The sequence below is a fragment of the Diadema setosum genome, chromosome 5 (assembly GCF_964275005.1).
Source record: "Diadema setosum chromosome 5, eeDiaSeto1, whole genome shotgun sequence".
NCBI classification, from domain to species: domain Eukaryota; kingdom Metazoa; phylum Echinodermata; class Echinoidea; order Diadematoida; family Diadematidae; genus Diadema; species Diadema setosum.
The window spans coordinates 32,585,543-32,695,079 of record NC_092689.1 but is presented as its reverse complement, the minus strand read 5'-3'; the positions used below and the strand labels follow the sequence as shown (position 1 = coordinate 32,695,079).

Below are 109,537 nucleotides of genomic sequence, written 5' to 3'. Positions count from 1 at the left end.
GGAGGTAAATAATACCGAAGAGGGGTAGGGACTCTAATGCACACAAGTGACGAGTGGACTCTGGTGCTGTAAGGTGACTTGACATTTATTGACATGGCGTACCTCAGCCGATCAAAGCAAGTCAAAAACTAGAATTATCACTGAAGGTGATTTACACCCCCGCCCCTAGTGTTGCTTTATGGTATGTGATTTCATGAGGGCAATGACGTTAATACCAAGTTTGTGCACTTGTTGAATTGGAAACAGAATAATTTTAGTTTACTGTACAATTACAGAGTTGACACTGAGTTCCACAAGATTTGGGTAAAAAGTGTGGTTACCATGGCAATGCATTGTCTGATACAAACACAAGGGACATTTTGCATAACTACACTTAAAGACCATCATACACACCAAATTTGACCTTCATAGCTTGAATGGTTTATTTTGATATAAAAATGAGTGGTTACCATGGCCACACCTCGTCATAGTTAACGTTAGAATATATTCATGCATGTTTGAATCACATTTCGTCTCTGAAATTCTATGAAATCCCACTCGCATAAAGAAAAAATGCTGAAGATTCCAATAGAACCACAAGTTCACTGATCGATCAAGGAAATTTGCAGGGATCATCCTCAAACGCGAACAATGCATTAGTTGCGCGCTAAGGAAGGGGCCCGCAACTCGTCACCCGCGCTCCCATAGACAAAGCACGTAAAACTTCGCAGGGTTAACAAGCAACCTGTGGTGAAAAATTTGAAAAAAATTTTTTTGAAATTTAGATTAGGAATACATGCTATAAGTATCATCACGGTCCTTGCAAGCATCTTTTACGTGCTTTGTCTATGGGAGTGCGGGTGACGAGGTGCGGGCCCCTTCCTTAGTGCATATTCCGCAATGTTCGCGTTTGAGGACGGTAGCTGCAAATTTTCGGTATCAATCAATGAACTTGTGGTTCTATTGGAATCTTCAGCATTTTTCCTGTATGTGAGTGGGATTTCATAGAATTTCAGTGACGAAATGTGATTCTATGCATTTAAACATTAACTATGGCGAGGTGCGGGTCACCAAACTATACAGTCTGTCATAGTTACCCAGCCATTGAGATGTGTTAATCTATATATTACCAGGTCCTGAAGATATCAGAATCAACACAGGTGGCTTCCTATTAAGAATAAAACTTGAAACATGCAATTGTAACATAAAATGTGGAGATTACTGGACGAAGGACTTCCTAAAATATATGTCCCCCACTAGTTTTGCAAGACCACTTTATTTCTACACTACCCTACCCTTGTGATGTGACTGACGAATCTGATTGTTTGCATGGTCTACTCTGTAGATTAATTAACTTTATCACAAATAAGACAGATACCCAGAAACAGTGTTTAAAACAATGCAGTAAATTTCATAACAAATGAAAAGTCTAGATCTTGACTCTTGGCATAAATTAGGGTTACAGACTAGAGTCTAGATATCGGCAGTCTTGGACTTGGGTTTTTTTTTAATAGGGGGCTAAATTATTTTAGGCTTCTAACTTCAGTACAACTATATGTGGTACAGAATATGAGAACCCAGGCTACCAGGCAAGAGTTCTAATTATGTTGATCTACCCCCGCTCCTGTAAATAAAAATTTGAAAAAAAAGGTGAAATGCATTAAAAAAAAAAAAAAGCTTCGATTTAACTACTGTAAAAGTGGATATTTTCGCGGGACTAATTTTTCGCGCCAGGCCGGGTCAGAGGAGTTTCGCGTGTTTTAATTCCGCGGAATCAAGACATCACGCACAGGAACGTATGGCAAGCAAAAATATTCGCGTGTTTTTATTTTCGCGCTAGTTTCTTGTTGCGCGAAATGCGCGAAAATTTCAACACTGCGAAAATTTCCACTTTTACAGTATAGTTAGGTGGCATTAGGGTTTAACAGTGTTAATAGAGTTTTATAGCTAGGTAGGGTTAACTGCAATAAGCCTGAACGCGAGACAGCAGTGTAAACTGTACTACTGTAGACCTCTAGTGTACGTGAAGGAAAGCGCCCCAGGGTTAGGTGAGTTTAGGATTAAATGGGTTCGGGTAATGCGACCTGCACTATTCGTAAACGCGAAGCTCCCACCACAGTGTAATAACTGTGTACAAGGAGCTGCTTATAGTTAGATATCGCCAGAGTAAAACCCACTTAATAATGTTATTTAATATAATTTTATAATTTATACGCAGAAGTACAAGTAAATTTTAGTCAACTTCAAATCCAGGCCCTATAGGTCACCTACTCAAATCTTGATTGACTTCGCAAATATCAAATGAGGGCAACAACCTTCCGCCCCTAAACCCCTGGATTGCCGGTGAGTCATAGATAGTGAAACAGACCATCACTGCACTGTGCATCAGAATTTACTTTCGATCTGTCCCATATCCCACTTGCACTTGCACTTGTAACGGATGTTTCAACGGTGCGGTGGCCTAAAAAGCGCCTGATGATGGCAGCGAGCGACTTCGGCCAGTGCTGAGGCCGACGGCTAGGCCTAGGGTCACAAGGCCAACCACCCACCTGCCACCACGGCACAGCTACTGCCGCAGCGGTAGCTGTCGTACCGATACATCCACACGGGGATCCAGCCACACTGCATCATGCACACACGAGCGATCATTATAGCAGTTTGTCTACACCGATATAAGTGTTTATAATACATCGCATAAACGGGGCACAAAATATGAAATAACAGGCCATAATACAAATAACAGGAGCCTAGAATAACTGTGAAAACATATTTGTAAAGTAACATACCCGGTACCAGAACTGGGGTGACAAAACGCCACATAGAATAGTGTACGCTATACTAGTACGTAGCAGCCTACTTCCATGCAAACTACGCTCTTTGCTTCCATGGGTTTTACACAGTAAGTGCGCGCTCGCTGACTACGTAGACGGCGCACGAATCGCCGAATCAGCTCTTTTTGCTCACGAGTACACGTGTACATTGTTGTTGAGTTGTTCGAAAAAGCGCTACTAGTATTTTATTTTGTATCGAACAATCACTGTCGTAGCTCGTTCCATTAATTCTAGCATCTCTCTGATTTTACATACACCAATTAAGGACAAAATTACTTGTAATATGGAAAGAGTAGGGAGCTAGGTATCTTTCCACCTTCCTGGTAATTGCAATGTATAGGGACTATTATTTTCTTCGTAATTCATGATGGATTTCCCCCACCTGTTCTTATATTTATTTCTGTCTTTTGCAAAATGTATTACCTACAGTATACCATGTTCACTGCATGCATATTCAGTTTTCTATCTCTATCAGATACACTGTCTTTATCAATATACAATTATAATGCTTCAAAGTGTTTTTGTCAATCAAAGTTACTCAAGATCCAGACATGAAATACAGACTGTGAAACTTTTTGTTCCAAGCTTCATTGTTTTAATTTTCTGAGGAGCAATATTGTCTGTTCATTTCTCATTTGAACTCTCTATAACCTTATGCTCTGTCCTTGCTTTCTCAATTGAAGTAGCATTAGTGGAAGTTGAGAATTTTGAAGTTGAGATAAAAGGTGGCAAATGTACTTCAATTATATTGAACAATTTAATATGCATCTATACTGCTATATTTACATGTTTATGTCTATTTTCAGGTAATTTGTCGTATCTACACTCGTCATCTGGTATTTCAAAGTTACTCTAATTTCTTACATGCATGTGGTTACACAGAATTATTGGCCTATTCAACCATTATTAACTCTAAAACAGCTTCACTCCTAATCAATTTGCTGGAACCTATACCCAGCTGCACTATGCTTTATAATACAAATTTCCTCCAGGTGTTGTGTTTGTGTTTCTTTGGCACTCATATCTATCAACATTGTGTCTTATCATACTTTTTCATATTTGGCAGATGAGTAAGTTTTCATGACACTTCAAACCTCCAGCAAATTCTAATACACACATTGGCCCGAATTCACGAAGGTGGTACAAACAAAACCATGGTCTAAACCATGGACAAAAACCATGGAGCGCCAAGTGTCAAACAGAATATTTAGTTACGAAATTGGTCATTTCGTCGACAAAATGACTGTTTCGTTAACGAAATTATCATTTCGTGGACGAAATGTTCATTTAGTTACAAAATGTTGTCATTTCTTTACAAAATAATCATTTCATCGACGAAATGACCGATTTCGTTGCGAAATATCGCATGCAACACTTGGCATTCCATGGTTTTTGTCCATGGTTTAAACCATGGTTTCATTTGTACCACCTTCGTGAATTCGGGCCATTATGTATCTCTCTTTCCCTCTCTTATTTCTATATTCCTCTATCCATCCATCTGCCTCTCTTAAATATCACACACCCGCCCACACACGCATACACACACACACACACACACACACATACACACACACACACACACAAACACACACACACACACACATGCACACACATACATTTGAGCAAACCAGTCTCTTCCAAAAGTTGTTCAAGGAATAGAAACTTCTTGAACAATAAAATTCATCTTTGAGAGCAATTGATTTTATTATTCAACAGGGCAATCAGTCACATTGTAATAACATTCTCTCCTAGATTCTTTGCATATATGTATATGTAATTTGTTTGCATATTTTCCTCTCGTCTGGTACAACATGATGATAGCACATGATTTCAATGATGAAAGAAATCATTCGTTTGTGTAACTGGAAGAATAAAAACATTTTTACATACATTGCTAGTGTAATGCTAACTACCAGCTGATTGTTAACTTAAGGCAGCATGAGAAAGTTATAGTTAGACCTTGTAATGTACATATAAAAACATTCCCTGTAAGAATGGTACAACTACTTTTCTTGTTTCCTTTTTCTTGGCAGTGAAGTATTGCCCCATACATTCAAATGAAAATATGTTGGAACTTAGGTCAATACATGTATAAAGCTTTATTCTGGTGTGTCAACATTTTTTTAAGGTCAAACAGAGCTTTTAAAAGAGAGGGGCAGTCCCATTATTAGGTTTTGGTTTGCACAGTATAAAGCATTTATGTCATATCCATATGAGAGTGAAACATTGAACAACTTGGTAATGTGTAAATTCATACTGAAGTAGTACTACTTTATTAATGTACGGCAGTTATTGCATTCACACTGAGTCTCGGTGCATCTAGGCCCTACTGATGACAATGAGAATTTACAAAGAAATATGTGTGAAAGAGATGGGGGGACATCACTGCACCACCAAATTTGTTTGATCGGCAGCAGCACATTATGACAATCCTTCCAAGGATTGAGGCTGTGTGTCACATGGTACATGCCACAACATGTACGAAAGGAACTGAACACTGTAACTACAAGTATCACCCCTTGAACAATCTCTTTGCTGAAAACCTGCATTGATCTCAAACTGCCTCCCAGCTAGATTTTCCTGTCATGATTAAGATTCTATTTATCAGGCAACACTGGACTAGTCACCGTCTCCTGGAGAAATTGCACAATGTTGAACCGAATTCCATTTATACTCTGGTAACCTAGACACAGTTGTTGAAAATCTCATATTTTGTACATGTACCTTTCCTTTCATCATGTTCACATGGCAAGAAATTGACAATTTGTATAAATATTTGTTTTGTAGAATAAATATCAACTTAAATGTGACAAATTCAAGGGTATTAGGCATGATTGAATGATATTGACATAATGGGAGCAAAAATGTCAGGTTCGCTTTCATAATTTTGAGAAGTACTATCTTTTTTTTTAATAAGAAGAAAATGAACAAAAAAGAACATGAAAAATTAAAAGAAGAAGCTAAGTAACAACAATGAAAATATCATGAACAAATCAATAAAAAAAAATTCAGCTCTATTGAGAAAACCCTGCTTTGCCAGCATACAGCAACAGTCATGTGAAGCTAGTTAATTTTTACTATGATTTGGTGAAATAATTTATCGGGGGAGGGGGGATAATACCTTCCTGTTGAATCAAAACTAGCAATTCTAACACTGATCTTGACACTGATGATGTACTTCTAACTACAAGCCTACACAATCAATCAAACATCTTGAGCTACTCGACTGTCATCTTTTGGTGTAATATCTTCTCCACCAAGAATAAATTCCCATGGAAAGACTTGTTAGATCCTGTTCATTAGTACTATCAATAATTCTGTCCCTCCTTTTGTAGTATGAGCAAGTCTATTCATGGCAGGTACGGGGTGTATGCATATATGAGACATTGGACAATAAATCTACATGATGGTAGTTCAGATCACATTGGCTATCACAATGATATCTAATCAGAGAAATATGATTCACGTTTGATATCAAACCACACACTCCATATAATTCAAATCTGACTAATATATACCAACTATGTAATCAACAAAGAATGATAGAGATCTAACTTGCATAGAAGAATCTTACTTTTTGTGTACGTCTATAACTTGAATACTTTTGAGTATCCCAACAGCAGTTACTGGATTAAAGTAATTTCCAACCACACAACCTAGGAGGTAAAATAATTCTTTCTTCTACATTTCAGACAACACAATCTTTTCAGTAGAAAAGGTAAATGTTACAACACAACCTATCTGGTGATTTTAGCAAACATGAATATTCTGTCCTTTTTTTTTCATGAAATCAGCACATCTCTTATCTTTACACACAACTTCATTTGCTTATTTTGCTTGGTCACATAGGGAAAATTTGCAAGGTATTAATATCATGAAATCTACAGGACACCTACAAAGCAGGTAAAATTACAGCTTCAGATATACAATGTATGAAGGCATAGGGGTGTTACAGAGCTAATAAACATAATTATTCAAAAAATGAATGTACAACAGCAATACACAATGACTTTGAATGAAATATGAAGACCACACAGTATAAAAATATTTCAAAATGGTACAAAAGGTTCACTGTCTGGTAATTGTTGGGGGCCTGCATTGATTGGTGTAATACATGCATGCATCTCATACAGGTGACTGGATTGGGCAGAATCTTGTAGAAGCAAGCACATTGGCACTGACAACAAATTCATCTACATGTCGGAACACATACAGAGCGAGATACTACTCATCGGGGTTTAATCCGCAGGGTCGCTTGAATTCCTGACCGAGCTCGTGAATCCATATGTTGGCAACTAAGTGAAGGAAAGAAGGAACATTGAGAACCACTGAGTGTGTTAGTCACATTATCACTTGCAGAGGAACTTATCTACCTCTAACCTAATCATTTCATTTCTTTGCATTGGATTCCTGACTGTTTGTACTACTGCATATACCTCTTGATGAAAAAGTTTTCTAACTTGATAATGATCATGATGATTCATAGGTATGAGAGTAGGTCAGTACATTGTTCTATTCTGGTACACAAAAGCAGTAAAGGGCTGTTTATTAGTTAATATTATCTTTTGATCATTGAAAGTTTTGATCAAAGATTTTGTTCCTGGGTATTGACAATATCTACAAATAAAACTTTGCACCATTTTGTTCATGGAGAATTCTGAGAAAGTATGAAATGAATCAATACATCACTACAGAGGAACTTTACTATACTTTAAGACCTGGCAGTGTAGGGGTTCATGGAGTTGGAAGGCTGCATGGCCCAGTTTGGATGTATTCGAGAATTCCCGTAGCAAATTGCGCACAACTTTATCAGTGATCTATACGTAGGCACACAGCTACAGAATCTTGACTGTAGTCGACCGTTACCGATGAACGTACACTTTGATGTACATATGCGCTGACCAGTGCTATTCATGATTTTCATACGTACCCCGGTGTGTAGCGAATGAATTGGACCACCCATGAATCCCCACGCTACCGTGTCTTTAACCCGTTTCGGACAGTTTGATTTTGCTACAACACGCATTTCCTATAGACACCTGCCCGAGTATACTCGGGACTCGTCCTCAACGGGTTAAAGAATAACTCCCACAAATGCTAACTTCCTGTACATCAATTCCTTGTTGGACATACGAGCTCATGTCATTGAGATATTTACAGTCACATCATAATTTTTAGACTTTTGTTTCTCTGACTTTTTAAGCTGCTGGAGAGTAGAATCAAACTGCTGCAAATATTCCACTGTGTTAACATGGAAAGGATAAACATTCCCTGATTCAACGAGGACCTTTAAAAACAAGAGAATAACGGACAAAGATGGTGGCACTAGGTTTGCCCACATTCATATATAAGAATTAGGGTGATTTGAAAGACCAACCTGGGAGACACTTGTGTAATATGTTCATCACACGAGGTGATAACTCGCAAATCATTTTGAAAATTATTATTATTCTTTTGCTAGGACAACAGAAAAACTAGTTAGATGGGAATTCCTGACCAATAAAAATCACTGATAAGAAAGAGTGATGTATATATATATATATACATTTTTTTAATCAATAGAACAATGAAAAAAAGATCAAATCAGATAGAAATCAAATAAAACATTACAAAATGAAATTGGGAAGTTTTGCTACTTTTCACATATGATTTCTTGAACAGCCAATAAGGACATCATATAAAAATCTAAATAATAAATGTATTATAAAATGAAACTGGGAAGTCTGCTAATTTTCACATATGACTTCATGAACTGCCAATATGGGCATGCAAGTGAGTGAGTTAATGACGTCTTCGGCTCACAACTTTTCATACAGTTTGATCACAAAATCCGATTTTCAGATTGTTTGTTCAAACATTATTATACCCCAGTCTCAAATAATACTATGTCTGATTATATTTACTGCAAAGTTATTCAGTCAGGAATAACATTGTTTTATTACACTTTTATTTTTTTCTTCATTTTTTTTTTGTACATGATCGATGGAAAATTGTGATTGTGATCATTTGAATATTCACATCAACTCTTTGGGATCTGTTTTGCATAAATTAGCAAAAGTTCAAAATTCCATATTTTTCTCATCTTCATCTGATTCTGATCAAATTTTCACAGTTGAGCTCACAAAATTTACATTTTTCTTTGCAATTTACTGGTCTGGAGTTTCCCTTTAAACATTTCAGGGAGTACCTACAGAATCAGAGACTTCGAAGTACTCAGGGATTTCCATGGAAATTTTGGACCTAATAATAGGGGATAACTCGTGGTCTACTTTACCCCATTTTGATCCTGCAAGCACCGGGCAAGCTGCATGCCTGGTGTCATAGTTTCCCTCGCCATTCTTGAAGAGGTTGTACCAGAACACAGCAGTGCCCTAACACAAGATATTGAGAGCATGTAAATGGTTATCAGTACACACTACAACATATTATTCCAAGAAATACTCAGGAATCCATTAAAAAAAGAAAAGAAAATCATATTGGATTTCTTCCACAAAACACATGGGAATTCTTTGTTAAAACATAGAGAGCAGTTACACTACAAGTTTAATAGCTTCTATTGTAAACACACCATAATATTCCATGAAAAGACCTTATTTCCCTTGTTGACAGCCATCTTGCCAATTTACTTTCAATCATATTGTTTTTGACACTTTACCATTAGCCCTGTCTCATTTGAATAAGCCAAAATACTGCCACATGCAATAAGCATACTGATTATAATAATATGAGAAAATAAGAGTATACACCCACACAAGTGACTACATCATTCCACTATTTAACAAAACCTGCTGATAATCAGTACTGGCTTTAAAATAGGATAAAAGAAATGATAAAGAAAAAGGAAAATCCCCCAATCGGTATCTACATTAGTTAGTGCACTTGCCACATTGAAACAGTGCTAGGTGAAAAAAAAAAATGATGAATACTGAATTTCTTGTGGAACAGAAACACACACAATTACTCATCGCAGTCGTTCCTAGGTGACATTTAATAGCACATTGCAATACAGCAGGGCATATTAAGAAATGAATGATAATGGCTGGAAAATAGTCACGGTCTAAACTTGGCAAAGCATGGAGTCAATACACACCTTCTCTGGCCTAACTCTCGCTCCAACTCTGGTGAAAACAGTTGCTCCACCGGCTTCAACGTCGCTCAACTGATAGGAAGTAAGAACAGAGTACAACAGATGATAGAATCATCATGCTAGCTACAGTTGAGGCATACTGTGATGCAGTGGTGATGATCATTAATAGCCATTAATCCATTATTGCTAAAGATACGGTACTTGTGTACTACACATTTTAATAGCTTTAAACTCTGTCGAAAACTTATTGGTAAATTCAATGTAATGTCCAGCAGAATAGCAAGACAGCCACTCTATAAAATGCTTGGCTCTTTAAATATCAACAATGAATCTCAATATCTAGCATAATCATATTTACATTCAGAGAATTTGAACATCTTTAGAAACAATCATAGCATGTATATTCTAATAAAAAAAAAAAAAAAAAAAAAAAAAAAAAAAAAAAAAAAAACTTTGGTTAATCATGAAAAAGGCAACATATCTTTTGAATTGCTAATACAATGTATATATTCCAGAATTTAGTGAACTTATAATCTATCTGCAGAACTTGCTTATGCGGTTCTTTGTCGAGGCTCTCTCTGTTTACTTAAGTGTACATGTACATACTTGTGTACAAAAACTTATAAGAAATGTAAAGGTTGCAGGCAGGACAAAGTAAAAAGTACACACTGTATCTCCCTTTAAAGTTAGAGTCAACTCTGTACATCCGTTTCTGCAGAGTGTTTGCATCACTATACATAAACATTATGACACTAGGAATGCTCACAGTCCCCTTTAATTTTACCTTTCACCGATCCTTTTAATTCACATATTTTATTTTTTACCCTATTTTCTCTGGTATAAGACATTTTTGATTCCCTTAGATTAAACACAATGCCACCAAAGAGTTGTGACCACAAACTAGATTAAACAGCACAATACTTAGGCCAAGAGCTCTGACATGGCTCTTCATAATAATAGATTCTGAAATACTAAATACACTGTACTAAAATACTGAAATATACAACAACATACACTTTTTGGTCATCACTGGCACTCATTTCCCTTTGGGAAAGTAAATTCATAATAATGAGGCACAGGGGACCACTGTCATTGTCATGTGACATCATGTTTCAAAGTGACTTGACATAATCTTTTAATGAGAACTATGACACAAAGATTTCTCCATGTATAAGATCATTTGATAACACCAGTTTGATAGCCATGGCTTTCAAAATTTCCATACCATTGAAAAAAAAAAAAACCAACAATCTGATTATCCAACTCATTAAACATATTTCACATTTAATCACAAGTCTGATAAAGTGATCCAAAAACTTTCTGGTAAAGTTTTGCTAATTTACCTGGTTGAACCCATAAAACTGTTCCAAATTATCCTCAGAGTTTAACCTTGTGTAAATGTATGCATTAAAGTTTCTGAGAGGAATTCAACAGTATGTGAAATGAGAAAATCCATAAAGAAGGCATGTTGTCAGTGTTCTTGAAACATAGTTCCGTAAAAAGGTGTGTGTAGAACAAGCATCCAGTTGAAAATTTATATTCAAAAAATTCTTTGAAATTCTAGCGCTACGCTCAAGTGATCTTTTCTCAAACAAGTTTGTTCTACTGTAGTTGTTCACTGCACAACACCAAATAAGAAAGAGTGCCTAATTATTGCTTTCCCCTGGAATATTCTGATAATTTTCTTTTCAAGATATCATCCAAATCTGACGAGGTACGAAATGTTTCATATTCAGAGAGCAAAGAACATATCAATGACACATCTGGCTTTAACTGATATAAATATCACTAACTATATCCAGTCCTCTTGTTTTTGTTTCTGTTTTGTGTGTGTGTGTGTGTGTGTTGTTGTTGTTGTTGTTGTTGTTGCTGTTGTATCTTTTTGGCACTTTTAATGATGTTAGCAAGTTCCCATACTTACATAAAACAGCATTGTAGCAATTCTATTGCCAGTTCCCAAAGATTTGAAAGCATTTGATTCTTCTTTCTTTGGTCAGAACAGTTCCCCAGGAAGCATCAAATGAAGAATATGAAAGTCACATGCATAAAAATAAAACTATGCCTTTAATATTGACGCACACACGCACAGTGTGCCCTTTTTTTGGGGGTGTTTTTCCTCCACTACAAGGGAGGCTCTGTCGACACAAAATCTGGCACGCAGCAGCACAATGTTCAGCATTTGGGAAGGCTTTGAAGCTTCATGCAGATGAATTTTCCACTGTGAATTTCATCAAATGTGAGAAGCCTTCTGAATGAGAGCGGGAACTTTGCTTCAGTTTCTACAAGGTCTCACCTTGTACTGGAGCAGACTACAAGCACAAGCGGGGAGGTTTGGATATTGCCAGATAATTATAATCATTCTACTTGGAGGTTTCAGGATACATGTGGATGGTACGAGTTGTGCATGATTGCAGCCCCATTTTCTTTCACAGTAAGGTTCATTTATCATGGTGAGATTATGATGTTTGCAGCTACCATCAAAGAAATAAAAATTCCTATTGGATATATGAATGTTGAATGATGCATCTCCAATTGGTTTGTTGTGAGCGCATCTTTAAAATGGGGTCTTGGTTTTGCATTCCAAAGAAATATTTGATGATGAAAAGTGTGGATCATTTTGCTGTGCTGTGCCATTCTTGCGTAACAAAGATCGAGGTGTGCACAAGTCTGCATGAAAGGTAGCTCCGTAGCGGATGTGTATGAAGGTACTCACATAAAAGAGGGCGGTTGCAATTCTATTTCCTGTCCCCAATGATTCAAAAGCCCTCGTTTCTTCTTTCTGAGGAGACGTCGCAGAAGTTGTTGTTGTATTGTTTGTTTTTTAGGGAAAAGAGGGAAATTGGATGTCAGGCCAATAGGGAGAGAGTAGGGAAGGAGGGACTTAAGCTTGGATTACACTAATGACTTGGGGGATGGGTGGTCCTAGACAGATTCTTGTTTGGCAAGGCACTGAAGCAAATTGGCAGGGAGAGGAGAATCTAAAACTGTGTGAAATCAATAATCCTCAAGGTAGCAAGAGCTAATTTGATGCACTCCAAATAAACAGGTGAAGGGATACTGTGACTCCAAGCAGAGGAAAAGTATGATTATCTGCAAAATTCACCCTTTTAATTCCCATTGTTATACTCCCAGGTGGCATACAGCTGGCAGTTTCACATTACTGCCTTCTCTACAGATGGAGTCACACCTGTTTCATTGTAATCAATGCCACATGTTGGTAGCTTAAAAAATACTGAAAGACTGTATATTTCAAAACCCTTGTAAAGGTGCATGCCACAGTAAAAGGTTTGAAAAAACAAACAGGTGAAAATCAGGCACAATAGAGTACCAAGGTGATGATGTCACATTCTTTTGTTAAAGCTTAGGTGGCAACCAGGTGCAAGCATGGTTAGCAACAATAAAGGTGAGGTTGTTTAGAACCAGTTTCCATGACGATGAATGGCCATAACATAACTCTTTGGTACTCTATACAGGTGCAGTGTGAAATCAGACACTGCAGAGGTATTCCAATTTGCAACATCTGTAAACAAGTTGATACTGGGGGGAAAAAATGTACTAGTTCTGTTTCACCGCTGTGACTTTAAAGTCTGGACTTGCAACATGCACTACAAAAGTTTTCAGCTGTAGGCTTTCTCTTTGAGGTACGAAAACAAATTGGTGAAAGAAATTGAATCATTTGCTTCACTGCGCTGCCAGCCAAGAATCTGCCACTGCTCTGACTATTAAAAACAAATGATGCATTTGCACACACAGGTCTCTGGAAGGAAAACAGATGAATGAACGAAAACAGACAGATGAATAAAATGAAAGGAAGAAGACAGAAAGGAAGATGTGGCCATGAAAAAAAAAAAAAAAAAAATTCCATCGTAGTGAGGTGTGGATGTACTTTGACCGACTCACATAGAACAGCATGGTGGCGATTCTATTTCCAGTGCCGAGGGATTCGAAATTGTCTTTCTCATCCGACTGGGTAAAATCAGGCCATTTTAGTAGGAGTGGGGAAAGACGGCAGAAATAAAATGTTACGTGACAGAAAAGCATATGATAACAGACAGAACGAAAGAAGACCATGTTAAAGATAATTTTGGAAGACAAATTTAGGAGCAGACTTGTACTCTGCCAGCAGCCAAAATGATGAACACATTCTATGATAACGAAAAATATCTGAGTAGACATGTGAAGGTGAGCGCTGAGAATGATCTAAAATATCATGACTTTATAATTTTCAGCTCTAATTTTTGTGAAGTCCATGATATTGCAGAAATCTGAACATGTCTTTGAATGAGAAAATTTGGGATTTCAAAAAAAAAAATGACAATTGGCATTATCAGTTTACCAATGATATGGTAAGGAAATGAAGCATGCAAGAATCTTGGTTGTGCAAAGGATTTAAGAGATATACAAATATAAAAAGGAAATACTTTTTTTCTTTGTTTTTTCTTTATACAAGGATTTCTAGACAAATAGCATGCACAAGTGAATGAGATGACAGTCGGCGGAATGAGTTAGTAGAGGGATCAAAATGATGGCTGGAACCACTGTTGGAGGTAAGACTACACAAAATGAAGACAACACTGTGCCAAAACTGTCCATGTTCCATGTTTTTAGTGGTATCTTTTAAATCAGTTATTTCCTGAGCAATCTATCTTCTTTTTTTTTTACTGGAGAACACTTTGTTATAAATAAATTACTGAGCTGATTTTTTTTTTTTTTCTTAAAAAGAAATTCTAAGGCCACTTATGTTATATGTTGACAGAATGTAACTTGAAATCAAGATGGAGTTAAGACATTGGTCCATTTAAAAAAAAAAAGGAGAGTTGGATCAGATATTACTATAGAACATGTTTTTGTTTTAGTTTTGTTTCACTACTTTACTTCACACATCATTATTTCCAATGAGATTAGATCTTACTTGAATTACCTGCAGTAACACACTTCAGAAGTTTAAGTTATGACTCTAACAAAATACTGATAGCATGTTCTAAAAATTTTGGCAAATGTTGAAGTTCATTCTCATTATTTGATAGCCAGTAGACCATGGTAACACAAAGTAATGCTAACATCTGGCAATATGACTACCTTCCAAAACTTGGATTTAGAAGCTAATGGCATATCTCTTACACTGAAATTACAAAGAGATCTGTCCAAGGCACCTAAGAACTTGGTTAATTCCTTGTGCTCATGATGCATTGTAGCAATTAAATGTTTCGGTCATCAGGATTGGCAGGCTTCTCTGAGTCAACGGCAACAAATTAATGCCCTCGCAATTATGTCACTTTCCAAAGGACCTTTCGCCTTTCACCATTGTGTGTGTGTCTGTGTGTCTGTGTGTCTGTGTGTCTGTGTGTCTGTGTGCCTGTCCAAGCCAGTCAATCACAATGTGAATGATACATGTGAAATCTTATGGAGGGAAAAATGCAGTGGTATAGCCATCATTGAGAACACAGAATAGCATTAGAGAGATGTGGAAGAGCTACTGATTAGTATAGCCACATTGTGTGTTACACAATCCCAGAAGTAAGAGAAGTGGAATGTGTCTTGATGAAATATGTCAGGCTGGTCTACAGAAAGGGATTCTAGATGGGGCCTACAGACACAGATCACTTCTGTGCCAACCAATCTTTGGTTAAGTGATCTTTATCTGTAGCCTTCATGATTTAAACTTAATAGTAGTACCGGTACATGTACATCTATTTCCTTCACAGTCTCTGAACAGTTAATGACTTGGTAGTGACTGAATTTCATCAGCATGACATGAGCTGAGTTGATTTTGACATAACATTCTTTTTCTGACTATGCTTGCTATACTTGTAGTCTACCCTTTCATAAGGCTGAAAAAGGGGATTTAGGATATAAAATTAAAATTGAGACAAAATTATGAGGACAAAAAATATTCCTCCAATGCCTCTCCCTAAAAACAACTGTTTGCCACTTGCAAAACAGGACACACAAAACAAGGGCTCTCCTAAAGTCAATCCTGCTTACTATATTTACCCCAATAGATCATTAATCAATGACAATAAGCTTTGAAACGAAAGACTGCATGTCTAAAAAGCAGTGGAATTGGAAATGTGCATTGATGGATGGGCTTGAATACTATGAAGAACATTTTACTATTCAAATGTTAAGAGATAACCTTTGGAAAAAAGTATAAATTTATGTTTCCTGATGTTGTTGTTGTTGTTGGGTGGACAAATACCACGAGCAGTACAGATATGAAGTCTTTTACCAGGATAATTGATGAAATCCATGCATAGGTTCATTAGATTCTATTTTTGACAACACGTGCAATTTTGATGTAATTTACAATCTACATGAAAATGGTCAAGAATTTCAGATGGAAATAACTAGGAAGAATAGCTTTGCATTGAAGTGCTGAAATCAAAGCAACAGATCAGTGACAATTTGAGTTAAATGGCAGTCTTGATCATATAATTTGGACATAAATGAAAGCATTGATCCACTAAGTTTTCTTCTAATAAAGAAAATAGTCCAAAATAGGATCCTCTCAGGTAATACAGAGGTTGCAAAATTCTTTGGTCTTGGACCCTAGCTAAAATTACAGTGACTCTCATAGTAGCACTTATTCCACATTCAATTTTTTTTTTTTAATGAATATGTAAGAAGTGAGGATATTCACTTATCAAATGTAGTGTATCTATACTGTGCAAGTAGGCACATGAAATATATTTAAGTATATTCATTAAAGGCATTATCTAACATTTGCAGATGAGACAAAACTCAGCTTTAGTGCTTCAAAATAGTTCTAAAATGTGATTGAGGGATAGAAAAAACAAACACAAAAATTTTCATTTTTATAATCAATGATAAGTATTGTTGAATATAAAAAAGTGAACAATAGTTATAATAAAATTTCTAGAATAAAACGTCTTTTACTGAGAAAAATAGTGATATCTCCTTATATTTTAGGCTTTATAGCAAATTTTTATATGGTAGGATGTTTTGTGATACAACTAACCTACAAATATGCATCAAATGCGGGAACTCGAATATTTTTAAAATCACTTCTCGCCTTGGTAAACAATATCTTTAATAAGATGGCAAACTTACATTCACAAGTGAGTGTAACTTTAGTACTTTTCTAATTTCACTGAACCAATCACTGTCCAGCACTTTTATCCTCCACACCTTCACATAATGTGAATTTCTCCTTGGGCTATGAGCATCTCTTGATCTTTTTTTTTTTAAATTCTTTAATTTGTAATTTACCTAATAAAATCTAAAATGACTGTCCTTGAGCACAAGCAGGAAGATTAGAAATCAGATGTGCACAATATGTAGATATCTCCTGCACTCAATGATCAAATCTCTGATTGTGTATGAAGTGGTAGCAGTAAAGAGCATCTATTTTGCAATTTTGCTTTTGTTTTGTTTTGTTCTACTTTGATAATCAGGTACATTGTATACATACTGTAAGGACAAAATCCCTCATTGAGCATGGAGTGGTGGCAGTCACTGATTCTATTTTGCTATTTTGGTTTGCTTTGTTTTGTTTTGTTTTGAAAATCAAGTAGACATACCATAAGGACAAAATCTTTGATTATCCATGAAGAGGTGGCAGTCAGATCTTGTTTCGGTGTTGAAATGCCTTGTTTTATTTTGTTCCGTTTTGATAACGAGGTAGACGTTACAGTGACACAGTCTCGGTAATTTCCTATTTCGGGCCACTTCAGGGCTTTTTACACTTGTAAATTTTTGCTTAGCCCCGGACTATCGGTGGGGCTAAGGGGGGGCCTTAGCCCCACCGATAGTACGGGACTATCCTTAGCCCACTTTCTGTTTACACTCGTTTTTGCCAAAGTGGGCTAGCCCCACCGATAGTACGGTACTATCTGGCCCTGCAAAATAGCAGGGGTTAGCACCGCAATTGCGGTGCTAGCACCGCAATTGCGGTGCCAAGCAAGTGAGTGTAAACAGAACGAAAAAATAATCCTGGGCTAAGCGACGGAGACGAAGTGCGACCCTCACTGACCAATCAGAAACGAGGTAATCAAGTGCTGCCGGTGCGTGCGTGTACGTGTACAGTACACAGCGTAATTATGAATATTCATGTGGTTTGGAAAGTCCGGGGCTAAGAAAGACGAGTGTAAAAAGGTCAGTTTTCTCCTTAGCCCCGGACAAGAGATAGTACGGGACTAATTGGCGAGTGTAAAAAGCTGAAAAAATTGGTACGGGACTAACGATAGTCCTGGGTCAGAGAAAGTCCGGGGTTAAGAAACACAAGTGTAAAAAGCCCTTTCCTCTCCACTTTTTGTACTTTTTTTATTCTTCTTTTGTACTCGAGCATGTTGTTGTGACGCTTTGTGAAGGCATCTGGGTAAACAAAGGCACATCAGTCAGGCAAGTGACTGGAAAATTTTAGAAGTTGTGCTGATTGAAACATTATGACTTCCTCTATCTATTTTTGATCCCTGAACCAGAAGAGTTCTTTGTTCTATCAACTATCTAAGACAGAATACCACATATGATGCATCAGAACATTATCCAAAAAAAGAAAAAAAAAAAGAAAAAGAAAAGGAGCTTAACACTGGTTTCAATAACAACTTGTCTTTTTCAGGGAACAAGAAATAAACATTGCAAAACTTTATACATCTGTCTCAACTAACATCTTCCTTTAAACACTGTAAATTGTTTCAGTCTCGCATACACAAATCAGAAGCTATGAACAATCCCTCATGACCAAAATGTGGGTTTGACTTGATCTTAAAAATCCTGTTTGACAAGTTTATTCTATGAAAACTTTTCTGCAAAAAACAAAAATTTCTGGTGAGCACTTATTCTATGTCTCCTGAGTAAGTTGTATATCCACAGTTGTCTTAATTTGATTCAGAGTCAAGGTGAAATACAGATGCAAAATATGAAATTCTGCAACACCGAAGTCTATTTTCATCCCCCTCAAAACATAAAATAAAAAAATCAAGAGAAAGAAAAAGAAAAATTTCAAGAGAACGAAGGACTTTTATGATAAAATGTTGGGGTTCACAAACAATGGTTCACTATTCATAACCTTAACCCTAATCAGGCTGGGGGGGGCGGAATCCGCCCCCCCCCCTCGACGTTTCTCGCAATATCTTCGCAGCGCGATAAGCTCCCGCTGCAATGTTTCATGACTTTTTTCTTTCAAGTATCGCGCAACTTTTGAGACCAAAATTGTTGCGCCCGCGCGTACCGTTTTGACGCGACACCCATTCGAAAAAAATTTGTCAACCCCAAAATTGCTCCAAAACGTGATTTTGTGTACAAATCCAATGCAAATTGGGTTTTTTCAATTAATTCACATAAAAATTCATATCTTGACTTAGAATGAATGAAATTAATTTATTTTAGCATAATAAAGCTTCAAAAAATGTCTGTGACAAATTTTGGCCAAAAAACAAACAAAAACTAGAAATGTCGCTTTGGCGACTGGTATGCCTCCGCCATAATGCATGATTTTCCCAATAGGTGTAGATAGTACATGTGGACACTGTGTGATTACATTTTCACAAAATTGGCAAAATATTGGAATGACATGCACAAGTTTGTCACAAATGTGTTGAATGTTCACCTTCCTTGACGTAGGTTTAATTGGATGAATAGGAGAGCATGTATCTAGGGATTTAAGGACTTTAACTTGACTTTGACCCATTCATACATTTAGACATTGAGTAATTTTCAAGGTACAGGTGTGGAGAAAAAGTGCAATTTCTGAATTGAATAGTAAATTGTTACCATTTTCATCTAGCCCTTGACCCTAAAATTCATAAGATAATTACTTTCAGGTAGAACATGCATAATATGTACTAAGTTTCAAGGTAACTTGAGCCACTTCCGAGATATGGAGGAAAAAGTTAGTTTTGACCTTTTGACCTTTGAGGCAAAAAGAGAGAAAAAAAAATTTCCAGAGAATTTCTATTAGGTTACACACGCATACACCAAGTGTAAAAAAATAACCCTGCTGGCATTGCATAAATATGAGGGTAATAGTAAAATTTTGAAGTCTTGCACTTGACCTTTGACCCCTGACCATTGACCCCATGAACCCTACATTCTTTAGATAATCACTTCCAGTCAGTATTATGTATATACTATGTTCCATGAAGATACCTTGAACAATTTTCCAAGGTACGGAGAAAAAAAAGAAGTTTCAATATTTTTACTTGACCTTTTGACCTTTGACCTCATGACCCAAACTTTCACCAGAGAATCTTAATTGGGTAATACATGTATACACTAAGTTTCAAGAAAATCTCTTCAGGCATTCAATAGATATGGTGGAAATAGTGAAATTTTATGTATTTGACCCTGACCTTTTGACCTTTGACCTTTGACCTCATGACCCAAACTTTCACCAGAGAATCTTAATTGGGTAAAACATGTATACACTAAGTTTCAAGAAAATATCTTCAGGCATTCAATAGATATGGTGGAAATAGTGACATTTTATGTATTTGACCTTGACCTTTTGACCTTTGACCTTGAGCATGTGCACTCAAAAGTTGATAGGCACAACTTCACCCCCTAATACACACACATGCCAAGTTTCATTAGGATACCTCAACAGATTTCGATAGTTACCTTGTCCACAAAATTCATTACAGACGGACGGAAGGACGGACGGACGGACGGACGGACGGACGGACAGAAGGACGGACGGACGGACGGACGGACGGAAGGACGGACGGACGGACAACCCGAAAACATAATGCCTCCGGCACCACTTCGTGGCGGAGGCATAACAAAAGGTCGAAAAAGAAAGAAATACATAAGAAATTAAAAAAACAATCAAATACATAAGAAATCAATTTCGATACAGATTTTTTTTTATCCTATGTCTCAGGAGAATGATACAAGAAACATTTTTAACTAGAAATGTCGCTATGGCGACTGATGCCTCTGCCATAATGCATGATTCTCCCAATAGGCGTATAGTACAATGTCTTCACAATGTGTGATCCATGATAGTTTCACATAACTGGCAAAATATTGAAATGACAGGTTTGTCAGAAATGTTTTGAACTGGGTTTGCTATAATTTTCTAAGAGTGCAGGTACACATATTTGGGGAATTTTGGGAAAGTTTATGCATTGAGTAATTTCCAAGGTACGAAGAAAGAGTGTGATGACGGTACAAAATAGATTTTTTTTTTTTTTTTTTTGGGGGGGGGGGGGCATTGAAACCTGGCCTTTGACCCTTAACCTTTGACCTTTGACCTTCTGGCTGGAAATTCCCGCAGAATCTCCATTAGGTAATGCATGTATTAAGTTTTGAAACTAATAATGCAAGCATTGCACATATACTAGTATATGAGGGAAATAGCAAAATTTTGAGGAGTTGACCTTGACCTCTGACCCCTGACTATTGACCCATGACCCCTAAATTCCCTAGATAATCCCTGCCAGAAAGTACATGCATATGTACCAAGTTCCACGAAGATACATTGAACCATTTGCGAGAAAAGTAATATTGCAACATTTTCACCTAACTTTTGACCTTTTGACCTTTGACCTTATGACATGAAACTCTCTCTGGAGAATCTTTACGCAGTAGTACATGTCCACACCAAGTTTCAAGAAAATACCTTCGGGCATTGCATAGATATGGGGGAAATTGCAACATTTGTAGCATTTGACCTTGACCTTTTGACCTTTGACCTCTTGCCAATGTCACTAAAATCTACTCAACTAATTGTCCCATCATACATCATCCTTGGACCAAATTTGGTGAAAGCTGCTTCATCCAGGTTTGAGTTATCACGTAAACAGATAAATTTTAGGATTTGACCTTGACCTTTGACCTTTGACCTTTAGCCGATTTCACCCAAAATCTAATCAAATAATTGCCCCATCATACTTCATACTTGGACCAAGTTTGGTAAAATTCCAGTAAATATTACTCAAGTTATCGCGTAAACAAATGCGGACGGACGGACGTACGGACGTACGGACGGACGGACAACCCGAAAACATAATGCCTCCGGCACCACTTCGTGGCGGAGGCATAAAAAGAAATTAGCTTAATTAGAGCATTAATAAGTGATTTAGAGCCCCAAACTGATTTTATGCATAAATTACAATAATTAATTAATACAAAATATAAGAAAAAATTTTCGGAGAAAGCAACCATACATTTTGATAGTATACGTCGCGGGCGTCGCGTGTGCCGATTTTCGACGCGATAACGCGTTCCATAGGCGAGATCTGAAGGGGGGGCGGAATCCGCGAAAAAGCCCAGCCTGATTAGGGTTAATATCAATAGATTTCAACAAACTGGTACATTGATCTCTCACTTCAACTTCTTCTTCCAATCTTGTTCTGGGAAGTACACTGCTCTTTCAAATTCACCTTAACTTGCGCTTCGGATTCATTTTGTAGTAAAAATCACATCAAGGCTGCCAAAATTCACCCATCGAAAACAGGAAAATATTAAGAGCCATTAGGACCCATGATATCTGCTGGTAATACATGCAATTCAATGGGCAAATCACTTCCAGAACCGAGGGATTTTTCATATTTTTAATATGTGGAGATATGGAAGTCTTCAGGAAGCTTCCTGCAGAACCAGATTCCTGACAGGCTGCTTTATCAGTTGGCACAGATTTTGTAGCTGAGAATTTAAGACTAACTTTCCTCTTGTTTTCTTTCCTGCACAATTTTGCAGTAACATCCTTCAAGATCTGTGTTTTGTCGCAGTGTGAGAGAAGAGTGAGGTGCATCATAAGACACAGCTGAAACGAAGTATGATTGTCTAGCCCAATCTAGTGAACAACCCCAAGTACTGATTTCACTTCTTAAGTAACACTTATTACTTGCAATCACTGGTATTCATCACCATGGCACCTCCCAATGGCACACATGTGTAGTTTCATCCCAGTATAACTTCTTGGAGCTGCGAGAGGGATTACAGTATCAAGTATCAAGTATTACTGAGAAGTCTTTAATATCCATTTCGGCATCAAATGGAATCGGGACACAGTGAACAATCACCAGCATTTTTTGGATGTACAGAGACTCTTTTGGGAGATACAAGTATTTACTCATTTTTTGTCTTACACTTGCGCTCAATAGCTACTCTTTTTACTCACATAGAACAGCATTGTGGCAATTCTGTTACCAATGCCGTGATATGCGTTAGGAATCTGCATGACGATTTTTAAGAAAAAAAGACATAGTTGGTGAGATCTACAGATGTCCTATAAGATGTTGACATTTCTTTCACAAGCATGGTCCTCATGGAACAGTGCATATACACACACTAAATGATAGTCTTCATTTCATATGTACAATTTTAACAAATAGTTCATTCACACAGTTGTAATCTGATCCTTGTTCCTTTAAAGCAAAGAAAGTAACACATACATATGTAATAAAAATGATACAGCAATATATTACAAGTAAACAAAGATGTGAGATGAGTATGATGTTAGTAGAAACATATTTTTCAATTTGAACAAATACTTTGGACAACATGTGAAGATTTACACAGAGGTTGAGAGGTTGGCAGTGATGGCTGCTGCATTCTAACTGGCAGAGGGGGAGATGATGGCACAGATTCATCTTTCTCTACCAGATGGAATACAGCCCACGCATCACAGCACAGTCTTAATGGTAACACTGTTAGTGTGGGCAGACATAAAGGAGGGACTGAAGCCATGCAACAGAGCAGAAGACATTGGTATGCCACCTCACAAAATACATATAAACAGATAGATTTCTGGAGACAAACATAAATGCATGTAGGTAAATATCAATGCAAGATCAAGTATCAAATACAGAGAATATTTGGAAACATTTTAATGAAAACTTGAATCACTTTAAATGAATACAGGATCAGTATTAACTAATCATTATATTACTTAATCATCAAGATGAATGCAATTACACATCCTTCCTAACTTGCATCAGAATTCAGAAATGGACCAATTCACAATTTCTTTCTTCCACAAAAATCTGTTAAATTAGTCTTCTGGACATGATGACATATGAGACCTCACAATGATTCAACTAGCTTCCATTTTTCTGCTCTATCATATTTTGATAATCACTGCAAATAATGGTCATCACATTTCAGCAAAAGTAAGCTGCAACATCCAAAGTTTTGTAGCAAGGTCCCAAACTGCACATTTGCAGAGATGTGCTGAATTCATGAATACCAAACTTTATAAGGCCATATTGGCTTCCATCATTCTTTTCAAAAATTACTATGATTAATACCACTCTAATGAGACGTATCTTACAACAAAACATACTTACTCTTGCAAAATCAAAGTGTGGTTCGTAGTGGCCTCCTATACCATAGTTGACAACCTAAAAGAAAAATTCAGAAATAGCTACTGTTAGATAGTCCCAGGGAAAAGAAAAAGAAGCTTGGCAAATGGTGATGCCATTGCAACATATTATGAAGATTCATCTTATAATTTTCCTCGTTCATTTTTGCTCTCTACATCTTTTTCTTCTTTATAATCAGATTACAGAAATATAGGAAATGGAAATAAAACTTGACATCTGAATCTAGCTCTTGTGCCATGTTTTCAATATTTTTATCCAATCAAGAAGAGTCAATCATACTACACATCTATTGCTTGTAAATACCTAACCATTCTTTTTTAATACCTGGTTAACTATACACTTTGTTAAAAGCAAAATCAAAATATGCATGTGTACTAACTGTGTACATCTTGCTCTTTATTTTACCAGATCTTCATGAATTGTTACAAGTATAAACAATATCATGGTGAAACAAAAAATGAGAATGGTTTAATAAAGGGCCTTTAAAGCAGAAATTTATAGAGAATCTAGAAATATGACAAGTTTGATATCTACGGAAAGCTAAGAAGCTATAGTTAACAAAACTGGATATCTTTTAGATGATGTAACTTTACCCCCAAACTGTTTTTGAGATTGAAAAAACACCCAATTTCCATGACCACGTAGCTCCGTTCGCTACAAGAAACATCGGATTTGAGCGACGTCACCAAATGTGTATGAGCTGATTTGCCGTCCGGCTATTTGAGACCCGCTCTGGCAAAACCCGAAACTTCTCGGCAAATGTGATTTCGCGCTACAGCCCGAAAAAGGTCAAAAAATGACCTACCTCAGGGACCAAATTGACATTTTGGTATCACGTTGTAGGGGAAATTTTCTAGTTTCTGATTGATATCAACAACATTTCGAAATACAACCTACAAAATGTGGAATTTTGAAGAGAAAAGTGGGATGTCAATCTCAAAAGTTGGCCAAAATCTTAACTCTTAAGACCAAATCGCCTTCGCTTACGGCGAAAATGACTGTTCTTTTGGCGATCGTGTCTTAGATATTTTGCGTTAAACCCTGACACATTTGGTACCTACAGAAAGCTCTACCTCTCCTTATTCCAAATATGGTCATGGCATGATGTCATGCTACTCACTTTCATTCATAAATTCGTCTGAAACATGCGTTAGTTTATGCGCAAATCGTCTCCCAGAAGCGTAAACAGCCTTGTTGCTTACCAAGACACGTGATCGAAATACGTGTTCACGATTGGTCAACTGCGCCGAGGACCCCCTTGTTTACAAGCAACCTACGTGTTATACTATGGGGATCGCTGCAGCAGCGGTGCATGCTTGCATGCAACACGTGTATCGTGACTGCCGCTCAGCACGGAAATGTTGCTGTTTCCCGCTTTGTTAGACTGTTTTTTTAGCAAGTTGAGGTAGAAATTAGAATTTAAACCAACACACAAGAGAAAAAGAAGGTCACATTTATCTAACAAACCTTCATCATGCCATTTCGAAGAAAAATCAAGCTGAAATCACGGCATCAAGGAATACCTCTTCACTGCCGATTCTGCTGATACTGTTGTGCGTACACCTGATCACGGCAATCGCGAATCTTGAGCTGATTATGGTAGGTTTTGTGCTTTTCAAACGTCGTATTTGTGTAAATTTATGGGTGTTAAAATGATTTCCAATCAATTACAGCTCTTTGACTTAGTTATCATCCTTCATGAGTATGTAAGATTAGCTCAGCTATACGCAATTCCCCCACAATGATCGATTTGTTGTGTCAATAATAACAGCAAATTGTGGCTGTACGAAGGAACAGCTGATCACGGCAATCGTGAATCTTGAGCTGACAATAGGGTTTGTGCTTTTAAAACTTTGTTTTTCCGTATATTTACGGGTGTAAAAAAAGATTCCAATGAACACAAACAAACAATTTCACGACGTGAATATATAGTTTTGGCGGACGATTTATTCTAGACTGACAACAAATTACACACCAATTTCCTGAAAAGTGCACACAGTTTGCCTATAGATACGTAAATCCCACGGGGTTGCATACACATTTGGTGACGTCGCAGATTTGGCACTTTTCGTAGCCGCATCGAACTTTTTCCAGTGCTCAAATTTGGTAAAAATAAAGATTCTTATATTCAAAGCAGAGACAACTTTATTGCATGATTTATGTCAGAAATTAATCAAAATAACATTAAATGATGGAAAACAGTCAATTTATATGATATTATTTCCTATGAATTTCTTCTTTAATGATGGCTGCCTGCATGCATTTCTGGAGTGCCTGGTGTGGCCAGACTGCCAACACGTGACATAATATAGGGCAGGGCTCGACATGGTGGTGGCCCGGGGTCACTGAAAATTGATGTCGGGCAACCTAATTTCCAAAAAGGTTATCTTTTGGTGGCCCGATCAGGCAACTAATATTCAAACAGATTGTATGTTGCTTTCCATTTATTTCGGGCCATTACATTTCCTTTTGAGGTCATAAAAATTTCAAACTGAAAGATGTTAATGGCCAATCACAGAAAAAAAATATTGCCTTAAGCCTCGCTAACCAGGACAAACACTTCAAAATTGATAAATTCAGGAATTTCTGTAAGTAGGGTAAAATGTGCTAAAGTATTAAATTTCCTTTTCCAGAAATATAATTTTTTCTAACGTACTTTGTTCAGTGGTAAGATCTAGTAGAAATGATTCTCATTGTGTAAAAATTGCACACAATGATGTAATGAATAATAATAATAATAAAAATGATAATAATGAACATAACTGAGAAGGCATAAATGCTTGACATTATTTTGAAAATTTGCCTGTACCTGGGCAGAGATTATTGGAGAAATTGGGCCGAATGAGGTTGCAAAGCAAAAGGTGAACATAAAGTTAATGTTGTCCCACGTAAAGATGGAAACTTTCTCACCTGTAGGTCTTCAGCCGTCTCCAGCTCTAGGCCGGAGTAGGCCGCCACGCGCCGACGGATCCGTCGGATGATGGCGTCCTCTTCGGGCCTCAGCCACGCGCTCTTGCTGATGCGGTAGTCAGCGAACTCAAGGTTGCCTGTGATCGAGTTCTGAATCGTGGCCCTCTGAAGCTGTGGGAGACAACAAAGGGTGCACGGACTCGTTTTCATCTCGGTGGCGTCATATAGTGAAGGCAGAGGTGTGTGTTTGAAATGGAAGTGCGCAATACCATCCACTAAATCTAAAGCCACTCATAAATGTGCCAATATACATGCATTTCGAGTATACTAGCATGCTATGCTTTGTCCGTGCTAATACACTCAAACTAAACTTTCATGGGGAAGGGGTGTGATAAAGATAAAGTATTAATTGATCACTGGTAATATTTGATATTTTATGTGTGATATGGGTTGCAATAATGTAAACTCTAATATTGTTGTTTTGTACCCCCATATACGTGTCTAAACCTGCCATTCGTTTTGAATGAAACGGTGGACCTGGTTCTTTTGTATACTTGTTATTCTCACACTTTCTTGAACTTGAATAAAGTCATGATTAAACAACAAATGCATTGAATTTACAAGCAATTTTGTACTCGATAAACAGGTATCTTTGTCATCGTTAATGTACATGTGGTTAACATTTTCTACATGGTACTGAGCAATGTGGAAATACATTTGGCAAATCTATTCCAACACTTTTGACTTTTGCATTCTCAGGAATGTAACAATGGGATATTACGGATAGGCACATGTTGTAAGATCTCTTTCGCACGATGACTTCTTTCTTCTCATCCCCACTTGTCACTGGTGATCGTTGGAGCTGTACCTTTAAAGTGCATTTTCACTGGATTTTAGTACTGGTAGTGACAAGGTTTGCCTGATTGAGCACAGAAAAGTAAGAACTACACAGGAATAACTTAGATATCTTTTTAATGTGGTTCATCCTTTAATTATGCTGTTTTCAGCAATCTACATACCCCTGAACGTCACAGGTCGTGGGAAACTGCAATCATTCTATAAGCAATGTGAAAATAGGGTTTAGGATGGAATGTAAAAGCAGATGACACATTTTAGACATGCAGTTTTACCTAGAGTCAAACCTCATATTAAAACTCTCTTTCCTTTTTCTTTTCAATCAATATCGTTGTTCATTGCAACATTGCAACATATTCCAGACTACTGACTGATATTGTTTTTGTTTTTTTTTCTTCTTCTTCTTTTACTCGTTCCACTGCAGTTAGTATGCTAAATGCTTCTCACAAACAGAGCATATTAGACACTGACAGGTAGAAAACCCAAAATTCTTGAGTTTTACTGTACATCCATTCATTTAGTTATGACCTATGGGGCAGCTGTGTGTTTTACCCTCTCTCTCACACACACACTTTTCAGGGTTAATCACCCTCTTGTACTTGTCTGTCAAAATGAATAGGAAAGCCTGTAATGTGTAAAACTGCATATGCAGATATGCATGGTGCAGTTTTCTGCGATAAAAAGAAAATTGTCACTACAACAATGGAAATTGTCAAGTCTATCTTTGGTATCCTTGTACACCAGACATTGCTTCTTACATTTATCCGTATCGATATTCCATGGGAACAATATCAGATAAATGTTTTTATTCTGAACGATAACACCAGACCGACTGAGATTACCAAGCATGCAAGACAATGAAAAAGATGAGATGAACAAAATGGAGATATTAAAGCTAAAGTAAATCAGAATCTTTCAGTTAAATACATTGCAAGAGATTGTCTTACTGATTTCAAAGAGTAAAACAGCAACATTTAAGCCATAGAATTGTTTTAGAATCAAATTCTCGTTGAATCTAAAATTTACGCCGAAAGAAATTGGCTAATTCCTGCTACGAATCACAAGTAATTCCCATTTCATAATAGCGCTTATTGTGTTAAGCAGCAGTCATTACAAGGGTGAAGAAAATAATGTGGATTAGGCGAACCGGTACTACACAAATGTGGGACTAAGGATAGCTTGTTAGATGAAAGATTACTGTAATTAGTGGCTTGATTATGATAATGTTGTTAGTGATGAAAATATTAAATGTTTGCTCTGAAAGATGATTATTAAGTTATCTATATATGGTCAGTTTATCCTCTACTACAAGCCACATCATGAATCATTTGTCACAAAAAAAAAGGGGGAGGGGGTCCCGTCAACATTTTTATCCCCTATTCATTTCCCAACTCATGTGAGGTTTTCATAACCAGCCAGAATGGAGCAAAATGAAGTAAGTATGTGAAATGGAGGAAGGCAATGAAATGAGAAGGGAAAAAGAAAGAAGGGGGGGGGGGGGGTGTTGTTCCCGCAACCTGTGCCACTCAGAAGACCACGTTCGGAACTCAAATCAAAACGAGGCAACCTCCGGGGGGAGAAAAGGTCAACTTTTTTTGACAGCAGTGAAAAAAACAAAAACAAAACTTGTCATGAAACACAGAAGATATATATCAGTGTTATCTGTGACATGATAGATTAATTTATGCAAATGCCTGCTGACATGCAACAAACAGGTCTGACACACATACTAATCCTCAAATTTTCTTTTACAACTTCTGTCTGAAGTGAACGATAGTCAAGTTGTAAGCACTGAGGCAACCTTGTGCTCATCGCCATAAGGATAGGTGATTCCATTCATTACGATGTCACTGGCTTCTTAGTTGGAAGAGGAGTAAAGAAGAAAATTAGCATGCGAGTCGCATATCTAAGTGAGAAACTGTAACAGCACTAGTTAAGTTTGTATTCTGACACTTCTTTTCTCCAACCAATGACAAATATACCTTAGCAAAAAGACTGTAACAACTTGGCATTTAGACAGAGTAACATAGTTCAAATAAAGATTGAAACAAATCCTTCCAAAACCTTCAACACAAAAATAATCCCTCTTCAACTGAAATATACAAGCTTCACTTAAACCTCCCCCCCCCCCCTCTATCGGACAGAGAGCGTACTAGAAGACAAAAACAATTTGATATAACAGTTGCAACCATTGTTATCAGCTTCCTAATTTTGATCCTGATTATCTGATACTGACAGAATCTTGGAGTGACTGTTCCTTGAATATGCATATACCTTGACAGCTGCTCATAAGAAGTATGGACATGGTGAATCTTCAATGCTCTTAACTTCACATTACCCTGTAAAACACTGTCTAATATTTCATATTCAAAGAAACAATTTGCCCAGCAAATATTCCACAACAGACTGTTTGAATTATACCTGCAAAGGTGTCTTTTTCATTACATTTCAGCAAAAGTCTTTAATAAATCAAGTACCTATCAAGTGGTGATGAAGTAACAATTTCAGCGCGCAGCTGTGGTACAAAAAAAAAAAAAAATGGACAAGACAGGATGAGAGAGAGATTTTGAAACCTACCACAAAGAGACATGCTTACCCTTGGGGCTGCGAGGCGCTTCACAAAGTTGATCTCTGCGTCGCTGATGATGTCTCGGTAGAAGTAGAGGCGTGGCTCGTCAAAGATGACCTCCTCCTTGGCTGGTTGAAGGTAGAGCAGCGGGTGGTTGTAGTGCTGGTAGCTGCACCTAAGGATTGTTGTATTGCGGATCACCTTCGGAAAAAGACAATACAGGTGTTTGACAGGTATCAACTCGACAGGTTGCACATGTGAAACATCACACTTCTCGGTACAAAGACGTTCTCTTTCTCTTCCTGTTTTTTGTTTTCCCCTCCTCCTAATCCGCTTTACTAATATCATTCATTTTCATTTCCTGGCCACTTCTCAATACTGGCGTTAATTTGATGCTATGAACGCCTGACTTTGAAGGCTATTGCTTGAACAGCATTTTTTTTTTTCCAATTAAAAGCATACTGCAATATTTTGTAGTGCATATTCTGGTGATTTTTATTTCCCAATGTAACTCATTGCTACCAGATATCATGTATATATCAACAACCAGCCCTAGATGGAGCAGCATGATTGATACTAAAACTTTTACATACAAAGACAGGAAATACTGAACACTCATAGCCAACTTACTGACTCGTACATTATGGCTAATCCAATGGCACAAACATGTCAACCTGTACACATGCAGCTTTGTATCCCTGCACTCTGTGAGATATTGCAAGATGCTTAGGGAAGGGATATTTATTCTCACTAGCGTTCTACCGCAGGAGGACGCATGGAACGCTCGAGGACGATTTTACGCGTATATAGGCGCATTTGACATAGTGTGCGCGCTGGTGATTTTTTTCTGTAAGAGAGAAATCGTCCTACCGCGGTAGGACGACTGTCGTCCCTCCGCGTTCTACCGCCGCTGCTTTCAAAGTGAAAATAAGCATGCAACGCGCGCGCGAGCACTTTGGTCACGTCTCATGCTTTGTGCGTGTGTGTAGGAGCCCGGTTTGGTTGTGTTGATTCCAGAACAACAAACAGAAGTGAGAACTCACAACGAGAGCCAGTAAAGCTAGTTATCGGTGTACTACGATGCGTATGGCGATTTTCACAGCGTAGAGACTAGAATTACACGGCTTGAAATTGTTTGTGGCCGTATGGCTGCCAGTTTAATCACAAATGAGGTGGAAAAATATCGTCGAGCAACCTTCAAGCTGAGACACTATTCTATCGGGATCACTCAAAAAATAAAGTGTAGGCCCTAATTTACATCCAAGGATGAAGTGATTATGATTACTAGTAGTACCTGAATCCTGATTTAACGACGAGCTATATAATGTGACATGACAATTCGCGAGTCTTGTGTTGATATAAATGAACGAAATCACTGAAAAAAAAAATCTACACGTGACTCATAGTATTCTTTGTCAGGCAATTGAATAGCGAGAGTGCAACGTTTGACATGTTAAAATGCCAATGGGAAAAGTGAGCTTCAAATATCGAAGCTCGTAAAAAAAAACCGACAAAACAAAACACAAGTCACGAAAAAGACATCGTGAAGCTGCATTTTGACAACTGTTATGATTATTTACATACGGCATGTGCCACGGTCACACACTTTGCTTAGACTCGCCTTTAGACGTAAATTTTGGTGGATGAATTTCACTTCTGATGAACGAATGTAATATGTCTTTCTTGTAACAAGTTAGTTTGTAAATTTATTTTGTACATTGTTATTACAGCTTGATCGTCACATTGACATTATTTTACCGACTGTCGGGATACTGTTTTACGGAAATTAGTTCTTAATCTGGTATATAATGGTACATACACCTACAGAATATTTACCACGCCTCGACGGGCAACTCATTCCGTGTGTAAGGACGCCAAAGGTTGTATTAAACGATCGGTGCAATTTCGTTCCTGATCTCCCTATCATTACAGGAGTATTGGCTGCTGCTAAAATACCGTTGCAATCCCAAGAAAACCGCTGGATTTTACGTTAAATTGGTTAGGCTTTTAGGGGAGATTGCCTGTACATACCACTTTGGAAGACAGGAAAGCAAATTCTTCTCAAATCAGTAGTAACCTGTGATATATTCCCAACAATTCCATTTCAAACAAGCTGTTGTTTTCCCTGCAGGCTATTAACAGCATAAATATGAAGAGAAACGCGTACACTAGTTGAATGATTGAGAACAAAAACTGTAATCAAGTCAGTCTGCAATAATCTGTGAACAGTCTATTGCAGAAGAAGTCTACTCAGTATGACTTTGTGTCCAATGCGAGGTGCGCAATAACCACGTGCTGTCATTCAACATGTGCGTGCCTGGGAAGAACGCAACTTTCATGTTCAGCTCCCACGGTGTCATGTACTAGTAAGATGTTCTTTGAGTGGTGCGGTGGGAGACCGACGTGGAATCAACACGTTACGACGCGAAATGTACAGTTGTTGTCTTCTCTATTTTTTTTTTTTTTTTTTGAGAAGCATAGCGGTGTTTTCAAACACACTATGTTAGGTTGGTTTTCGAGGGGTGGGGGTGGTGGAGGCGGAGGCGTAGTACAAGACTTTGAGCAAGGAGATGCTACATCTTTCAGTTTTTTCTCGGGATGCGCAGAATTGCTGTAATTATAATTATGGGATATTACACGATGAAAGTTGAATTAAAACATGCCCACATACACGCACTGACATAAACACAAAAACACGATATAGTTTTGACGAAATGAAATATACTGGTGATCTGTAATTTTCTTAAAATTCAATGATAAAAAAAAATCCTTCCATCTGCCACGTTTCCCTCTCTTCTACATCGCCATTAGGATCAAATTTCAGGATCAAATTTGATCATTTCTTTCACTGTTGTAATTGTCAAATACTAGTACATGTAGGCCTACATGCATTGCTCTTTATGATAAACTAACTTACAACTTGGATGGAATTGCCGAATAACCAACCGTTTGAGTGTTTAACCTTTTTTATTTTCGGTTAAATTACGAATGCTATAAAGGGTTAGATGTTCATTACCAGCAAAGAATAAGGGGGAAAAACATTGACGACAGTAAAATAAAAGCGAAGAGCTGATTGTGCGTATGCAGTCTCTTCGGATAGAAGAAACTTGACCCCCCCCCCCCCCCCCCCCCCAAAAAAAAAAAAAAAAATACACACACACACACTAACTTGTGGGCATTTCCACAAAAACAGTTGCCAGACTCCAGGTGCTAGACGAAAGAATGCGCGCACTTCTGGTAATAAACAGCGTATATTACATAGCCTGGAAATATCGATCGAACAACGATCAGTTTGTAATTGGCAAATCTAAGCAACACATCATGATTGTGTATAGCCTTTCTTTTGGCCCATACTAGACAACATCGAACAGTCAATTGTATATACTTGAATACCAGTATTTTTAATGCTCACTGAACTATAAAATGGATTGATTAATCACTCAATCAAAAATGGAATTACAGAAATATTACTAGTATGGTAGGTCCATGCTAGTATGAAGGGTTTCGTATGCCGAGACAAATTCACTACGAGAATGTTATGCAGCCGCATGCTTATTGAGAGCTACATGTACCCGATTAGACAGCAAAATCATGACAATTTCATGCCCCTCAAAACTGCGTATCCGTATTCAAAGTTCGAAGGTACTTCACCTGTGAAAAAAAAAAAAAAATATATATATATATATACTGCAAATTTCCACTAAATTTTACTTAGAATATTTTGGCTATAGCAACTTTCGTTCAGGGGTTTTTTTTTTTTTCATTCTCATTTTTATTTCTTTGCTCGTAAAAGACTTCTTGATTTCTTCAACTAAGTCATGAGGGGCATTCGATCCATCGAACTTGCAATAACCTCATTCCTTTGAATTGAGTGAAACCACGTGTTTCGTACGGGTGCTGTTCGTTATTCCGAAGGTTCGTTAATCCGAAATGTTATGCAGCCGCATGCTTATTGAGAGCTACATGTATCCGATTAGACAGCAAAATCATGACAATTTCATGCCCCTCAAAACTGCGTATCCCTATTCAAAGTTCGAAGGAACTTCACCTGTGAAAAAAAAAAATATATATATATATATACTGTAAATTTCCACTAAATTTTACTTAGAATATTTTGGCTAGCAACTTTCGTTCAGGGTTTTTCTCTTTTTTTTTCATTCTCATTTTTATTTCTTTGCTCGTAAAAGACTTCTTGATTTCTTCAACTAAGTCATGAGGGGCATTCGATCCATCGAACTTGCAATAACCTCATTCCTTTGAATTGAGTGAAACCACGTGTTTCGTACGGGTGCTGTTCGTTATTCCGAAGGTTCGTTAATCCGAAATACGCAAATTCCCTATACCTAGAGGCTCGTTAATCCGAAAATGAAAAAGGGTTCGTTAATCCGAACATTTGTGGCGTTATTCCGAAAGTTCGTTATTCCGAAGATTCGTTTATCCGAAAATGAAATTCGGAACGACGAACCGTCGGAATAACGAATCTTCGGACTAAAGGGCCTTCGGAATAACGAACTTTCGGAATAACGAGCTGTAAACCGTTTCGTACTTTGGCACATCCACGCAAAGCGTGGCGTTTAGCGATCATGCATGTGGCAGACTTTCAGGTTATAGTTAGGGGAAAAGAAACTGGAATGATATACTTCGGAAATGGTGATGTTTAAAGTTAAAGCTTGAAAACAACGCATGTCTATATTTTATAGTAAACGATAATTAAAAATACCCAACAAAGTTTTGCATTCGCTCTCACAAAAGCTCGCTTGAGAAGATCAAAATATCCCCCTCCCCTGAAAGGCAGTTGGAGTTTCCGCACCCCCCCCCCCCCTTCCGAAGCTTTTGGAGATCAGATATTGCGTCCTTGGTATAACATCAGATATTGCGTCCTTGGTATAACATAAAGCAATCAATGAACGCTGAACATAGGAATCTTTATTCTTAGGGCAAAATACGAATTTTGGAGCTGCTGAGTATGTCTCTACTATATTTCTGCTTACGAGCACATAATTCTGTGAGGAATTCAAAGTTGTATTTGATGAAAATTTGTTTTGAATTACGAACCTTCGGAATAACGAACATCATCCCATTTTGACTGGACGGGACTGGAATTTGTATTTACCATTTGGAATTGCAGATCGGTCTGTAAAGAAAGAGTAAAATATGGCCACCACGTACTAGTATTTTGCGGAATTCTATCCGGACTCTTTGTGGAGTTTTCTGACGGTTCATTATTCCACAGGGAAAGGTTCGATAAAGGGATGGTACAGTTTTGTTTGAGATGGGACTAGATTTTTTTTTTTCTTTTAGATGAGACATCTCTAATGAAATATGAGAGAACACACATGAGGAATTCAAAGTTTATTTATGAAAATTGGTTTTTAAATGGCTGAGATATCAGGGAGGTGGAATAAAGCAGTTCAATAAAAGTTAGACCCACTTTGACGATCGTTTGTTTTACACTGTTTTTATATCAGCCATTTCAAAACAGATTTTCCTCAAATGAATGTTCAATTCCTGTTTTTCAATTTTTTAAAAAGGTTGTTTGTGAGTATCTTGCTATGAAAAAAATCACCCAATATATTATACCACTCCTTTAATGGAATTAAAATAAACTTATACAGCAGTGAAAAACCTGCGGCGAAGACGGGGGGGGGGGGGGGGTCATCGTTATAAATGATGATGAGAAGGGGCTGATATCACAAGGGGAACACGCAGTCCATTATTTCAAAGAGGATGATCAGGATCAGCAGGCCCGTAGCGGGGGTGGGGTATACAAGTCCTGTAGGTGAAGTAGGGTGCATGCGTATATATTATACGCCACCCCCCCCCCCCCCCAAAAAAAAAAAAAAAAAATAGTAATAATAATAATGAATAAATAAATAAATATAAAATAAAAGTCTGGAAGGTCCACTTTTTCAAAAAATACCGTAAGACATATTTATAAGCCTCATCTGTATGCACTACTCCAATGTCCAATGTCTCGTTGGATGACCCCGACGACCACTCGGTACCCCTCACCTTACCTTCGCACACAAGTGTAATAATAATGAAGTAACCTATACAAGAAGCAGAAATTATTTTTTTCTTCATCATCACAGTTTCGTGTGAAGGGAGAGGAAGAGGAAAAAATGTAAATAATAATGATAAAATCAATTCCACATATTCAGATTACGATTATATTCCAGTTCGTCGCTTGGTGTATATCGTGTATTCGTGTGTGAATTTAGGCCTACCGATTGTAGTTCGTTATTCCGAAGGTTCTTTAGTCCGAAGGTTCGGTATTCCGAAGGTTCGATAATCCGAAAAAGTGATTAGGTTTGTTATTCCGAAGGTTCATAAATCCGAAGATGAAATAAGGTTCGTTAATCAGAAAATGAAACAAAGCTCGTTATATCCCGAAGGTTCGCTACGGACCCAATTTCATTTTCGGATAAACGAACCTTCGGAATAACGAACCTTCGTAATACCGCCACAAATGTTCGGATTAACGAACCCTTTTTCATTTTCGGATTCTCTAGGTATTATAGGGAATTTGTGTCTTTCGGATTAACGAACCTTCGGAAAAACGAACAGCACCCACGCCTACCATGTCTGTCAGCTTTAAACGGGTATGTGCGTGATTCTGTATAGGTGCGTGTTTTCATTTAATTTTCATTCCTTGATATCTCCATTTTTTTAAAACTGTTTTTAATGGAGTATACGCTGATGAAAACATTATCAAGTCGCGACTCGACCACCCACCTGTCATCTTAACCCATCTCCGCCACACACGTACTCTCTAAAAAAATCGAGTGAAAATATTCACTCTTAAAGGAGTGAATACAAAAAAGAGTGAATTTAGTGTGAAATTGGAGTGAATTTTGAGTGAAAATGTTCATTTTCACTCATTTTGGAGTGACCTCAGGGATCTAGATTTTGGAGTGATCCCTGAGGTCACTCTAAAACGAGTGAAAATGAACATTTTTACTTAAAATTTACTCGAAATTCACTCTAAATTCACTCTTTTTTGTATTCACTCCTTTGAGAGTGAATAATTTCACTCGATTTTTTTCAGAGAGATTCAAAGAAGCAGAACTGATATTTTTTTCTTTCATTACAATAATGTCAGGAGTAGATATATAATTCATCAATTCCACAAATTGAGATTACGATTGTATTCCAGTTTGTGAATAGTGTGTTCTTGTATTTAACATTGTGTTTACATGCGCCTCAACATAACACCATTTTTTCAACATACATATTATGGTTACAATTCGTTATTCCGAAGGTTCTTTAGTCAGAAGATTCGTTGTTCCGAAGATTCGTTATTCCAAAGGTTCGTTCTTCCCAAGGTTCATTAATCCGAAAATGAAATAAGGTTCGTTATTCCGAAGGTTCGTTAATCCGAAAATGAAATAAAAGCTCGTTATTACGAAGGTTCGTTACGGACCCTATTTCATTTTCGGATCAGCGGACCTTCGGAATAACGAACCCTATTTCATTTTTGGATTACCGAACCTTCGAAATAACGCCACAAATGTTCGGATTAACGAACCTTCGGAATCACGAACAGTACCCTTAATATATATGAACTAACGAACCATCAGAAAATCGAACCTTCATTTCGGATTGGCAAACCTTCGGAGAATTTAATAGGCCATATCATTCATCATATTCGGATTCACGAACCTTTGGAATAAAGCACTTTCAGAGCAACACGCTATAAAACCACTCTTTTTATTCGGGCATTGGGAGAAAGTTCAGAAAAGAATAATCTTTGAGGTATACGAAATCAGTTTCATTCTTATTTGACACTATCGATGATTTCTAGGCGTGGTGTTCATTTTCCGACAGAAGAAGAAGAAGAAGAAGGAGGTTCGTTATGCCGATGGTTCGTTATTGCCAATCCGATACGCGCAGATTCCCACTGCCGACTATAGAAGTTTGTCGATCTGAAAATAATCAACAAGGTTCGTTTATCCGACTTGTGGCATTATTCCGAAGGTTCATTTCTCTGGAAATGAAATAAGATTCGTTGATCAGAGAATGAATCACGTCGGACGAAACTTTTTCTGATAAACGAACTTGCAGTATACCGAATTAATTTTCGTTATCAAATGAACGAACCTTCGATCCTTTCTTCCTCTCATTTTTTTTTTATATATTTATTTCTTTTTTATTATCGAACCTTCTGGTTATTAGGGATAATCAAGAAAAGACAAAATCTTTAAGGCAAGATAAGTTAACTACATGGTTCGACATAGTTTACTTTTTATCGATCGAGGAGTATTCATATAGCAGTGAGTGATACCTTACAAGGAGGTATAGAAAACGTGGAGATAAAATCGTAACAAATAAGTATATCTTTTGGTTTAGAGTGGTTGATTTCTTTCAGGCACGGTATTCATTATTCCGTTGAAAGGAAATTCTGATGTTTCGTTATTTCGGGTGCATGTACGTCACGATACCGACACCCACGAGTCATATTTACATAATATACAGTCCAGGAGTCATACACCTCACGAGTCATTACAGCCCTGAGTTAGATGATGTCCACTGGCGGGGGAGGGAAAATACCGAATGTTCCATCCAAAGGGTTTGAAATGCTATTGAGGGAGGTTATAAGTCCCGAGACGAAGTCGAGGAACTTACAGCCTCCCGAAATAGTGTTTCAAACCCTGATGGTGGAATGTTTGGTACATGTTCCCGACAACAAAAGTCATCATCTGTTATCTAGATTAGGCCTATATATGGGTTAGTCAAATTATCACACTTTCGTACGCATTACGATTATCGGTAATCTGCTTTAATTTTCACATTGTATACAGAATAGGCAAATTTATCCTATCGATTGCGTGAAAATATGATCGTTCAATCGTTTGTCATTTCTTACGTGAAAATGTTTTCCCATGGGAGAACATTACAAAAATGGCACAGGCTGCCATGGGCGAACATAAGGCCAAAAAAAAAAAAATTGCTTGTTTGCCCTTAATTGCCAAAACCCAAGAGGGTCGGTAGGTCGTTTTTTTTTTTTTTTTTTTTTTTTTTTTTTTTTTTTTTTTTTTTTTAATATCAGGGTACCCTTTTTTCCATGTCAATGCACTCAAAACTCCAAGAGATTCATTCAAATTTACGTCGTGCTATAGGGCCCGGTACGCGAGGCAGAAACACTCACTGACAAACACTTATAACGTTCATTTTTGTTAAATTTTGCAAACAGCTCCAAAAAAAGTACCTTCCAGTGAGATGCTGGCAACTGAACTCCAAACAGTTTTGGTGCCATGATAGCTGGTAACGGATGCTGCAAAAGTAGCCATCTTGTGAAGGGCTGCACACTAACCCATTTTTTTCTGCCGGTCCGACCTGTCTCTGTCGGACCGGTAAATGCCCCGTTTTACCATTTTTTACAGGTCCAAACAGAAAATTTACCGGTCAACAACGACAACATTTTAAAAAACATTAAATGACTTGTAAACTTATTTTCTTGTTTTTTATGGATGTACCCCCCCCCCATGTACATTTTACAGATTAATATGTTTTTTTTAAACTTGCATTATTTATTGCACAAGAAATTTAAAAATAAAGACAGGAAAAAATTAGAATGTTTGTTTGTGAATTAGTGTAAAATGATAATGAACAAAATCAGATTGTATCAAATGCGTTTGCGACTTTTTCTAAACATCGGCGCACGAACTTGCTGCGTAACCTGCTCTTGGTGGTCAGTTGGATTGCGATGATTTAATGAATTATTTTAGTTGTGATATTTTCTGATGCACGCGATACAAGGGGTTCTTTATTTTTCTCCCGATAATCTCTTCGCATTTGTGCATGCGTTCTTGAAAGGTACACGACATGCAGGGACGAATTCGCAATCCTTTTTGCGCCCATTTCCACCTCAAATATTAGCGGGATTGTGACGATTTCATAAATTACTTTGGCTGTAATATTTTACGAAGCACGCGCCAAAAGGGGTTGAAAAATGCGTCCTTTATTTTTTCCCGATAAACTCTTCGAATTTCGTAAGTGCGTTCTTAAAAGATGTACCACACGGCCGAATTCATGATACTTTTTTGCGCCTATTTCTACCTCAAATGTCAGCGGGATTGTGACGATTTCATACTAGTAAATCACTTCGGATGTAATCTTTTGTGATGCACGCACCAGCTAGAATGGTTGAAAATGCGTTCTTTATTTTTCTCCCCATAATCTCTTCGCATTCCGTAAATGCGTTCTTAAAAGATATACGACACGGCCAAAAATCATGATTCTTTTTGCGCCTATTGTTTCCTCAAACTTCAACGGGATTGCGATGATTTTATGAATTATTATTCGGCTGTAATCTTTATGATGCACGGGCCAAAAGGGGTTGAAAATGTGTCCTGTATTTTTCTCCCTATAATCTCTTCGCATTTCGTACATGCATATACGTCACGGCCGAATTTACGATCCTTTTAGCGCCTATTTCTACATCAAATATCAGCGGGATTGCGATATTTCGTTAATTATTTCGGCTGTAATCTTTATTTTGTGATACATGCACCAGAAGGGTTGAAAATGCGTTCTTTATTTTTTTCCCGATAATCTCTTCGCATTTGTGCATGCGTTTTCAAAACTATACACTGCATGCTGGGCCGAATTCGAGATTCTCTTTGCGCCTATTATGGTTTACTCAAATTTTAACGGGATTGCGAAATTTTCATGAATTACTACTCGGCTGTAATCTATATGATGCAAGCGCCAAAAGGGGATGAAAATGTGTCCTTTATTTTTCTCCCGCTAATCTCTTCCCATTTCGTAGGCCTACATGCGTTCTTAAAAGGTATACGACACGGCCGAATTCACGTTCCTTTTTGCGCCTATTTCTACCTCAAATATCAGCGGGTTTGTGGCGATTTCATTGATTACTTCGGATGTAATCTTTTGTAATGCACGCACCAGAAGGGTGAAAATGTGTTTTTTATTTTTCTCCCGATAATCTTGCCGCATTTGTGCATGCGTTTTGATAACCAACACGGCATGCAGGACTGAATTCAAGATCCTTTTTGCGCCTATTGTTTCCTCAAATTTCAACGGGATTGCGTTGATTTCATGAATTTTTATTCGGCTGTAATCTTTTATGATGTACGTACCAAATGTGTCCTTTATTTATTTTTTCTCCTCTATAATCTCTTCGCATTTCGTACATGAGCTTTTGAAAGGTGTACGACGCGGCCGGCCGAATTCATGATCCTTTTTGGGACGCTTTCTACCTCTAATATGTAAGCGGGACTGCGATGATTTCATGATTTTTTTTTCTCCCTAGTATTATCTCTTCACATTTTGTGCATGCGTTCCTAAAAAGTACACGGAAGGGCCGATTTCGTGATCCTTTTTGCCCCTATCTTCATTGTGAGATCATTCTGAACGAATGAAAATATTCATTTGTGAAATGACTGTGTAAAATGAAACTGAACGCAATCAGATCCATTTACTCTATCGCTGAATATCGAATATGTTTTTACTTTTCTAAAAATCGACACAAGTAAATTAATTCTAACATGTCAACTGCCACGCTGCTGCGAAGCCGGGATCGGATCGTGAGTAATGACCCAGAAATGCGTGCGCTTCTAATTCTATCAATGCTTCTTGTCTGGCATGACCGCCGATCGCAAGCAAACGAAAAGCAGTTACACTGTACATGCTTTGCATGTATTGCATGGCATGGCAGTGCGTGAGCAGCGCCAATGCGCAAGCTAGCGCGACTACTGGGGCCCGTTGCATAAAACTCCAACCGGATTTTTTTCCGGTTGAAATCACAAAATTCTGGTTGGAAGCTCCCAACCAGAGTTTTTATGCAACGGATTTTACATTCTTATGTAAGCAACCTTAAAAAATTCAGGTTGGGCAAATCCCAACCAGAATTTTTTAAGGTTGCTAAAAAGTTTTATGCAACGGGACCCAGGTCGCCAGTGTGCAGACCTGTACTAAGTGCATGATATACATGCATTGATTGGATTTCGTGCGCGTGCACGCATGTGAGCCAAAAAGGTTGCTACATTGTAGCATGCAATGCATGCTGTAAAACGTAGCCTGTGGACCCGCGCGGCCCGAACACAATTACGACGGGTCGATGAGATGAAAAAGAAAACAAACATTTTTAGACTTTTTTTTATTCTTTCTCTAGCTTAAAATGGATAATTTTGGGTTGAAAACCATTCACAAATTTGTAGAAGGTGAAATTTGTGGAAAAAAATAAACTTGAAAGAGCAAAAAAAAAAAAAAAAAAAAAAAAAAACGCGACCCGAAATTTTCGTGATTTTCGGTCGGTCGCGAAGGGCAAACAAACCATTTTTTTTTTTTTGGCCTAACTAATGTGCCTCCATCACGTGACTGTGTTTAGCCAATCAATAACCGGTATTTGAATAACCCATTAACGTAAGCAAAAAAGGCCTACGAGACCGACACATTAAATCCCGTGTTGTATCCATCGAACTCGTGGGCTGTTTTTATTTATGTCGAACTCGTGAGCCGTTTTTACCGAGTGTCGAACACATGAACTTCATTTGCCTAGCGTCGAACTCGTGGGCTCTATGACTCGTGACCTGTATGACTCATGGACCTGTTTTCAGTGTCGAACTCGTGGGCTGTATGAGTCGTGGGTGTCAGTCTCGTGATGACCCCGTTATTTCGAATCTGAAACACGCAAAATCTCCAGATGTTTGTTAAAGAAAATGTAAGGGTTCGTTAATACGAATATTCCCAGGGTTTGTAAATGTGAGAAAAAGTTTGTTAATCTTAAAACGAACTCTCATGTATAGGTCTGAGTGGTACGAAACTTAGGGCCTATTAGTTTCGGGATTGCGGAATCTTCAGAATTACACATTGTGTTTCGCTTTCGAATCAACAAACTTTCAAAATTACTAAACTTTTCTTCTTCTTTTTTCATATGATCACATTTGGTAAAGCGAATCTTCGGAAAACCGAAACTTTTTTTCTCTCTTTCATTTTTTTTCTTTATTAAAAAAAACCCCCAAAAACAAACAAACAAAACAAAAAAAAAACATCGGATTGTGAACTGTGAGAAACGAACAGTTACTGTTGTTTTTTCCCCGATCAGTGGTGATAATTCAGGCAAGATATAATTTAGTAGAAAAGAAAATAAGGCACACACACACACACACAAAAACACGTTATTTGAATCCTGACATCAATTACTGTTTTTTCTTTTTACCGATAAATGAAAGATCATACAGATAAGAAATGAGAGGAAAAAGAAAAAATAGCCTGTGATAACGAATCGTAATGTTTGACATCCTTGGTCTTCGCCCTTGGTCGTCGACTTGCTTTCCTTACCTGTCCATCCCGGGTCCCCCAGGCCCCAGACTGTAAATAACCTCCAGGAATGCACCAGTGCGCGCGGTTTCCTTTGTTGCATGCTCTCGATCTCTATTCTACCGCCCCACCCTTCCCCAAGTCTGGCATCTTGCCATCGTGGGATTTTTCATGTTTTCCTTCTTGGTCAAGTTGGTGTTCACAACTTTGTCTACGTGACTGCGTTCTGTTTTGTTTCTCCGAATTCCTCACTGCGTGCTCTACAGACACGTGGTGCACAAACAGTTACTGTATAGCTGTTTACGATGGAGGGGGGTCACCTATACTCACCTGCAAACAGCTTTGAATACGGCGAGCAGAAAACGGCAGTTTCCTCTGCTGTGGCTACTTTTACTGCCAAAATATTGGGCTTTGTCACTACGGAATATTATTCACACACAAATTGCAATGGAATATTCAAGTACATTCAAACTCGTACTTCCGATCATAGCGATCTCTCGAATGTTCGTGTTTCATCGAAAAGTAAGTGTTAGAAAGTTGTTGAAACTGCGTGGCAGCGCTAGACAGTCGTTAGTTTAGGGCTTCCGTATGCTCGATTTTTATGGGTTTATTGATATTGGAGCTCAGGGAAAATGTGGGGGAAAAGGATGACTTCAAAATGATTTGCTTGCCCGATTCGGTCAAGCATTTTTTCCTTGTTCCAAAACGCTTGCCCAACTTTACTACTAGTATGAGAAAGTGTGTGAGAGATTGAAGTTTCCTTCACATGTCATGATCGTACTGTACAAACTCAAGAAAAAAAAATACTCGCAATTTTCCTGTAAGTGAGATCGAACAAAAAAAAAAAAGGATAAAATTGGATAAAAAAATGTCATGATCGTGCTGGAGAGAGCCCAAATGATTTGCTAGATTGTATATTTGTAGACAAATCACACGCAGTTTTGCTGAGCATGATTTCGAAAGAATTTGATAAAACTTTGTCATGATCGTGCTGTGACAGAGCTCAAAGAATTCGTAAGGTGCAAACAAGTCAAACGCAGTTTTGCTGATGTTGAGATCGAAAGAAAGTGTAGATTATGTTTATTAATACGATCGTGAGAACTCAAAAATTGAAACGTACCGTTACTAACCCCGCGTGAAACACACGAGCCGCCCAAATATACACTACAACATGATACATGTACGTATGTGTAACTAGATTTTCAGCGCCAGTGTACGAGTGTATCGTACATGCATCAAACGTTACAAAGGTTGTTCCACAGATCCGATCGACGGGGAAAGGATGTGCGTGCACTACTTCAGTATCTGCCCGTAGTTGCGTGCACACGAAGAATGAATTACGCCCGTCCTACCGCGGCAGGACGATCGGCGTCCTACCGCGTTCATCCGCACGATTTTTTTCCCCTGCCGCTGCGCGTACAAAAAAACGTGTAGCGCGTATTACGCGTTCGGCAAATCGTCCTACCGCAAATTTGCGGGATCCCGCGGTAGAACGCTAGTGAGAATAAATATCCCTTCCCTTAATTATGTCAAATCTACTCTATGCATGAATGCGTGTCTGTTGCTATGACAGCAGGCAGCCCCTAAGAGTGCAGTGCACTATGTGCTCTAGAACTGTACATGCACGAGTACCACTGATCACTGTTTAATATCTGTGCACACACACAAACATACATACACACATACACACAAACACATACTCGAAAAGGCCAGGTCCATGTAAGCTACACATCTGCACAGTTCGCCTCCACTACCACTGCCCATATCACCCGAGTCCTATGTTAAAATATGTCTGGAAGATTTTACTGAGGAGGACACAACTTGTCATTTTGCAACCTTTTGAATTCTAATCAAATTATCCCCCCGACCCCTACCCCCGCCCCACCAAAAGAGGAAGGAAAAAAAAAAGAGTATTACACAGTTCATGCATTTCATTACTAGAAGGTTATTAATGATGATATTGTTGTAAACTTCAAACCTCAAATGAAATACATTGTGAGCTTTGTGATTAGGTCCAAAGAAATCCCCCACCCCCTTCCCTGAAAAGATTTGACAACAGCTCCTGCACTGTATTCTCAAAAAGGCAATATGGAGAAGCACTACAATGGACCTTGAATGAATTACTCCAAGACCTCCATGACCCTGAATGAAAAACCTTTAGATGTTGTGACTATCCAAGTTTATAAAAGGGCTGTTGTTTAGATCAGGAATCAAAAGAGCCCCCCCCCCCCCCAATAAAAAAAAAAAAGGGGGGGGGGGGAGAGAAAACCTGTAAACAAACAAGGACATCTACTGCTGTGTAGTAACACCAGAAGGCAACATCACAGTGAACTTTGACTGAAATACCTTCAAGGCGGCACGATCTCCCCGGCACAGGGCTTCATACATTTTTCTCTCAGGTAAGGTGAAGGTCTCAATCTCTTCCTTCTCCTCCTCCTTCTCCTCCTCCTTTGCGGCGTCCTTGGAGGACTCCACCTCCGCGTCCATGTCCCCCGTCTCGCCTCGTGGCCTCTCCTTCTGCCTCAGCTCGTTCTCAAAGTAGGCCTTGTTGTTCTGCGCACGCTCGTGGCTGGGCTCTGCCAAAACGTTTCAAAAGAGAGAGATACCGAGTCATGTAAAGCAACATCTTCAAAGAGAGACACTCCATTCTATGTCAGTGCTGACATTACAAAGAGATTAAAATTTAATGAACATAATAATAAAATCTGCATCAATAAGAGAAGAGATAAAGCATAAAAGATTAGCAGGTCTTCACAAAAAAGTAACATCAGTCACAGTCATTATGCAAATGATGTGTAGCGATGGATGTCATCAGCTCACAAATCTCCTATAAATAAAGAATAAATGATTTACAAAGTCTTCCAAAGTGAGATCATCTTCTTTGTATCTACTAGAGAGTTGTTGTGATCTAGCAATGATGACTCTCTCTCTTTAAAGGCCTAGTCATGATTTCTATATTCTAGACACACACAATTTTGATGACATCATTGTCGTCAGAGCAATAGAAGAATAGGTGATGGCATGATCGCCACATCATGAAATTTCCAAGTGTGTGAATGTCACATGTGACCAACATTACTACTATATATTAAAGAAAAAAATGCAGGAAATTTTCAAATTCCCAAACCGTCTTCTTTTCAGTTCAATTCTCATAAAACTTTCCCTGCTCTGATCCACTTTTCTTTCCTAATCACAGGCAACCTGAACATGACATGGAGTTCCTCTTTAATGCCCTCTATTCAATGCTAATTGCCGCTAAAATGTCAACAAAGATATCCTTGCAAATGGCATTTGATATTAGCACAGCATAAGTCAGATTTCCAAGTATACCATCTTTTGAGATTATGTGATATTTTACTCAGGATTACTAGCGTAATCCACTCTTGTTGCTCCTTTTCCCTCTCCTACGTTTTACGGTTTCGGGCATCATCTAGTCGCCTTAAATTGATAGTAAAAAAAAAATAATAACAGATTCATAACATTCACTCTCACAGCATGAAAAAATGTTCACTTTTTGTATTGATCCTTTTTTTTTCTCTTTCTTTGGATGGCATCTATCAGATGATGAAGGTATCTCATGGCAACCTTGCATGTCAGAAATTTAGCTGGCCTGCCATTGAATCATTTTGAAGTACCAGTAAGGAGAGCTAAGCAATGCTACATTTACACCATGTTTCCTACGGCCACGGCAATCATGTTTCAGGCCACCATGGACAAGACAGGATTGACGAGAGACAATGCGGGGGACATGATCGGATGGGTAAATGTGAGGGGCCGTGATTGCTGTGAATGCCATGTCTGATTTTTAAACTGTCAAGAAATTTGCTACAGCAGTGTAACCGTGATAATGAGAAACCTAGTACGCTGTAATAAAACAGGGTGAATTCAAGAAAATGTGACAACACTAAACAGGTCGTAACAGAACTTTGGGGCTGTCTGTAGTGCAACATGATGGGAAATATGCGTAGTCTAGCCTGACCAGACACTGTTAGAATGGTGTCTAATAGCTACAGTTCACTGGAATAAACAAGACTACTGTAGAATACCGAGGGGAAAAAAAAGGGAGAATATACCACCTACTCATGCCGCACGACGTTTCGGGCAAAAGGGGCTGCCATGGCTGCCCGGAACAAGGTGTAAATATAGTTTAGGATATAATCTAGAGCTGCATATTGGGAGATTTAAATCATTAACTTGGAACCAGAACTCTGCTGTGATACAAACTGGACAGTTAGACTCACCTATTTCTAAAAGTCTGTTTGTGTATGTAACAGCATCAGTCAAGTGCCCTTGCTATGGTAAGAAAGAAACAAAACAAAAGGCATACTTCATCATGCATGCAAATGAAAATATTAAGATGTATTAGCAAGTTTAACTCTACAGAGCATATATAAAAATAAACAATGCCTTCGGGTGGAGGCATAAAAAGTGAACTGTTGAGTTGTCAACGAAGTTGCCAAAATGCTACAGAAATGACTCAGCAATGTACATTCACATTCAATACTCATTTCAGTTGGTGTGGTTTCATAGGGCTGTTTTTCTCTTTTCACTTGTTTTCAGTTTAACCTAAAAGGGCAAGTAGGGGAGAGGGAGGAGGAATCTGCCCCAAGATAAAGCATAGCCAGAAAAGCCCAGTCTGACTATGGTTAAGAAAATACTGTAAAACGATGAATGATCGCGTGCATTTTAACTTTGTGAATTTTGCAAGCGCCAAGATTCGCGAAATTAAAATGCACGCGTAAGTTCTTGTCTACACTATATGCATTGAATGCCAGTGGCAATTCACGAAAATTTCATGCCGCCAATACATCATGTTTTACAGTACAGTGCAATAAAAACATATTCACATCTCACATCATGAGGGCGTTGGCAGGGGTCAAGTATTTGGGTGTTACAGGGGTATCTATGGATCACTGACCATGAAGGAGGAGTAGGCCAGATAGTCGAGGAGGACGGATTCCTGGAGGCCCGTCTCCTGTCCGGTGGATGTCTCGTTCTGGTAGCGCCGGTAGGCCTCAGTAATCCACAGTCGGGCATGGTACTGGTCGTCGTGGTTGTACGCCACACGCCCCAGCTCAAAACATTCTTGAGCTGTGTGGGGCAGAGAGAGATAGAGAAAGCAATCCACTTCAATCTCACACAAAGTAAATAAGAATCATATTCATGCCATATTGATGGACAGAATTACAACTGACCTCCCCCCCCCAAAAAAAAAAAGAAGAAGAAGAAAAAAAAAAGAATCTGCCCTAGAAACATGATGTGCTTGATATACGTATCTAGAGCAAAATAAGAGAGAAGTATGTTGTTTTACAAAGGCGATACATGCAAATACTGAATGGCAAACAATGTACGATGAGGAGAATGTACACTGCATCATTGATAGTCTTGTTATAATTCTTTCCCTTTACCCGTAGGATGACTCAATTAGATACAAAAGACTACACTTTCATAAATGACTTGACTTTGTTGACATCTTCACTCATCAGCTGCTTTGGTTTCATTGCATAGATCTATTGCATTACATTACTATACTTTCTTTTCTTCCAGAGAACGTAATCTCCAGACAAAAAAAAAAAAAAAAAGAAGAAGAAAAAAAAAAACATACGTCAGATGATCTGATCATACTTCAGTTTTTTGACAAGAGACAGAACCAATTACATAAATTCACACAAATTCAAGGATTCGCATACATGAAAACAAAGATATAAAAACTGTATAGAGCACGAATACTAAAGTCCTAATCTACATTTGTAATGACACCCCCTCCCCCCCCCCAAAAAAAAAAAAAAAACAACAAACAAACAAACAAACAAACCCATACTTGGTTAAATGGTATTGTTGGATTACAGGCCTTATGATGGTCTGGCATAACGATGACACAAACTGGTACACCTGTCACTGCACATTAACATCAGGTATCAGCAGCTGGGTATTAGATTGGGGTCATTGAACTGTTATTTACCCGTAAGGGATGCTGTGGTGCGGGTGCCCTCAATCTCCCCACTGGCAATCTTTCTTGTCTCCAAGTTGTAGGTGTCCTGCAGACGGAGCAGGGCCGCGGTGGCGCCCTTCAAGTCGTCATGGCCTGGTGTGTGCTCACGCAGCCCAGTGATGTTCCTCAGATATGCTGTGGAAAAGCATAGGTTCATTTGGAAAATTTTTGTCTGTTTGTTTAATTTTTTTTCTGTTTTCCTGTACAAATCAGCAAAATGTTTGGTATAAGTCTTACACAGATAGTGTGATGTGGCATGATAGGCCTTTAATCCTTCTACGTCTGGATTATAATTAGATTTTACTCGTTAGTGGGGGAAACATCCAATTATGGTTCAATACTTAGACATACAATTTTGTATTGTAAACAGTATTATACCCATATCACGAAGTTCACAAGGTGCATATTATGCAGTTTTTAGAGCTTGTCAGATGACAACACAGATGCTTCCTTCCCTGGGACATTTAGGAATGAAAGCACTTTCCTTTGTTTCCATGGCAACCAACAACCACTGGCAGCTTGGATCAATTCAAACTCAAGCCTAGCCACAGCAGGCTAGCAGCCTGCGTTGACCCGCACTGTGGGTGTCAGTCTATCCTATCAATTACAGTAGACTGAACATGTCTCTCTCCACATTCAATGCTTCAATGCTCCAGCTATGAAAACTCACTATGAAAGGGGAAAAAAAATACACAACCACTGTGACTGCACTACACATGACAGGAAGACAGCAAGGACCGGGCACAGACATGCACTTTGTGTAGAGACAGACACTCACCAGACTGTGGTCCATCATATTTGATCCAGTTCTCAACGTCCACCCACTCCCACAGGAAGCGTTTGACCAGCAGGAAGGCATTGACTGGATGGCCCAGGTAGTGCTCAATGTCGTCCGCTGCGCCCCGGTGCATGCTCCGCAGTTTCTCTGCCTTGCTGTGAATTCATGAGCGTGAAACACAAGCCACAACATTTGTGAACAGTGCTGACATACATGTAAATGTCTATGAGTCTGGTCTAGTAGCAAGTACATGTACAATGTGTAATAGTTTACAGAGTAAATATAGATACGTGCAGTACATTTGACAAAAAAAAAAAAAAGAAAAAAAAAAACAGAAAAAAAAAACATGTTCCAGTGTAGAGAGAGAGAGAGAGAGAGAGAGAAAGTGCATTGAGCTACACTGTATTCTATGTGATATGCGGCCTAGAAGTGCATGTTGTATGCCCACATGAATACATAGTTTTATCGTTACGGCAATATCATTCATTTTACATCACCAAATTTTCATAAGATATGGTATTAACCCTTTCGGTGCTAGGACTTTGGACAGTGTGTACTTGTACAATGCTATGGGGTTTTCTTTGTCTGTCAGCACTCAAAGCACAAAAAAGGTAAAATGTGTCCCTTGTGACTTGGGGCGACCCTCTCACATACAGTAAGACATGTAATTAGACACATTTTGTTCACGTTTATTGAAGAAAGATGCCTTCATTACTTGAAGAACATCAGAGGAAAATTTAATTCCTTCAGTTAAACATATAAAGTGTAAAGGTTGTTTAAACTTGAGATGTTGCTCTGAGGGTTCAGACACTACATTGTATGAACATTCTGCATCCAAAGTTAGTGGGTGAAAATCTTGTAAGTTTGACTGTACATCATAATTTTATTCATAGAGATTAGTGTTTACAATTGTGTAAACAGCAACAGTTTTAATATCCATCACTGCAACTATCGACTAAAAGCACCTTCTAATTTGTTAAAGCTGTACAAAAAGCATGTTTTCAATCATATGATATTGTGCCTTTAAACATTTTACAGTATACGAACATGAAGCTGAGGGACTAATAAAGACTGCACACACTCACATGCACACACACAACATTTTATTGTTCTTCAGTGTACACTGTACCAACATTTGCCAGTACACACAAGCTGTACATGTACATGTACAATATATACATATGTCAAAGGGAGACTGTTGTCCACCTTAAAAGATTTTTCTTTTTCTTTTTTACATCATGGAGAGAGGTGTACACCATTTCGTAAATTGCAATGGCAAGAGAGGTACATGGTGTATTGTATGAGTCACAAAGTCTTGAGACAAAGCTGTGTAATGAGCTAACACTGTCACGTACTCAACTGTGCGACCACCGACAAACACATAGATGTGATTGCACACGAAAGATGACTGTGATATTACAGTACTTGGCAGTTTGTCAGAGCTCTTCTCTAAAGCTAAAACATATTTTGCAATGGATCAGTCAAATTTTCACAGCATTCCCATTGATGGTAACAAATTAATCAAAGCACTGTGCTTTCTGCAACTTAGAGAACACAGAGGTACATTGTATAGTGTGTCTGTATCCGACTTTAATCTTTGGCCTTTCACCTCTGAACGTCTCCTCCAGTGATCCAACATGACCCCCTTTATTGACATCTCTCTCCCCAGGAGATGTGGCATGGTTTCAATTATTCACTTGCCCCGCTGTCCCTAAAATGTCTTAGACCCCGTTTACAGTGCGGGGCCGGGCTCGGCCGCGGCTCGGCAGCGGCCGATTCCGGCCTCAATTGCGCGGCCGAGCCTCGCAATTTTGTCCGTTTACACTGCTGGGCTCGGCCGCGCTTTTGATTCAAACCTTTCAATATTTTGTCGTAGTGGCGCTCTGCTTGTAAACAAACGCAATTTGGTATTGTCTGGTTTTCAGACCCTTTGCCAAATGAATTCCGTGGCGACGAAGTCGCCGTTCGGGCAAAGGCCTTTGCCGAAGGAAAAAATCCTTTGCAGGACAAAACCACCTTAAACTATACTAGTTTTCCACGTTGAGGGGGTTAATATCCTGAATAGCGAAAGATACAGGCAGAGGGTTTGGAAGCCAGACTAAAATTGGCCGCGCATTTGGCCGCGCATTTGGCCCAGTTTGCGTTTACACCAAGAAGAGGCCGGGCTCGGCCGCGGCCGAGACCACCTCCAGAGCGAGGCCAAATGCGAGGCCAATTTTGGCCTCGCATTTGGCCTTTTGCGCGTTTACACTGAAGCGGGGCTGGGCTCGGCCGCGGCCGAGCCTCGCACTGTAAACGGGGTCTTACAGACTACTGCACTACTTGCCAGAATACATATGTACAGTAGGCAACATGTGAACTGATGCCAAATATACATTGTACAAAATGTACTTCATGTACATGAACGTTCATTACTTCATATCCCTGAATTTCCATCAATGACAAAATTGCAAGCTACAGCTGTACCTATACACTACAACCATGAGGGCATACAATGTACTTGTTCCTTTGAAGAATCTCGCATCATCTCATTTCAAGTACCTGTATGGACAATTCTTGTATTGTCAGTACTTGCTCTCCATTGCCTTTCTTGAGCTGACTTGGATAGGTTCAGAAACTAACAGTATACTGCTTCTTCCAGCACTAGTTGTTTTGTCCTACAAATGTGTATACCTGGTGCCAGGTATTTAGTCTGGCACTGCTGTTTTACTCCCTCACTTGTACATGTGTGCAGACTTCTCTACAATATTAGTTTTCAAACTGCACATTTCAAGCACACACAGTTCTTTTCATGAAGTGGTTAGTCAGGTATTACTAAAGAGATTTCTCCTACTTGCCCAAATAGGCATTCTGATTCCTTTCACAAGCAAATGCCCATTCATACAATGTATTACATATTCACCCAATGTAGTTGAATTTGAGTTGCTCAGGAAGCAAGCAGACAGGCAGGTTTTACCATCATTACAAAGAAGTGAATGAATATCAAGAGCCCTCGGATGGAGGGATGGTTCCAGGACATTTGCTCCTGCAACGATTGCTCCCATGAAACATCTGCATGCTAAAATAACCCTAAACCTGATGCTAATCCTCACATTGAACTAAACCTACAATTGTATTTACAATTTGTACCCTATCACTAACCCTAACCCTATTAAGAAAATAAGACCAGAGTTTAATTGCCAGTCCTGAGCAAATGTCATGTCACCAAAAGGATACATGAAGAGTCATGGGAAAAACAAGACTTTAATAGGTTAAATGATTTTACCTGTATCCAGAATTGTTTTAACAGATATTTACAAAATTTTGTATCATTATGAACCATAGAATGTACGGAGATAATGTTTGCAAAAATACATGGTTTCAATAAATTGTTTGCTTTGCAAAATTAAATTTACATTTGACATGAGCACGAATTGATTTCTTTCACACTCGTGTAGAATTATGCAGTACAATTGTATGTTATTGTCTATTACTAGTATATGTTTGTGTATCACGGTTACAATTAACATAAATACCTCAGGCTCACTATTTGTCAACACTGAAGTCATTAATACCACATGATCATGTTCTGCTCTTTATTTGGCATGCTGTAGATAATCAACTCCCTACTGTATATTACAAACTTGTCTAAAAGATATAGTATTGACTGATTTCTGTCATCAGTTGTTAATAATATCATTTAAGAGGATTTACAGTACATGTATTTGTAAAGTGATCTTCAAGGCCACTGAACATCCATTGTTTGGATGACAGAGTACTGTAAAAGTGGATATTTTCGCGCGACTAATTTTTCGCATTTGGCCATGTAAGAAGACTTTCGCGTATTTTTAATTCCGCGGAATCAAGACATCAACTACTGGAGCATACACTGTATGGTACGCAAAAATATTCACATGCTTTTATTTTCGCACTAGCTTATGGTTGCGCGAATTGCGCAAAAATTTCAACACTGCGAAAATTTCCACTTTCACAGTAATGAATGACATCAATGACAGTTTGCCTGTAGACACATATCATATTGATTTCAATGCATCACATGTACATTGTATGCACACACTTCATACACATTTGTACCTGGCTGATTAAACGGTATCGCACTGCAGCACACTAGCAGTACTGATGAACTTTTTTTTTTTTTTTAAAGCCCGACCTTGCTGACGAGCAGAATAATTTTCCAAACTGAAATAAAAAATTTAAGTGGTTATGCTGTGACCTTGGTGAGTGACAGTCCCACACCAAAATTGTATTACAGTGTCGCCAGTGCTTCAATTTCATCACCTCTACATCACACATGTACACGTCCTCAAAAGTTGAAGGATATTCATGGGAGTGAGAGTCTGGCTTTGGCATGATAATGAAACATCACACTCTGTTTATGATTTTTGACCTCCTGTACATGTATTTCTTTCACCGAAAGTGTGCATTTTTTACACATCACTCAGAGGGTACCACTGCTCACTTACAAAAATGAGAAGAAAAGGCATACAATGTGTATTTACAATAGCACTGAAGTTTTTGCTGACATAAGGATGTGGTGTTCTCTGTTGTAGCCTCAACTAACAGCACAGAATGACTAAAAACAGAACAAAACATAACACAGAAAAGCAGTTGTCTCTTCTTGCTCTGAAGGAACTGCATGCTCATCATAATTATCTGCATTAAAGGGTTCACATCACCCTCCCTGCAAATTTTAGGTTTTACAGAATCTCAACAAAACTACATGTACTGCCATATTACAAGTATACATGTAAATTGAAGTCACACATGTAATGAGTTCATTTAAAATTAATTTTTCTTTCTGCAAGAATAAAGAAGAGAAGGAGAAAGAGAGAGGGACAGAGAAAAAAAAGAAAAAGATAGTACCTAGACACAGTGCAATCTGTCTGGGCCACATACAATGTATGATATATGCCACAAATTTTTGGACAAAGAAAAAAAAAAGACAACAAAAAAGCAGAACCAAATCACATCACAATAGAATGAAAAATTAAACACGATGCTCAAAGTAAAAACAATACCACCATGACTTATGTATTGTGACATATTCTGAAATTTTTTTGGTTGTAATAAATATTGTGTTCTGCCTTATGGTTGTAATACATGTTTTGTGTAGATTTTTATGTTGAGTTCAATTGTATGCCCTTCAAATTGGAGCATCAGCCATGTAGAATATTCATCCCCAAAATTAGATTCAAATACTGGATTACCATGAAAATCAACCATGCTACATGTATATGCAGTGGAAAGCATATCAAACATTAAGACACGTGCATTCATGCAGCAATTCATTTTGTATCACTTCTCATGTCAATTATGCAATCTTCAAACAAAGAATATGAAGAAAACTTAGTACAATACAGTAAAGACAGTGCTACCAAATGATGCTTTAAATGTCAACTTTTCACAAAGCCCTGGCCTAGCAGCCCAAAAAACAAGAAAAAGCCAGGTTTGTCTATTATAAAAACGCTGCACACATGGTGGGCATTTTGAAAACCTTACAATGCATTGTGTTCCAACCGCTTTCTGTTATCGAGCAAAAGGGCATGAACTCTGCTATTTACACATCTTGATCTGCCATCAAAAAGTCATTTTTACAGTCCATAATAACCAGCAGCCAAGTTCTAGTGCGATCTTGGCTGGATTTACCCATGATCTGCTGAGCCTTCCCATTGATACAGCCAAGGAGAGTGCATTCTCAGCAAGGAAATGATCCAAACAGCATTTCCTGCCCACTCACACATCAGGTAGCGATTAGAAGCCAAATTCAGTCAAAGCCACCGGTGATCTCATGACTTACATTCAGTGATTAGGAAGTGAACTTGGCTGATGATTGGTGCCGAAGAATGAGATGAAATTTGAGGGGTGCTCATCTCGTCGCAGACATAAATATTCTTATGCTGTATATCCCATATCTCAAAGTGTTCCAAGATTCTTTGTCCCATCACCCAAATGTACATTGTTGTAGAGTAAACAAGGTAATTTACTCTGATAATGACTGTGCTGGGTCATTGTAAAAATGTGTAAATTTTAATGCAACCGTATGCAACCATTTCATTTTTTGTGTCATGATAAAGTAAAATTGTAAACACAAAGTATAAAGAGTGCCTACTTTTTTTCTTTTCTTTTTTTTTTTAGGAAGAGGGAGGGGAAGGGTGAACAAAGTTGGTATCCTTGGTCAGATTGGGTACATGTACTGTACATATGATACACGAAATGTGACAGAATACTTCTGTTTAGCAAATTGTACGAGGATAATGTTTTCAGAGCTGTCTCTCCACAAAATGTCATACAAGTAATAAATGAGTCTCAACACTGATTCACACAAACATTTAACAAGCTTCCTGATTGATACAGAGAAAAGCCTTGTTTAAGACTATAAATCATGTAAAGTGACATGTGTCAATATCCTCTCCCCTCATTCTTGCAAAAATTTTCTCACCTTTTCACCATTGCCAAGCGCTCTTCCTCCTGCTTAATGTACTCATCAAGGGCTCCAAGCATGTTGTCCTCAGTGTAGATCACATTCTCTAAGTCAACCAGGGCTGTGAACACCTCACATTGGGCGACAGAGAGGCCCATACACAAAAGAGCTAGAATCCTCCACATGGTGGCGCAAATGTGTCAAGTGTTCTTTTCTCGAGGATCGATGGCATCTATTGCAGAAAAAGAAATACTCAGTAATTTGAGGCCTATCATGTTAAAATATATCAAGATTTCGAGGGCCGCTGATTACATTTGGCTAGGAATGAAGGGCTGGTTGCACAAACTCCTTTTTTCTCTACAATATAATCTACAATGTAGTGAAGTGATAACAAATCTTGCAATACATGTTGAATTTAAAAAGGTACACTTGTATATAAATATTGAAGAGGACAAAACAAAAACACATGAACAGTTGAGGGACTGGAGACCGCTTTCCAAGTCTTCCGTACATTGTATACATCACAATGTAGGGTGTAAAAACTAAAATTGCTCCTACAAATTTGACACCTTTATGTATTGTTGTACATGCATACTTCCTAGATATACACCATGTACACGGTTGTAAAAGACTGTATCCACAAGACCATGTCACACTAAATTTAGTTACTCTGACCATCTGCAGTTTGTACATGTCCCTGAATTTCCACTACCTGCTCGCTAATAAAACCTCACATTGGGAGAAAATGACGGCCCAAAAGTAAATATGGAACAGGAAAGCGACGAGACTGTGTAGGTGAGCAGGCCATGCTCTGTTCACAGATGGCCATAAACTTCAGGCTGCTGATCTTTTTGCCCTTTTGTGGTAAATCACTAGGGCATAAAGCATGCCAATTGTCAATATCATAGCAGTCCCTGACTAGCTACAAGTAAATTGTTTGAGAGCACATGTTTGTGTTTTCAATATATAAAAAAAAAAGAATGAGTAAAATCCATGTGTGCTTTTAATTACTGGTAAAATGAGCATTGCTGTAATTTGTGATTTCATTCTCTTTCTTCCTTTCTTACTTTTTAACTGCCAGCAAATTTCTCTCATGGAAACCTGTAAAATTTCAAGTTGGTCTTTAGTTTACCGGTATGCATATTTCCAATCTCAAAACATCTCATCCTACAGAAAGCTTCACAAATCTAGGTTGTTACGACTTACAAATCTCTCACTTTCATCACTGAAAAATGTTTTCATAAATGTTCCATTCTCAATGCTATATAAATGGAATTTTACAAATACACATCTAGCTCACACACAAACAGGATTTACAAAGTCTGTTTGTACTCAAATCACATCCCCTATAGCAATTTATTTGTACATGCTTTTGACACAAGTTTAGAATGATTTCTGCAATTTGCACTTTTGGCAAAAGATGTACATTGTACTTGAATATAAATTGGCTTTATATTTTTCAATGCATTATCCAGTATGCAAATCAATATGCAGCAGATGGACTTACAATTGTACATGTAATAATTAAATTTCCCATCTATATAAAAAGGCACTTGTCTTATATGAAAGCAAAATGAAGTTACAAGATGATGGACTAATTAGATTTCAACATGTAGATCTAGTTTTATTCATCAGGAGTTAAAATGAATAAATTAGAACTTCTGAAAGTATGACTGGTGAATGTTAGAAATCTTCGGAAAAAAAGAAAACTGGCACCCAGGAAAAAAAAAAAAAAAAAATTTCCAAATGTACTAAAATCCTTATACATGTACAACAAATGTACATGTATGGGACATTATATTCTGGGAAAATGATGCATCACACGTTACCCCGGGGTACCATAGTACCCCGGGTTACCGCGTTGTGTAGCGCCACCTCACGTCCACTCAAGGACAGCCAGAGAAAAATGCATGAACTGTGTGTGCGTGTACTCATTCCCATGCCACTGCATGTTATACATGCGTGCATGGCGCTATGATACCACTAGCGTGTGCTTCAGTGCAGTGCAGTGCAGTGCAGTGGCTAGCGCGCACTAGCACCAGCACCAAAATAATTTCCTCTTTTTGGCACCGAGGGTACAACCTTTTTAAAAAAATTAATAATGTAACAAAATGGCTGATTTTTATTTGGTACCCCGGAATACCATTTACATGTACAACTCTATGTCATCAAATGTATAATTTGCATTAATCAGTGATCTTGTCTTGCCAATTGCAAATTATACCAGATCATATGATATATTCAAAAAAAAGGAAACTTCATCTAGGTCAAAAACAAATTCAACTGATTTTGAAATAGATGTATATTCTTTATCTGTCTCATACACATAAATAAGGTTTGTTTTTGACTATGCAAATGAAGGCAATTTTCTTGCATAAAATTACATAATCTGCTTTTCTTTTTTTGCTGACCATACACTCTTTGGCTACAATATGATATCAAGCATTCTTGAATTAGATTGTATCTAAACAAGATGTGTTTTTAGCATCTGAGGGGACATGTTACTAGCAATATCTCGGAGTTGGACTTGCCCTGTACTGAATTTGCTCATCATGAGAACCAAGATTATCCGTGACCATATTAGTGACCACCTTGAGAACCAACTCATCAAGGACACACAACATGGTTTTCTGAAAGGAAGGTCATGTGCAACTAACTTGATTCTACACATGGACATGTTAACTAAACATGCAGCTGATGATTTGCCAACTGATGTCATCTACAGTTCAGCCTCTATTATCCGGCCTCCCTTTATCCGGATCTCTCTATTATACGGACGCAATCTTGTTACGGGAGGAAAGGGGGATTCCCAACTCCTTGAGAACTCCTACACAAGTGAACACACATGAATTACATATTACTAGTACGCGCGGTCACCGAACCGTCGAATCGCCTGATTGTTTAACACACGCGTCTATAGGGAAGAAATAATTTTCACAAATGGAATTACATACTTCTACAAAAGTGATAACTACGTAAAAATTACACCGAATTACACACTGAGAATTTCAGAATATGTAGTATGGAATGTCTACTATCGAAATGATTGAAAATCTCAAAATCGAAAATTTGACCCAAAATCGAGTGATTCGTCGGTTCGTGTGACCGGCGACGATATACATGTATAGAACCTCTTTGGAGCAACCCAATCGCAATGTAATGCATATTGGTCATAACAATCCCCAACATGAGTACCAAATCAATGGAAAAACATTGAACAGTGTAACAGAAGAAAAGGACCTGGGGGTTTGGATAAGAGATGACCTAAAAGTTGCAAAACAATGTGCAGAAGCAACCAAGAAAGCAAACCAAACGCTTGGCATGGTCAAACGCTCCTTCAAATACAGAAGTTCTGAAATAATCATGCAACTGTACAAGTTGCTGATCAGGCCCCATTTTGACTACTGTATCCAAGTGTGGAGACCACATGTAAAAAAGGACATCAAACTGTTGGAAGGAGTGCAGAGAAGAACCACCAAACTCATCCCAAGCATAAGGCACCTTCCGTACGAAGAAAGACTCCAGAAACTCCACCTCACTACACTAGAAGATAGACACAAAAGAGCAGACTTAATCCAAACCTACAGAATATTCAATAAGATTGATAGAATCAACCCAACAGAGATCTTCCAACTAGCAACACATCAGAGCACAAGAGGACACCAACTCAAAATCTAACCGCAGCAGCGACCCCATACGGACAAATACGTACCGTAAAGGGTTAGTGTGTTACAGCGCCCCGCGACGGGGTTACTCAAAATCCAGAAGCAACACATGAGATGAGAGTTGACGCCAGGAAATACACGTTCAGTCAAAGGGTAATTCAAGACTGGAACAATCTCCCCCCAGCAGCAGTTCATGCAACGTCAATAAACAGCTTCAAAACAGAATTAAGACTATCAATGGGTTACTAAGTAAGGGCGAATAGCCCCCCTCACCCTAGCCGCACTGTACATTGGTACACTACCAAGACGGATGCGGCCCTTCATTAAGTTCAGTAAGTCCAAGACCAAGGTAAAGCCTCTCTGGGACTCACAGTGGGAGCTCTGCCACCTGTACACATACACAGATCTCTCTAGTAAAAAGTTATTTCAAAGTTTCATTCTCTAGTAAAAAGTTATTTCAAAGTTTCATGTTTCCAGCACACTTCAAGCTTTATAAAGACCACGAGTGACCTAATTTGAGGCCTACGTGTGACCCTCTTCTGTGGCAATGGCCAATAAAATCCCCCTAAGTCCAACACAGCAGCATAAACTCTCAGTACACGTGTGATACCACAGCTCTGGCATTTGTGGCAGATGTCATGTCGATATGTAACCAGACACCTTCCGGCCGAAGTTTTGCCACGCATGCAAAATCTCAACTCGCAGCGCGGACACAGACAGCCTCATACAGGAGCGAGCAACTTCTGATCCCAGCAATATCCCCTCCCCATATTTGGATAAACAACAAAACTTTCCCTCTTCAAACTTTGCTCGAGGAATTTATCGGATGTGAGTAGAATAAGAATAAGAATAAGAAAGTCTCTAGATGTCATTTAAACACCGCAGACCCTCCTGAAGATGTATTATCATTGAGTGGTCCAAATACAATCTAAAACCATCACCACAGACAATTGAAGTCTTCGTCCAAGAATTTAGCGCAGCTTGAACTTCGCTGAACTCGTCTAGTCTCCGAAAGCGCACTGGCATCCCCGTACGTATCGGCGGGGTATCTGAGCGAGGAACGGACTGTTCTCCGCTCCGTGAATTCCATCACAATCGAACCCGAGGAATTTGTGATGTAAATAAACACGATGATGACCTCATATGACAACAAATGCATGCTCACACTAAACATAAAAAATATAACACATATGTACGTTTACTCACTCAATTTTCTTCTTTCCGTGACTCCAGATTCTCCGTCAAACGTCCGGCCTGACGAGATACGGCACTTATGCTCGTATGCGTCTCTGCTGTTGGTGCTGTAGTGTATGTGTGTGTGGTATAGGGGGTACCCACATAAAGCACGAGCTGCAGGGATTTCGGAAACTGGCAGTGTGTGTACAGGGGGGGGGGGGGGGAGGGGTGGGGAGTGCGTGTATACACAATCCTATACACGTGTGTGTTGTTTTGTGTGTACATGTTGTACTGATATCCGACTAAACGCCCGTATATACCGTTGTACGTCACTCCAGCTTCGGCCTGTCAACAGACCACTGCCCATGGGATCCATAGAGAGGTTTATAATGTACTAATGTTGATCAATGATGGTGGGGAAGAGTTCGCTCTAGGTATTATCTTCATGTTGTCCGTGCTTTGATTTAATCGCAGGACTGAATCCAGTCTTTCGCAACAGACCAGTTTACAATTTGAGTAGTGATTGTTATCCCCCTCTAAAGACCCAGCAACAAGCTACTGATTGTACATGTACTTGCTTACAGTACCTATAGAAATATATTACCCTCCAGTTTTCATGTTGACGTTGCTGATGCCTAGATGTCGGGCAAGTCTCGGGCAAGCATTTTAATTGCCAGGGACAACCTAAGTTAATGGTGTATGTTCATATTACAAAATATAAGCAGGGAGCGTAAGCAAGGAGATTGAAAGAGAGTTCAACGTTTGGTGAACTGTTTTTTTATTGCATATGAACGTGCTTTTTTTTCGGGGGTGGGGAGGGGAGGGGGCTGTAAAGCCAATGGGGGTCAAGTGTAGGCCTACTCCTCCATCCCCCCCCCCCCCCGGCCTTGATGGGAAGAATCTCACTGTGGAACTTTGGGAGAATCATGCGGGGGGGGGGGGGGGGGGGTCCCCCACTCCCTTTTTTTCCCGTCCCTCCCTTTTTTAAATCTTTTTTTATTTTTCTTTTAAGAGCCAGTTATCATCTTGAAACCGTAGGCCCTATATGAATAGATGCCAACATTTCTTGTGACTTAAGTTCTTGTTTCTTGATAGAAGTTTGTTGCTAAAACAATGACTATTACACATATTATGAATAAAGTGTCTTTATAGAGACCAACTGACATTACCCCTTTATTGTGCATAACTTTTCAAATCAGCATAAAGTAACTACGACTCCCAAAAATGCTTTTATATAAACAGATGTCAGTCGAAGTGTATTTCAAGAAATAAGCCCCCTCACTATATCGTTTCACCAATAAAATAACAATTTTCAGTGTTACACTATTTGAAACAATGACTATTACACATTATGAATAAAGTGTCTTTACGAGACCAACTGACATTACCCCTTTATTGTGCATAACTTTTCAAATCAGCATAAAGTAACTACGACTCCCAAAAATGCTTTTATATAAACAGATGTCAGTCGAAGTGTATTTCAAGAAATAAGCCCCCTCACTATCGTTTCACCAATAAAATAACAATTTTCAGTGTTACACTATTTGACAGGTTGAATCATGTTAAGGTGTGGTATTTGGATAGTTTGTAGGACATTGATTCAGAAATTTTTCATCGGTATATGATTATAAAAGCAGGAGGCAACCGATTCTACCAACCTTCAATCTTTATAATTTCGTTGGTGAGCGAGCTTTCATTCCCTCCTTCATCAGGGGCGGCGCCACGTTCAGAGTGAGGGGACCGACACGGGGAGCAGTGACTTCAATTCGTTTTTGATAATGGAGGGGCGGGGGAGCATTTTACTGCCATAATAGTATTTTCTGTGCCATCACTTTTCGAGCTAATCGGCTGACGAGAGAGATAGAAAAAAGAAGGCTTAACATTTATGGAGTCACTTCCGGGGTTAATCGACTGACAAGCAAGCAAGCAAGCAAGCAAGCAAGCAACAACAACAACAAAAAAAGTCTCATATTATATTTCCTGCAAAAAAAAAAAAGAAGTGTGTGCGGGGAGGGGGGAGGAAGTAAGACCCTTTATCTTCTCTAAAAAGTTGGGGCGGCCCCAACCCCCAACCCTCTCCTCCATCAGCCTTGCTCCTGTCTATAAACATTTATACGAGAATTACACCATTGTACCAACCTTTAGCAATTTTCATTCACTCCTGTTTGGCAACAATTTGATAAAAGGCTGGTAGAAGCCGTAACGGTAGTCCTGGGCACCGTTTCATCAAAGTTGTCAGCCCTGACAAGCTGTCAGTCTCTGATGGTAATCACCATAGTAACAGTCAGTGACCAGAGCTTCTTAGTCAATCAAAACCAATAAGGATTTTACTGAAATTGTCAGTGACAGACAACTTGTCAGGGCTGACAACTTTCATGAAACGGTACCCTGAATTCTGTATTGCATATTCAATTCTCACTGCTACTGAAGGGAAAATGCTATTCAAAGCACTTTGACTTCAATTTGTAATATCAAATTTATTTGATGGAATTATGAACCTCCATTTTTCGATCGTTGTTACCTATATAACTGAACTATTATTGATTTGTTGTCCCCTCGTGACAAGCTGCAAAATCTCAGTTGATTTCAGAAGAAAAGTAGGCCTACTGATTGAAGTACTGTATGATGATACGTAAGTACATTGTAATACTACGTTTATTTTAGTCCTGTATACTAGCATGTGTGAAATGACAGGCATGCATTAAATGACAATCCCTGCAATAGAGGAAGAAATGAAACTGATCGACGATCTTTTAAAGAGTTATCTTCATATTTACAGTTCAATTGGAGCCATGTATGTGGGGTGATGACATCAGTTCCTCTGTTAATTTGAATATATATAAGTTTCACGTGAAAACATGGAAAATTTTAACATTCCATAACAATACAGTAAAACACATTATTATGTGATTTCAATTTAAAGCATCTGTTTGATTTATTGAAAATCTTTTTCTCTTCTTTGTTTTTCTTCACTCGCATTTATATTGTGACAAAGGAAAACAGTAACATCGAACCTAAGAGTGATAATTCGCATTCGTATCTTGTCAAAGCAAAGAAATATTGAACAGTGAGTGATAACTCGATCCTTGATTGAAGTTGAACTGTAAAAGATGGAAGTCGGAAGATCCATCGAATTATGGGCTAAAGTTACCCGTGTTGATATTGCGCAATAAAATTGCGCACGCACTTTGGCGGCGTGCCGTGCGTGCGGAAGAGAGCGATTGCCCGACGTACAAATTTGCAGCTTCAAGTGCGAGCGCGCAAGCTCCTAGGATGAATGGTTCTTGCCAGCGAGCTAGCTACAATGTATATTACACACAGCACATGTTCACAATGCAGCTGGCGTGGGAAATCTTATGTGTAATGTGTATGAAACGCGAGATTCAACGCATTGATATTGCATTGTACGATATCAGTATGCTCATTGCATTGACCATGCCATGCATGCGTGACCAGTGATAATAAGAGTTATGCTGGAACAAGTTCTAATTACTGCAATATACTCGATCTATCGCCGGATTGCGTATGTGGATTTGGCTTTTGAAGCAGCTTGTTGGAGGCAGGAATAAATTTGAAGGTAAAAAATTGCTCTTATTTTGCTGTAGCTGTGAAAATGTCTAACAGTGAGTGTATGATCATGATTGACATGATTGATGATGAGTCTCACTGTCATGTCGATATCAGTGTCAACTATGACAACTGATTATAAATGAAATGCAGAATGATGATCCCCATTTATTGATAAATACGACTGCATTTTTGGGGGGTTATTTTCACTGTTTCGTTGTCTCTATAATCAGTTGCCTATACATAGATTGAAGTTCATACATGTGTACATTGTACTGTAGTTGTACGAGTATGCAAATGAATCAAAATGTTTGCTTACGACAACGTAGTGTACAAATGTATGTTTCATCATTGTTCATGGAGAGAGTTGTTTCATGAAGATAAGTTGGATCAGGAGTGTGAAACTATTAGTAGTACTTCCAGGTCGTGAGAAACTGAATTGCTTTTACAGATTCTTGCTGAATTCTGATGGTGATCAGGGGGGCATTTCATGAAGCATTTTGGTCAGATATTTTTCTGACAAACTGTCACAAGCTACTGAAATCCTTGTATCTGATTGGCTGAGAGCAAATTTGTCCGACAAGTTTGTCGGACGAAATGCTTCATGAAATGCCCCCAGATGTGCAATGTTTTTTTTTTTTTTTTTTTTTTTTTTTTCTTCACAGCACTTTATAGTTTATTTGAAGAAGTGGGGCAGCCATGTCGGACGGAGTGCAAGCTGTTCGCCTTTCCGGCTTTAGCATCTCCAAGAGCGATCTCCTTGGTCTTATCATCCGATTATCTATCGTTGGAGTGACCACTTATTATGGGGTCAAATGGATCGTGTACGCCATGGACCCAACCAGGAAGCAGAAACAAGAGGCAAAACAGCAGGTAAAGAACAGCCATAGAGCAATCTGTAATGTCTCCTAAATGGAAGAAGCTACTGTATCCCACAATACAGTGATAAAGAGAGATTTACAAAGTACCAGAGTCATTGATGAGGCAAAATCCCTCCCACTCACAAACTTGAGAAACGAAACTGAGAAAGCCAAACCTCCTTCCCTTTGTACAGTCATTTGAAGGAAGATATCTTCTTATGTGTGTATTTAAAAACAAAGTTTTGTGACAAGAACAAAAGCTTTCAGGCCAAATTTTATGTGATTACATTACAGATATTGCAGTTATAGCAGTTACTTGAAAGTAGTGTTTGACTACTGTCATTCCTCTTTTATTTGTATGTAGGCAGAGAAGCTGATGAAAAACCTGGGCATACAAATGTCTCCCCAGACCAAGCTGACCGAGTATGAATTGTCCATCGCCTCGCAACTGGTTGACCCGCTGACCCTCAATGTTGACTGGTCTGACATCGGTGGTCTGAAACAGGTGTGCCAGGACATCAAGGAAACCATTCTCATGCCTATCAAGAAGAAGCACTTGTTTGCTGGTTCAAAACTCATGCAGCCCCCAAAAGGTAAGCGTGGGACACAAGAACCAGATGCATAGTCGTGTCAGGACATTTCTTTGAAATCGTTCAAATTAAATTTAGTTCAGTTCAATTCAATTTGAATCAATTCAGACTTCAAAAGTCACCACAAAGGTTGTAGAATTTGCCTCCATGGTCCTGTTCTTAGAGTTTTGAAAAGATACACTGTAGGCGTCCACAACAAATCATTAGAGAGTGTGTCTGCTGTAAAATGTAATACAAACTCTTTTACGTTCAAATAGTGAAAAGTATGATTGTAGGGCAATTATCATCAGATATGAATGATAAAGTATTTGTCATGGAAAGAAGGCAATATAGTACCCAGCATGAAATTGATAATTATGGTAATTTTAATATCAATCTGGGCATTTTATGATATCCTCAGAGTAAATATTTACATAGACTAGAGATTTGTATCATCAAAATATACAGTGTATCTTGCTGCTTTATCTATAATCTGACTTGAAAAGTGGCTACTAATCAGTAGTATGCTCAACCTTTCATTCATATACTCTAAATCAGAAATTTTGATGTGCATAAAACTTTCACAAATTTTGCAAGGAACCTAGATTCCCAAAGGTAAAATGCACCCAAAAGTGTTGTGTTTAATAAGCAGCGAATGCCAGTGGCAATATGCAAGAGTTTCATGTCACGGAAAAGGCAGTCAACCTCCCAATTTGCGTAAGTTTCATGCCACAAATGTTTCTGGTTTTACAGAGCAGTACGTCGTATGTGCCAAAGTTAATTTTGCTGTGTGAAGGTCAAAAGATCTACTTAAAAAGATCTAAGGAGGAACCATAGGCAAAGGCAGGGTTTAAGATTTTGAATTCCAACTTTGCTGTCTAAATTGATTTAGAAGATGTGTTTCTATTACCATGATATTTAAGTTGTGCTACACATTGTAAAGTAACAGCATAATCTTTTTCCCCAACGATAGTACACACCGTAGAGTCATTCACTGAAATCTGACAGCTGAAAATTTCCTCTCCCTCACAGTGCTAATTTAGTATTCAAGAGTAGATGAGACTATTTGTTATTGATATGCCACCTTTTACAAGTAAGTAATCATTGAAAGAATATTTGACGATGTTAACAATCAAATTTGACTTGTGAAGAGAAGCTAAATATACTTGAATAGTGTTTGATTTATCTGTCTTATCACTTACTGGCATAGAAGTGTGATTTTAGTATCCATTTGGTATCCACATTTGATGTTTTTTTTTCTTGGCATAGGTGTCCTTCTGTATGGCCCTCCAGGCTGTGGTAAAACCATGATTGCCAAAGCCATTGCCAAGGATGCTGGCTGCCGCTTCATCAACCTGCAGGCCTCAAACCTCACGGACAAGTGGTACGGAGAGTCGCAGAAGCTCGCATCGGCCGTCTTTTCACTGGTAACCAGATCTTTTTGCGAAATAGAGAAGAGCTTTGAATGGTGACATCCATTACTTTGGAGTTTCTTGACATTTCATTTACTCTTATGTGCTCAAATGGGTGGCTGGCTATCACTGCAGTGCAACTTGCAAAATACAACTTACTGAATGAAGTTTCAGTGGTAGCCGTTAACCCATTTAGTATGAGCTAACTTTGCCATTAACATGCATTTCCCATGCACTTCTGCTCAAGAATACTCAGGGATAGTCTTCCGTAGGTTAAGCCATTACAATCTAAGGCAGACATCAGTTCTTGTATTAGTTTCTCTCACTCACAGGTATTTGGGTTATGATTTTGACTGTAAGATTTATTGTCACAGCAGAATTACGTCATAATGAAGATAGGTATGTTGTGTATTCTATGTGTCTTGTTACAGTTGTGCTAGTCTTTGCTCGACATTTTTTTTTTTTTTCACCACACAGGCGAGTAAATTTCAGCCAGCAATAATCTTCATCGATGAAATCGACTCCTTCCTTCGGTCTCGAGCGTCTCACGATCACGAGGCCACGGCCATGATGAAAGCACAGTTCATGACCCTCTGGGACGGTCTCATCACTGACGAGAAATGCGAGGTGATTACTTGAAATCAAGTCACATACTGTGTACACCATGTATTTGGCTGGGTTTTTATTTCTGTGAATTTCGCGAGTCGGGTGCTTTTTGTGAAACTAATAACACACAATCATATGAACTCTGATTCTGAATGAATGCAATGTGTATGCATAAGTTTCTTTACCCATTACCGTACTCCACAATTGCAAATTTAACCACTTGTTAAAAATGTCAGGAATTCCTGATTGACAAACAAAAATACATGCCATATACAGTAATATCCATGGCTGATGCCATGTTTTTAAAAAGTTGGGGGCCAAATATTTCTTGTGCTACTTTTGGGTTTCATGAGCTAACAAGGAAAAAAAAAAAGGCCCTCAATGCAACTTTCTGGTGCCACTTTTGGGTTTCTTCAGCTAACGAGCTTAAAAAAACAAAAAGGCCTTACCCACACTTCTAAGCCCTCTCATACAACACATAAACAACTTAATCACATTTCTGCTGGTGCTAAAATTAGGTTCTCCAATGTAACAAAAAGGCTTCATAATTTCAATTGTTTTGTATGACTGAATATCCTTCATCTGTGAAATATGCTTATTAAATGAGTTTGAGATCCAACTCCTTCCTCTTCAGGAAGGAGATGGATCTCAACTCTTCAAGTAAGATTCCTTAGAATCTTATTCTGTTTCATGACTGACCGCTTCATGATTGATGATGTCCATTTTGATAGAGATGGACAATAATTACATAGCTAGATGATTGAACACACTTCTTCTTCTTGGCTAATCAACTCTGCATAACTTGTGAGTTGATATATCATCATTCTCACTCCCTCACTCACTCCCTCTCTTTGTTTTTATTTATGCAATCGCTCCTCTCCAGGTCATTGTGATGGGAGCCACAAATCGTCCGCAGGACGTCGACGCGGCCATCTTGAGGCGGATGCCCACTTCCTTCCACATAGGCATGCCAGATAAGGTTCAGAGGAAGCATATACTGGAGATCATTCTCAGAAATGAACTGGTGAGTGCTGTCTGACTCTGCTCCAATTGTTTGCCTTTTTTAGTTCTTTACTATCATTATTATCATTATTATTATTTCTTTTTAGAACTACATGAATCATAAAAAGGTTTTTGCTATTTCACCTTGGGTCTTGTGATAAATATAGCTCCCAATGCTTGGAAGACCAAACTTTTCAAATTAAATTAAATAGACAATGTGGTAGGAGGAAGGCAACAGCTGAAAAACTTGTAATAACTTTGTTCCACAAACTTATGTAGGCAGTTGTAGTTTTCAAAGTTTATGATTTTCATTAATCTTTTTGTTGATTTGGTCATGCTAGTGTGAGTCGGCTCAATGAATTACAGATTTTTAATTGCCAAGTCAGCTACGGTGATAAATTTGTGAAAATGCAATTTAAGATCAAAGCTTATAATTATCAAGGAGAGTATTGTGTTGTCTCATGTTTGAGAGAAGGTTTATATTTAGCAGGAAGTTTGTTAACTGTGCCCTGTGTTATATTATACACTGTAGTATATTAGTGATTAAATTGATGATATTCTTAGAGCAGTCTGGGAGGTTTTTTTTTTTTTTTTTTTTTTTTTTTTACAGTTTGGTGAATGCACTAGTTGATGCACGTATGGAGCCACCCACATGTAGAAATCAAATACACTCTTTTGCTTTGTGCACCAATGGCATTTTTTATTTGCAGTGCCTGTCTAATGATATGTACAGTCAAACTTGTCTATAGTGGCCACCCAAGGGAGACGAAAAAGTTGCCATTTTAGACAGATGGCCACTGTAGACAGGTTCTTAACATAGTTTTTCTCTCGGAGGGAATTGTTTTTAGTGGCCGTATACAGTAGGTGGCCGCTACAGCAGGGCTGCACACTAAACCTTTTTTCTACTGGTCTGACCTGTCTGTTGGACCAGTAGGTACCCAGTTTTTAGGTGATCCGAGTATCCTCTCGGATCACCTATTGTATCTGTACGGATTCTTTCTTCTTCTTCTTCTTTATTTCTTTCTCCTCAAATGTTGTGCAGAGGTTAAATCAAAAAGTCATTCACCTATCACTTCTAAACTGATACCATATATGTATCACGTCATAAGGACGACAGATCTAATGTATCACTGTGATCAGTCAACCATGACGTCACTATGACGTCATTATCTGAAAACACGTTCACATTCGTATCTCATTAATGGAATGGATTTTCTCAATGAAATTTACATATCATATAGTTCAAGTCAAGCTCTATTGACATATTTCATAAAATTTAGTCACGTTCATAGTAAACGAGCGCGTACGCGCGCGTTGAAATTTTAACATGCTCCAATCGAGCTCAAAATTGTTTTGCACACGTTTCAGGTCATTTGGAGTATTTCAGAAAAAATTGACGGACGCGTACGCGCGCGCGCATATACGCACGCACAGCTCATATGCAATAGAAATTTCCCGTTTTTTCACACGTATCGGATGTCTGAAATGTCAAAGAATGTTTCTACCAAGTTTCAAGTCGATCCGACTCAATATGACGTCATACGGACCCGTCAAAGTTGAAATTCCGCGCGCGCGTCAATGGCGATATACAGTGCAACAATGCCAAAAAACCGCCAAATTTAAATCCGATTTTACTCGTCAGGATGGACGGTGACCCCCCATTTTCTTTACATATTTTGAAAGCTGATGAGTTGTATATATCGTTTCATGGGTTGGCGATACTGAAAAAATGATTAAAAGATATCAAATTTCTTTAAAAAGTAAAAAAAGTAAATTTTCAAAATGACGTCATCAAAATTCAAGTTCACTCGAGCGTATCTCACTTATCCTTTGCCGATTTTCACCTAACTTTCAGTATGTTGTAGCTTATTTAATGTTCTTTCATATTTATTATTACAAACTTTTGATTGGATGACGTCATCACCTTGTAAAAATGGATTAAAAGTATCCTTGTAAAATTTGACCAGTTTACGTGTTATCTCTATGGGAGAGCAGTTTTTCTGGAAGTGAAAATTGACATGACTATCTTTTTCGAGCACTAGCTCACTTATGCTTTGGTGAATTTTTCCCAGATTTTAATATGTTGTAGCTGAGACTTTGGGCTATCGCTAATGTGCCCTTCGTTTTTTCATACGATGTCGGGATCAAGTCAAAAAAACTTACTTGAAATTAAAGTTTATCTTCGATGTATTGAAATATTTCTTTCTTTTTGCAATGTTATGTGCAATAACTCAAGAAAAACATACCCTATCACCACCATATTTTGCACATATTTAGTTCATGTCACGAACATTATTTCATAAAATGACAACGACTTGATCAGACGCCATCTTGGGTATGTAAATTAGGGTCAAAGGTCATAGATGTTTCATCCTGTATCTTGGTGAATACATGTCCTATCTTTCCCATATTTTGCACACGTAAAGACCATGTTACAGGGATCATTTCATAAAATAACCACTTTCTGCTCAGATGCCATCTTGTCTGTGCAAAGTGGGGTCAAAGGTCATATATACTTCTTTTTCTATTTTCGCTATGACGTGTTATCTCTATGGGAGTGAATTTTTTTAGATGTGAAAATTGACATGACTCTCTTTATCGAGCACTATCTTACTTATGCTTCGGTGAATTTCTCTCAGATTTTAGTATGTTGTAGCTTAGACTTTGCACTATCACGATTCGAATCATTGATTAAAAAAGAAATCGGATCACCTTAATTTGTCAGTGATGACAAATTACAATCTCTAGTTCAATTTTTTTTTTTTACTGGTCCATTGTGCATTGTTACCGCAAGAAGCTACTATAGTACTTTCTGTGTTACAGTCATCAAGGGACAAAGTTTTTAATATGATATACAGTGCACTCCCGTTAAAACGAACACGGTTGTAACAAAATTCCCATTACAATGAAGTAAAAATTTAGGCCGCAACATTATCTGTTCCATGTTTTTTTATTGTTTATTTGTTCAGTTATAACGAAATTTCAATATAACAAAAGAAAACTGCTGAATCCAAGGACTTTGTTATAACGGGAGTCAACTGTAACGTTTCCTGATACTGCTTTAGGCCTTTCTCTGTCAGCTGACCAATTCTACCCGATTGTCCCATTCAAAACATGATGTGTGCACTTGTCTCTGTGATGCCCATGGGGGCGTGTCTGTCCTGTAATTATTGACAGGTGGATGGCGACATAAACCTGACAGAGATAGCTGAGAAGGCGGAGAAGTTCAGTGGGAGCGACCTGAGGGAGATGTGCCGGAATGCCTCCATGTACCGCATCAGAGATTACGTGTAAGACAGCTGAGCACAGGCCAGTGGCATGGGTGTCATATGACCTTTGAACCATGACCATAATTTCAGCCACTGTTTATATACATTGTACATCAACAAAAATGATCTTTACAGCTTTGCTGCATGGAAATCAAATGCAATAGATTTTATTTTATTACATTGTATTATTATTTTTTTTTTTTGGCTAATATGGCTGTGCATTGATGATAATTTTTTACACTGCTTAACCTGAAGTAGATGCTGTGAATCATAATGAAATTAAAGCAGTGCATCTAGGTAAATGAAAGTGCTAGTAAATGGAACAAATGAGGTCCTTGAGTGCTGTGTAGTCATCTGTCTTTACATCTTGTGGGTCAAAAGGTGTATTGCCATATTATGAATGTCATTAGCAGTTAATGAGATGAAATACTGACTATCAAAATCAGTTACCATCTTTGCACGCTCTGTGTATTTTAACCATCTGGTACTTGTTACTTGGAATGAAAAAAGTCTTGTGCTAGATACCTACAATGATCATATATTTTGCACAGTACAATTTCCTTGACACGTGATTGCCATCAAAGCACACCAAAGGTTGTTCAATTTCTGATTTGTTTGATAAATTTCTTAACCATACATGATCTGACATTGTAGGCTCTTATTTGGGGAAAGGCCCTAAAAAAAAAATTGTACAGTTAAACTCGCCTAAGTCGACATCGCATATGTCGAATAATCGCGCAAGTCGATGATTTTAAAAAGTCCCGATTTTTCCCCATTGACTTACATGTAATAATTCACTCACAAGTCGAATTTTGTAAGTCGAATACTCGCCTAAGTCGATGAAATTCCAAGAACACTTTCATGGAAAAACCATTAAATTCACTGTGCCTAAGTCAAATAAGATTTTATTGTGCAATAAATCACTGTCAAAATCACGAGACGCCAGTTCTTGTTTACATAAGAACTAGCCTGACCAGACAGGTGACAAAAAAAAAAAAAAATGATCTAAAGTATCACAATTTATTCAAAGCGATCGCATGCGATTGTTGAACTCTCTTCGTGTTTGGAGGTCCGCTGGTACAGCCCTGTCGCGCTAGCGCTACGTACGTACAGCGACTGGGCTGTGTATAGTCTGTGTATGTTTGCAGTCTGCGCTGTGCAGTGGATGGATGAAGCTGCTGAGTTTTCAAAGCGGAAAGTAGGGGGAAAGTTACGGGCACGGGTTAATCAGAAGTACACCTCTACACGCATTTCAAGCCACGGTATGGTAAACTGGAATCAATCACTGCTCAAATATCGTTCATATTCACTTCCCCAAGGTTTAACAAGGGTGTAAAGTAATCGGACCTGTGCCAATGCTAATGCACTGTCCATGCAAAGTTAGCCGCGGCCCTGCTGGGCGACCCGTGCTGCGGCACACCTCTCCAGCTCTCGGCTCCAGAGTAGACAACATACATGTACCTTTATACATAATGTACGTGTGGTGTGACTGTTGTTAAGTCGATTTTTTTCAACTTACGCACAAGTCGAAACTCGCCTAAGTCGATGTGTTTTGCTCAGTCCCGAGAAGATCGACTTATGCGAGTTTAACTGTATTTTGCAAAAATGTGGACCTTCTGAAATTTTTTTTTTTTTTGGGGGGGGGGGGGGGGGGGTCGTACGACCCTCACGACCCCCCCTTGCATACACCCATGGGTTTCATGGAAAATACTGTCTTTCCAAAACTGTATTACTGCACATGTCTATGTATCCCTGCCTGTATTTACAGTGTACACACTGTGCAAGAAGACCGAACATCTCTTTCATCATTTACTCCATTCACAATCTGCTTTCCTTCATCTCATTGTATAGGGAAAAGGATTCTGCCGATGATGAAGCAGACGGTGACCTTCGACCCCTGAGCATGGCGGACCTGGTAGCTGCAATGGAGAAGATGACAGAGGCGCGAGCGCTTCAGGGGCACGGTCTCCCCTCTGTCAGCACGTTTCCCCTCGACTGACACCAGTGATGAGACTTTTTGAGTATCTCACTTTGATTCATGCAGGTCATACATCGTACCTCCTGATCACTTCTCTCCCTTCTGAGGGGGGCATTGTTGAATTTTTTTCACATTGAAAGTGCAACATTTTGCTGCAGAGGGTAGCCAAATGCAGAACTTTCATTTACTCATTGTGAGAGTACATGTTTGTCCTGGGACTGTATAATTATGTTTTGTTTTGTTTTAAATCCCTTAAAATATTGTGTGTAATCAGTTTGATTTTTGCAATCCATATGTTTTCCCATGTGTTCATGTTTGCAACTGCACACCGCACTGCAGTGTTGTACTAAATGGGATATGTGGTCAGTGTGTATTGTGATACAGTGTGACTCAATAATAACCAACTCGCCAACTTGACCCCTTCCACACACACACACACACATACACACACACAAAGCCGAAGGGAGAGAGCTTTGATGTGTCACAAACTTGAATGAAAACATGTTTCTGCCACATAAGGGAGAATTTAAAAAAAGATGAATAAATCTGAATGAATTTGTGCTGGCCATGCATGCACTAACAATGCACACAGTAAGTAAGTAATTGTCCTGAAAGTCAATAATTGTCCACAAAAAGTGTTATAGATTTTTACTCTCTGTAGGAAGGTGTATGGGAGAGGTATTTGAGTGTTAATTTTATCTTGTCTTAAGGAAGCCCATCTGTAAAGACTAAAGGGTGTTCCTCGAATAATATGGAATTCATCAGCTGTTTTGGTGTATATTGTGGTTTATGTCTGTAGGTCTTTCTTATTTCATATTTCGTAATTGTATAAAGCAGTCCAAGAATTCACAGCAGACAGATCGACTTCCAAAGACTTGATTAAATTTGAAGGAGCTGTGCTCGATCTTTTGATCTGTTCCCTCAATGCGAGGTACATCGTACGTGTATATTTTGTTTAGCAAATATGACTGTTAGAATGAGGACAGATCACAAGAAAATTCTTATGGTGCTGAGATTGTTTACTTTTTTAGTTACCTTTACATTAGAGGAGGTACCCATGGCAGATTGTGTGCATAGTAATTAACTGAATAAAAGGCAAATAATGATAGGAAGTAAGTTCTTAGCCTTAAGTGTAAGCCAGGAAATTGTATTACATCCCTGGTTTGAGATGAATGTCATACCTCTTCCATATTTTAGCCCACAGTACTGGTGAGTGCAGTCTCTTGGACCTCTCATGACATATTAAAGGGATTGTATACTTTTGGTTCAGGTGCGGCTTCAGGTTTGCAACTTTTTTTATGAGATATTGAGAACTTCTTATGATACATGAAAGAGCATGCAATTCTAAAAGGAATTTAAAGTTTATTTGATGAAAATTGGTTTTGAAATGGCTGAGATATCAAAAAACAAAGAGGTCCTGATAAATGGTGGGACCCACCTTTTATTAGGACCACTTTGTTCTACATTGTTTAATGTTGTTGTTTTGTTTTTTTATTAAGACCACTTTGTTCTACGTTGTTTTTGGATATCTCAGCCATTTCAAAACCGATATTCATCAAATAAATTTGAATTCCTCATAGAATTGTATGCTCCCTTGGACTTCATAAATTATTTCTAAATTATCTTCCAAAAAGGTTAAATCTGAATCCCCCATCTCAACCAAAAATACCATTACTTTAATAGTATGATGCTTAATGTTGTTGTTTTTTTTAATGTGCAGAACTGAAATAAGTGAATAGGATTGAAAAAGAAGTGGTGCATGGTTGTTATGTTATTGCAAAGGTTCACATACTCGGAAAAGGTGCCAAAATTCCTCCTGTGACCATGAACCTGCCCAAATGGTTGTTGCCGTAGAGTCAGAATCCTATCCTAAGTGAGCAGTGTTCACATTTCTAACACTGCTTCATCCATGTTCTGTACATAATTCTGTATTGATGTACACTTAATAGGTGCCATCATATTTGCTTTGTCTCAACCTCCCAGGGGCTTCATTGTATGTACAGTGCATCCAGACAATGGAACTACATGTATTGCTACTAGATACTCTGGACATACAGTGCTCGAGGGGATAATTTGTCTATAAAGCACTGCTGAAATCATGATTGGTGTGAATAAAGTACAAGCCTTCATTTTTTCAGCCTTCTGCTCCGTGATGGGAGGTTACGTTTTATCATTTAACCTTGACTGCCTTTCCTGTGTGTTATGATTATTTCCTATCCCATTTATTGTGATACGATGCATCAATTTGTATAAACAGTGCTGCTGTTGTGGGTGTAGTACAAGTTGTATCAAGAATATTTATATGCAATACTAATGATGTAACAATGTTACACATATTTTGCCACAAAAAAAAAAAAAATGATGTAAGGGGATGAGGGATCTTGGGCAGCAATAAAATGACCATTTTCCCTCATTTCAGGTCCTGTCAATCTGCAAAGCACTACTAAACAGTGTTCTTGCATATTTAAAGTGGTCATAAGCCCCAGTGAATAGTCTAGTGTCGGTCACTGGTTTGACTGATGTGCTACGCATATGATGATGAGCTATGATCATTAATTTTTTTTTTTTTTGGTATGACTGCTCCCAATTTAGCTGTGTCAGTCAAATGTATGTAATTAATAAGTGATATTTGATCATTGAAATAAAGTGGTATTGACAGTCCAGGCCTTTCACACCTTAGATACCCACTCTGATTTTGCAGTTTATATGAGTTCAAAGTAAATAACAATGTGAGTTATATATATATATATATATATATATATATATACATATATATATATATATATATATATATATATATATATATATATACATACATATATATATATATATATATATATATATATATATATATACATATACATATATATATATATATATATATATATATATATATATATATATATACATATATATATATACACATATATAGTAAAGTCACGATAGAAGAATTAATATAGGTCTTCCCGCCCAATTTCATCAGATTTGCATTCGAATTAATGACAAGGCGTTCAAATTCGAGGGATTTTTGTCACTGCTCTACTTTCACTGTTCATTTTAATTCTTTGAGTATTCAATTTCATTTCATATTCCTTTTAGATTTTATTTCATTCAATTCAGAGAGAAATTCGTTCAATTTAACGGCTCAAAGCTGGCATTCAATTTCGCGCCAACTGGATAGACGTTCAAATTCGCACCAAATACCAGTTTCAATTTAATTTATAGGCACACAACTTCAACCTTTGAACGTTCAAATTCAATTGGCATAACCAAGTCCTGTAATTCTATGCAATTCTTACGAATATTTTTACGTTGATGAATGGTAAATTCATCAACTTTCAGTGTTTTTCTTTCAATTTCAACATCTCTTTTCATTTTTTTTTTCGGCTAGTTTCACTTTATTTCCCCATCAAAATGGATATCACGTTATTTCACAGAATGGTTAAACTCCAACTTTGCTAACATAACGAGAGATCACATGAGAACATCGATATGTCAAGCGTGATTATAGTCATTTAACAGATTTTGTTTTCAATCACGTTTGAGGTGTGAATTGTGTGTGAGATACATTGCACTAAATATTCTTTCTTTTTCACAATTATTCATAATTTCGATGTTCAGTCTCTCAGTATCTTCAGCCGTCGATCTGTTGACGCGCCAGGCACCTTGGCATGTCTACGTCGGAAAGTGGTTGTACCATTATTCAAACAGATGGAGAAAATACAAAGAACATGAGCAGCAACGAAAAACACTGCCCAGATGCTGCAAATGTTTGCCTATTCGTTAATTTGAATTCCTTAATGTTCATCGCATCTGTGCAGGTGCGAATTTGAATGCGTTTCACGTGCATTTTTAATTTTGAACGCGCTGTTTACATGTTTATGTGACAAAATCATGAATTCGAATGCTGATGAAATTAAATTGAATAAACTACTTAGCTTTTTGAATGTTGATCTCGATGATCATTCGAATTCGCTTGAAAATGACTGCTTGCATCGATATCATTAAATCGAATGCAAATCTGATGAAATTGGATTGGATTGGAATTGGAAAACCTATAAGATGCCAATTTGTTTTTATTCAAAACCCAAATTTTCGGGGGCCTCCCCCTTCATCAGAGATGAAAGTGCTTATCCCCCTTACGTAGGGGAGCCCCCCCCCCCCCCCAAAATTTGGATTTTGAAAAAAATATAAAATTGGCATTTAATGCATTTTTCTATCGTGACTTTACTATTTCTGTTTTGCCAATATGCAGATCTAATGAAATACATATCTATTCTATGTATATATATATATATATATATATATATATATATATAGTTAAGTCACGATAGAAGAATTTATAAAATTCCAATTTGTTTTTATTCAAAATCCAACCTTTTGGGGGCCTCCCCCTTCATCAGGGATGAAAATACTTATCCCCCTTACGAAGGGGAGCCCCCCAAAATTTGGATTTTGAAAAAAAAAAAACAACAATTGGCATTTAATGCATTTTTCTATCGTGACTTTACTATTTCTGTTACTATTACTGCCAATACGTGGATCTAATAAAATACATATCTATTCTATATATATATATATATATATATATATATATATATATATATGTATATATATATATATATATATATATATATATATATATACATGTGTGTATACCTATTATATATATATATATATATATATATATATATATACACACATATACACACACGACACATATTTTACTCTACCTTTCTACTATACATTTATTGTGAGTAAGAGTAGACAAGGTCACAATGTACTGAGGGCATGCATATTTGTTTGGGTTTTTGTTTGCTTTTTTGGTGTTTGTGCATCTTTGTGTCTGTGAATAAATATGAATACCTGAAGATACGAAAGACCCAAGTTCATTACTAGACTTTCGAGAAAAAAAAAGCATTTTTATTTTGTATGCAAATTGAAATGTAAAATTGTTGGAATCATTATCTATGCTTACTTTATATGGGGTCTCCAAAGATGTTGGCCAAATTTGGACTTGGGCCGTTCTTTATTCAGGTATCCATCTATCTCCAATATGTGAACATCTGCATATTTGCATGTTTATCATGTGTTTGATTCAAAAGGTTTGTCATTCAGAGTTGAACAACGTAATGATTCTTCACACACGTTGTCATGTATGCATACAAGTTAGATTCTCTGCAGGATACATCTTTTTGTTGCTCTCTAAAAGTCACAAAACAAAACAAAAAATAATGAACGTTTCAAACCAGTGCACAACATTTCAATGGACAACATTGCATATTGCATTGTCAGAAAGGATTTTATCAATAGATTGTATTCACAGTTTCATTTACAAAAATACACGTGCTTAAAATTATGTAGGCGTACCATGGTATGCGTGGCTAGTGGAGGTTTTACAGCAATTCTTGAGACAATTCTGAGACAGTAACACATATTTTTTTTACTAGTGATTGTAACATATAACATGATGCCCGTACTTTCATGGCTATCCCAGACATTATTTCCTCATTTATTTTCTTGAGCTATGAACCAATCAATAACAAGTCATGTGCAAGAATAGAACTTTGTAGCTAGATATCTGTAACTCACTGTTTCTCGATCATTATTTCAGATTTGTGTGTAGTCGCAGTGGTACCATTGTCAATGAGGCCAATACTAGTGCATGTTGACAGTCATTCTTTGATGTTACCCTACAACCCAAGATGGTAAACACTGCCTGTAATTTTTCCTCACCCTCAACTTGAATAATGGCGAAACGAAATGACAGAAAATCCTGAAAGAGGTTGAGAAGAGTATCGAATTTGATCAGACGCACAGACTGAGTGTATGATGGACAGATGAACTGCCTGCATCTGGACCAGGGATACTTTATATTAGTGAAGTTCTCAAACGTTACACCGTATAATCGAACTGCATGAGACACAGTTTCATTCACCAGATTATTTCAAACCAATAAGTATTTGTTTATCTATTTGCTCATTCCATTTTTGTTACTTGGTAGATTTACTTGTTTGTTTAATTATTCATCTATTTATTTATGATCCATTGAATTACGGGTGTATGTATGAATTTTCATTCGCTCTTTTTCGGGGGGGGGGGTGGTAAAAGTCCCTTTTTTCAGGGTTGGAACTTAAATGGGTGCAAGGTCAATTTCATCAAAATCTTCATTGAACAGGAGACTAAATCTGATTGACGTCGATCTAGTCAACTCGTGTTGTCGCTTTGATTAATACGTCTGTTTGCTGCGCGTTTCCCCTTAATAAACTGTAGCCTGTACATATTTTCCTGATCCTGACTGAGTTCATATCCAGTTTTACGTGGCGATGTTCCCTGTACTTACTAAAAGAATTATATAAGAGGACTTGTTATTACAGTTTTTGCAAAACAACTACTAACAGCAATATCATGTATATGGTGCTGTACTCATTGATGTTATGCAATAAAGTACGCCTCGACACTATAAGGCATAATTCTACACACCTCTTGTCCGACACATGCCCTTTGAAAACAATTTGTCATATAGCTAGTAAGCTGTTACATCACACATCACACTCTGTAAACTTTCAATCACAGTTTCGCTCAAGGCTAAGAAGCTAAATTTCAGATGACGCCGGAAAGAGTAGCAACTAATTCATCGGTCCACACGCCCATTGAATCACGGGGCATACCGCTGCAAAAGGGATGGGTGGTGTCGATGCTCACGAATCCGTCTGGGGACGAGACGCAAAGTACGACTTCAGCGGCGATTCTTCCCGGAAGTGGCGCACGTATTCCTGCAGTTCGGGGTAGGGGTCGAGCAGCCCGTCGACTTTGTACTTGCCGGTCGTCAGGATGTCCAAGAAGTTGAACGTCATCGCGTCGGCTAGAGTTGGCTGCGAAAGAAACAATATTTTGGCAATATATTTATGTCGTTCTGCAACAGCATATTGTTGGTGTGTACATGTGTGTGTATAGACCCAATGTCGTTTTAGAGATACAGGCCTACATCAGCTGTCGGTGAGGATGATAAAACATTTTTTTTTTTTTTTTTTTTTGGGGGGGGGGGAGGGGTAGGAATGTCATTAAAAGGGAAAAGAGGCATAATGGCAATCGTTCATGTGATGTGCCTGCCGCGTTTCAGAGCTATATACAGAAAATGAAAGGACAACGCTCGATGAAGGTCCACATGCATCACAGAGAGAAAAGGTCAACAAAATATCCAGTCGACCTACTTTATCTTCTCGGTAAGATTTCACTTGCCTGTTTATTTCCCTTTTTTTTTTCTGGTTCATATTGTTTTGGTTTTGATACAATACTCCTGAAGTGCTATCATAACCAGGCATTCTAGCGTTTAGTATTAGGCCCCGCTATTTATATGCCTACTCACCAAAAGGTGTGTTTCGGCCATATTATAGAGAATTTTCGATATACGTTTCTTTGAAACGCTTCAGAATGATGGCACAAAAATGCTATCGATTTTAGATTTATGCCGATTTTGGCAGCTTTGTTAATTTGTTTCCTAGATCTTATTTTGTTGTCAGAAGTCCATTTTTATCGCATCATATTTTGAGGACTTTGTATACATATGTGTGCGTGCGTATGTATTTTGCTCTTTTTCTTTCGAAATGGTGAGACATGAACAACATGTGTCATGACCTAATCAGAAGAATCTGTCGAACAAAGGGTAAAAAAGAAAAAAAAAAAAAAGAAGAGGAAGAAAAGAGAAGATCGAGTAGTTTCTCGACCTGATCTATCACACCGCTTGACACATAACATGTAAGGATCGAAGAGGAAGAAAATTTATATGATTAGTTAATCATTTTTATTATCAGTTATTTGAGATTAAAGCTGTTGAAAAACAAAGAATGTGAAAGTGTTTCTTTTTATGCCATGAGTGCAGAAACACTACAAAGATTATAATTATATATACAGTTAGATTATGTTCCAAAATCTCGACTAATCTCATAACTCCGCGAGATTTTTCGGAGTCAGTTCTTAGCGCTCAAGTGTGCACATCCAGCGTGACGAAGATTTTGTCATTATACACGTCGCAATCGCATCAAGATAAAAGTATACATACCCCTTGGCCAACGAAGTACTTTCCTCCGTTCTCCTTGAGGAGTTCGACGAAATACTTCATCTGACGCACAATCCCTTCCTTGAAGGCCTTCACCGCTTCAACCTATACAGTCAGTTATATCAAGACAAAGTCATTGTCGATCAATATGAATAGCCTCCTTGTTTGCGCTTGGATAGAATTGTCTTTCGCGTTCAGCCGTAGCACAATACACTGTATACCAAAGAGATCTCTTGGTGACGAGTGTTCCAAGCAATGCATACGTATTATATCTGCGTGAACCTGTGAATTAACGTTGGAACTCCTTGCGCTATATATCTGTCAAGTTTCATATAAGATCATGTTTTATCACAAACATATCTTTGATAGCATACCTTTGAAGTGGGCGTAACGTTAAACTAAACTTATTTGCCCCTCGTATATCGTCATAATATGAAATCAAATAACTCTTTGGTAAGCGCTGTGCAAAAATTATGTTATTATCTTACGTTTTCCTTTTCTTTTCTCTTCCTTATAATATATATATATATATATATATATATATATATATATATATATATATATATATATAAACATATTATGTGGATAATCATGTTGGATATGTTGGAGCGAAATATTAATCTGACCATACGGATTGAAAATAATAAATGGAGAATAGATTGTAAACACTTAACCTACATGCACTTTGCTTCGAACACAAAGTCGCCAGCTACTCTTACCTTCTTCTCTGGGTCTTGCTCGGTGAATATCGGTCTCAATTTCTGCTCGATTTCCGATCCCGTCTCCAAAACGACGTCGACATGAGCTTTCTCCGCGTTGGTTTTCCCACACAGGTCTGTCGAAAACAACCATTAAGTCACCATTACCGCATCACAGGCGTCATTCAAATACAAGTGAACTTCACCGTTTGTTTGTTATTGGGTTTTTTTTTTAGCAAAACTATGCTATGATTTTTCTGCCTTTATTCCATAATTAATAGGTAAAAAGGAGAGTAATATATACTTTCTGAGAGGCAACTATAATGACTAACTCTTATTCTTCAGCTTTGACCAACATACTTGTCAAAGACAAACTGTATACCTTACTTAAGATATATCAGTGATAGTAAATTAGATAAATAAAGGAAATCACTGAAACTATATAATATGATTCCAACATTAATGCCAAAGAAAATAATGATAACAACAGTCACTTGTAATATTTTTGACTATCATTAGTACATTGTTACGATCACTGACATGGTCTTCATTATACACCCATCCTGTTATAAACGAGTGAAATGACACAAAGCACGGAATCCAGATTTTATATATACGATTTCTCTCTCCCTGTGCTATTGCTTTTTTTATATTGTATTCTTTAAAAAAAAGTGTAGAAATGAATTGAAATTTGACTAAAATTGGAAACAAAAGTCGAACATTTTTTAAAATTCTCACCATATTCCAATGCGACAAACCTCGCCATCGCCCTGCTGTGCGGAATGGTCTTGCCGTCAACGATGAGCACGGGAGCCTGGCCCAGTGGAAACACTGCGTATACAAGTGTGGCAGGGAACCAAAAACATTGTAAAGTATAATGCCGAGGAGTTTGTCAAAAACAAATACACAAATAAAAAAAGAAAAAGATAAACATTAACAGCAGTATTGCAATGATATGATATCGATGATAGAATGCACAGAAGAAGTTTTCTTTAATACAGTCTATTTGGCAAGAACTTTAAAATTTTTGCTATCCTAATATTCTTGTCAACATTAAAATTATATGCGGAATACCGGGTAATTATGGCCCCATGGCTTGTTCGGCATCATAAAGGCCTCTAGCTGTCACAGTGTGTGTATCGATAGCTGAGACAGAGTGTGTATATAGACGGAGTGTAGAGACAAAGTGTGTATAGAAAGGTATTCTGTAGCACAATGAGAGCATTATTGATATTATACATGTATCACCATTATACCGGTAGGCCCGATGGACCGCTGTCCGTTTGGTATAAAGGGCAGTAATATTAGTTTGTGTCCCCTTGTGTTGAGTCAAGATAAAAAGAATGTCACAATAAGCGACGTGATAAGGGTACGTCTCTCATGCTGAATGGTATTTCTGCCGAGTTTAAAGGGATTGTACAGCATTGGTGGAGATGAGAATTGGGCTTTTAACTTTTTGTGAGATACCAAGAAACCACTTACGAAATAGTACAGAGCATACCATTTTAACAGGAAATGAAAGTTTATTAGATGAAAATCGGTTTTGGAATTGCTGAGACATCCAAAAACAAAGTAAAACAAAACGATCCTAATAAAATGTTCTTTTTTGATATCTCAGCCATTTTAAAACCGATTTTCATCAAATAAACGTTAAATCCCTCTTGGAATTACATGCTCTTTCATATTTCATGAGAGGTTTCTCATTTTCTCATCGAAAATATTAGAAAACTGAAATTAGGTTTTAACCAAAACTATACGCTTCCTTAAAGCTAGGCCTAGCTTTATCCATTTTTCGTGATGTCGATATTCTAATCAATCAGAGAACGACTTTATAACAAAGATCAATGCGGTCTGGAACATTATCAAATTACTGTGCACATGCTTAATCGTAAGTGCGATTCTAAGATAATGTCGTACAATGCAAATTCATTTTAGAGCCAATGATGTTTCGCCTGAATATTTGCACGCAATGAGCAGAAAGATATCTAGATTATTTCTAAAAATCTGACTCTTAAGTTACAGAGACGAATGTAAGATATAAATGGTCTTTAAGTTTAATGGTTATTATTATAGATTGTTAACTACAGTGTCCAGCAAGGGACAATAGGACTTACTTTATGGATCTAATTTTGACTATGCTGCACAGCTTTGCTAATACTGTACTATACTCATTATCCCATGACTACTATGAAGTACTAATACTCATATTGAAATGTCTGATTATGTTTTAATACTTTCATTACCTCTCTCATGTCCATTTCACTGATTTTTACTCACATTCTATCGAATAAGTAATATGTTGCTATTAAGTATTTTCATTTGCTGGCATCCTATAGCTAATACAAGCATAATAAGATGCTAAGCTGCCTATAGCTGCACGGCTCTCATTAAAAACCACACTATTGTATGTTTTGTGTTTTATTTTGCCGAATAGGCCTAAGTGGTCCAAATTGGCCTCAATCAATCATACGACGCGAGTATATAGGGTAGAGGGATATAATACTAGCACAAGATGCTTTGAGGGCTGCATGGCTCTCATTGAAAAAGCCACTATTATGTTGTTGTTGTTTTGTGTGAGTGTGTGTGTGTGTATTTTTTTTTACTCGTTTTCCCGAATAAAAGGCCTAAATTGGCCTCAATCAATTACCCAATGAGGCATGAATAGACTAGTGTAATTTCATACTTATATATCTTCAAAATCATAATACGATCAAACACATTACAATTACGCATAAATTCGCGTATTACAATCATCGCAGAGATTATGCTAATGGTATCTAGGCCCTATTAGTGATATACCACCGAACAAAAAAACCAAAAACAAAAAACCAAAAACCAAAAACCAAAAACCAAAACTAATCTCCGCGTCATATTGAGAGAACCAACTCGGAAATTCGCTTTCTTCAAGGTATTTCTGCGATGCAACAGATAGTATATAACCGAGACAGTATATAAATTTGCTCATCGCTATGGACGGTTCCATGGCATTATGATTGTTCCCTGCGATCACCTGTAAATACACGAAACTGCTGAATCATGTTCATTATTCTACGTCCACAAACCCCCCAAAATATAAAAGAAATCGATACGCAGTGCATTCGCTTGAAATATTAAAAATTGTCCGATCAGATTGAAAATAATATGTTGACTGGCTAAAATACGAGACAAAACAAATTGAAGTAGAACAATGCTAAAATGAGATGCATGCGTCCAAGATGAGCCGAGACTTGACGTCATCGACTTCTGCAGATATTCATATGTGTCTAGTTTGTAGACTACAATGCGTTGAAGCGATGTAGGACTATAATGGTGTTACAACTCACATTTCTTGTCATCTTTGATCTTCGCCCATTCTTCGTTGGTGAACCTGTCGTCGGCGAAGTCGACTTTGGCGAGGCTGAGGAGCATCCGCGTGGGCTCTGCCCGACCTCGGGCATCGAAATATTTTACGGTGAAGCGCGGCATGGTGATGGTAGTCGAAGACCAGATTGATGCAGACGACGCGAGACAGGCAGCTGTTGTGACGACTGAGCGAGAGCTACGTTCATCAATGCAGTGCTGTCAGTACAGTAAGCAGCCCGTGGCAGTGGGATGCAAGGCGAACTTCACCGACACTGATACACTTGCAACGGGCACGGATTTATGAGATAGTGCGTGCGCCTGCATGCATTATCTATCTGTTCTGCCCTGGATATGTACAGGGATCTATCTCAGTATACTCTGCGTACGTGCTGAGTGTAATACAGTATCGATCTCACCTGCTATAGTGTACTGCACTGTAGTATTATTACATTCAAATATCTAATACATTAAATGCATTGATAAAATCGCTGTGCACCGTCAATACAGGGGAATCATACTTAAATAGCTATGTATTCAGTGACTGCGTGTAAATCTATAGCATCTGGTAGAATTAAAGTATCGGAGAAGTTTGAAGAAAACCCGTTGAATCCCTCCAGCACTGTACTTGATTTTAGTTATATCCCTGGTATATTGCTTTGCCCCCCCCCCCCCCCGTTCTCATATGTTTCGTCTGTTCTCTGCACATTGGAATTACCCATAAAATAGAACAAAATTGATCTCATAGATCCCCGTCAGTCGACGATAAGAGGGTACGGGCCTTCTCGATAAGACAAGGAAACAGTCGACTATTTAGTCATCATTTTGTTTTTCCTAACGATGGATATACTACGAATTAGCACCAAACATTTTCATACCCTCGACGAACGGGATGTGGGCGTGACCGGCGTCGCTCATGCACCGCAGACCCCGCCCCCTCACGCCTTCCTTCCCGACTCACCATCCCACCCCACGCCGTCTCCTTTTTGTTTTGTTTTGTACGTGACTGCCATTCTAACTACGTCCCTCTCTCCCTCTCTCTCACTCTATGACTATCTCTCACTCTTTTATTGTAAAGAACGTAAATCGCTCTGACAGTTGGTGTTTTTTTTTTCGTTTTTTTTTTTTGGGTATGCAACGTGCCATAACGAAATATACCCAAACACAGAGTCAGTGTATGATTGGAGCCTGCATTCAAAATTTGATTTGAGGTGAACTGAAAATTGAAAAAGAAAAATACCCAAGGTGATAACACAGAATGGTCAAAAAAGATGATCAATACTAGTGCTAACTTGTTACTACACTGTATATTGATTCCATAATGATAGATCTTCTGTGTATCAGTGGTATATATATATATATATATATATATATATATATATATATATATATATATATATATATACAGTATCATAATCTTGTATCTAATCATGAATATTATGCATAATCACATACTACAATGTATACATTAGTTAAAATAAGAACGTGTCCTCACGATTGTGTTGTAAACCCAATCAGCACACATGTTCTATGCAATGTTCCATCAACCTATAAGATTAGTCAGTGTCGACTTCCAGTTCAAAAATACCAACTCGAGCCTGATTATTTCATTGACAGGTCTGTCGATTTTAACAGAAGTTGCTTTGCAGAGCTTGAGAGTTGATCAATGGACAGTCTGATTCACCGTGTCCTATAGTAAGTATAGGATATTGTAAATTATACATACATACATACATATATATATATATATATATATAGTGATAGAAATGAAAAGAGAATCAAAACTGTTCATGTGACCAGCAGGACTCGATATCAAATCCCGAATTGACAAGGAAAGCGCACGTAACCACGTTGGAATCCCATGTGGGGCCCATTTTCAGTGCCCAGATGAACCCTTATGTATCTCATACGGGCCCCGGATATTTTGCTGGCTGGGACGTAATACCATATGAGCATACACCATACAAAGAGCAGATTCAACGAAGGACTTCTTCCTCTAAATCAAACACTCTCGGGGCCAATATACATAAAAATGTTATTGACATTGTACACGAATAACTTGCACACGTTAATGAGAGAATGAATACGGGACAATACCTCTGAACCACCTGTCTTTAGCGTGCCATCCATTGTAGGCACGACCTAAATAATTGCTCAGGTTGTGGTAAAGTCGACAATTGCCAGAGGTCACCTGTTTATGCCAGGAGAAATGTATATTTCAGTATCATCCTTCATAATAGGGTGAGATTATCTGAAGGGGGAAGTCTATAAACATTGTTGGAAGGATTTTGTTTGCAGGTAATTATTCTTCTCGGTCCGTCCCTCTCTGGGGTGATCACCCATTTTCAGAATGGTCTCGACCGATCTTGACCTTCACCGTTAAACTGTACCTGCCCCGTATACAAGGTGTCTGTTAATTTGCCCTGAACTCGTTATTTGCCATATCTCTGCCATCATACCATTTATCGTGTACGAGTGTAATAGTATGGCAAAGTACACCTATGTGCGTCCATATGACTCAGCGTTTTTTGCCATGTGTATACAATTCTTTGCTTTATTATAAGCCAAGATGTATCTTCGTTCACCTTCTGATCCCCCTATTGATGTCGATGTATCCAACCGGGTGTCAAATCAATAAAATGCATTATGACTATATTTTTGAGGCACATTTTTGTTATCTGCAAAGTGTGGTCTTGTAACGTTATAGGGCCTATGCAACAGATTTAGATTCAAACTTGTCAATTTGAAAGGTGTATGAAGATCTTGTGCAGTAAATGATGTTCGTATGACACTGTTGTGTACAGCACATGCTGAAAGAACGTTTTGTTTTTTCTTTTACCGTTGTTCACACAAAACAGTTTAAAGAAATAATGTCTCACATTCTTTCTCTTAATCAGTCCTCGATCGTCTCCATTTTCTTCAACATTTTCAAAATCGAAACTCGAAAAAACAATATGAAATCAAAAGCATAATTATAATCACTGCTTGCACTGTGCGTCATATGAAACAGAGTATTACAGTGACATGATTGAATTCATAACTGTACTGCATATTGCATTTTCGCAATTCAAATATCAAGAGATATGCATGTTAGGTGCAGGGATGCACTGGCCATGATTCACACAATAATGTTCACGAAACAGTCATAATACAATAGATAACGTATCGTTTTCGAGTGATTCACGTTCTACAAGCTCCCTTTTTCAGTAGATCGCTCTTTTCAACAGCTATTTTTTTTTTTTATTACTGCAAGGTATACATTCTAGTTTCACGTCATCATTCGCATATATCTACCTATTTGTATATATATATATATATACTCTACAACTTGTCTAAACATTTTGAATTGTCAATTAATGTTCTCTTTGTGTATGTATCAACTTTTGTTAGATAGAAATAAAGTATATGGCTAATTGAATTGAATTGAAGTGAATTGAATTGATGTTAGTCATCACTACACATAAGTTGAATCCAATGGGACAGGGTATTTTACTACTTTCTATTTGCGTGAATTGCGACTAACAAAGTATACAATTATTAACAAATGTTTATATTTATCTGGGGTATATAGAATTTTTCTTCGAGTTAGCACATTATCTGTACCGACCTTTGCGTGGTCGATTTATATGAAGTACATGTACTATGTACCAACATCACCATACATGTGAGACATTCAGTTCCACAATTTGTTTATCTTAAGTCCGATTCAGAAATGTCCCTCACCAAAGTCGCTGGGGCGACAAGACCTTTGTACTTGTATCTCAAAAATGTTAAATGTTCAGGAGAGCACTTGCGGTAAGACAGCTAGCATTTGGACAGGACATCACTTACTTGATTACTTGACCATTAATTAAAAAAAAAAAAGTCATTTTCACCAAAATTTGAGATACAAGGTCTTATTACCTCAGCGACGTGATAACATTGGTTCTATTTATTGGTTTCATACTTAAAACGTATTATTAGCCTACCTATAGAAACCCTCGTATAATACCATCCTGCCTTATCATTTTTGTCACAATATCGGCGTTGAAAGCATGTTGGTACAAGAATGACGTTTGGTTATATATAGTTCTATTGTAGATTCCGGCTGCTGCCTGGTGGTTTGGCGATGGCAACTGACACGGCTCACGAAGTCTCTCGATGTAAACCTGGCTACCTGCATGGCAAAATCACAGCGGGATGTAAAATAATTTCATTTTCACGTATCGCTCACTTACAGACTCAGAGTACAACTGTTGTGAATGTCTTTTATTGAGTGCTTTGCAAACTGAATCAACAGCGCACTGTATCTTGCATTTTGGCGATTTTCCCACTAAATTTCTTCTATGCAGGCGTGGTGGGTCGGTTTTCAATGTACGATTTAATCCTAGGATCTTCTCGAAAAGCCTCATAAAAGGCTACTAAATTGGGATATTGATCCAGGACGCCCTCTATTTTGTAAGTGCTGTCAGTTATGATATCCAGGTGGTTGAAGACGACGATATCCGCCAGAGAAATCTATGAAAAAGAAAAGAGGCCAAAGATTGTTGCAGTGGCTTGAAAAGTATGTTTATAGTATACAGAATTGGAATAGAATAATTATGTAAATCCTGCAATATACTCGCGCAACTTGTTCAACATAATCCTTCAGATTCATGCAGGTGTAATAAATATTATGACTTATGATTATAGATTTGAGCGTGATTTGACCATATCAACCTCTCTCCGAACCCACATGCAGCTATACAGCAGCAAACTCATTATCTGCAGCTGTTGCCATCCTCGAATATTATCATCATTGTGTATACTCGGATACAGGCAATCAACTCAGTAATCATTATTGACTTATCAATACATTCAATGATTCATCTATTTGTTCGTTCATTAATTTCACACATTCTCTTTAAAGGACAAGTTTCACCTTCATAGACATGCACGTGGATTGAATGAATGCAGCAATATTAATAGAACACATCAGCAAGAGTTTGAGGGAAATCGGACAATCCGTTTAAAAGTTATGAATTTTTGAAGTTTCTGCTCAGTCACTGCTGGATAAGAAGACTACTACAGCTTGTGATGTCACAATTTTATGTACAACAATATAAAGAAAATATAAAGAAAATTCAACATAGATTATTTTCACTTTTCTCGCATAATAAAAGAACAATTGACTTCCCCCGTTCAGAAGGCAAGGGGGAATAATATTACCCTTAACATACGTCAGTGACGATTCGAGGAAATGTGCACTTTTTTCAAAAAGTAAAATTTTGCAAAATTCTCTTTATATTTTCCTTATAGCATTGTACGCGTGTGACACACTATAGTAGTCTTCTCATCCAGCAGTGACTGTGCAGAAACTTTAAAAATCCATAACTTTTGAACGGATTGTCCGATTTCCCCCAAACTTTCACTGATGTGTTCTATTAATATTGCTGCACTCACTCAATCCACATGTTTATGAAGGTGGACTTGTCCTTTAAATGGAGCCATTTCAGAACAAAAATTAATAATTTAGAATATAGCTCTTCTAAAAGACTTGAAAAAATACAGAGGCATTTCAGAAGTTGCTGTAAAAACTTGAACACAGTGTAAGAGAGAAAAAATGATGCCAAGATCCAATGATGGTAGTGACATGAAAAAAAAAAATCATTTGTCGATACCATAAACACGTGTGAGTTTAGTCCGATGTTGAATGGATGAAAAAGAAGAATGCATGTAGCCTACCTCATTGCCAATGAAGTACTTGCCGCCATTTGCCTTGACTTCGTCTCTCAGATAAGAATAGAATGGTTTTGAAGTAGTCTCCTTGAATGCTTGAATCAGTTCGGCCTACATGAAAAAGACATTTGAGAAGCATTAATAAGATTGCCACTATACGAATTCTTGAGTTCAATGTGGAAAAATGGAAATCAACTTCAACTCGATGTCATTTTGATTCTTGAAGAAAGACTAGCTATCAAAGTTATAAACCACGGCAATTAGCACAAGGCAACTTATCGACAGAAAAATTGACAACGGTTACAATGAACTTCCACATACACATCTGGCTTTATTATTATAGAATATTATTTGGCATATACTTTCGACCATTGCATTTATACCAAGATCAGTTTCGTATACAGAAGGTCATAATTCATATAATGTGGAGCAAGGCGTCAGAATAACCGCCACCACCAACAACAAAACAAATAACACAAAGAACTAAGTACAAACATAATTTTATTCAAGTGTGTGTATAGCTTGTATATGGCGCGCTGTAGATTTGAAGAGTAGGCCTACCCGTTTCGCGTCATCAGTTGCTAGGTAATGTGGCATCATTTTTAATTCGATGTCGGTCACGGTCTCAATGATGACGTCGTTCTTGGCTTCCTCCATTTCCGTTCTGCCAAAATATCCTGCAAGTAACATACCGAAAGTATCACCGAGTACTCATGTAACAACAACAACAACAACAACAACAAATCAACAGTGTTATCTCTTTTAACTTTCCAATGTGTCCTTGAGTATGATTTCCATCAAGTATGGGCAGTGACTTTATGAACTGTTTCACTAGTCATCGAAGCAAATATATTTTGGGCCAACCCTTTCCGTTCTTTTATTTCCAGAATTATTTTACACTATTTTCTTTTTAATTTACGACATTTTACCAAAGAGATCTGTCGTGCAAATTGATTTTTGTACAATATTGTTAACAATTTTGGCGATACGATATCCCTCTTCATGGAAGATATTACCCCCACCAGAATTAATGAATGGCGTGGAACACATTGGACACATATCCCATGCAGACTGCTCATAATCCACATCTTTCCGAAGTATTTCCGCACTTGGAGAGTGCTATAATCCCGGAAGCTTACCGAATGTCTTCCCCAGATATCTCCAGATCGCTCGGCTTTGGGGAATGACTTCCTTATCGATGTGGAGGATGGGCCCCTTTCCCATGGGGAACTCTGAAATCGATCATAGAGGATTTTTAACTGGACGGAGACACCTGCATTCCCACAGGGAATTCCATCCTGAAGTTGTATATGTATAAAAACAGAAAACTCTCACGAGGAGATTTTTTTTTTTTTTCAGATCTGTTCAGATCTGCACAGATGTGTTGATTGTTTTGATCTTATTTTGTTTTGTCATGTAATTCTTTCTTCTTTCGTTGCCTCGTAGTCGTGTTTTTTCTTTGGTCTCGTTTCATGTTGTTCTTTGTGTTTGCTTCGCTACCTTTTTGATGGGCTCCCAAATACGTTTGTTTGTTTGTTTGTTTTGTCAAACCTGTTTTTTTCCCTTTGTCTTAACTTATTTTTTTCTACTGATTTTTCCCATTAGGGGCCCACATTCTGCAAGCATTGTCTTTTCAGTATAGGTCTCTACAATTTTCGCATATATTGCAGATTCATTTTGATCACATCAATATTCATTACAATGTATAATCACTATGAGGTTTCGCTGTAAAGTTGTTTTATGCTCTGCTGTATACTCACATTGCCGTATTTACCTCATTCTCTGTTATAAAAAAGTGAAAAGTATATTTTGTCGAAGAAATGAAAACTAATTTGAATTCAATTGGTACTGCTAAGAGTAATATATACTTCTTGCATGTCATTCTCAGCTGATGAGCTCTGTCAGTGCAAAAATGATTGAGACAAATGAAAATTAGTGAAATTTTGTTTACAAAACAAAAGGAGAGCAGCTGTTCAACATCTGCCTCACACAGCAGTTAATTAATCTCACTCTCTAAACTGAGATCAGATTTTTATTTTTTTTGCATGTGTAGGTCTGATTTCTTATAACCCCAAATTTTCACTGACCTGTAAATCTCTGATTTAACTGTTTTCATACAAAGCAACATAACAGTCATCAGGATGGACATTCCCACACGTTATCATCATGGCTGAGTCGTCTGGATTATGTTATACAGGATATTGGAAAAGCATAGCCGGGGAGTTCTGTGAAAAACCTTTCAAAGTTTGCTCTCGGGAAGGAGATGTTATTTCATCTTTATATTTCTAAGTCATCAATAGTAGTGAAGTATAGTCCTAGCAATAATAGCGAAGTCCCACTCATAAAAACAAAACACTTTACCTTTCGGGATTAGGGCTTATGTTGTTTCATCTTGGTTTTCTTCCGCTATGAATTTTCTTTCATCCGATGCACATCACAGTTTGAATAATTTTCAAATTGGGCCGAAATAATGTTTTCGCTCTTAGTCATTGCATGTTTTTCTCACTGTTACTACTGCATACTGATGACATGAATATTACACCTTACGTATACCACTGACATTTAACATAATATGTCACGATTATAATCTTCATCATGTCAAATTGTAACAAATACTTTTCTCATTTTGATATATTTATATGGAGTATAACAATAGATTCAAATAAATTGAATTGAAAAGATTGAAGTGAGACTAAAAAGAAAAAAAAATGATCAGATTTACCATTCGCGAAGACTCCTGATTTTTTTTTTTTTTGTATTGTTTTGTGGCTACCTCAGACAGAAAATTGGCTACAAAGTTTGCCCATTGATAGCTATCATGACAGGGTGATTGATGATGATTGGCACTCCTATTCAAAGCGTTTTTGTCAATAATATGGTAGCAAATGAGCATATAGTCACGTGGTCACCATCCATATACCGGCCGTTATGTTTACTCTGCATACACGTAGCTCCTGTGCTGCCGCGAACACAACTTTATACACACACATACACACACGCACCAACGCACACATCTTACACATTCACACACATTCGTGAATACAATTACTGCTGGTTTGTGGTGAAATTTGCACATCAAACAAAAATGACAATCACGATTTTAAACGTACAAACATCGCCATTCATGTTGAACAGACATAATGTTCGTTGAACCCACACCTGAATCCACTACCGATCCCTTGATCTATCTTCAACACGGGTTGTGCAGGATATTCTGCTCTCATAAAGAGACCAAAAAAAAAAAAAAATGTATCTTTTCTCGAAGCATCGCCTTACCCTTCTTATTCTCTTTCAACTTTGGCCAGTCCTCGTAGCTGAATCTGTCGTCCACGAAATCTTGACCCTTCAGATGGAACAAAATTCTCGCCGGCTCGGCCCGTCCTCGGGCATTGAAGTACACCAGCCTGTAATTTGGCATGATTAAAAGTAATTACAGCGTCTTCGTTTCTTTCTGGAACACTCCGTCTAGCGTTAATTCTTCAAATCATAAATGATATATTCATGCGTAATGTACGATATACATGTAATTGGTACATAATACAAAACGCGTGAATTTGGGAACTTCACAACACACAAAGCAAATGGGAAGTTATCAGTCCAGGGCAAAGATCAAAACGCGGCTATCATACCCTTAAAGGGGCATTCCGGACGATTTTCATAATTTGACATCATGTAGTACATAAATCAACAGCTCCATGTAATTCGAGGAATTTATTGTGGTCCTTGAGCAGAGATACCAATAAATTGAAAATCTTAAACAAATCACACTGAACAGTGTTGATGACATCGGAGCCTCATATATTTCAGAAATGTAGCAGTGTAATTCCATTACAATACCGCTTGATCAACAAGTTCACCTGTGAAAAATCTATGCATGCCTTCTTCTTTTGTTCTGCTTCCTCGAGCCCGAACTCATGCATTCTTATGGTGAGGCTGTCATGTCATCATCCTTGTTCATTGCAATTTGTTGTAAATTTTGAAAACATTCTCATTCCTTATCCCAATCACTATAAATTCTGAAACTCTGTACTCAGTTTGACTAATTTATAGTTGTTCAAATGTAAAAGTCTGAAAATCATCCGGAGGTCCCCTTTAAATCTTTATCAGGTTCAATGTCAGGTTACAAGCACTGTCCAGAAGGGGCAGAGGGCGTAAGTTTACACTGAATACAGTTCTGTTTCGCTCTATTGTGCCACACTCTGCGAGTGGCATCGAAATTCAGTACTTCAAAGATTCAAATTCAAAGATTCAAAGATTCAAATTTATTTTCACTTCCATCAAACAAACAAAGAAATTATATATAATGCATAATCCTGTACAGGATATTTGTAATAATTGCAGAATGTTATTTAACAAAGTACATATGAAAATGAGTAGCAGATGAAAAAAACGCAATTATATCTTTGTTAAGTGTATATACATAAAGCGTATAATACAAGTTAACTAAGGATGGGGATGGAAATGGAGGGTCCCACTAAGAAGCAAAGCTTGTACGATATGGGACCCTTCATGCTGCCGCGTGCAATCATGAAATGTTTACAATTATACAGCCACAAGCACATATCTTGAGGAATATTTGACTCACTCCGTAATGCGTATTTTGCATTTTGCACTTGTTGAAGAGATTCTTCTCACAACAGATGCGCAAAAGGACGAAATTAAGTTTTCAGAGTTGTCGTTGGGACTAACATAGACGCCACAACTGTAAAATGTTTGCATATACACTACCTGTATATAAATAGATAAATAAATAAGTCATGTATATGTATGTATGTATATATATATATATATATATATATATATATATATATATATATATCACAAAATGATACGTTAGTGTACTGGATAAGAGCCCGGACTGGTATAATCAGGCTCCTTTATTCGGATCTTGTATGGTGCGTATACACGTCATCATGACTACAATATATATTAAAATTCACCATAAAATCAAACACTTGAAGAGCTCACAAAAATGATAATAGATCAGTTAGTATACAAACACATCGCCTCTGTGACTGTGAACGAGAGACACTGGCAAACACTTGCGGCGGAGTGTACACATCTAAACATGGGAAAGTCAAATATGACGCCCCATATTCCAAGGCTTCCCGAGCAGAAGTGATGCACGCAGAATGGCTTCAAGAGAAGTTTCAGACTTTGAATGACCCTATTCATCATCACATTTCTGACACGCGTTTCTATCATAGTTTGTTCAGAATTATGGCTCTATACGAAACCGTTAATACATATGAGTTTCTCGCTGACCACATGTACGCAGAAACGGAATTCTGTACAATCGCTGGGTCACGAACTCCATATACCTGTCAATTAAACACGCCAATTTCCATAACGCCTAGACTAATCAAGTCTACTTATATCTCACAGGCAGTGACCTTGGCGGAAATAATCATACGTGTCGGGTCAAGCTCAGCTTTGATTTCTCTATCGTGTTTTTGAGGTCAAACTGTTCAAATTGCAAACGTCTCTAGGGTGGGAAAACTGATTTGGAAAACATTCCGGACTACGATCGGCAAAATGTGATTTGACATAATTACGTAGGGCCTACCTTGATCAGCATACCATTACGGTTTCTAAACACGTTTACAAACGAGTTCTTTTCAAGTAAGTCAAAGCCCATCAAAGAACGTGGACAAAGTTCTACAATGAAATTAAACTTTCCTGAAAAAAAAAATCCTCTATGTTCAAGTCGCCTTATGATAAGTAGATTATGAAATTGAACGAAAAGAAATGTAAAACTTTCAACATAAAAGACAATGTGATTTTTTTTTTCTGTTACTAAAAAGTGATGTCTACATATGCTTTGTCGAAAATGAAAATAGAGTTGAATTGAAATGAAATGAATTGAATAATTACGTAAATATTTTTTTTTATAGTCTCATGTAATAATGTCTTAACTGAGCAGTAATGTTAGATGAGGAGATAATTATAATCACCTCACATTCACAACCCTCTCAATGGAATGTGATGGAAAGAAAAATAATGTTAATATCTTGATTTGGTATAGATGATACTGCGAATAGACAAAACCTACCGCTGAACTCCTCATTGAACCAGGTTTTAATACACATGTTATAGCAATTCGATGCTAAAAACAACACAGTGTCCCACGTTGTGTTCGCAGTATGTTTACTAAAAGTCGACCCGATCTATGAACACCGGGGCGGATCCAGAGATTCTGTAAAGCTGTAAAGGGGGGGGGGGGGGGCGCAACTGATATTTCTGGTGCCACTGCCGGGTTTCATCACTTGCGCCCCCCTGTGGATCCGCCACTTACGACTGTATTGATAGAACCCTGGGGACCTTCCGTTTACTCACTGTGTTTACAGAGCCGACTGTGAACACGTTGCATTCATGTGAACATAATAAATAATACTGGCACGAGGCATACTGCGTTCACACTGGACAGGAAACAACAATTTGCCTTGAAATGCCATGCATCAATGTCCCTTCGATAGTATAACAGTTTGTACCTTGACTTCGTTTCATTTTCGCGTCGATGTCGAAGAATTTAAAGAAATCTAGAAAGTTTTTTTTTGTATAAATGTTTAAATTTCAATTTTCAATTTCAAATGTGATTTTATTTCCAATAGCACAGTTTTGTTGATACAAGTTCAAGGGAAAATACAATGTATACAACAAAGACATGTTGAATCATTTTGTCATTTACTTAAAGAAAAATTCTTTTCAAATAAAGTTTCACAGGACTTCGATCACTTTTATATTTGCGTTTGATAATTGCTTTGGGTGATTCAGCATCAGACATGCTACAAGATTCTTTTTTTTTTTCGTCACTCTAAGTTAAACATGTGCAAAAGTCAAGTACAAGTACAGATATCGTATACATCTCAATCATAAGAAAAAACAAAACAAGATAGTTAGACACGGGTCATTTATTTTCTGGTCATAAACATGGTGGCATGTGGATAATCGTGCAGCAATGACAAATCATTTTATGAAGTCAAATTGAGGATGAGGATCGGGATGGGGACAATACTCACTATATACATTGTATATATATATATATATATATATATATATATTTATATGTGTGTATACGTATATAAATATACATATATATACACACATAAATACATACATATTATTATGCTGGGCTATCACCGAGAGGAGCTAAGAATATTGAGTGCAGCATATTGAAATGATTCATTCATGACGAAGGTATGCAGTATAGCAAAGGACTAGAAAGGGCACTATATATGTCATGATAAGATTATATTCCGTCAGTTTATACGGATTTTTTTTTTCTCTTTTTGTCTCACTTCCAAATTTAAAAGAAGGCAATATCTCTAAAGAAAGATCTGTGAAGAGCGACTAATGAATTTCACTATTGTATTGTTATTCTAATCTGTAAGCCAAGCGATAAAGATGTCCTTTGCAGAAAATGTAAGTGTGCACATCAGTTGCCTGTCAAAATCACCAATTTCGTCTGTATTTCAGTGGATGGTACAAAGTATGTGCGTATCGTAGAACACTAATGGGTGCTTGTGTAAACAATCATTAGATTTAAAGTTGGTTATGCGTCATGGACAGTGATTTGCATGTTTCTATCTTTCTATCTCTCGCTTGGGCTAGAAGGACATAGTGCGTGCTGTCAGTGCACCGAATCGGAGTGGCAATGTAACGGGTAATCGTGTTTGCGACAAGTTTTGAAAGATAAAGTACAAATGAAGAGTTTGTTTGCAAAAACCGATAAGTCCATATTTGTCAAATGGAGATATTTGCGATTAAAGTTCAAGAAAAATAAAGAGAATAATAAGAAAATTTTTGCTTCTTTTGACCATAACTTCAAAAATATACCTTTATATGTAGTGACCAATATATCATTCTAACGGTATTATTTTGTACTTTATGACAGAGACCGTACTTCAAAATCTTCAAAAATGGACTTATCGGTTTTTGCAAACAAACTCTTTAAATATTTATCGAGTGCGTGACGACTTGTGATGGTGTCGTATTATAAGAATGGTTGAAAAAAGGGTATTTTTATTTCCACTTTGTCGTTGCCAGTAACAAACTGCACGGCCCATGTTACCAATGGAAAGTCAAAGTGTTAGTTTAAGGTTCGACATTGATTTTGGGTTGCCAACTTTCCCCCAAAGTTCTATTTTGGTCACCTGACTGGGCAGCTAAGATTCAGAATCGATGTGTATTTTCCGATCATTTCGGGCCAATACGTATTTCATTTTTCGGCCACCAAAATTTCAGATTTAAAGATTATTGTGGCCCAAACGGGCCACCAGAGAAGTATGTTAGTGTCGAGCCCTCTGTGTGTGTGTGTGTGTGCGTGCGTGTGTGTGTGTGTGTGTGTGTGTGTGTGTGTGTATGTGTGTGTTTACAGTTTCAGGATATTATTTGTTCTAATTTTGACTGTAATAATTGATTTCTTTTTTAATGAAAAAGAGGAAAAAAGTCACAAGCAACAGTGATCGTGTGTCATATCGATACTATACTTCAAGACACTAGTAATTTGATATACATGATTTTCAATAGTTTGAAATCGAACGGTATTTGTTTCTCGTTTGTTTGACTGCAAACGAATGTTCAGCGAACCGTTTCTTTCGAGAAATTGCCTTCATTGCAAGTATACTCTCTAAAAAAAAAATCAAGTGAAAATATTCACTCTTGAAGGAGTGCATACAAAAAGGAGTGAAATTAGAGTGAAATTGGAGTGAATTTTGAGTGAAAATGTCTTTTTTCTTCTTTTTTTTTTTAGAGAGAGTATAATTATAACAGATTCCTTTGAGTAATTTTTTTTTGTAATACAAAGTCAAATCTTGGCAGCGTTTCGTTTCTGTCATATTGCGCAACATGTTCATACGCACACATTCAAACAGTAATGTTATTATTTTCATTTTTTAAACGTTTGTCGACGCTGATATCATGACGATAGAGGGGGCTAGTGCTCGAAGCTTTATTTTCAAGATTGCTGTAAACTTGGCCATTGATAGCTCGTGTCACTGCATCATCGAAAGACAGTTACAAGTCACACCTGCAGAATTGTAAATACTTAAATAAATTACTGTTGTGAGATAGGATGCTTACAAAAATAACAACAACAACAACAACAAAATACAACAAAGGCGTATGTGTGTGTGTGGGGGGGGGGGGGGGATGGGGTCCTCTGGCTGAGCGTTCACCATATTTAAATCATTTTGTTCCGGCAATTGGCCCTACAGTAAGATACAAAAATGTAACACTTCTAGATCGTACTAAAAGTAAATGCATTTTCAGACGCAATCTACCGAACAACCTACTGTACTCAAAAAGACACGTTACTTTTCAAAACTCTCCGATTTTCCTATTTCTCGGTATTATATAACATTTCCAACTCGACGGTTCGACTATTTGAACAAGTTACATCATAATTATACGAATTATACAAAAGGTGCACCGTACATACTTGGGTGACACCACATTTTATCCTGCGACAATTGCTCCCGTCTTATTTTCTCCAAGGACTTAGGGTTATGGTTAGGGTTGAGATAGGATTTTAGGTTTAATTTGATGTGAGGATTAGGATTAGGGTTAGGTTCATATTTGTGGGTAGAATTTATGTTTGGCTTAGCGTGAAGATATTTCATGGGAGCAATTGTCGCAGGAGCAAATATCATGGAACCACATGCCTGAGACAAAACATATCATTTCAGGAACACAAATAAAACATGTCCTAAAATCTGCCAATATACAAGCACGCTCTACAAATACTGTAAACAGTATAAGTAGGGTGCCCAGGAAGTGCCTATGATATAGTTATTTCATCTTTTTCCCCATCCGTATTACAGTATTACTTTGCAACGATTTTTACATTTCCGCTTTACTTGGTAAATATCGCTCATTTTTTGATCCAGCATTTTTGATCCAACATGACGACTTTGGCTTCAGGTCATTGTGATCCTCGAAAGACTAAAGGATGGCTAGCGCTCTCACCAAGAAGGCGACCTCAAGGCAACTTTAGAGACGTCTCCAAGTGAGGTGACAATTCATTCGTCCAGAAGTTACGGAGATGTCGCCACGACGTCTTCAAGACGTCTCCGAGACGTCTCCGGTAGGTCGCCAATGGGTCTCCGCAAAGTCGCGGAGGCGTCTCGCAGACCTCGCGAAGACGTCGAGGAGACGTCTCCGAGACTAGCTTGAGACTGGAAAGTATCTTCAAAAAAAAAAAAAAAAAAATCGAACATGTTCGATTCTCTAGCGACTCCCCGGAGACTATAGGCTAGACTTCAGGAGACATCGCCAAGATGTCTCCGCTACCATTTTGCGACTCGAGTCGCCACCATGTCGCCACCTAGTCTCCAAGCCAGTGAGATACCCACTCTCCATTAAAGTGTAGGCCTTATGAGAATTTTTCATTTCGACTTCAGTATGTAGTTTGGCACAGCTGTGAAAACATCAGTATTTACAATGCGACATGTATTTAGACAGCTTTTTTTTTCTAAGTAAATAAAATGACTTCGACGCACCACGTTCTATTCTCTATAGCAGGGAGGTGCCCTGTGTATAAGAACCGATGTCTTGACCAGTATTAATATCTAATCGGTTATAACGGGGAGGTAAGTCTCACCTCCCTGGCAATAGTTTTGGGATTTTATATGTACGTGACAACTATTATCTGATTGTCTTTTATAAATCACTTTTAATGGGGTTGTGGTATTTCATCTTCTAGGTACAGTAACAAAAGGATGCGAAGTATGCATGGAAAGTGAAAGATGCAAATCAATATTATAATTTTTAATTCCGTGACACCAGTCTCTAATAACATTACCTAAATGTGTAACCATACTGCATACGCACATAGAACATGTAAGCGTAAATGATGGAAAAAATAAAGGAGACGGCCATTATAAGCAGAGGCTAGATGATGATAAGCATAAATTTATCCTTATACTCTTAAATTTACGTTATAATGCGGTACATATTCAGAAGGGAAAGGGGATACATTGAATGATGATTTCTTGTTTACGTGTGTGTGTGTGTGTGTGTGTGTGAAGGTGTTGTGGTGTGTGGCTTGGATAGATCACTGTATCATTGAAGTTATTTGAGAATGTTTGTGTGTGAAAGTGAGACTGTGGAAGATAGTCGTGGCAGTGTATGGCCATGGAGCTACCACTTTTTGGTAGCTCCATGGTATGGCTATAATGGCAACCAGTTTGGTTCTATGTGAATGTGATGATACATAAATAGTTGCCCTTTCTTGATCATTACAGAAAAAAAAAAACTCCAAAAACATTTGCTGTTTAAGTAATTGATAGGGGCAAATCATAATAACAGAAAGTGAGCGTGCTCGTAAAAGCATGGCATGCAGTAACTGCGACACATGCGAACATATTTCTTTGACAAGAGTAAAGTATATCAAGTGGTTGAGGTAACAGATATTGTATTACAGCAAGGAATATAAAGAAAGGTGTATGCCATAGCATTAACAAGACTTTCACTGGCATGTAAATGCTCTATCTTATGATTAAAAAAAAACCACAACAACAACCCGATATATAGACAAATTTTTGTTCCACTTGTCGTTCCATCTGAAGGTTTCATCACAGTATAAGAGGAAATTCAAGAAACTTTGCACCCCAACCGTTGGTCATCCACTTTTAGTTGAGGTTGTTGGGTGGCTAAATGATATCTTCTGTCCATAAAATGAAGTGAGCCTTCTCTACATCCTTTGTGTTTGAAGCAAGAGAATACGGATAACTTGAAAATGTCATTTACGATTGGTATAACAAAAAGAGTAAATGATTAAGTACAGAACCTTAAATTGGAATACAGCTTTGCCACATTCTATCGAAAATAACTGTTTCCAACTGACAAGTAATATTTGGAGCACTGTTCGATGCAGTCACTGCAACTCCGTAGGATTGTAGTTTTCACATGAAAATGGTGTTAAGCTGTAGTGCATATATGGTATAAGCCGTTTATAAATACTCCAGTGACTTGTTTTCCTTTTTTTTAATGTTTATTTATTTTTTTTATGTGGGGACTTTTAATCGAGACATTTTAAAACCATATTGGTCGGGATTCCGTAAACCATCAGAAATCACGATCAAAGTGAGAACAAAATGGGTGGAAGTCGCTGCAATATGCCACATAACGATTTATTCAATCAAGTTCAAACTTACTTCGTCATTACCCCAATGTAACTTTATTTTCAGTTTGTAATTTCTATGTCTATTTCTTCAGTTGGTGTGACGAAAAGATGATACATCACATTTAATTTCTAAGAACTTTCTAGAACTCTGTGTCAATTGGCTTTGCTTTTGAGGCCTGGGTAATACCAACAGAATCAAGATACAAATTCGCAGTATACTTTATATCTGCGTGGACAATAGAACAATTACGAACGTTCCTGTTCAATATTAGTGATTAATGTCGATGTAGGGCAATTTATCAGTCCGTTGCAATAAGAGTGTTCCTTTATCTTTCCCAAAACTTCATTGATGACATCCCATATGTAGCTGACATACATTCATTAATTTTCTTTTGATACAGCCTATACTAGAAATCGAATACTACAATGTATTTGTTAGATTGTTTCTGCAAAATCTACATTTTTTTTTTGCCAAACGAGACCAGGATTCGTAGGCAATGTCTAGATAGTTTGTTTCTCTCCCTCTACGTAATATAGAACTTCTATTCTATTTATTTAGTATATTAATCAACCTGTCTAAATTACTGCTAACTGCAGAAATATCAAAGACGCATGGTAAGCATGTCAACAGTGTGTCAAGGATGCAGACAACTCTTTATCGATACAAACGAAAAAGAAAAAAACACACCACCAAGTACAAAAAATCGCAACAACAAAAAGCTTATCAACACAGGAGTACCTGAATGTTCCAATTCATAGGAATCAAACCTGAATAATCTTTGTATTTTTATTGGTCATATTTTCCTTGAAGATTCCCCTTGAATACGTGAATTACAAAGATAATTTTAGGGACTAGCGACCCTTTGTTTATAGTCTTGCATTTAAATTCGTTTTTCCCCAAATCATTTTTGATTGTGATAGATCAACAAGTGTGATACGAACAAAAATATATTCACTTCTACACCATGTGCTAATTATATATTAGTACATGGTGTTAAATATTGTCCAATTATCACGGCAAATAGGCACTGTTAAGAATTTTTTCCCTTGTACATTTGTCCTTTTCCTCAAATTTTGGCCAACTCCCGGTTTCAATGACCCTCCACACCTGTTCTATTTCTTCGGTAAAAAGATCCCAAGTGATGTAGCCTCTTTGCAGCGCTAAGATTGTAACATCTGACTTGATTAAAGGGCCGGATTTGTAAATGCAGTCGGTGAAATGAAACGACGTTTTGCCCTGGACTCTCACGCTGAGTTTGTCCAGCAGTATGCCGACGAAAACGTCCTCCCAAGGGAAGAGGGGAACCTCAGTTGACACCCTGTAGAGGCGGACCGCAAGATTCATAGAAATGATATAACCATGTCCTTGAGGGTACGGCGGATACATGCTGCCAGGAAATAAATGTTTTGGCGTGAACCATTTATTTTTAACATCCCTAATCGGAGCTTCCCTGGTTCGGCGACCGACGACGTAGTCGCTGCGATTTTTCTCGTCAACCAGCGAAAGGTCTCGTGCCAGTGTGTAGACGTTGACGACGACGTCGTCATCGGTTTTCATGAGGAACTGTCCGTGCGAACAAAACCTGGCTGCCCATTTGAAACCCATGATGGTTTTGATGGAGAGATTATGATACGAATCCACGAAATTCTCCTGCAGAATGTCGTTGAAGCGCCTAGCTTCGTTTTCAACCATGCGCTGTGCTGTCTTGTCGCTTGAAACGCCCAGCATAAATAGTGTCCTCACCGGGAGATTGTGAGCGTTTGTTCCGTTGATCCAAGTTCGCCTGATTGCCATACGACGCATGCTATTTTGTGGTGCAGTTGCGACAAGGATTAGGAGTGTGAGATTTGCTCTCTCGCCGTCTTCCGTGAAACACGTTTGTGAGGGATTAATCAAGTATTTGTAGTCATGAAGGTCCATTCGTGGCTCCCACTGCACCTCACGGAGCCAGCCACCAGTCTCATTTGATTTCACCTGTGGAATTTTCTGATCCTGAAGGGAATTGTTCATTTCCTGATCTACCTCTTTCTGCTTTTCTATTTGACGTGTTCCATTATCACCGCCACTTTTGAATGTTCCATTTACTGCATCTTTTTCTTCTGCAAGAAAGTATGGACCATGTTGGTTGTCTCCTTTATTCTCGTCTAACTTTGGTAACTGTTGGTCATTTGCTGAAGCCTCTTTCTTCAGAGTAGGATCGCTTCCGTGTCCTTTGCCCTGGTATGTCGTGTTAGCGTTGTGTACGGACTTATCCTTGCCGTCAGCTGCCTTCACTGATGTCTCTGTACTATTCCCTCTTGTACCCTTCTCCAGTGTGTCTGTACTATTCCTTCTCGTAACTTTGTGGAAATTTACCGGCATAGTCAACTTTATCTTGTTATCGTTTCTGATCTCATGATAAAAGTTAGCTGGCCCACGCCAGACGGTGACAGGAACAGGGCCCGCCTTGTGCTCAGCATAAGAATTACCACCCATGGCCGTAAGATTTGTGAGCGAAGCGGAGAAACGGCCAAAGATGCCATGCCTGCCGCTGTTCCCGGGGTGACCAGCGTGGACATCCCGTTTGTTGTCGAGACCAGACGCCAGAGCTCTCGTGTTTGGGCCGTGCTGCGCGACGAGGTATTCCACGACCGCGCGGCCTACGATGAACACGGCAATGGTGGCGAGGGCGAACCGTATTCTTCTTCTCCTTGAGAGATGCATCGTCGCAAGTAAAGCAGAATCCAACGCGTCATCTGGTCGGTTGTGGCAGTTTGAGCCTCTGCAGTGTTTGCCCAGCGAGAGGCACCTAACTTTGTGCCTTCTTCTGCGTACGCATTTTATCGATCACTTTGCAAATGAATTAACTCCAGATGTTGATCAATTTTTGGGTCAAATTTACCAGGGTGATAAATCAGTGCACTGTACAGATGGACATAGACGTCATTCTAAATGGAGGCTTGAAAAAAAAAAAAGATACTCCGATTTTGCATAGTGTATGTACAAACATAATTCATTATAACTACGTGTAAATGTGTACCTAACCATCTTCATCATCTTGCTAATTTCCAAATACAGATAAGATCTGTCACATAGATTCTTTGTATTATAGATAGGAAATTGGGGGAAAATAGCACAATGACAGTGAGAATTACACTGATACTCGAAAAACTGACGATTACCTCGACACAAAGTTATTTCCGATTGAAAAAGAAAATATTCTCGGAGAAACTAGATATGAGAATTCCTTCAATAAGATTTAACATCCATGCATCTCTCTTTGATCTTGAATGTTGATTGTGAAGAACGTTTATGTCAGTTATTTGTGTAAATTTGTCTTTTCCTTAAATGTTGATGGCTTGATAGCAGATATTGCACTCAAGATGGGGTGCACGTCACGAGATCGACACCCACGAGTCATACAGCCTACGAGTTATACAGCCCACGAGTCATACAGCCCATGAGTTCGACACTGCAAACAAGGCCCACGAGACCGACACATTAAACCCCGTGTTGTATCTGTCGAACTCGTGGGCTGTTTTACCTAGTGTCGGTTTTATGGGCTTTCCTAAGTATTTGCCTAGTGTCGAACTCGTGGGCTGCAGGACTCATGGATGTCGGTCTTGTGGGATGATGTTTATATTACTCTTCAATTTTTAAGTCATTCTCACGGAAAGTTCCATTCCTAAAAGCAAATCTATATTTTGCATCTATACCTGAAAGCAGTACGTAATATCTGAGTGAGTGATAATAACGAAAACGTCAATCAGAAAAAATGTCAAAAATATAAATACCATGGTGGAAAATGGCGACTTCGGATATGATCCGACATTTCCAGACTCCGTCGAATGTCTGTTAGAATTTAGAAACAGTTTCAGATAACGGCACACCTTTAAGTTTTTCGAGGTACACAAAGGCATTTGTCTTATTATGTACAGAGCAATGTCCATTCTAACAGCTGCGTCAACGTTCAGGACTGATACCACCACGTGTTTATTCAATCGAAAGTCGTGATGCTCTTGTTTCAGAAATTTCAATTTTACAATTATCTTGAATTCCTTTTCCCTTGTAACTCGTGTGACGACGTGCAATGTTACGGCGTTAAAATTGCAACTCTGATGTCCCGGAAGAACTTCGCTCAGCGGGGTCACTCGGACTGATTGTGGCAGTTTGTTGTTGTCCGCGGGTTGCTTCCATTTCGTCTTGTTGCGAGAAATCGGGGAGTTTTAGCGACATCGAGATCAACGCCTTTCGCAGATTGACATTCAAAGGACGTTGTCCAGCAGAATAATATGTATACAAGGGGAGTTGCTCACCCATGGTGAAGGATGCTGACATTGGCCAACCATAGCGGAAGTGAAGTTTAGACAATCAGGGTGCATGAGTAGTATTTCCACTACAAGGAACGAATGAAGTCCTTGCAGCAACAGTCAGGAAATATCCATTTGACATACCATAAGGACAAACGTACGCCCACTTGTAAAAAAAAAGAAGAAATATATATATATATATATATATATATATATATATATATATATAATT

At 38.0% G+C, this 109,537-nt stretch overlaps 5 protein-coding genes across 5 annotated transcripts; 1 reads left to right on the top strand and 4 right to left on the bottom strand.

The window, feature by feature from the left end:
- Positions 1-4,489: 4,489 nt before the first annotated feature.
- LOC140228684 (prolyl 4-hydroxylase subunit alpha-1-like) lies at positions 4,490-61,965 on the bottom strand. The gene is made up of 14 exons (XM_072308948.1): positions 61,866-61,965; positions 57,013-57,226; positions 50,574-50,728; positions 49,766-49,930; positions 48,722-48,894; positions 48,045-48,096; positions 46,150-46,379; positions 30,547-30,720; positions 27,096-27,266; positions 24,150-24,203; positions 11,819-11,884; positions 9,901-9,969; positions 9,085-9,181; positions 4,490-7,105 (listed from the first exon to the last, which is right to left on the bottom strand). The coding sequence occupies exons 2-14, from the start codon at positions 57,177-57,179 to the stop codon at positions 7,035-7,037; spliced, it is 1,644 nt and encodes a 547-aa protein (XP_072165049.1). The 5' UTR covers positions 57,180-57,226; positions 61,866-61,965; the 3' UTR covers positions 4,490-7,034.
- Positions 61,966-65,280: 3,315 nt separating this feature from the next.
- On the top strand, positions 65,281-76,600 carry LOC140229311 (outer mitochondrial transmembrane helix translocase-like). Its single transcript, XM_072309586.1, has 8 exons — positions 65,281-65,412; positions 66,068-66,275; positions 66,627-66,855; positions 68,101-68,258; positions 68,721-68,870; positions 69,733-69,873; positions 73,029-73,141; positions 74,972-76,600. The coding sequence occupies exons 2-8, from the start codon at positions 66,102-66,104 to the stop codon at positions 75,117-75,119; spliced, it is 1,113 nt and encodes a 370-aa protein (XP_072165687.1). The 5' UTR covers positions 65,281-65,412; positions 66,068-66,101; the 3' UTR covers positions 75,120-76,600.
- Positions 76,601-79,887: 3,287 nt separating this feature from the next.
- LOC140229310 (glutathione S-transferase 1-like) lies at positions 79,888-87,414 on the bottom strand. Its single transcript, XM_072309585.1, has 5 exons — positions 87,179-87,414; positions 84,594-84,686; positions 83,877-83,992; positions 83,161-83,262; positions 79,888-81,973 (listed from the first exon to the last, which is right to left on the bottom strand). The coding sequence occupies exons 1-5, from the start codon at positions 87,318-87,320 to the stop codon at positions 81,800-81,802; spliced, it is 627 nt and encodes a 208-aa protein (XP_072165686.1). The 5' UTR covers positions 87,321-87,414; the 3' UTR covers positions 79,888-81,799.
- Positions 87,415-91,517: 4,103 nt separating this feature from the next.
- On the bottom strand, positions 91,518-96,309 carry LOC140228526 (glutathione S-transferase 1-like). The gene is made up of 5 exons (XM_072308759.1): positions 96,168-96,309; positions 94,031-94,123; positions 93,453-93,568; positions 92,898-93,002; positions 91,518-91,691 (listed from the first exon to the last, which is right to left on the bottom strand). The coding sequence occupies exons 1-5, from the start codon at positions 96,307-96,309 to the stop codon at positions 91,518-91,520; spliced, it is 630 nt and encodes a 209-aa protein (XP_072164860.1).
- Positions 96,310-106,027: 9,718 nt separating this feature from the next.
- Positions 106,028-107,719, bottom strand: LOC140228854 (uncharacterized). Its single transcript, XM_072309125.1, has one exon. It carries the CDS (start codon positions 107,717-107,719, stop codon positions 106,028-106,030), a length of 1,692 nt encoding a protein of 563 aa, XP_072165226.1.
- Positions 107,720-109,537: the final 1,818 nt, after the last annotated feature.

What these genes read in the sequence shown, in the direction of transcription:
- LOC140228684 (XM_072308948.1), bottom strand. Translation starts at nt 57,179, where the DNA reads ATGTGGAGGATTCTAGCTCTTTTGTGTATGGGCCTCTCTGTCGCCCAA. An exon ending in GAGATCGTGCCGCCTTGAAG is followed by an intron (nt 30,721 to 46,149) that starts GTATTTCAGTCA and finishes CTTTTTCCGAAG; the next exon opens with GTGATCCGCAATACAACAAT. An exon ending in CGAGAGTTAGGCCAGAGAAG is followed by an intron (nt 9,182 to 9,900) that starts GTGTGTATTGAC and finishes ATCTTGTGTTAG; the next exon opens with GGCACTGCTGTGTTCTGGTA.
- LOC140229310 (XM_072309585.1), bottom strand. Translation starts at nt 87,320, where the DNA reads ATGCCGCGCTTCACCGTAAAATATTTCGATGCCCGAGGTCGGGCAGAG. An exon ending in GTTTGTCGCATTGGAATATG is followed by an intron (nt 83,993 to 84,593) that starts GTGAGAATTTTA and finishes TGTTTTCGACAG; the next exon opens with ACCTGTGTGGGAAAACCAAC. An exon ending in AGTACTTCGTTGGCCAAGGG is followed by an intron (nt 81,974 to 83,160) that starts GTATGTATACTT and finishes TTTCTTTCGCAG; the next exon opens with CCAACTCTAGCCGACGCGAT.
- LOC140228854 (XM_072309125.1), bottom strand. Translation starts at nt 107,719, where the DNA reads ATGCATCTCTCAAGGAGAAGAAGAATACGGTTCGCCCTCGCCACCATT.
- LOC140229311 (XM_072309586.1), top strand. Translation starts at nt 66,102, where the DNA reads ATGTCGGACGGAGTGCAAGCTGTTCGCCTTTCCGGCTTTAGCATCTCC. An exon ending in AACAAGAGGCAAAACAGCAG is followed by an intron (nt 66,276 to 66,626) that starts GTAAAGAACAGC and finishes ATTTGTATGTAG; the next exon opens with GCAGAGAAGCTGATGAAAAA. An exon ending in TACCGCATCAGAGATTACGT is followed by an intron (nt 73,142 to 74,971) that starts GTAAGACAGCTG and finishes CTCATTGTATAG; the next exon opens with GGAAAAGGATTCTGCCGATG.
- LOC140228526 (XM_072308759.1), bottom strand. Translation starts at nt 96,309, where the DNA reads ATGCCAAATTACAGGCTGGTGTACTTCAATGCCCGAGGACGGGCCGAG. An exon ending in CAACTGATGACGCGAAACGG is followed by an intron (nt 93,003 to 93,452) that starts GTAGGCCTACTC and finishes TTTTTCATGTAG; the next exon opens with GCCGAACTGATTCAAGCATT. An exon ending in AGTACTTCATTGGCAATGAG is followed by an intron (nt 91,692 to 92,897) that starts GTAGGCTACATG and finishes TCTTTTTCATAG; the next exon opens with ATTTCTCTGGCGGATATCGT.